Source organism: Suncus etruscus, chromosome 13 (genome assembly GCF_024139225.1).
Source record: "Suncus etruscus isolate mSunEtr1 chromosome 13, mSunEtr1.pri.cur, whole genome shotgun sequence".
In the NCBI taxonomy this organism is placed as follows: Eukaryota; Metazoa; Chordata; class Mammalia; order Eulipotyphla; family Soricidae; genus Suncus; species Suncus etruscus.
Window position 1 is genome coordinate 90219084 of NC_064860.1, and position 144179 is coordinate 90363262.

Consider the following 144179-nt stretch of genomic DNA (forward strand, 5'->3'; position numbering starts at 1 on the left):
CTAACTCTGAAGTTCTAGAGTACAACTCAGGAGTGATTTCTATAAAATTACAGAAATAAATGTGTAAATGTTTCATAAATGAATATTTATAACAAAAGAAAAATTAAACATCACAATTGTTTACTCTGGTTTGGCATTTTATGAAATACGGTTTGGTTAAGGCTGGCTTATCTCTTTGTTCTTAGTTTTATGAACAGTACAGAGTTTGGCATTTAAAATATAAGTGACTAATTTATTTAGTGGTGGAAGTTATAAAGCCTAGAATAGAAGTCAATGAATAACAGATATGGGGTTATTTGACACACATTTGGATGTAATATTTACATACTTGGTTATGTTCACATTTTGTTTTTCATTTTAGTTGTGGTATTTGCACCCATTTTTACTGGGGGAGGTGTCACACTCATTTACATTTGGTGCTTCCATACCCTCTGGAGGTAGTGCTGTCTGAAAGTTTCTGTGTTGCTTATACACAAATTCACAAGGGCCCATCCTCCTGTTCCTTCTATTTATCCCTCCTCTTCCTCCTTCTCCTCGAACTCCACCTTCTTCTTCTTTCTCCTCCTCCACACCTGGTGGTGTTCAGGGCTGATTTCACGCTCTGTGCTCAGAGATCACTCTTAGATGTACTAATGGGACAATATGTGGTGCCAGGATCATGCCAGGATTGGGTGGTGGGCAAGGAAGGTCCCATTATTTCTGTACTATTTGCCTGCCTGTAGAATATCATCTCATTTGTCTATTGATCTGTTGCTTTGCATGGCTTCTTTGGAATTGTGTATATTTAAATCTTTGATCTGTTTAGTTGTATTTACAGTACCAGTGGTCAAACCCCGGCCCTGACGTATGCAAAACAAGTGCTCTGTCACTGAACTACAATCCCATATTTATTTTAAAAAATTGAGATCTTGGGCCCGGAGAGATAGCACAGCGGTGTTTGCCTTGCAAGCAGCTGATCCAGGACCAAAGGTGGTTGGTTCGAATCCCGGTGTCCCATATGGTCCCCCGTGCCTGCCAGGAGCTGTTTCTGAGCAGACAGCCAGGAGTAACCCCTGAGCACCGCCGGGTGTGGCCCAAAAACCAAAAAAAAAAAAAAAAATTGAGATCTTATGAATGTTTTATATATTTTTATATTAATCCCTGTCAGATCTATGGTGTTCAAATATATTTTTCCTATTCAGTAAGATGATCATTTTAAATTTATTTCTTTTTTTTTTAATTTTTATTTTTAATTATGAGAACAAGGGTGCAAAGAAAGAGGACAAGGTAAAGTTACAGTGGAAGGACAATCACCCATAACATAATTCTCAGAAGTCCCCTTGCTGATATCTTAACTTTGAAATTTCAGCCAAAGAACATTAAGATAAATAAGACAGAATCCATGTACAATTACTTTGTCCCTCAAGTCCCCAGATTGTAACACATTATAATATTTCTTAACAGTACACAAGGCAATCTAAAGCCATAAAACTTACGTAACTCCTTAAACATTACAGGCATAGTATTTTCTTACATTTCCATATACATGCATATTAGCTTAAGTTAACCTCAAATTTTAAGTGAGTTCTTTTTAAAGATTAGAGTCAAAGGAGCACAGTAAGAATGGTGTTAGAGTGGCAATAGTTGTTTGCATAGGCCCACCAAAATATGAGGGACATGGAAAGAAATAACCTTGGCCTAAGTACAAAGAGACCAGACCCCTGAAGTTTCCTGGCACAAGACCAAGTCTAGGCTCCAGGCAAGCTAGATCGTCCAATCCATACATTGTCTGTAGTGCCAACACACTTTTATTTTATTTCTTTTACTATGTATAAATGTTTCTTGTTTAATGTGATAAGGTCGGGAATCCCACACACACACACACACACATACACACACACACACACACACACACACACACACACACACACACACACACACACACACCTCTAATGACTCTAAGGGGCAGAGACCATGCAAAAGCAAGGGCTTTTATTATGCATGCATATGGAGGGGCTCTCAACATGGCCTAACATAAGCCAGAGGATGAGGGCCCCAAAACAGACTTAATAAGCCTTTATATAACTTTTCAGACAGTGGAAAATTACAGTAGGGTGGTCCATTTCAGGAAGCATGTGACACTTGACATTTGCTCAGTTAAATTTTGCAAGATTTAGATAACCACAAGTCACAAGGTTTGCAACAGTTCAAATGTATCTTTTGGTCAAGTTCAAGTTCTTGGGATTTAGGAAGGGGTGGGGTCCAGGGCATTAAAGGCAAGTCCTCGGGAAGCTGCAGAGAAAAATTATTTTATTTCTTTTACCTTTCAGATGTAGCCTGATTTTTTTCAAATATCTTTTGCTTTTGTTTCCCTTGCAGTTGAAGTCATGTTACAAAACATAGTTTAAGATTGATTTATTTTTTTTTATCGAGGGTCAGGGCCTTTAATCCTGGAATTGTGTCACAGGCTAGGGCATTGGGTTTTTGCCCTCTTCTGTGATCTGAGAAAGGCTTTAAATTTAAAGGGGCTGGAGAGATAGCATGGAGGAAAGGCATTTGCCCTGCATGCAGAAGGATGGTGGTTAGAATCCCTGCATCCCATATGGTCCCCCAAGCCTGCCAGGAGTGATTTTTGAGCGTGGCTGGGTGTGACCCAAAATCCAGCTGCAAGAGCTGGAGTATGGGGGTTGCTTTTGTGGGGCCTGAGCTGAGCCAGGCAAAAGGGGGACCCTGGGCATCCTGCCTATTCCTCCCTAAAAAGGGAGCAGGGATCTTGGGAGCTGCTGTCTGTGGTGGAAGCAAAGTGTCTTTGAAAGCCTTGGGGTGACAGAGATAGGCACTTGGTCTAGAATTATGCCCTTTGTTTTAGGGGTTGGGGAAAATGCTTTTCACTTACTTTGTTTATTTTGTTTTTGGGGTCACACCCAGCTGCACTCAGGTGGTACTCCTGGCTCTATGCTCAAAAATCGCTCCTGGTAGGCTCAGGAGACCATATGGGATGCCAGGATTCGAACTACTGTCCTTCTGCATGCAAGGCAAATGCCATACAAATGGCCAAAAGACACATGAAAAAATGCTCCACATCACTAATCATCAGGGAGATGCAAATCAAAACAACGATGAGATACCACCTCACACCACAGAGAATGGCACACATCATAAAGAATGAGAATAAACAGTGTTGGCGGGGATGTGGAGAGAAAGGAACTCTTATCCACTGCTGGTGGGAATGCCATCTAGTTCAACCTTTATAGAAAGCGATATGGAGATTCCTCCAAAAACTGGAAATCAAGCTTCCATATGATCCAGCTATACCACTCCTAGGAATATACCCTAGGAACACAAAAATATAATACAAAAACCCCTTTCTTACATCTTTATTCATCGCAGCACTATTTACCATAGCAAGACTCTGGAAACAACCCAGATGCCCTTCAACAGATGAATGGCTAAAGAAACTGTGGTACATATACACAATGGAATATTATGCAGCTGTCAGGAGAGATGAAGTCATGAAATTTTCCTATACATGGATGTACATGGAATCTATTATGCTGAGTGAAATAAATCAGAGAGAAAGATGCAGAATGGTCTCACTCATCTATGGGTTTTAAGAAAAATGAAAGACATTCTTGCAATAATAATTTTCAGACACAAAAGAGAAAAGAGCTGGAAGTTACAGCTCACCTCATGAAGCTCACCACAAACAGGGATGAGTTTAGTTAGAAAAATAACAAAGTTTCGAACTATCCTAATAATGAGAATAAACGAGGAAAATAGAAAGCCTTTCTAGAGTACAGGTGGGGGTTGGGTAGGGAGGAGGGAGATTTGGGACATTGGTGATGGGAATGTTGCACTGGTGATGGGTGGTGTTCTTTACATGACTGAAACCCAAACACAATCGTGTATGTAATAAATTTGTTTACATAAAAAAAGAAAAATAAAAAAAGAGAAGAAAGTGGGATTATAGTACAATGTATATGGGACAGTCCTTTGAATCACTGGCTGTTTTGACTATGAATAGCCATTCAGAAAGAATTTCTAGCAAAATGTGTTGTCACCTGGAGAAATATCTCCTCTGTGTTGATTTCTTGGATGATACCTTTTCCTGAAGATCTTAGAAATGAGATATTTGTGTCTTTTTTTTTTTTTCTTTTTTGTTTTTGTTTTTGGGCCACACCCGGCAGTGCTCAGGGTTACTCCTGGCTGTCTGCTCAGAAATAGCTCCTGGCAGGCACGAGGGACCATATGGGACACTGGGATTCGAACCAACCACCTTTGGTTCTGGATCAGCTGCTTGCAAGGCAAACACCGCTGTGCTATCTCTCCGGGCCCATATTTGTGTCTTTTTATCCAAAACCACATTTGCATGAGTAGGTTCCCAACATATAACTCTGAACTTCTATAATCAGGAATGACTGACTTCCGGAAAAAATGTCCCGATTCTTGCAATGACAGTCATATCATGGTAGGTATATGTCTATGCAACGGGTGGAGTGTTTTTGTATTGTCATCAATTTGACTATTGAGAGGATCCTAATATATCCTATAAAGGAAGCTATATCTGGTCACATTCTTGCAGAACTATGCACACAAACCAGTAGCAGCAGAATATTTTGGGGGACAATCTGATCAGCATGTAGGGGCTGTGCCTGTAAGCACCTCTGAGGGGGGATGCATGATGGTTCAAGAGGAAAAATACATACACTTTGATATCCTGAACAATTTCTTCCCAAAGACTATCCCACTTTTTCTCACTTTCTAGTCTCCCAGGAGGCTTTACTTCTCTCCTCTCAGATTTTGGAACCCCTGAGGTGTAGAGGCCATCCATTCAGTGATCCTTCATCTAACACTTCTGTTCAGTACCCATAACCAGCTAGAGACAGTCCTAGAATGGGCATCCCTTCTGAGAGGGTCTTTCCAGTGGGGACTCAGAATATCCTCCCCCATGTGTAAGTATCTGCTTCCCTCCCCACGCAGATATTCACTTATTCCCTCATGTCCACCTCTGCTCTCCAAATTCTTGTTGATCACAAATCAACTTCTTCTGGGGGCAAATAGCCATTGATAATCTTTCTGCAAGGGGGTGGTTGCTGCTCTACATTTTGTGAAGGCTGAGATCACCCCAACCTTCCTCTGGAGGAGAGGACACACTGTTTCTGCTCTCCATGAAGCTTAAGGAGTCAGTGGAAGCTCTATAAGCTGTGTCATCCTCCCATCATCCCTGTCTCCAAATAACAGATTCAGAACAACCAATATGTTCAAAATGAATGATATTTTATTCATTTTCTGTCCTTGTACAGAGGCAACAACAAAGAATTCTAACAGCCTTGATAATTGCATTTATCTGAGACCTTGCTGGGAAGGACAAATTATGGGTAGCTCCTTGGTTTGACCCCACTTGGAACCTCTCAGAAAATTAAAACTCCAGGTCCTTCTATGACGTGACTCTCCCTGGACATCCACTAGCCCTGGGGTGGTTAGGTGACTTGATCTAGGCTCAGAATTTAGGGCCCAACATTCCTGTTCCCCTTGCTCCACAAAGCTAATAGAGGAGAGAAGCTCTTCCCCCTGAAGGTCGGGGCTCCTGGCACACTGGATTTTAATAGGGACAGTGGACTGGACAGAAGTTTGCCATGGGATTGATGTCAAGGTTTCAGAAGAGATGGTTTCTGAGTATTGGGACAAGCATGGTGCTACCCGTGTAGGTGATAATAATGGGAAAAGACTAGACAGTGTGTTGGATGGAAGCACATCCTCTTGAAGGCCCCGGCTGCTGGCACACTGAATCTTATTAGGGCCAGTGGGCTGGACAGAAGTTTGCCATAGGATTGATAGCAAGGTCTCAGAAGAGATGGTTTCTGAGTATCGTGACCAGTATGATCCTACCCATGTGGGTGATAACAATGGGAAAAGAGTGGTCAGTGTGTGGGAAGGTAACCCTTTCTCCTGAAGGTCCCGGCTCCTGGCACACTGGATCTTAATAGTGACAGTGGGTTGGACAAAAGTTTGACATAGGATTGATTTAGCAGAAGATTGGTTTATATAACCTTCAGTCATTAATATTTTTTATTAATATTTTCTTTATTTTTGTTTAATTTTATATTATTGAAGCCATTGTGATTTACAAAATCCTTCATAGTTGGATTTCAGACTTACAGTGAATCATGGCCAATGCCACCACTAGTGTTGACTTCCTTCCACCAATGTTTCTAGTGTGTATCCTAAACCACTACCCTATCCCCTCCTGGCTTGCCAGTATAATAGGCTCATTTTAAGTTTAGATTGTTCAGAGTATGGGTCTCTTGCTTCTATTGCTGCTGACTTTAGATTGGATATTTAGTTCCTTTTTATCTCCACCAATGCACCTGAGATCACTTGACCCTTGGCCTCATGCTTTCTTTTTATTTTCCTTTCTTAATTTTATAGAAAAATGCAGAAATATGAGGTAAAACAAATTAATTCATGTTCCAAGGTTTCATGAAAAAGACAGGAGCCCCAATGTAAAGGATAAAAAAAAAAGGTGGTAGTTCTTGTAGCAATTCAGCCCCTGAAGAGGTTGACTGATGGAGGGATGGAGGATGAGGCCTTTTTCTTCCAGCTCGGAGCACGCGTCTGCCACCCTGTCTAGCCCACGGTTCTGAGGTGAAACGGTGGGTAAACAGCTTGCAGACAGTCAGGCTCGTGGAAATATTCGCTTTATTCAGAGGACAAAACTGAAGTCCAAAGACTCAGCTTCAATTCCAGCCCAAAAAGCCTTGGCCTTCCACAGACCCTTGTTTTTATACCCCAGAGTCAGGTACCACCCAATGGTGGGATCAGATACCAACCAATGGTGAAACAGAATCAGGTCCTACCCTAGAGTAGGGGCAGAGTGCCAGGTCACACCCTAGGGTAGGGCACAATCACTAATCAGTTTAGGGTGAGTAACATGGTAATCCCCCAAAATATTTACATACACAACAGTTCTTTTTTTATATATATATATAGGTGCCACAAAATTTGGAAAAATAGAAAGGAAAAACCTTTGGCCTAAAAACAGGGTGCACCTTCTCATGAAGCATCTTGTCTTAAGACCAACAATAGGCTGCGGGCATACTAATTGTCAAACTCTAAGGTCTTTCTTCATGGTTCCAGGAAAAGTTCTCAGTCATGGTTATGGCAGTAAGGCTTCTGTCATTAGAGATCTTGGTTTTTGCACAGATACTATGTTGAAGCCATAATGTCACCGCGAGTTCTCTGGTTTCATCTCACCTTTCCATGGTGAGACAGGGAAACTCTCCCTGAAAGCAAGTTGTTGCTATTTCCAAGTCATCAGGGTATCATATAAACCCACCCTGAGCAAGCTGGTATCTGGGCAGTATTAGAACCTTCCCTGGTAAAAGTTCCAGTCCTGGTGCAGGGGCATAAAACCATGCTGGTTCCAAATATGGTATCCAAGGTTCTGGAGTGAATGGCTGATGCTTGATTAACTGAAGCCCAAGTCAAGTCATTGTGACAAATGCTTAGGGTGAAAGGCCCCCCCTGCAATATAAAATGTAGGAGTCTCTATTTTTATTAGATAAGAACTTCTTTCTATACATAAGATTTCCCTATTTCAGTGTGCCTATGCACAAAGGAACAATACCACATGACACTACTGGTGCATATGGGAGTAAAAAATAACAAAGCTAAATAATCTCTATGACCTGGTTTTAACATGAACTCAGAACTCAAGAGAAATTCACCTATCAAAATTTCCTACTAAACAAATCCAGAAAAGGGGTGGGGAAAATTACAGCTACATAAAGAAATACACAATAAGAATTATACCTAGTAAGGAAATACATCTAAAGAAATATACATATCCCCTTTAAGTCTTTTGAGATAGTCTGGAGGGTGATGGAATAAAATCCAGAGCACAGCTTTAGCCTGCTATGTGGTCTTGTGGAGTCTGAAAAACAGCTAGCAGCAGTCACGAATCAGGAAATGTCCTTGAGTTGAGGGTTTCTCAAAAGCCAAATCTGGTACCAAGCAAAAATCCATAATGAAGTGAAGTGAGGTGGGAGAAAAGCCCCCCCTCCCCCCAAGAGCAAATCAGCAGCAGCGTCAGCAGCAGTTTCTTCCTGGGTCAAAACAAGGTGAGGTGGGAGACTGTCTTTTTGCATTGGGAGCTAACTGTTGGCTAGTTGGGGTGGAGAGAAAAGTCCAGGTCTTAAGGGGTTAAGAAAGGCTTCATTTTGCTTTCAGGAAAGAAGCTGGTTGCTCAAGACCTGTTAGACAATACTTCATGGTGTAGACTCCTTTTACAGTACTCATTACCATATTGCTTAGTGTTATAGACATGAAATTATGATTTAAAAAATAGTTTATACACAGTTTATCCCAGGAAGCCTTTCTTTAGCGAAGTTTACACTTACCAATGATGATTTGCCTAGGATTTGGATGATCTTTCTTTTTTTTTTTTTTTTGATTTTTTTTTTTGGGTCACACCCGGCGGTGCTCAGGGGTTACTCCTGGCTGTCTGCTCAGAAATAGCTCCTGGCAGGAACGGGGGACCATATGGGACACCAGGATTCGAACCAACCACTTTTGGTCCTGGATCGACTGCTTGCAAGGCAAAGGCCGCTGTGCTATCTCTCCGGGCCCTGGATGACCTTTTTATCTGACTTGCCAGCTTTATATTTTTTAAGCACTTTGACTCATTCCACTTGAGTCAGTTTTCCAACTGCAACCTATGGGTCAATTTTCATTGTCCATTTATGTGTGTGTGTGTGTGTGTGTGTGTGTGTGTGTTGGACATCTCTTAGTCTAATGTCTGTCTGTATTGTACATAATGTTTCTCTATGTTGTATATAGTCCTCCCTCCTGTTATATATAACCCTTCCTTTCCCCCCTCCCCTGCTTACCACTTTACAAACCCTTTTCTATTCTTTCACTCTCTTTCACTCTGAACTGTTATTTCTCCCTATTTTAAGCCCTGATCCTACCACATAGAGATCAACATCATTCCAACCCACACCGACCCCTTCAAAAAAGTAATAAAAAGGAGGGTAGAGAAAAGTTTTTCCCCAAAATATAACTTCCTGACCAGAGAGATAGCATGCAGGTAGGGCATTTACCTTGCATGCAGAAAGACAGTGGTTCGAATCCCGGCATCCCATATGGTCCCCGAGCCTGCCAGGAGTGATGCTGGGTGTGACCCAAAAAAAACACAAAATCTAACTTCTTGATATCTATATATTATCCAAGAATTTACTAATACCATCTCCAGCAATTAGCAATTAACTGAAAATAGCCAAAATGTGTTTAGTAACTAACATCAACCTTAGCTATCTGAACAACAGCAACAACAGAGCAGCAGCAGCAGCAGCAGCAACAACAACAACAACAACAACAACAACAACAATCCCTAAGTGATTGCATAAAGCTTTGAATTTGTTCTCCTGAATTTTCTTATGCCAAAATCTCCATTCAGGGCATCTTTGAATATCTCTCTTTATCTTTTTTTTTTTTTTTTTTTTGGTTTTTGGGTCACACCTGGCCGCGCTCAGTGGTTACTCCTGGCTCTATGCTCAGAAATTCCTCCTGGCAGGCTCAGGGGACAATATGGGATGCCGGATTCAAATCACCAACCTTCTGTACGCAAGGTAAATGCCTTACCTCCATGCTATCTCTCCGGCCCCTTTCTTTTTCTAATCTTGCCCACTTTTGAGTCTCTCTGAAAGCCCAATTGATGATAATATAATCACTTGTGACAGCAAGTCCTTGAATGGACAACATTCTGCTTTTCTCATTTGATGGCTCTGGATATATTTCCATAGATATGTGTTTTATTCATTCTCTTTTAAAGTAACTTGCCAAGTAAACAAAGAAAATATTTGTTTTGGGGATATATACATTTATTTTTATCTCTAAGTTTTCTATGGAGGTTTTGAAATTCTCATTGATCTATATATAGAGTACAAAATGCTATTTGAAGTAAATCGATTAATCCTGAAGATGACAAAAAATCAATATGAGATAACTGCAAATCAATCTAGTATTCTCCAAGCTCTTGAAAAGCCTTGGCCAGCTCAATCTTCTGCATTTTAATAAAAATTTACACACACTGATATTAATAGTAATGGAGTTAAACATTTTCAACTGCAAATGTTTAGGATAAGGAGAGGAAATATTTTTCCGAAAGATTTTCAGAAATTTCATGAAGTTTTTTATTTGAATAATTCTTTGTCAATAGTCCCTTTCCAGTCTCTCTCCCTCCCTCCTTCCCCCCCCCTCTCTCTCACACACACACACACACACACACACACAAACACACACAAACACCCCCCCCCACATTTCATTACCATTACTAAAAAGGGAGTAGAGGATAACTGTTACAGACTAGCTAAGATTGGAGCAATTAAAATGTCATTAAAATCAAGGCAGATTAATGTTTACAGTTAGAATCCACACAATGAGATTTGAGAATTGAGCCCTGCTGTTAATTATTCAAAAGTGAACTGGTGTAAATGGACTTAGATGGTGAAGCAGGACTGCCAGATTGGAATCAAATATATTAGATGTAATAACTTAATATTCAGTCAATGATTGATTCTATAATTTATAGTAATGAATTTATAATTTCCTGGATCATTGGAGAAATCTTGAATATCAAAATATAAAGATAACTGGTGACTTTTTTTTTTTCCTGGCGATGTGATAAAGGAAATAAGAAATTTGGCAAATAATTTTCTGCAAAAGACAACAAAATAATCTTTATTTTCTTTTAATCACAATTCTTTTTTTTTTTTTTTTTTTTTTGTGGTTTTTGGGTCACACCCGGCAGTGCTCAGGGGTTATTCTTGGCTCCAGGCTCAGAAATTGCTCCTGGCAGGCACGGGAGGACCATATATGGGACGCCGGGATTCGAACCGATGACCTCCTGCATGAGAGGCAAACGCCTTACCTCCATGCTATCTCTCCGGCCCTAATCACAATTCTTAAGTGTTTTTCAGTGTTTTCATTTGAGTAACATTTTGCTTAATTTCTGTAATTTTTAGAATTGTAATATGGTAAAATAAGGTTAAGATATTTTTATTTTTAGAAAGTTCTTATGAAAAATGAGATCCAAACTGCAGGGTAGAAAGAACATGGAATTTGATGTGAACCAAATGAGAAATTGACTGCCCAGCCCATCTAAAAGCATACCTTGCTTCTGTGCATTAAAAACAAACAAACAAACAAACAAACAAACACAATTCTACCACTCTTACATTTTCATCACTTTTTAAAAAGTGTAAGCATATTTCTCCAAAGAATTTGGTGAAAATGAGTTGTAAAACACATATAATTGCTTAAAGTAAAGCATGGAAGAGAAGCTTCTTTTTCTTTTATCTTTTTTGTTTGTTTGTTTGTTTGTTTTGGGGGCCACACCCAGTGACTCTCAGAGGTTACTCCTGGCTAGGTAGGTGCTCAGAAATCACTCCTGGCTTGGAGGGCCATATGAGGCCTTGGGGGATCGAACCGAGGTCTGTTCTGGTTTAGCGCTGGCAAGGCAGACACCTTACCACTTCCACCACTGCAACTCCTGTCTACCTCTGTCTTTTGATCTTACAAAGGCCAACCAGGTCTGGTGAATTAAAGTTTCAGATTATCAGCTCTCTCAGATATAGTAAGGTTCTTACAACCATTTTTTTGTTTTGTTTTGTTTTTTGGGCCACACCCGGTGACGCTCAGGGGTTACTCCTGGCTATGTGCTCAGAAGTTTCTCCTGGCTTGGGGGACCATATGGGACGCTGGGGATCTAACCGCCTGTCCAAGGATAGCGCAGGCAAGGCAGGCACCTTACCTCTAGCGCCACCGCCCGGCCCCGCAACCATTTAGACTTTGAAAAACCCACAGTTTTCAAATGCATGGTCATTTTGTTGTTGTTGTTGTTGTTGTTATTTGGTTCTTTAGTTTTCTTTCTTTTATTTTTAATCTTAATTCAAACACCTTGATTACGAACATGATTGTAGTTGGGTTTCAGTCATAAAAAGAACACCCCCCCTTTACCAGTGCAACATTCCCATTCCCATCACCCATGTCCTCATTCTCCCTCCTTCCCCCATCCCCATTTTCTAGACCAACATTCTACTTCTCTTACTCATTAGCATTGTCACCATAGTTGTCAGTGTAGTTATTTCTCTAACTGCACTCACCACTGGTTCTTTAGTTTTCACTGTGACCATCTTGTCATGTTTATAAGGTCAGGAGAAGATGGCAGCCTTTGGCCATATGTTAAATTGTCAAATAAAGCACTGATCAAAATATGGGCTTGTTTATAATGGGCCACACCAAGGATGCAGCAGAATAGCTGGATATTCAGTGATCCTCATCTTTGCAGAATCAACATACTTTCAGACCATTTTTTAGTATTCTGAAATTTTGTAGGCTCTGAATTTCTGGTTCACTTTCATGATAATGAAGCTGGAGCAATAAATAAAGTATTCTTTAACTCTTTCTTTTTATTTTATTTACTTGTTTACTTATATTCTTTTATTTATTATTATATTTTATTCTTTTTATTTATTTTATATTTTATTTATTTTACCTTATTTCTAATTAAAGTCATTACTTTTGGTGTAGATAAATGAGTTGAACCGTTGGATGGATGAACGTGCATGATTTTTTTTTTTAAGGCATGAGAATTACCACCTTAAGCTCTCTCTCCATTTCTTTGGTGTTAAATCAGAGCTACTTATCTGCTTTGTCACAACAGGAAGTTGAGGACACTTCAGTCAGCGCAAGCACTTGCAGTGAAGGGTTTCTGCTTGAAACATGACTCCCCCAGGCGCAATTCTTTAGGTATTAAGAGCTTTAAAGTCCAAAGTACAGAGAATTCCTTTGTTTGGAGCTTGCAAAAGAGTAAATCATTCGGCATCTTTAAGAGATCCAGAATATTTAAATAAATGAAACTGCACTGCAACTTGCTAATGTTAAATATTAGATGCATTCTAAGTAACAACAGCAGCTTGGAGAGACTCTAATGGTCCCTCTTTAATTTTGATACTGACACCTGGCGCAATTTGGAACTATAAATAGAATATCAGGAAGAGAGGAAGAAAGCCCAAGAGATTTCCTGTTGCCGCCTTACTACATAAATCAAGAAAGCCTTTAAAGAAATGAGGGGGAAAATAAATCCAATCTGGAAAAGAATTAGTATCAGGCTCTATTGAGGCCTGGACTCCTGCTGTGTTTAGTGGAGACTAGTGTAGTGAAGACATCTTGAAATCTGTGTGGGTTTGCAGGACTCCTCATAATTATGGGTCAAACTGTGGGAAGTTGCTTAATCTTGCCAGAATTAAAGCCCAATTAATTGTAAACCCTCAGGACTGCAGATTACAAAAACTAATTGTAAAATTTTAGGACTCTGGGGAGAAGGAGCCCTCCCTCCTTTATGAGATTTTTTCCATTTCCAGTTATCTGATAGCTAGGGAAGACATACTGTACAGGCAATGCTTAGGTGGTAGAGAAAGGAACATTACTGAGTGGTCTTGACTGGGTCTTGGGAAAGCATCTAATTAGTAGTGGCAGCATAGTAAACTATAGTCAGATCATTCTAAAAACTGTTGAGTAGCATTAAGCCACCGGATCGACAGAAATGAAATATATACCCCTCTCTCTCAATGTGCACCAACTTCTTAGCTATGCCACTTAGAAAAATCTGGGATTAGATGAAATTATATGAGACAGAAAGCCTCCATTTTGGTAGGCTAATGATCTATTTGCAAGTGTGCTGGTGCCACTATCATGAATGGAAGATTTGGCAGACAGGGTTCCAATCTCATACCTCTTCAACTCGCCTCATGATCTCAGGCATGCTACTTGGTTTCTGAAATATTCCAGCTCATAAATATACTATGAGCATTAAATGAGATGATCCTTGTCAAGAGCATAGCAAAATGCAGACACTTCTCATTTCCAGCTCCTTCCCTCTGCCTCTGAAATACAAAGAGGCACTTATTTATTTATCACAGAAATTGATTCAACTATGACTTCCTGTTTATTATTTTAGCATTATAATTATGCTAGAAGGAAATAATTAGGATGCTCTTTTCCTCATGGGAAGACATTTGAAGTTCAAATGGGAAAGTAAGTTTAACCATGCATAGGTCTCAAGCCTCCTCTGTAGCCAGGTTTCTAATCCTCATTTTGTACAAAAGGAGTCTAAGAGATTTGAACATAAGATCCAGCTATTTTAATGGCTTTTCTAAGAATATGAATTGATTTATAATACAAGCTACCTCTTCTTTTCAAGCTAGTTGAAAAAGTCAACATCTTTTCCTGAGGATTATAGGATTATCTCTGATACCTGCTCATTCATAACCTGTTATAAGACCCAGGGAATTCAATAAGTGTTAAATAATGATATCTAATGTGATTTTTTTTATTTTCCACACATTTTAAACAGTAAAATCACAAGTTATTTTACCTATGTCATTTACTCTTAAAACAGTAGAAAAAATCTGATTGACAAACCTTGTATTTTCAAGAGCTAAAGCCAAACTACATTGACCTTTGAATCTTTTTTTGATGAATCTATGTTTTCTTTATATGTGGAACAGACTGAATATGGCTCCTAGTTCTTTTCACCTCAGCATTCTTCAATTAACTTCTGATAGCAGTCTCGAACTAGTGTAAAGTCTATTGTAGAAAATAAAATCTTTTGGTGCTATTAAACAAGTAAAAGATCGATTCTGCAGATCATAACACTGTTCAGAGAGGCACCTAGATGAATGAAATGAAACAGGTTAATCTTCCTACCACTGACTAGCAAAAACAAAGTGACATTGGTAATCATACGCTCTGTTCTAAATCTCACATTTTGAACTTTTTAACATGTCTGAAATTGGAGTGTTTTATAATCTAGGACATCTTACAATAGCTGTCAACCAGGGGGTAGATATGACCTAGTTTACTGCTGAAACAGGAGAGCACTAGGTTGTTATCACTGGTGGCATAATTGCTAAACTATAGGAACACAAGGGAAATCTTCCTGCATTGCTCTGATTCTTCTCCACTGGCAAATAATCAAATAAATGTTAGCAAGAATGACAGGAGAAAAAAAAAAACCCAAAGTGGTTTAATAATAGCATGTATATCTTCTATAGATCTGGGTGAGAACTAGTAAGAGGGAGTAATTCGCTACCAGGCTTCATTCACATTCATATATAACCTCAGCTAAGACTAATGAGGGAAATTTAGAGGGGGGAGGTCAGCTGTGGGCAATCCCCAGTAAAGACATTCTCAACAAGGGCATGACCCAATTGTATAAAACACAATTGTAAAAGCTGCCTGTTCCATTGATAGAGTTAAAAAAATTAGGTTTTTACTACTGCTACTACAGGGATATAAATTTCCTTATACAAAGTATATCTTTTTTTTCCTCTCTTTTTTTAAGAAACAGGGTCTCGCTATGTTGCCCAGGCTGAAGTGCAGTGGCTATTCACAGGCACGATCCCACTACTGATCAGCAAGGGAGCTTTGACCCGCTCCGTTTCCGACCTGGGCTGGGTCGCCCTCCTTAAGCAACCTGGTGGTCCCCCGCTCCCAGAACTCCTGGACTCAAGCAATCCTCCAGCTTCAGCCTCCAGAGTAGCTCGGACAACAGGTGCGCGCCATCACGCCCGGCCAAAGTATATCTTTTAATATGTTTTGTGAAATTTAAATTATTTGGGGGTAGAGCGATAGCACAGTGGTAAGGTGTTTGTCTTGCACATGGCCAATATATTGATAGACATCTCTTTACCATGAGTTGAGTTGGTGTTATTGATTCGGTCTCTCTTGCATCTCATCTTCCACAGAATATTTGTTGGGCATTCAGTGCCACGTTGCATATACAAAGAGGATGAGGCTGAAGGGCCCAAACCCTGTCCTGGGAAGTTCTGAGATGGCCAAGATGGACCCTGGTTCGATTCCTGGCCTCCCATATGGTTCCCTGAGGGTACCAGGAGTGATTCTGAGCACAGAGTCAGGAGTAACCCCTGAGTGCCTCCTGGTGTGACCCACAACCAAAAACCAAAAACCAAACAAACAAAAAACATTATCTGAAGAGAAAAGAAAATATTGATTTCTATAAATCATCCTAGCAAATTACTTAAATCTGGGGAGTGGGTCATAGAAAATGCTGATTTGCAGCTTATGGTTCAGTCAGAACCGTAGTAACATTCTAAGCTCACTGGTGAGGGCTGAGTCCTTAACCTGTACAATCTAACATCTTCGGGAAAATAGTGTCAAAACTGAGCTGAATTATAATATTTTGCTGGTATCTGAGAATCTCCTGTTGATAAGGGAAGCTCCCTCACCTTCACTGAAGCAGGCCCAGCAATTCTAATCCTATTAACATCCTTTATAGCAAGATTAATTCATTCCTTAGAGGTGTCATGTAGTGTTCTTTTGCTCTGATGATGGTTGAAAGTCATGGAAAACCATGGTCATCAACAAAGAAATAAACTAAGTGATTCAGATATTAGCCTCTAAACTTAATGATAACAATACATATTTATATTATATCATCCTTTTTTAAGGGTTAAGTTAATTTTATTTAATTATTATTTTGATTTTTGAATCACACCCGGCGGTGCTCAGGGGTTACTCTTGGCTCTGCACTCAGGAATCACTCCTCAGGGGACCATGAGGGATGCAAAGGATAAAACCCAGTTGGCCACATGCAAGGCAAGTGTAACCACATACTATCACTCTGGCCCCCTCAGCAATTTTCTTGAGTTGCTTAAAATTCTCAAGCATGAGTTATGAGAAATTAAGCAACCAATGGGAGAGAAATTCAGTCAACTCAAAGAAGAATAGATTCGGTATGAAAAAAGCCATACAGATAGAATAGAATGTGCTAAAGATGATTTATAATAGCAAGGCTTGGAAACAAATTCTGTATATGGAGAACATTATTATTGATCTTGAAGAGAAAAGCACCACTCATTAATGAAAGTAAGTGGCAAAAAAAGTAAAACAGTGGAAGAAATGTAAGAGGTTTAATGGATAATAGCAAGAAAAATAATCTCCAAATTACAGGAAATCTAAGGAGTAAAAAAAGAGAAAGGTAGAAGATATAATGGCTCATAACTTCCCCAGTCTCTGGAGGGAATCTTCTGCACAGATTTAAGTGGTCCAAAGAATAAAAAACAAAATAGATTCAAACAGAACAAGACACAATGTAATCAAAATGGCATGGAGTAAAGAGAGAGAGACTACTTAAAGCATCAAGAGAGAATTTCAAAAACATCAGAAAAACATAAGAATCACAGCACTCCTATTTGGAAATGTGCAAATAAGAAAAGAGTAAAATGACATTCAAAACACTGTATGGAAATAAATAACTTTCAACACAGAATCTACTATCTTGAAAAGATAGCAACTATATATGAAGGTGGAATAAAAACATTTTTCAGACAAACAAGAGCTGGCCACATTGGCTATAATTCAACCTACCATGCAAGGATTATTGAGGATCATCTTTTAAAAAAAACGACCAATTTAAAAAATAGCTAAATTCTGAATATAGAAAATTGGCATCATAACCTTTCACATTGTTAGTCTCTATTAATGTCATTGGACTAAATTCTCCCATCAAAAGGCATAGAAACATCAGGAAACAGAATTCATTTATGGGATGAAAGAATGAAAAACAATTTCTTTTTTTTTTTTTTTTTTGGTTTTTGGTCCACACCCGGCAGTGCTCAGGGGTGACTCCTGGCTGTCTGCTCAGAAATAGCTCCTGGCAGGCACGGGGGACCATATGGGACACCGGGATTCGAACCAACCACCTTTGGTCCTGGATCGGCTGCTTGCAAGGCAAACGCCGCTGTGCTATCTCTCTGGGCCCGAAAAACAATTTCACAAGCTAATTGTAGACAAAAGAAAAAAAAAAAACTGTGACAGCCATACTTACATCTGGCCAAATTACATTCAATTACAGAAAGTATTTAGGGGGCCGGAGAGATAGCATGGAGGTAAGGTGTTTGCCTTTCATGCAGGAGGTCATCAGTTCGAATCCCGGCGTCCCATATGGTCCCCTGTGCCTGCCAGGAGCAATTTCTGAGTGTGAAGCCAGGAATAACCCCTGAGCACTGCTGGGTGTGACCCAAAAACCACAAAAAAAAAAAAAAAAGAAAAAAAAAGAAAGTATTTAGAGATAGGGATTGAAACTACTTATTGGTTAAGGAAATAGCAGATCAAGAAGTATGAATTTTTTTAAAACGTTATTTATTTATTTATTTATTTATTTATTTATTTATTTATTTATTTATTTACGGATTGATTGGTTTCTGGACCACACACATCAGCGCTTAGGGGTTACTCCAGGCTCTACATTCAGAAATAGCCCCTGGCAGGCTGGGGGAACATATGGATGTTGGGAATCAAACTAGGTCCCTCCCAGGTCAGCTACATGCAAGGCAAACACCCTACCACTGTGCTATCTCTAAGGCCCCAAGAAGTTTTAATTTTTATAAACATATACACAACATATATTAACAAATGATGTGTCAGATAAGCTTATAAGTTTCTGCTCACAAACACTGACAGAAAAACAATAATAATGGGAGATTTTTAACACTCCACTTTTGCCATTAGATTGCTTAACCAGAAAGAATATCAGTAAAGATACAAAAATCCTAATGAAGGACTTAGAATTAATTGACATGTGTATGGCCAATGTAAGGCCTTCCATCCTCAAGAAGCCAAATATTCTTTTCTAATACATATGGACCATCTCCAAGATATATCACACATTAGGCCATATCCCAAGTATATATAAATTAAAAATATAGAAATAATACCTGTAGACAATAATGTGTAAAAGCAGATTCTAACCATAAAACTAATGAAAAACTCTGACAAATATAAGCTAAACACAATGAAACTGCTAAATACCAAACTGATCAAGGTAAAACCAAGGAGGAAATTTAAAGATTCTTAAAAACTAAAGAGAATGTAAAGTAAACTATCTGAATCTTATACAGCAAAAGCTGTACTAAGAGGGAATGTCTTAACAATACAAAACTACATTAGGAAAGAAGAAGAAAGTTGCTATTAACCACCTAAACACACATCTTAAACAACTGAATAAGGACAACAAATTCCAAACGTATTACAAGGAAGAAAAGAACAATAAAAACAGAGAAGAAATAAATTGTTAATAAAATCAGAAGCTGATTCTTCAAAGGAATAAGTAAGACAAACTTCAGACTCACAAGGAAATATATAGAAAAAATTCCTAAATAAATATGAACAGAGAAAAAAGCAGAGATATTTCAAGAGAATTCAGAAATTTAAGGCACCACAAGAGGTGACTATGGAAACCATATACTATTAAACTGGAGAACCTAGACAAAGTGAAGAGACTTTTAGAGTCATTTAAGCTCCCAAAAATGAATGAGGAGAAAATAGAAAATCTGAATAGGACAATCACAAGCAAGAGATGAAAACAGTAGATAATATTTTTTTCATGGGGCTGGAGCGGTGGTGCAGCAGTAGGACATTTGCCTTGCGCAGCTGAAATAGAACAGACTACGGTTTGACCCCCCGGCATCCCATATGGCCCTCCAAGCCAGGAGCAATTTCTGAGAGCATAGAGCATAGCCAGGAGTAACCCCTGAGAGTCACCAGGAGTGGCCCCAAAACCAAAACCAACCCCCCCCAAAAAAAAAAGAATTTTTTCAGGGACAAAAGCTTTGGTTTACTGGTGACTCTATTGAATGGTTAAGGAAAACTTACCACTTTTGCTCCTTAAGCTCTTCCAAAATATTGATAAAAGAGAAATTCTTTCTTTTTTTTTTTTTTTTTTTTTTTTTTTGGGGGTGGTCACACCCGGCGGTGCTCAGGGGTTACTCCTGGCTGTCTGCTCAGAAATAGCTCCTGGCAGGCACGGGGGACCATATGGGACACCGGGATTCGAACCAAACACCTTTGGTCCTGGATTGGCTGCTTGCAAGGCAAACGCCGCTGTGCTATCTCTCCGGGCCCGAGAAATTCTTTCTAACAGTTCCTCTGAAGTAAACATTATAATAATCACCAAAGCAGATAGAGACGCTACAAGAAAAGAAACAGATCAATTTTCCTCATTAACATGAATGCAAAAAAGAAAAAAATCAATAAAAAGCCCAGAGTGGGTAGGGTGTTTGCCTTGCACATAGTTGACCTGGGTTTGATCCCCAGCACCCCATATGGTCCCCCAACCACCAAGAGAAAGGATTATTGAGTGTAGAATCAGTAGGACAATCTGAGTTTCTGGGTGTACCCTAAAATAAAAAAGAATTCACAATAAAGTTTTAGTGAACTGAATCCAACAACATATCAAAAGATTGTATACCACGATAGAAGTGGAATTTATCACAGACATTAAAAGATGGTTAAACATATGTGAATCAACTAACAAAATACAATAAATAATAAAAGGAAAGATAAAAACCATACATTAATATCAATAGATGTAGAGAAAACTTTTGATATATCCAACATAATAAAAGTCCTCAACAAAACAGATATTACAACTAAATTGCTCCCATTCATCCTATTTCCTTTAAATCACTTTTATCTCTCATTGATGGATTCTCTCCGTTTCAATTTTTGTGGTGTTTTCTTTCTCAACTCACGATTTCACAGAAATCTTCTTTCCTGAATTTATTGCCCTTATATTATATTCCATCAAGTTACGAATCACATTTTTTTGTATGCAGTTTTTCTTTTCCATTCAATTGTTAGTCCTTTATTATAGTCATCTTCCTCTGTTTTTAGTAGTGTCCAATAAAAGTTAGTTTTCTCCCCTTAGGGTTCCCCAAGGTGAAGAACCTAATCTTATTCTCCATATATTATATTCTTTTATAATAATATAAATTATTATAATATTATAATACATTCTATTATATTATAATACTATTAAATAATATAACATTATTATATTATCTATAATTGTATTACAATACCATGACTTACAGAATTATTATTTTTAATATTTTTATTGAGACCATTGTAAGATACACAGAATTAGTTTTAATACAGTTGTTACAAGCAACCTCAGTTCTATCAGGAGTGTGACTTTCACTTCATCAATGTTCTCAGTTTTCTTCGGACCCGCCCAAGCCTACTCTTTAAGCAGGCACATAATCAATTTACTTCATATTACTTTTAATTACCACGTGGCAGTTTTCATCAGAAAATAGATGAGTGACAGTCAAGTTTTGATGATTGTTTATTATTTCCCACAATGGTATTACTAAGTTATTGTCTGAGGATTGTCTAGGACTGTTGTATGGATTGACCTTTCTGTGTTAGTGTTTTCACTCATTGAGCTTGTTGAGACCGCACATTTCTGGAGCTGTTGAGTTGAAGCCATATATATATATTCAAAAAAGATCAGTTTGGAAGGCTGCTGGGCCTAGCTAGAAGGGAGAGGAATTTGACCATCCTCTTTCTGAAAAGACCTTATTGTTGACATCTTTAGACCATCTTTTTAAGAGACCTTTGCAACTATGAAGAAAAACATTAACTGATAAATATTTATCCTATGCCACACCTTACTTTTTAATGGGTCTCTTTTATATATTCCATAAGTATACATGTTAGTAAACTTTTTTTCTGTTATTCTGTTTTTGTTTTTATTTTTTTAACTGCAGGAATGTTTCAATCAAGGACACAGAAGAAAAGGATACTCTTTCAATATCTAAGACTATTTCAACTGATTGAGCTCTAAAAATAAGTAGAAAATCTTTAAAATTCAGATGTTTCTTGACTGTCTTTTCAGAAGATTTTTCTTCAAGTGAAATGACTATTTATTTTTCAATTTCTTTCCAAATGTCCAAAAGTCTTCTATATCAGTGTTTCTCAACCATTGTAGATCAAGGCCTCTTTATAATCTAGCCTTGTCTCCCAGTTTCACAATTCTCACCATTGTCTCCTTAGAATGTCTTATGACTACTAGTTGAGGAACATTTTATATCATCCAATTCATTAACTTGCCACTCATATTTAATATTTATAAGCAGTTATCTGTTTCCTCTCTTTTTTTACCCTCCTATTTCCTTTTACTACATAGATACAATATGACCTTGATACTGTTAGGAATAGGAGAAAGAAAGACATAATTTAATTTTATGCACATGAATGTGAAATTATGCATATGGCATCTCTTGCAAAAGCAGGAGAGTTATATAGTTTTTAGACAAAAAGTAATATGCCTATAAAGAACAAATAGAACAAAAGTTCTTGAAATTTTGAGTTGACAGCTAATTTAGTGAGTTAAACAGTTTGCCAGCATTCATCTCCAACAATGAATGTTCTCTTCCTCCTCCTCTCCCCCTTCCTCCTCCTTTTATTTTTTTTTTTGTACAGGGAGAATATTCTTCCCATAAAAATTTATTTTCTACTTTTTAGTTATACAGAGAGAAGGAAGAACACAAAACAAAACAAAACAAAAGTCTGCTTTTAGAAGAAAGAGAGGTTTTGGGTGTCATTCATTAATTGACTTTCCTTTAATTAAAAATAATCAGTATTCTACTTCAGTAGATTATGAGGCAGCTTCCTGGGTCTGAGAATTATTTACATACTCTATGGATTTAGAACTCAATTGGATATTATATTGGTCAATAAAGCATGAGGTTTGGTTTTGTTTGTAATCACCACTTTTAGGGATTTGGTGCTATCATTTCTCCTGCAAATGACTAATCCTTTTTCATTATGCTGACTGAGAACAGAGAAGGCAGAAAATTTAAATTAATGGTTTAGTAAAGTATTCCTTTAAAGTTGTTATTTGAACAACATTTTTGTGATCTTCAATGGTTATTTTATAATATATTTTAACCATTTGTCATTATAATATTATAATTCTATAAATAAGTTAACTATGTATTTATATTTTAGATAGCATTTTTATATAAATTTAAATTATATTATATATTATGTAACATATAATATGGTACATCATTTTACCAAACCAATATTTATAATGATTATGCTATCGTATAACATTTAAAATACATTTAATAATATTTTCCACATTTTTCTTTAGCACAATCCTGGAAGAAATCTAAGAAGACTGTAAAAAGAAATAGAAATTTGTACTTCTTTTGGAAATTAGAAAAGTCTTGAAGAATATGGGAATGCATATAGAGAATATGTAGATCATATACCATATGGAGACCACCCTATTGATTCTTGAGAATATGTGATTTTTAGTAAATAGAGTACAGACCAAAAATGCAAGCATAAGCATCTTCTCATCTGCCTTCCTCCCCTTTTTTTTGGTTTTTGAGTTATTCTTCTCTGTGCTCAGTAACTGTTTCTGTTCAGGTATCACTTCTGGTGGATTTTATTTGATTCTAGGGATCGTACATGGATCAGCTACTTTTTTTTGGGGGGGGGATCACACCCAGTAGCACTCAGGAATTACTACTGGCTTTATGCTCAGAAATTGCTCATGGCAGGCTTGGGCTTGGGGGACCATATAGGATGCTGGGATTTGAACCACCGTCCTTCTGCATGCAAGGCAAATGCCCTACCACTATGCTATCTCTCCGGCCCCTGGATCAGCTAATTTTAGGGCAAATAACCAAGTGTTTATCCTGTCTCACTGGCTTCTCTCCCTTAAAAGATAACTAAAATTTATTGAAAGCCTTAATATAACTGGATGTTCCAGTAACTGCCTGCTTTAATTTAAGTGCTCCTTCATGAAATTAGGTCTTGATCTGTGGTATACATGCTTTAGCTACTTTAATACAGAATTGTGGTATAGTTTTGTTTTTTAGACTTACCACTCAAGTCATGCTTGACAGGTTACCTATAGTTCCACAGGTCATCTTCTGAAGACAGTAGGAGTTGAAGACATAGTGGAAATAAAATTGTGTCTTACTGTGATGTGTTTCAGAGATGGTCTTTCCCTGTCTCATATTGGTTTTGCAGGCTATGACCAAAAAGCATAGTTTCCTTATTTCCTTTTTTTGTTTGTTTGTTTTTTTTAGGGGGGCCACACCCGGTGTTGCTCAGGGGTTACTCCTGGCTGTCTGCTCAGAAATAGCTCCTGGCAGGCACGGGGGACCCTATGGGACACCGGGATTCGAACCAACCACCTTTGGTCCTGGATTGGCTGCTTGCAAGGCAAACGCCATTGTGCTATCTCTTCGGGCCCAGTTTCCTTATTTCTTACCTGTACTTCCGCTTTTGGTTGAATATGTTCTGAGATGTGTTATCAGGTTTAGAGAAGAAAAAGTGGCAGAGATTACGCTTAGCATAACATAAATATGACAATTTTATGACCTTTACAATATTTTTTTTGGGGGGACACGGTTGGTTGTGCTCAGAAGTGACTCCTGGCTCTAGCTAGGGATCAAGTGGTTCTTGGGGAAATCACATGCTATGCTAGGGATCTAACTGGGATAGGCCATTTGTAAGACTAGTGCTGTAATTCTCCACTATTTCTTTAATACTATATTTTTCTAAATGTAAAATAAAATCTACGAGTTGTGAAAACACCCAGGCCCATGAAAAATATACTACACATCACTAATCATTAGGAAGATGCAAATCAAAACAACAATAACATACCATCTCATGTCACAGGGACATACCATCTCATGCCACATTGTGGGGCATCTCTTTCACCCAAGGCCCTTGCCTGGGCTTCCTGTTGATGTCAATTCCACCTGGGGAATCAGACTTGCCCACACCAGGGTTAGGGCAGGCTATTTTGAAGAAAGAAAAGAAAAAGTCTGGCTGAGGAGAAGGGAAGGTAGAAAAAGAGGCAGAGAGCTAGTGGAAGAGGAGCAGAGAAGAAGCTGCTTGGAATAGAGTTTAGCATAGAAGCCATGTGAGTATAAGCATATGGCGGGTAGGGCGTTAGAATAAAGCAAGCTGACTCCAAAGAAATTCTGACTGCTTGTGAATTAATCTCTTCGCTACCACCCTGCAATCTTCAGACCTGTCCCTTTAAAAGGCCAGAGGTACCAGATTATGCAGTACTGTGGGAGGCCTCAACAGACACATGAACTTTAGATATTATACTTTAAATAAAACAATACCATATGATTGAGCAATACCCACTCCTAGGGATATATCCTAGGAACACAAGCACACACAAAAAAACCCCTCTGTACACCTACATTTATTGCAGCTCTGGTTGTTATATATTGTGTGACAGTAACTCAATCTTGAATAATTTTATCTGTGAAAAAATGTATTATAACAACCTTGTAACCATTGTGTTTAAAAAAACATAAAAATAAAAAAATAATTTATTGCTGTTTGAAAGACCCTTAAGAGGATTAGAAATTATAGTGGTGTTAAATTCCCTGGATTCTATTTGTGAGCCTTATTTTCTATTTGGCTAGCTATTATTAGACCAAGTGAATCCACTCTAGCCTCTTCACTCCCTAATGGAAATATAAATTATCAACAAGTCTGCCTTTCATTATATAAATTTATATATTCAAACAATAACATCATTGTTTAACTAGAAAAAAAAGCAGTGTTCCAAGAATCTTGATATGTGCAAACATCTTACACAAGATTTAACTTCAGAATATTCTCAGCAGTCCAGAAGGTAACATGAAGTGTATTTACATCATCTTCCAAAGGTAACTAACGTTTTTTCTTGCGCTTTAATCTATTTTGTTTTTCTTCCCTTCATCCTAATGAGACGGTGATTGTATTGTTTCCTGGTGTGGACTATTATGAGGAAAATAACTTCCAATGGTCTAGAGCATATGTTTGAAGAAGTTTTTTCTTTTCTGTTAAGTCTTCAACAGTAAAAACTCATTCTAAATTGGATATTTTTATTAAAATGGTTTAAATTTTGATAAGAAAAGATGTGGCATAGTATGAACACTCTATCTCTCTTGTGACTGTTACTGCAAAAATGTCATCATTACTTTTTAAACTTAAAAAATATTTATACCAGCTTTTTAAAGAACAACTGTAACAAAAATTAACCTATATATGGATATATATTATAGCCATAGTCATTTTTTTCCTTAGTCTTTCCCCAAACCACTTCCAAGTTGTTGCCAATGATAGTAATAATAAGGTCTTGTTTTAGGGTGATTTTCTATGTACATAAAAATTAATAGTATATAGAGAATGTAATTTCAATGCTATATAGTCTATTTATAAATATTTTGATTTTAAAATTAAGATTTATAATATAATTTTTTTTAACACTTGGCTTAACACCAAGATAATAAGTTGTTGATAGTTGCATTTCAGTCATACAATGCTCAACACCCATCCTTTCACTGGTGTCATGTCCTGCCACTAATTTTCCCAGTTACACTCCCATCCCCTACCCCTATCCCCAGCCTGCCTCTAAGGCAGACTCTTGCTTTCTTTTCATATTAGGCTTTGTGGTTGCCAACAAATTTTTTATTCCTAGGTTTTGCAGACAGATCTTTTGAACATAAACCCTCAAGAGTAAAATTTTATTTTCTTTCATTTTTCCTCTATTGTTTACTTTATATTTTAAAAGGGTCTTTTAAAAGCTCCCAGAGTGGGTTTAGGCTGCACCCACTATTAACACCAGGTTAAGAGAGAATAGGTTCATGTTTATCTGGAATGAAGGATTCCTCTATAGTCTTTGCTGTTGTTTTCAGGTTACACCCTACAGTGTATTGGGGACTGAACCATGGGATCATCTGTGCACAGCATGTACTTCAGTTCTTTGAGCTAGTTCCTCATTCATGTAGTCATGCTTCTGTGAAGTAAACATTAATTTCTAGGTTCTCCTTCATATTGATTACTTGAACCAAATTTTATGTTTCACCTTTCCTAAGAGAGAAAGAGGAAAATCATTTTTTTTATATTTTATTTAAACACCTTGATTACATACATGATTGTGTTTGGGTTTCAGTCAGGTAAAGAACACCACCCATCACCAGTGCAACATTCCCATCACCAATGTCCCAAATCTCCCTCCCGACCCCTGCCTGTACTCTAGACAGGCTCTCCATTTCCCTCATACATTCTCATTATTAGGACAGTTCAAAATGTAGTTATTTCTCTAACTAAACTCATCACTCTTTGTGGTGAGCTTCCTGAGGTGAGCTGGAACTTCCAGCTCTTTTCTCTTTTGTGCCTGAAAATTATTATTGCAAGAATGTCTTTCATTTTTCTTAAAAACCATAGATGAGTGAGACCATTCTGCATTTCTCTCTCTCTCTCTCTCTCTCTCTCTCTCTCTCTCTCTCTCTCTCTGACTTATTTCACTCAGCATAATAGATTCCGTGTACATCCATATATAGGAAAATTTCATGACTTCATCTCTCCTGACAGCTGCATAATATTCCATTGCGAATATGTACCACTGTTTCTTTAGCCATTCATCTGTTGAAGGACATCTTGGTTGTTTCCAGAGTCTTGCTATGGTAAATAGTGCTGCAATGAATATAGGTGTAAGGAAGGGGTTTTTGTATTGTATTTTTGTGTTCCTAGGGTATATTCCTAGAAGTGGTATAGCTGGATCCTATGAGAGCTCGATTTCCAGTTTTTGGAGGAATCTCCATATTGCTTTTCATAACAGTTGAACTAGATGGCATTCCCACCAGCAGTGAATAAGAGTTCCTTTCTTTCCACATCCCCACCAACACTGTTTATTCTCATTCTTTGTGATGTGTGCCAATTTCTGTGGTGTGAGGTGGTACCTCAGATTTGTTTTGATTTGCATCTCCCTGATGATTAGTGATGTGGAGCATTTTTCATGTGTCTTTTGGTCATTTGTATTTCTTCTTTGTCAAAGTGTCTGTCCATTTCTTCTCCCCATTTTTTGATGGGATTAGATGTTTCTTTCTTGTAAATTTTTATCAGTGCCTTGTATATTTTGGAGATTAGCCCCTTATCTGATGGGTATTGGGTGAATAGTTTCTCCCACTCAGTGGGTGGCTCTTGTATCCTGGGTGCTATTTTCTTTGAGGTGCAGAAGCTCCTCATCTTAATATATTCCCATCTGTTAATCTCTGCTTTCACTTGCTTGGAGAGTGCAGTTTCCTCCTTGAATATGTCTGCAATGTCAATGTCCTGGAGTGTTTTGCCTATGTGTTGTTCTATATATCTTATGGTTTTGGGTCTGATATCGAGGTCTTTAATCCCTTTGGATTTTACCTTCGTACATGATGTTAGCCAGGGTCTAAGTTCAATTTTTTGCAAGTGGCTAGCCAATTGTGACAACACCACTTGTTGAAGAGGCTTTCTTTGCTCCATTTAGGATTTCTTTCTCTTATCTTGGAATCAACTTGACTAAAAATGTGAAGGACCTATACAAAGAAAACTATAAAACTCTGCTCCAAGAAATAAGAGAGGACATGGGAAAATGGAAATACATACCCTGCTCATGGATTGGCAGGATTAACATCATCAAAATGGCAGTACTCCCCAAGGCATTATACAGATTTAATGTGATCCCTCTAACGATACCCATGACATTCTTCAGAGAAGTGGATCAGGCACTTTTGAAATTCGTTTGGAACAATAAACACCCTAGAATAGCTAAAGCAATCATTGGGAAAAAGAATATGGGAGGAATTACTTTCCTCAACTTTATACTTTACTACAAAGCAATAGTTATCAAAACAGCATGGTATTGGAATAAGGACAGGCCCTCAGATCAGTGGAATAGGCTTGAATACTCAGAAAATGTTCCCCAGACATAAAATCACCTAATTTTTGATAAAGGAGCAAGAGGAAAATCTTGATCAATGATAATTTTATTTGTAGATTTTAAATACAAAATAAGTCAGGAATCAAATGAATTCCTCTAGAAAATGGGTTTAAATGTTATTCTCTTCATTTCTGCTCACCAGATCATTAAATTACTAAACAATTGGAGGGTCAATTATTTATTAAGCTAAGGTAGTATTACATTTTTTCCTGTGAATACTAGTATTTGTTGAGATAAAGGACTGTTTTTCAAAACAAATTATCAATAAGATTAAAAAAATTTTAATTAAAAAATGAATTGCGGGGCCGGCGAGGTGGTGCTAGAGGTAAGGTGTCTGCCTTGCAAGCGCTAGCTATGGAAAGGACCACAGTTTGATCCTCCGGCATTCCATATGATCCCCCCAAGCCAGGGGCAATTTCTGAGCACGTAGCCAAGAGTAACCCCTGAGCATCAAATGGGTGTGGCCTGAAAAACCAAAAAAAGAAAAATGAATTGCATAGTTGACAATAATATATTTGTTTATAGATAAGTGAGAGCAAGGTTATTAAAAAAGAATAAAAAGAAAAAAGAAAAGGAAAGAGAATAAAATTTTAAAAAAGAAAGATCAATTATAGTAAAAAACATTTGTGAAAATTATTATATCTCTAGTGAAGTCATTAATATAATGGCAGAAGTTTTAGTAAGCTCTTGTTAGCAGTATATTTTGTTAAATGTGTTTGTTCCTACAGGGATGATAGCGTCAAACAATGAAGTTATCCAAAATTCAAAGCATTATTACTGATACTGTAGCTATTAGTGGCATATTCTCAGCTGTCAGGCTTTTGGAAGAAGGATGATATGGGGGGAGGATACCTTCACTTACTCCAAAGAGCCCTGGTGTTATCGGTTCTGGGCAGAAGTTCCCTCAATGTAAAGGGTATATCAGTAACCACAGGTGTCATTGACTCAGATTCAAAGGGAGAAATTGTTGTAGTAATTACGGTACCGGATACTTGGACATTCAAAAAGGGGGAGGCAATTGCCCAGATAGTAATAGTGCAGTATGTCAAATTTGGGACTTCAGATAAGACACGAATTGGAGGTTTTGGAAGCACAGATCCAGGGGCCGCCCATAACCCAATTATCGCTCTGGTTACTAAATTTAAAGAGGAAAATCCGATGATTAAACTTCACTTTCAGGGGCGACCCTTTAATGGAATGATAGACACCGGGGCTCAAATCACAGTAATTTCTGATAAGGAATGGCCAGAAAATTGGCCTTTACAAGAAATTCCATACTCGCTAGAAGGAGTGGGAGGTTTAAGTTCCTGTCTGTTAAGTAAAAGGACTATGGTAGTTCATGGCCCAGAAAATCAAAAGGCCATAATTAGACCTCATGTGGGCCCATTCTCACCTTCTCTGTGGGGTCGCGACCTACATAAGCAGTGGAAAGCTGAATTCCACATCCCATTAGCTCCAGAAGAGTCTGGAACTTCTCCTGAAATGAAAATTCAGAATTTTTGGTAGGGGCCACTGACAGAAAGAACCCAGCACCGATAAAAATAAAATGGAAATCTGATGAACCAATTTGGATAGGTCAGTGGCCCCTTAAAATTGATAGATTAAAGGTGCTAACAGAATTAGTGGAAGAACAGCTAAAATTAGGGCATATTGAGCCTTCATTTTCTCAATGGAATTCGCCTATATTTACCAAACAAAAGAAGTCCGGAAAATGGAGACTGTTGATGGATCTGAGAGCAGTAAACATATCTATGGTACCCATGGGAAAATTGCAAACAGGTTTACCATCACCTGTAGTTATCCCAAAGGAATGGCCACTAGTCATAATTGACTTGAAAGACTGTTTTTACCATATTCCTATTCACCCGGATGATAAACACCGGTTTGCATTCTCAGTTCCTTCTATAAACAATACCCATCCCTGCTGGAGGTTCCAATGGACTGTCCTCCCCCAGGGCATGCTGAATTCCCCCTGGGTGTGCCTATTTGAGACCCTAAGACCCACCCATTTCTGGGAGGGGTCTTGGGAACCGGATAGTAGGTGTAACCTTACCTGCTAGACCCTCCCATTCCTGGGAGGGGTCTGGGAAATGTTATATAAAGCTTGGACCAAGGGAATTCGGCCCTTTTGGCTTTTGCCCTTTGGGCTTTTGCCTTTTGGCCCTGCTGGGCTCTCTGAGGAAGATGGCTGAAAGAGGATAAGACACAGGGCAAGCCTAAAATGGCTGTATGCTTGAAAGGTTATGACATAGGCCACACACCTGTGGTGGCTAGGGCATGAATAAAGATGATGCTTCCTGAAGCCTGCGTGTGAGTGAGTGATTTCGCGTTTCACCTGGGCCTGGAACTCGCCGACTGCATGGAGGTGGCAAAGCCACGTGGATTGGAATGGCACGGAGAGAAATCCACCGCCATCCAGTCCCATCGTTAATTAATTAATTCAACACTCTGTGTCTTTATGTGTCCATTTGATGAGAATACTAGCCAGTGGTTTAGCACTCACTCTCCACAATGAGATCATCTTAACTAGTTAAAATCCTACTTGCAAAAAAGATCGCATTTTTAGCTTCCAACTGGACATACATTTTGGAAGAACTCTATTTGATTTAAAGTACACACTTGAAGAAACCTCAGAGATAAGGAACAGTCACATGAGTTCCTGTTTACCATTATGCATTTGTTCTTCCAGACTCACAAGGTCAGGTTATACCATAGCCTACTTGAACTGCTCAACACAGGAACTAGCCTCTACCATTATGAATCTCATGGAAGCAATGGAAGCTTGGCTTGAGTCATATTTTTCTCTTTTTTTTTTTTTATTTTTTTATTTTTTTTATTTTTCTCTTTTGAAACCAGAAATATATATGAAAGTGGCCTTCATGAAGAATTTGAAAAAATATCAGTTAGTTTACTAAGTTATAGTACAAATAGATTGTTGCATGCCTAGATCTGGGAGAGTTTGAGCATAATAATGTCCAGTTCCAAATAAAGCACTCAGAAGACCAATGGTTAGAGTCGTGAATTTAAAATTGTTTATTTAAGGAAGCAACAAGCTAGTTCAGAGAGAAGAATCAGCTGAGCAAACTGCAGCATCATAAAACAAATAAAGCAGGTTGGTTCTGGCACTATGACTTCTCTTTTTGGTACCTTAACTGCATTAGGTCTTTGTTAGTATGGTGTGTGTGTGTGTGTGTGTATACAAATACACACATATATACATATGCATTTATATGGATATATATAGACATATACACACTTATATACTATACAGAACAAGAGAAGGACAAAGAACAATTGAGCACAACCTTGGGAAACATCTGGGAAAAGGGAAATGCTATACTCAACACAAATTAAGGAATAACACTTAATGCTTCCACTTTCTCCTAGAATTGTCCATTCATGGGAGCTCCCAGGACTCTCTACATCAACCCAGAGGCAGAAAAGTCTGGACTTGGGGTGTTGGTGCCCTTCATTTTACTACACTGACATTCCACCAAAAGATGTTATTGGCATGGGCTGGGGCAATTGTACAGTAGGTACAGTGCATACCTTGTATGCAGCTGACCCCAGTTTGATCCTGCAATTCCATATTGACCCCCTTTCCCAGTCTACCAGGTAGACTGAAGAAAATGTTTCCACCTCTTTGTTCAATCCATTTTGGCCGCCAGAACCTGGAAAATAACTGGTTAAAATCATAAAATCAGCCCTAACATCAGCCCCAACATGTTCTGGGTCTATCACTTTTCCTTCACAGAAAAGAATTTTAGGAGGTGACAAAATGGTGAAGCAAGATAGTTTTTTTTTTATTGATAATAACTTAGGAAAAAAATGTAAGGGGAGAGAAAGAGAGGAAGCATGTGTTCAAGAAAGTTCACAGGCTTCTCCAGAGTGAAAAAAAACTAGCAAGATGTGCTTTCAAGGGATGACCTTGAAGAGCAAGCTCTGAATAGCTTTTGGAAGGAGCTCTTATGCAATTCTTCCAAATGATCTCCCCACCCCACCCGTGGAGTTTTCCCTACATAAAGATTAGGTGTTAATCTACATAAAGATAAAGGTGTTAATCACAGGAAAGGGTAAAGGTTAGAAGGTACAGGAAGCCTTGTACTGATGTTCAACGCATCATCTTATCCCTTATATAGTTGATGGTCTTTTAACAATCTTGTAAATTCTTGTTTGTTTTTGTTTTTGATTTGATCTTGGTGCATGGTAGATAGAGGTCTGAGTTCACTTTTTCGTATGTGGCTGACTGGTTGTCTCAACACTGCTTTTGGAAGAGGCTTTTATTTCTCCATTTTGCATTTCTTGTCCCTTTATCAAAGATTAATTGATTGTATGGCTGGGGATCATTCTCTGGGTCTGCCTTTGTGACTGTTTTAATGACTATTGCTTTATAGTAAAGTTTAAAGTTGGGGAAAGTGATGTTTTCCATCTTTTTTTTTTCCCTTAAGAATTGCTTTTAGCTATTTATGAACATTTATTGTTCCTAATTGAGGAGTGTTTGATCCACTTCTTTGAAGAATGTGATATGTATCCTTAGAAGAATTGTATTATCTGTACAATGCTTTGGGAACTATTGCCATTTTAATGATGTTAATCCTCCCAAATCCATGAACAGGGTATGTAGCTCCATTTCTTTGTGTTCTCTTTTATTTCTTGAAGCAGGGTTTTGTAGTTTTCTTTGTATAGGTCCTTCACATCTTTAGTTAAGTTGACTCCAAGGTATTTGAGTTTGTGTGGCACTAATGTGAATGAGATTGACTTTTTTTTGTTTTTTGTTTTTTTTTTTTTTGAGCCACACCCGGCGTTGCTCAGGGGTTACTCCTGGCTGTCTGCTCAGAAATAGCTCCTGGCAGGCACGGGGGACCATATGGGACACCGGGATTCGAACCAACCACCTTTGGTCCTGGATCGGCTGCTTGCAAGGCAAATGCCGCTGTGCTATCTCTCCGGCCCCCCCCCTTTTTTTTTTATATCTACCCCTCTGCCATCTCGGATGACAGCTGGCCATCACTCAGGCCAGCCATAGGATCCTAGCACACATGTACAGTTGCCTGGTTGAGGAGTGACTGAGATTGCTTTTTTTTTTTTTTTTTTGGTTTTTGGGCCACACCCAGTGACGCTCAGGGGTTACTCCTGGCTATGTGCTCAGAAGTTGCTCCTGGCTTGGGGGACCATATGGGACACCGGGGGATCGAACCGCAGTCCGTCCAAGGTTAGCGCAGGCAAGGCAGGCACCTTACCTTTAGCGCCACCGCCCGGCCCCTGAGATTGCTTTTTTAATGTCCATTTCTTCTCCTTTATTATTTGTATATAAGAAGGCCATTGATTTTTGTGTGTTAATTTTGTAGCCTGCCACTTTGCTATTTGAATCTATTGTTTCTAAAAGCTTTATGGTAGTTTTTAGGGTTTCTAAATATAGGATCTCTTTCTTACTTGTGGCTTGCTCAGTTCTTTTCATGCTTTGATTTCTATGAACATCCTTCATATTTCTTCTCTAAAGTCCTTATCTGAGACACCAAATTGGTTTTTTGTACGTTCTTAGTCATCAGAGCTACCATCTTTCTCTAAGCATGATTTGAAATTTGCCTTGAATCTCCACTTCACGGTTGAAGTGTGAATTTTTTTTTACATGCTGTGCTGGGGATCATTGACTACAAGGAGTGCATTTGCTGCAGAATGGAGTGACCTGCATTCTTCTAGTTCTATTTGGCAGTCCTCTCACCCAGAGACAAGCCTCCCAGGAGCCCCAGGAGCCATGTGCAGGCAGGACTGGCTCTGCCTTTCTGGTTCTGTCCTTTGGCTGTCCTTTCACGTGAAGGCCTGGTACCCGAGAGTCCCATGAGCCATATGCATGGACCTTCTCCACCTTTCTGGTTCTCAAACATTTGATCTTATTTTCAAGATTTTTTAGACATTTAGAATGGGAAATATTTAATCAAATTAGATGAATTAATTTATAGCATCTACTCAAAGATGAGCAGATGTAAAGACTTCTAAAAAAATCTGAACATAATTATGCAACAACTATTTAGACTCAACCACAGGAAAAGTGTTGCCAACATGATAATATTATACTTTCAACTTTCTAGTACTCTTTGTGCAGCATTGTTTTCTTGTTTTAAACACCATGGCTTACAAAGTGTTAATAATACAGTTATTTTGGACATTTCATGTTTCAACACTAACCTACCATTAGTGTAACATTTCCTTCACCAGTGCTCCTAATTTTCCACTAACCAGCCGCCTTCCTAAGCTGTCCCCTTTGTGAGCACAAAATAATTTATTTTATATCTCTTTTTGCAATGAAATTATTAAAAACTAGTTTTGGAAAAAATTTGTGAAAATTGTTATACCTCACAATAGGGTTATTAAAGTTGAGCTTAGGATTTGCTGAACTGCTGTTTGTTACTAGTTGTACCTTCTGTGTTACTGTTATTTTATTTTATTTTATTTTATTTTTTTTTATTTATTTATTTTTTTTGGTTTTTGGGCCACACCCGGTGACGCTCAGGGGTTACTCCTGGCTATGCGCTCAGAAGTCGCTCCTGGCTTGGGGGACCATATGGGACGCCGGGGGATCGAACCGCGGTCCGTCTCCTAGGCTAGCGCAGGTAAGCCTTACCTTACCTCCAGCGCCACCGCCCGGCCCCGTTACTGTTATTTTAGTTTAGTTGCCTTCTATGCTACTTTCCCATTTTATTTGTTGTGCTTCTACTGGGCTGTCAGTATTGTGGAATTTGGAAGAGTAGTGTGGCCATGTGCTCCAGGAGCTCCAGAATTTGTAAAACTGAGATGATTCTTGCCCGCCCCGTCTGAGAGGGCTCAGGAGATTTCAAGTTGAAGTCTAGTGTACTTGTGCATTTTATTGGCTTAGCTTGAGATCTGAAATTAATCTCAAGTTTGTGAAGTTGGGCTGGCAGTCTGGGGTGTGCACCCAATCTGAGAAGACCTCATAGTTTTCAGCCTGAACACTGGTGTACCTGCGAGTTTCTTAGCTTGTTGTCTTTGAAAAGACATTACTTAAATAAATTAAATTAAATCTTACAGTAATACATGAAATGGATTTTACTATTACTCCAATTAACTTCATTTGCTAATGGCTTAGAAAAATAATATCGTTTTTTCAAAATCTTGGTGTTGGGGCCATTTGTATGGAGGTGTATATGGTATATAGGTAGCATAGAATTTTGTGTCTTGAAATCTTCCTATTTTTTTAGAGAAACATTTGTTTATAATATATATATATATATACGTATAATATATATTATATTTCCTTTTGGAGGAAAGATTTATTATTCAAGACTTGCTGATTATGAATGAGGTCAAGACCAGAGATATAGTATTGGGTTTAAGATGCTTCTCTTTTACTGCTAATCCCTAAGCAACTCCAAGATTGTAGCCCTTACTTTCCCATCTCCCAAAATAATAAGGTCAAAAATAAATGTTTTTAATGTTTATCTTTCACTTTCCTCTTTAGTGCTATATAATTTAAGAAATATCCAATTATCACTCTATAGTTGCGTGCTTAACAATTATGTACTTCCAGAATCTTATTATTTGAAGCACATTTTATTGGAACATTGTATCAGCATTACCTGGATCTCATTAGAAATTCAAAAACTTAGTCTTCCTCTAGACATGGGAAATCAGTATCTGCATTTTAATAAGATCCCTCAGTGACTTTTATGTACATTTACTAGGCACTGTTTTAGAAAACTCTGCTGAGTTCAACCATTTAAATACTACCAAGATTTTGAGGTAATGACATAATTTTTCTAAGCCATTAGCAAATGAAGGAAATGGGAATAATAGTATAATCTACTTCATGTATTTCTGGGAAGATTTTAATTAGAAAATTCTTCTAAAGTCCTTACCATGTTGGTTAATACTTTGTAGGTGATTTAAAAGATAGTTATCCATTGAACAGAAATGAAAAGTGGTCAGACCTAAATACAAAACCCAAAATCAATGACAACAGAATCAAGATACCCATTCTACAACAAGCTATACACAAGAGGACCTGTTATACTAGCAGTCCAGGGGGTAATGAGGGGAGGTATGGGATGCACACTAGGATCAGAGGTGGAGGGAGGACAACACCGGTGGTGGGAATGGCCTTAATTCACTGTCACTATGTACCTTAAATACAACTGTGAAAGACTTGTAATTCACATTGGTCAAAATAAAAATTATTAAAAAAAGGGGGCGGGGAAAAAGCTAGTTATCATTTACTACTACTACTACTATCAATAATACTACCACCATTCTCATATTATTTAGTAGGTAAAAAAATGTGAAAATTCCTGCATTCAATTTTCTTTTTATTAACTTATGTATTTAGAATGTTGTTAAATTTATTTCTGGAAAGTATACAAATATGTAAAATGATCTAGTTTGAATTCTGAACCAGAAATGAAGGGAGAAAAATTATATATCTTAGTCAAATTAATCTATTATAACAAACGATCATATACTAGGTGACTTTACATAACAAAAATTAATTTTCTGGGATCAGAGAGATAGAACAGAGGAAAGATGCTTTACTTGCTTGCAGTTGATCTGTTTCAGTCCCCAGCACCACATATGGTCCACTGTGCATCGTCAGGAATGAACCCTGACAGTAAAACCAGGAGTAAGTTCTGAGGACCAAAACAAAAGAACAAAACAAAACATTAATTATTTTAAAGGCTAAGATGCTGGGACTCAGAGATAAAAAAAAGTTAACACAATGGACATTGATAAAATCTCATGTTGAATTGCAGATGGTTGTCATCTATCTGTGTGCACAAATAAGTCTTTCCTATAACTTTTTCCCATAATATAAAACCAAAAAATACATTTCATGAATAAAAATATGACTAATTCAATTGAAATTTTCATATTGATTTTACTTGAAATTTTGATGTCAGATAACTTCTTGTGATTTATGAAAATGAACTCTAGGGGACAAAGAGATAGCATGGAGGTAAGGCTTTTACCTTTCATGCAGAAGGTCGGTGATTTGAATCCCGGCATACTTTATGGTCCCCTATGCCTTCCAGGATTGATTTCTGAGCATAGGGCCAGGAGTAACCCCTAAGACCTGCCAGGGGTGACCCAAAAACCAAAAAAGAAAAAAAAAAAGAAAAGAAAATGAACACTAACTTTGTTTGTTCATTTTATATTGCCAACTCTTAAAATTGACTTGTATTGAAAATGTATTTTGAAAAAATAATATTATTGAATATTTATTATGTATACAAGTATTTTTAATAATAAGTGACATTTTTGATACTTTTAGTAGACCAAAGCCATAGAGATAGCTCAAAAAGCTGGGTATTTTTGTTTCTTTGTTTTTGGACCACCCCTGGAAGTGCTCAGGGGTTACTCCTCTTTCTGTGCTCTGAAATTACTCTTAGTAAGCTCAGAGGCCCACATAGGATACTTGCATCAAACCTGGGCTGTCCACATGCAAGGAAAATGCCATCCCTGCAGTGCTATTGCTCCAGCCCTCCTGTATTTCTTTTACAGAAGTAAGTAGGTCCATTTTCAAAGAAGAATCATGTTATTTTAAAAACAATTTTTTTTGGAGATAGTTCCTACTTCCACTTTTTTTTTGTTTGTTTGTTTTTGGGCTACACCCTGTGGTGCTCAGGGGTTACTCCTAGCTGTCTGCTCAGAAATAGCTCCTGGCAGGCACGGGGGACCATATGGGACACTGGGATTTGAAACAACCACCTTTGGTCCTGGATTGGCTGCTTGCAAGGCAAATGCCGCTGTGCTATCTCTCCAGGCCCACTTCCACTTCTTTTTTTTTTTTAAAAATTTATTTAATGATTACTTTTTTTATCAAAAATTTTTTAAAATTTTTTATTTAAACAAATTTATTACATACATGACTGTGTTTGGGTTTTAGTCATGTAAAGAACACCACCCATCACCAGTGCAACATTCCCATCACCAATGTCCCAAATCTCTCTCCTCCCCACCCAGCCCCCCGCCTGTACTCTAGACAGGCTTTCTATTTCCCTCGTACATTCTCATTATTAGGATAGTTCACGGAGAGATAGCACAGCGGCGTTTGCCTTGCAAGCAGCCAATCCAGGACCAAAGGTGGTTGGTTAGAATCCCGGTGTCCCATATGATCCCGCGTGCCTGCCAGGAGCTATTTCTGAGCAGATAGCGAGGAGTAACCCCTGAGCACAGCCGGGTGTGGCCCAAAAACCAAAAAAAAAAAAAAAAAAAAAAGGATAGTTCAAAACTTAGTTATTTCTCTAAATAAATTCATTCCTGTTTGTGGTGAGCTTCATGAGGTGAGCTGTAACTTCCAGCTCTTTTCTCTTTTGTGTCTGAAAGTTATTATTGCAAGAATGTCTTTCATTTTTCTTAAAACCAATAGATGAGTGAGATTATTCTGCATCTATATCTCTCTCTCTCTGACTTATTTCACTCGCATAATAGATTCCATGTACATCCATGTATAGGAAAATTTCATGACTTCATCTCTCCTGACATCTGCATAATATTACATTGTGTATATGTTTCTTTAGCCATTCATCTGTTGAAGGGTATCTTGGCTGTTTCCAGAGTCTTGCTATGGTAAATAGTGCTGCAATGAATATAGGTGTAAGGAAGGGATTTTTGTATTGTATTTTTGTGTTCCTAGTGTATATTCCTAGGAGTGGTATAGCTGGGTCATATGGGAGCTCGATTTCCAGTTTTTGGAGAAATCTCCATATTGTTTTCCATAAAGGTTGAACTAGACGGCATTCCCACCAGCAGTGGATAAGAGTTCCTTTCTCTCCACATCCCCACCAATACTGCTTGTTCTCATTCTTTGTGATGTGTGCCAGTCTCTGGGGTGTGAGGTGGTACCTCAAAGTTGTTTTGATTTGCATCTCCCTGATGATTAGTGATGTGGAGCATTTTTTCATGTGTCTTTTGGCCATTTGTATTTCTTCTTTGTCAAAGTGTCTGTCCATTTCTTCTCCCCATTTTTTTGATGGGATTAGATTTTTTTTCTTGTAAATTTCTGTCAGTGCCCTGTATATTTTGGAGATTAGCCCCTTATCTGATGGGTATTGGGTGAATAGTTTCTCCCACTCAGTGGGGGACTCTTGTATCCTGGGCGCTTTTTCTTTTGAGGTGCAGAAGCTTCTCAGTTTAATATATTCCCATCTGTTAATCTCTGCTTTCACTTGCTTGGAGAGTGCAGTTTCCTCCTTGAAGATGCCTTTAGTCTCAATGTCCTGGAGTGTTTTACCTACGTGTTGGTCTATATATCTTATGGATTCGGGTCTGATATCAAAGTCTTTCATCCATTTGGATATAACCTTCATACATGATGATAGCTGGGGGTCTGAGTTCAATTTTTTTGCAAGTGGCTAGCCAGTTGTGCCAACACCACTTGTTGAAGAGGCTTTCTTTGCTTCATTTAGGATTTCTTGCTCCTTTATCAAAATTAGGTGATTGTATGTCTGGGGAACATTCTCCGAGTATTCAAGCCTATTCCACTGATCTGAAGGCCTGTCTTTATTCCAGTATCATGCTGTTTTGATAACTGTTGCTTTGTAGTACAGTTTAAAGTTGGGGAAAGTAATTCCTCCCATATTCTTTTTCCCAACTATTGCTTTAGCTATTCTAGGGTGTTTATTGTTTCAAATGAATTTCAAAAGTGCCTGATCCACTTCTTTGAAGAATGTCATGTGTATCTTTAGAGGGATCGCATTAAATCTGTACAATGCTTTGAGGAATATTGCCATTTTAATGATATTAATCCTGCCAATCCCTGAGCAGGGTATGTGCTTCCATTTCGACGTGTCCTCTCTTATTTCTTGGAGCAGAGTTTTATAGTTTTCTTTGTATAAGTCCTTCACATTTTTAGTCAAGTTGATTCCAAGATATTTGAGTTTGTGTGGCACTATTGTGAATGGGTTGTTTTCTTAATGTCCATTTCTTTCTTATTACTATTGGTGTATAGAAAGGCCATTGATTTTTGTGTGTTAATTTTGTAGCCTGCCACCTTGCTATATGGGTCTATTGTTGCTAGAAGCTTTTTCGAAGAGACTTTAGGGTTTTTTAGGTAGAGTATCAAGTCATCTGCAAACATCGAGAGCTTGACTTCTTCCTTTTTTATCTGGATTTCCTTGATATATTTTTCTTGCTTAATTGCTATAGCAAGTACTTCCAGTAATATGTTGAATAGGAGTGATGAGAGAGAACAGCCTTGTCTTGTTCCAGAATTTAGAGGAAAGGCTTTCAGTTTTTCTCCACTGAGAACAATATTTGCCTCTGGCTTGTGGTAGATAGCCTTAACTATATTGAGAAAAGTTCCTTCCATTCCCATCTTGCTGAGAGTTTTGATCAAGAATGGGTATTGGACCATATCAAATGCTTTCTCTGCATCTATTGATATGATCATTTGATTTCTATTTTTCTTGTTGTTGATGTTGTGTATTATTTTGATAGATTTATGGATGTTAAACCAGCCTTACATTCCTGGGATGAAACCTACTTGATCGTAGTGGATGATCTTCTCAATGAGGCATTGAATCCTATTTGCCAGGATTTTGTTGAGGATCTTTGCATCTGTATTCATCAGCAATATTGGTCTGTAATTTTCTTTTATGGTAGCATCTCTGTCTGGTTTAGGTATCAAGGTGATGTTGGCTTCATAAAAGCTATTTGGAAGTGTTTCCATCTGTTCAATTTCATGAAAGAGTCTTGCCAGGATTGGTAGAAGTTCCTCTTGAAAGGTTTGAAAGAATTCATTAGTAAATCCATCTGGGCCTGGACTTTTGTTTTTGGGCAGACATTTGATTACTGTCTTAATTTCCTCAATAGTGATGGGTGTGTTTATATATGCTACATCCTCTTCATTCAACCGTGGAAGATTTTGAGTCCAAAAATTTATCCATTTCTTCCAGGTTTTCATTTTTAGTGGCACAGAGTTTCTCAAAGTAGTTTCTGATTATCCTTTGGATCTCTACCATATCAGTAGTGATCTCTCCTTTTTTATTCCTAATATGAGTTATCAAGTTTCTCTCTTTCTTTGTTAATTTTGCCAGTGGTCTATCAATCTTATTTATTTTTTCAAAGAACCAACTTCTGCTTTCTTTGATCTTTCGGATTGTTTTTCAGGTTTCCACTTTATTAATTACTGCTCTCAGCTTTGTTATTTCCTTCTGTCTCCCTATTTTGGGTCCTTTTGTTGAGTACTTTGTAATTCTATGAGCTGCATCATTAAGCTATTCAGGTATGCCCCTTCTTTCCTGATGTGTGCTTGCAAAGCTATAAATTTTTCTTTCAGTATTGCTTTTGCTGTGTCCCATAGGTTCTGATAGTTTGTGTCTCCATTGTCATTTGTTTCCAGGACAGTTTTGATTTCCTCTTTGGTTTTATCATGGACCCACTGGTTATTTAGTATTAGGCTGTTTAACTTCTAGGTATTAAATTTTTTCTTCTGTGTCCCTTTGTGGTTCACATATAATTTCAGGGCCTTGTGGTCAGCAAAAGTAGCCTGCAAAATTTCTATCCTCTTTATATTATGGAGGTATGTTTTATGTGCTAGAATGTAGTCTATCCTGAAGAGTGTCCCATGTACATTAGAGAAGAATGTGTATCTGGACTTCAGGGGGGTGGAGTGTCCTGTATATATCTAGTAGGCCTCTTTCTTCCATTTCTCTTTTCAGGTCTAGTATATTCTTGTTGGTTTTTAGTCTGGTTGACCTGTCAAGTGTTGACAATGCCATGTTGAGGTCTCTCACAATTATTGTGTTGTAATTAATATTATTTTTCAGATTTGTCAACAATTGTATTAAATATTTTGCTGGCCCCTCATTCGGTGCATGTATGTCTAGGAGTGTTTTCTTCCTGCTGTACATATCTCTTGATTAATACAATATGTTCATCTTTGTCCCTTACAACTTTCCTAAGTATAAAGTTTGCATCATCTGATATTAGTATGGCCACTCCAGCTTTTTTATGGGTGTTGTTTGCTTGGATGATTTTCCTCCAGCCTTTTATTTTGAGTCTATGTTTGTTCTGACTATTCAGGTGTATTTCTTGTAGGCAGCAGAAGGTTGGATTGAGTTTTTTTTTTTTTTATCCATTTAGCCACTCTGTGTCTCTTAACTGGTGTATTTAGTCCATTGACATTGAGAGAATGAATTGTCCTGAGAGTTATTGCCATCTTTATATTGAGGTTTGGAGTGTCTGTTGGTCAGTCTTGTCTTAAAGTAGGCCGTTCAGTTTTTCTTTTAAGAATGGTTTTGAGTCTGTAATGTTTCTGAGCTGTTGTTTGTCTGTGAAACCATGTATTGTTCTTTCAAACCTGAAAGTGAGTTTTGCTGGGTGCAGTATTCTAGGCAAAGCATTTATTTCATTGAGTTTTGTCACTATGTCCCACCACTGCCTTCTGGCCTTGAGTGTTTCTGGTGACAGGTCTGCAGTAAATCTCAAGGATGTCCCTTGAATGTAATTTCTTTTTTCAATCTTGCTGCTTTCAGAATTCTGTCTCTAACTGTGGGATTCGTCATTGTGACTAGGATGTGTCTTGGGGTATTTTTTCTGGGGTCTCTTTTAGTTGGTACTCTTCGGGCATGCAGGATTTGATCGCATGTATTCATCATCTCTGGTAGTTTCTTTTTAAGGATGTTCTTGACCGTTGATTCTTCCTGGAGATTTTCTTCCTGCATCTCTGGGACTCCAAGGATTCTTAAGTTGTTTCTGTTGATCTTATCATAGACGTCTATTTTCATCTGTTCTCATTATTTGAGTAATTTTTCCATTGATTGATCATTTGCTTTAAGGCTTTTTTTTTCAATTTCTTCTGCTGTATGGAATTTTTATTCATCTCATCTTCCAGTTTACTAATTTTATCTGCAGCTGCTATTAACCCATGGGAAAGCTCAACCATGTTTTTCTTCAATTCATCTACTGAGTTTTTCAGACCTGTTATTTTACCTGAAATTTCAGTTTGAAGTTTTCTGATTTCTATCTTCATATTCTCTTGATTCTTATTAGTGTTCTCTTCTATACTTTCTTTGAGTTCTTTGAACATCTTCCATATTGCGACTCTAAACTCCTTATCTGAGAGACTGACTAGTTGGTTGGTCATGTTCAAGTCATCAGAGTTGTCATCGTCATTCTCTATGTCTGGTGCTGGCCTGTGTTGTTTCCCCATTTTCACACTTGCATTGTGGTTTTTTCTACGTGTTGTGGTTGTATTCATTGATTAAATGATGTGCACAGCCGGGAAGTGAAGCGGAGCAGCTATGCTCCTCTGGCTCCTCCTTTTCTGGGTTTGTAAACTCACCTCCAGGGAAGGCTCCAGGGAAGGCAAGCCATTCGCAGATGAGCCATACACAAGATGAAATCAGGCCCAAAATGGATCACAGCACATAAAACAGGCAGATAGGGGTGCTCGCATCTGAGTTCCAGCAGAGTTCCCCCTTCTGGTTTCCCCTTTCTGGGCGTGTAAGCTCACCTCCAGGGAAGGCTCCAGGTAAGGCGAGCCATCCACAGATGGGCTACACACGGGATGAAATCAGGCTAAAGATGGAGCACAGCACAGAAGACAGGCAGATAGGGGTGCTGGCATCTGAGTTCCAGCAGAGTTCAGCGGCTTCCCCTTTCTGGGCTTGTAAAGTCAGCCATTTCTTACTCACTCACTCGCTCACTGGGTAGCTTCAGAATGCAGTTTTTTGGTGGTTGCTTCCCAGGGCTCTGAGGAGAGCTTCAAGGATTCAGAAAAGACAGAGAAGCACAGGACAGGGCTCCCTTGAGGTCCTTAGTTTCCTCAGAAGAACCACAGCAAGGCGGAGACTCCGCAGGTGAAGCAATCAGCACTTCACCTGGCAGTCCCCACAGTCAACCATTTCTTACTCGCTCGCTCGCTGGGTAGCTTCAGAATCTAATGATTTCTTTATTAAGTACTGTAGTTACAGAAATATTCATAGTTGGGTTTCAGTCAGACAATGTCCACCATTCTTCACCTTTTAACTAAGCTAATCAAATGTGACTTATATCAGCAAAATTATAAAGGCACGAAGAACCTGTATCAAATCATTCTTTACATGCTCATTTGAAAAAAATGTTCTCTAGTACCTAAAAGTGGCTGGAGCCACTAAATGTGGTGGAAGCTTCCTCTGAAAAGATAGGGTTTTGTATTTTTTAGGTAATGTTTAATAATTCTTTAATGTCCAAGGTCCATTACTGCTCAGGTTTACAAAGGAGCCACTGATCACTTATATAAGTAGTGTTCTGTTTCTATTGTTTGTTTGTTTTGGGACAATACCTTGTATTATTCAGCGTTTTCTCTTGGTGATCCTACATAATTCTTATCTAGAAGAGTGAAATCACTTATAATCCTGAACATGATAAACATTAAGGTATGAAGGATACACAGGCATATCCAAATTTACTCAATCTGACATTACTTGTTCATTTTCAGTAGCCATAGATATCAAATACTAGATATTATAGTGCATCTAGAATCTGTACTGTATTCTTTTTACTTTATGACATGTTACATTTTTTATCCCAAGATGAGTTTTTAAATGATCCTCTATTTTTGTCAAAATGTCATTAATTTATTAATCATAGCATAATATTTTTTATTTATGACTCACTTTTTATAACCTAATGAGAGCTTTTCAATTAAATAAACTCTGGTCAGATTCATTTTTTTAGGAAAATAAAGATTTTATTTAATTGATGAATCAACCTATACATCTCGATCTAGGAAATTCTTTTATACAGGAGAATGTTAGTTTAAACATTTAAAATAAATTCCAGTCTGATCTGACATTGAAAAAATACATAACAGGCAAAATTGATTTGGTAATGTGGCTTAATGAATATGGCTCTACATTCCACCATGAACCCAATTTTAAAGGTAAGTTGTTAACCAGCTATAAGATTTACAAGTACTGTCTATACGATAAAATTACAGATTTGAGTAAGATTCATCCGATTGCCAGGGCCACTGCTGATCCCTTTCTTCAAGCTCTAGGCTCAGCTTGGCACCCATCCTGACATCTCTTTTCTGCCTGTCCTCCCTACCTAGGTGCATTATCAGAGGGAGGGACCTCTAGTCCTTATCTGAAACTAAACTCTCGGGCTGGAGAGATAGCACAGTGGCTTTTGCCTTGCAAGCAGCCAATCCAGGGCCAAAGGTGGTTGGTTCAAATCCCGGTGTCCCATATGGTCCCCTGTGCCTGCCAGGAGCTATTTCTGAGCAGACAGCCAGGAGTAACCCCTGAGCACCGCCGGGTGCGGCCCAAAAACAAAAAAACAAAAACAAAAAAAAAACAAAAAACAAAAACAAAAACCTGGACTCTCTAGGCTCCCAAGGACTCCACTGACTCCCTCCCCCAAGTTCAAGGTTCAGCCCAGCACTAGTCCTAACATTCGGTTCATCTGTCCCCAATCCTAAAATAGTTCTTATTAATATGTAATACTTTCAGGTATGTAAACCCTAGCACGTGTTTTTCTTAGACAATATATAACCTCAAGACTCAGTTCATCAAACCAAGAAATTTTTGGCAATTTTTATTCCGTACTCAATTAACCTTCCATTTTTTAGAAAGTAACATGTAAGGCAGATGTATTTGTATCCACCTTTTGTATAAGCAATTCAATAGCTAACTTTCTTAAGTAATGGGGACCTTGAAACTCCAGCTTTCCAACCCACAAAATGTAAAGGACAATAGGAAACTATGGAGAAAAACCACAATTGGGTATATGGAAAGAAACTTAGGCAAATCTTCAAAGCCATCAAAATGCCTGAGCCCAGTAAGTGAAGATCTAAAATCAACACTTTATGCTTTAGCAACAGAAATTAAAGAGGCACAAGTTAGAGAAGTTAAGCAATCAGTAGATGAACAATTCAAGCAACTCAAAGAATTCTGCAGAAGATGACATAATCCTTTAAGTGGAGTTGAAAAAATTAACATGTTATTAAGCCATAGTAGCAGAATCACATAGGTGGAGAATCATATAGATAAATTTGAAGACAAATTACAAGCTAGCATTGATAAATAAGTCAAAAAAGAAAAGAGAGACAAAATGGAAGAAATATAAGTTACTTAATGAACAAAGACAAATTAATCAGTAAGTGAAGATCTAAAATCAACACTTTATGCTTTAGCAACAGAAATTAAAGAGGCACTAGTTAGAGAAGTTAAGCAATCAGTAGATGAACAATTCAAGCAACTCAAAGAATTCTGCAGAAGATGACATAATCCTTTAAGTGGAGTTGAAAAAATTAACATGTTATTAAGCCATAGTAGCAGAATCACATAGGTGGAGAATCATATAGATAAATTTGAAGACAAATTACAAGCTAGCATTGATAAATAAGTCAAAAAAGAAAAGAGAGACAAAATGGAAGAAATATAAGTTACTTAATGAACAAAGACAAATTAATCTCCAAATTTTAAGAATAGCAGGAGGGAAGGAAAAATAGAAAGGGGACAAATAAGTACTGAAAGTTAATAGTAGTGAACTTTCCCACGTTTGTAAAGTAGTTTGTGTACAAATAAATAAAATAGGTAAAAAGTGCTAAACAAAACAGACCCTAACAGAACAACACCAATAAATATAGTAATCCAAATGGCAAAATCAAAGAGATGACCATTTTAAAGAAAAAAAGGAGAAGAAAAACCTTCAATATAAAGGAAATAATATAAGAACCAAACCAGATCTTTCATTTGGAACAATCCAGGCAAAGACAGATTGGAATAACATATTCAAATTATTGGATAAAATAAATTTTTAACCTAGAGTCCACTACCCAGAAAGGTCTTATTTTGTCGTTGTTGTTGTCGTTGTTGTTGTTTGGGTCACACCCACCAGCGCTCAGGGGTTATTCCTGGCTCTACACTCAGAAATCACTCCTGGCAGGCTCAGGAGACCAAATGGGATGCCGGAATTCAAACCACTGTCCTTCTGCATGCATGGCAAACTTCTTACCTCCATGCCATTTCTCTGGCCCCAGAAAGGTCTCATTTATATGAGAGGGAGGAGTAAAAATGTTTTCAAACAAAAAAGAATTTGCAATATTCATGTTAATTAAACTGGCTCTAAATAAAATACTCAAAGATAAATTAAATAAATCAAATACTTAATTGTAATATCAATACTTTCCTTAAATGTCAATGGACTCAACTCTCCCATCAAAAGGCACAGAATAGTTGGTTGCATCATGAAACAAAATCTATCCATTTGTTACTTGCAGGAAACATACTTAAAAGTTCAGAATAGACACAGGCTTAGAGTAAAAGGATGGAAAACAATTATACAAGCTACTGTAAGCAAAAAAAAAATCGAGACAGCTATATTTATATTAGACCAAATTGCATTCAACCTCAAGAAAGTACTTAGAGACAAGGATCGACACTACTTACTGATCATAAGAACAATAGAAAAGAAGTACTAACTCTAATTAACATATATACATTGAATGTAGTGTCAGCAATGTACGTAAGGCAGGCACATTTTTGCTGAGCACATTTTTGCTCACAAAAATAGAGAAATATATGAACATAAATGAGAAAGTAGTGGGAGATTTCAACAATCTACTCTCATCACTGGATAGACCCTCTAGGCAGAACATTAGGGGGGATGTAAGAGTCCTTAATGAGAAACTAGATGAACTGGAACCAATAAACATATACAAGGCCTTTCATCTTCAATGAGCTGAATGTACATTCTTCTAAAGTGTATACAGAACATTTTCTAGGATAGATCATATTTTAGGAGATAAGTCTAACTTACAAAAATTCAAAGCATGAGACTTATACAGAACATCCTATTAGACCACAATGCCATAGAGATTGGTTGTAAAAAGATGTGGTGAAAATATAATACCTGGAGACTAAACAATATGCTGCTCAACTTCAGCTGGATCAATGAGGAAATCAAGGAAGAAATAAAGATATTCCTTGAGACTAATGATAATGAAGAAACAAATGACCAAAATCTATTGGACTCAGTAAAAGCAGTAATAAGGAGGAAGCTCATAGCAATACAGGAAAACACAAGAAAACAAGAAAAAGAAAAAGTTAACAACCTTAAACATCTGGAAAACAACAAGAAACCCAAATACAGCAAAAGAAAAAAAATAAAAGCAAGGGCAGAAATCAATGATATAGAAACAGAGAAAACAATACAAACAAACAAACAGAAAGAAAACAATAAAAAGAACTGATGAACCAGGAGCTGTTTGGTTTTTTTTTTTTTGAAAGAATAAACAAGATAGGGCTGGAGAGATAACATGGAGGTAAAGCATTTGTCTTGCATGCAGAAGGATGGTGGTTTGAATCTCTGCATCCCATATGGTCCCCAGAGCCTGCCAGGAGTGTTTTCTGATCATAGAGCCAGAAGTAATCCCTGAGCCCTGCCGGGTGTGACCCAAAAAACAAAACAAACAAACAAAAAAAAAAGAAAAAGAATAAACAAGATAGCCATATCATTGGCAAGACCCACAAAGAAAATAAAGAGAAAATGCTCAAATAAAGTGGATTAGAAATGAAAGGGGAGAAATTAGAACAGAACTCCCAGAAACCCAAGACATCATGAGAACTTATGAGCAACTGTACTCTGTTAAACTAGATAACCTAGAAGAATGAAATAGATTTTTGGAAACATATATTCTTCCAAAACTAAATTATGAGGAAGTAGAAAACTTAAACAGGCCAATCATAAGCAAGAAAATTGAAACAGTAATTAAGAAATTCCCCAAGAATAAAAGTTTAGGATCAAATGGGCATACTAGTGATTTTTATTAAACATTCAGAGAATTACTGCTATAGATTCCTAGATTCTTCCCAAGTATCAAGAAATAAAACTACAAAATAATCTCACTTTTGAACATTGATGCAAAAATTCTTAACAAAATCTAGCAGACCAAATCCAACAACACATCAAAAAGGTTGTATCATAACCAGGTGAATTTTATCCTGGGATGAAAGAATGGTTCAATATACTCAAATCAATCAACATCATATGCCACATAGGTAAAGGAAGAATAAAAACCACATGATCATATCAATTGGTACAGAGAAAGCATTTGTCAGGATCCAACACTGATTCATGATTAAAACCATCAGCAAAATATGTATGGAAGGAACTGTCCTCAAGATAGTGACAGCTATCTATAAAGAGCCTATAGCTAACATTATTCTTTTTGTTGTTGTTGTTGTTTTTTGGGTCACACTCAGCTGTGCTCAGGAGTTACTCCTAGCTCTATGCTCAGAAATTGCCCCCAGCAGGCTCAGAGGACCATATGGGATGCCGGGATTCGAACCACCGACCTTCTGCATGCAAGGCAAATGCCTTACTGCTTTGCTATCTTTTCAGCCTCAATTCTTGTTTTTTTTTTTTTTGGTTTTGGGACATACCCAACGGTGCTCAGGGGTTACTCCTGTCTGTCTGCTTAGAAATAGCTCCTGGCAGGCACGGGGGACCATATGGGACACCGGGATTCGAACCAACCACCTTTGGTCCTGGATTGGCTGCTTGCAAGGCAAACGCCACTGTGCTATCTCTCCGGGCCCAAGGCCTCAATTCTTTTTTTTTTTTTTTTTTTTTTACTTTTGGCAATGCATTTAATGCTTCCTCCATATAAGTGACACAGATCATAAACTTTCTAAGATGAAAGGTACAGAAGCTTCTATTTTATATTTATGGTGAATATCTAATTTTATAAAAAGCATTGAATTCTAAAAATACTTCCTCTCAGAGATAGTGGTCAAGGGCGGCCTCAATTCTTAAGGGCAAAAATCTGAAGCATTTCCACTGAGGTCAGGCACTAGAGAATGTCCATTGTCTCTCTTATTCCACATAGTATTAGAAGTTCTAGTGATAGCAATCTGCAAGAGAAAGAAATCAAGAAAACCAAATTGGAAAAGAGGAAGTCCAATTATCTCTATTTACAGATGGTTTAATATATACACTGAAGACCCTAAGGAGTCCAGAGAAAAACTCCTAAAAATAAACCTATATAGTAAATTGTTTGGCTGCAAAGTATATACACAAAAGTCAGTTGGGGTCCTTTATACAAATAATGACTCAGAGGAGAAATATCAAAGAAACTATTTCATTTAAAATAGTGTCCAGAATCATTAAGTACATAGAAATCAACCTACTGAAAGAGGTGGGAGACTTATATACCAGGCAAACTTTGAAAACACAAGAAAACAAAGAAGACCTAAGAAAATGGAAAAACATTTCATACTAATGGATTATAAGAATCAATATTATCAAAATGACCATCTTTCCTAAACATATAGATTTAATCTATATCTGTAATTCAAACTGTATCCAAATCTGTTTCCAAACTCAGACTACATTTTTCAAGTACTTGGAACAATTAATTATAAAGTTTTTGTGGAACCATAAAAGACATAGGAAAACCAAAGTCATATTGAAAAACAAGAAACTGGGAAGCATCTCAATATTTAACTTGCACTTTTACTGCAAAAACATAGTGACCAAAACAGCATGCTATTAAAATAAAGATAGACTTTCAGACCAATTGGTCTACTGACAATGCCTCAAGTATATGGACAATTAAACTTTGACAAAGGAGCCAAGAACTTGAATATAAAAAATACAGTTTTCTCAACAACTGGTGTTGGAACAATTGGATAACAATATATAAGAAATTAAAGATTGATTCATGTCTCACACCTTGTATAAATGTCAATTCAAGTGAGTCTGGGCCATTTCTATCACCATTGTCAATCTCCCCCCACCAATGATCCCAGTGTTTATCCTATAGCACCACCCTTTGCCCCCTAATCTGTCAGTATAATAGGACCCTTTAAGTTTAGATTATTAAAGTTTAGATCTCTTGATTCTATTGTCATTGACATTGATTTGGATATTTAGATCTGTCCTTGTTTTCTCCACCAATGCATCTGAGAGCACTATGCCCCTGGCCCCCATCCTATCTTCTTTCCTTTCCTTCTAGTTCTATAAAAAATGCAGAAATATGAGGCAAAACAAAGTAATCCATGTCCCAAAGTTCTATACAAAAGGTGGGATCCCCTATTTAAAATATTTAAAAAGAAAAAAAAAGAAGAGAAAACAAAAGAAAAAATATGTGTGTGTATATGTGTGTGTGGCATGTTTTTACTGTGTTGCTTGTTTTGCTATGCATGGGAGTAGCAAACCTTGGGAGAAAACAAAAAGGAAAAACGTTTGGTCAGAAAACAGGGAGAACCTACCCATGAAGCACTTGCCATAAGACCAACTACAGGCTCCAGGCATACTAAGTAGTCTAACCCCAAAATCTTTTTTTGTGGTCCCAGTAAACTACAAATTTATTGTAATCATTTTTCTGTAATTAGAGATCCTGGTTTTTGCACAGATCCTATGTCAAAGTCAAGGTTTACGGAGTGTCTTCTGGTCTGACTTAGCTTTCATGAAGGCTTATTAAAAACTCAAGATAGAACTATATGCCCTCTTGATCCTACTTCTTGGCATCTTTCTCAGGAACATGGAACAGTAATTTGAAGGGGTGCATTATATAACCACTTATTTTCATTGCAGTGCTAAGTAAATAAGTGTCCAATTAAAGATGAATAGATATATTTTCTTACTAAGTATAAATATTGTTACCATACACATAAGATAAAATTTTATCAATGCCTTTCTTTTAATAGTCCTGGGGATGTTTGTCTCTAACAGTTTCAACACAACATACACCTTGCACAGTCAATCCACAATCAATCTTTCTGACTCTCATGATTAGTTCTGGGCAGTCTGAACTTCAGAGGGATCAAGTTCATCCTTACTAAAATCTCAAGTATTTAATTGTGAAAAATGGGTGGTTTTCCAAATAAAAGTTGAGCTGCTATTGCCAGAAGTCAGAAAGATGGTTACTGGGCTGAAACTCTAACATTCATTTATCACTTATCTCTTAGTACACAGGAGCCTGTATTTCTTAAAAAGGTTTACCAATCATAGTACACTTTCAAAGCTCAGGAAAACTGCTATTTAATGTGAAGTTTATAAAGTTGATCTACACCCTCTGGAAAGACTTGGTCACTAAAGCAGCTTGATCACTATAGTATAACATAAAATTCTTTTGGATGAAAAATTTATATGTATTATCAATACACATAAACTACGTTAGGCATAGAAAGAAATTAATGAAAGTGTGAAAAAAAGTATACTAGCTGGTCCCTCAAGGACTTGCCTAGAGGTAAAAGTGCAGGAACAGAGAAGTGGGAAGTCTTCACCCCAAGGTACAGCATGCATATAAGAAAAAAAAGTACAAAGCTCCATAATGCTTACTTAATGAAGATGGTAGCCCAGAAGAAACAACCAGCACTAAACACCCATGTAGCCTCTCAGGGAATTTAGATTTGCCTTTCAAGATCATGTTCTCCCTTCAACATGTATCTAACTTGATTGTCTATATGTTTCTTTGTTTAATCCCACTCCATATTCTCTCTTGAACACATTTCCTGCATCCATGGAACCTAGGCTTCTATTATTTCCTTTTTCTCTTATCATATATATATATATATATATATATATATATATATATATATATATATATTGGGTTTTGGGCCACACCCAGCGGTGCTCAGGCATTACTCCTGGCTGTCTGCTCAGAAATAGCTCCTGGCAGGCACGGGGGACCATATGGGACGCCGGGATTCGAACCAACCACCTTTGGTCCTGGATCGGCTGCTTGCAAGACAAACGCCACTGTGCTATCTCTCCAGGCCCTTATTCCATATTTCTAAGCAAATTTTGTTCAATACAAACTACTCTTGCAAGAGAGAAATTTAGAGAGGAAATGGTGAAGTTGTTCGTTTAGTTCAAAGAAACCCCAGTACTTTGAAGAAAACAAAGAAAAGTGTGAGAAAAATAGAAACCGAAATGATAGAGCTACAGAATCTGGTGTGTGAAATGAAAAGCTAATTGAAAGGCCCAGCAGCTGAGTAACAGCAGATGACAGTGGGCTCCAAGGTGTGTTGCAAAAAAAAAAAAATCCAGACAATAACGTTAGTTGCTTTTTAGCTGATGCAAGCAAAAGTCGCCTTTTGAACCTGACATACATCGAAAGAAAGAACAATTAGTGTTGGTGTGGATGCAGGTGAAAAAGTATCCTCATTTACTGCTGATGGAAACTTTGATTAGACCAGAATTTTTAAAGAAAAAAATACGCACACTCCTTAAAAAACATGGAAATGAGCTTCCATATGACACAGCAGTTACACTATTTGGAATATAACTGAAAGGCCCAAAATGCAGAAATCACATCTGAACTCTTTTTGTTTTTGGTTTTTGGGCCACACCCGGTGACGCTCAGGGGGTACTTCTGGTTATTCTCTCAGAAGTCTTCCTGGCTTGGGGGACCATATGGGACGCCGGGGGATCGAACCGCGGTTCGTCCTAGGCTAGCGCTGGCAAGGCAGACACCTTACCTCTAGCACCACCACGCCGGCCCCTACATCTGAACTCTTGTGTTAATGGTGACACTATTGACAATAGCCAAGTACCCCAGGACAGATGACTGAATAAAGAAGCTATGGCACATTTACACAATGGTATACTACTCTGCTGTAAGAAAAGAATACAGATTGTGGATAGATTTGGAAAGTATCATGCAGAGTGAAATTAGTCAAAGGGAGAGGGACAGACACAGAACGATCTCTCTCATATGTGGAAAATAAAGAAATGATAGGGGAGTTAAAAAAATGCCCAAATTCATTAGAAGATATGAGAATGAGAACTGATTCCCAGAGTGAAGATTGCCATTGTGTGTTTGGGGTGGGAATTGGTCATAGAAACAAACATACGGTAAGACATTAGCTTAGCAAAGTGACCACTTTGGAGGTCACTAAAATAGTTCAAAAATGCCTGACATCGAGGTTGGCCCATGGATAGTTATGAAACTAGGGATATGGGTGGAAGGAAGTGATCACTGGTGAAGGGAACATTGTATTCCAGAAACTCAATAGTGAGTAACTTTGTAATCTTGTAATTCATGGTGACTCAATTAAAAAACCATATATAATATTGACAATAGGAAATCCTGCAATCTTTATCTATGTTTTCAGTATCCTTGAAACATTTATTTCACCTTGGATTTACCATCCCAAAGCCATCTACCATCATTTTCACTGGAATCAATGAGTCAATTATCATATTTCTATTACTCCCACCTATATATTTGTCAAAGAAAAAGTCAGAAGAATTTTTTTTTTGTTTGTTTTTGGGCCACACCCATTGACGCTCAGGGGTTACTCCTGGCTATGCGCTCAGAAGTTGCTCCTGGCTTGGGGGACCATATGGGACGCCGGGGGATCGAACCGTGGTTCGTCCAAGGCTAGTGCAAGCAAGGCAGGCATCTTACCTCTAGCGCCACCGCCCGGCCCCAAAAGTCAGAAGAATCTTTACAAAGTTTAATCATGTCACACTTTCCACAAAAGACTTCTCACGTGTTACTGTGCAAAATAGAAAGGAATCATAATAACTTATAAGAACCTGCCTTTATCTGATTACTTTTATCCTTCTGATCTCATTTGCTATTCATATTACTTGATCCTTTCACTTTAGGAACTATTCAATTCTTGTTGATCCTAGGTTATCTTCTACTTTTTCCTTAGACTCTGCTCTGATTCATTCCTCATTTAGTTTATTTCCTTAAATTATGTGTCTGCATGTTTTGTTTTTGTTTTTGCTTCCTTTATATTTGACCCATTTTCAGTGAATCTATAAATGACTATTCTATTTAAAAACACTTGACTTGAGTCAGGGATATAACTCAGTGGTACAGCATACCTTGTATGCTTGCCAACCTGAGTTTGATACCCCGCACAGTACGCACATAGACACATAGATATGGTCACATCCACAAAGAAAATACTGTAAAAATAACTAAAAAAATTACTGTACTTATACCTATATCCTTTCTCTAATTTCCCACTTATTTGTTTTGTTTTTCTTATTCTACTTACCAACTTCCATATAAATCAAAACACTTAAAATTGATAGTATTCAATATTTTTAGACTACTAATGTGACATTTAATATGGTCCAATGAATTATTTATTTACTTGATGCTTTTTCCATTAAAATGTAAACTGTGCTACTTACTGGTGAATGGCACTCAATAAATAATGGCTAAATGGATGGATGGATAAATAAATGAAAGATCAGTCTGGGAAATTATATTAGGTAGAAAAGAAAGAAAATAACTCCAACTAGGGAAACTTGAGATAATTTATATTTGCAATTTTTGACCAAAGATTTACGTGCTGTGCAAAAAGAAACGGTTGCTTTTAACTTTCTATATTTTTTGTGCCCAGAGCCTAATCCTAGGTCTGTGCTTAGGAATGACCAGTGTTGATACTCAGGGGACCACATGGAGTGCTGAAATCAAATGTAGGTGAACTGCATGCAAGGCAAGCACCTTACTGCTGCATTATCTCTTGGTCCCAAGAGGAGATGCTTATTCTTAAATAGCCTCATTATTTCCTTCAAGAAATATAACTGTAGTAAAATTCTGGTTTTCAAAAGTTAATTTTTGACATTTACTGAGAACAGTGAACCTACAACTTATAGTAGGTAAGACTATTAATAAACTAAATACATCATCTACATTTTACCCTATTAATAGAAGTCCTATTATGTTTAAGTGAGTTAAGGTGCCCTGTAATTTTTCCATTCTTTATCAGAACCATTTATAATGGAAGCATATGTGGAAATATTAGAGGAGATTTTTATATTAAGCTACTTTCTTTAAGACCATTGACATTGTTTTTCTTCTCTTTTTAAAAACCCATTTCTTATCTGAAATAGTCTAGAGAAAGATTCCAAGACTCATTATACGGTCACTCTAATGCATAATGAGATAACATGGGGATGGAAGATTTTCTTAGAATGGAAAAACGTAAAGTAGCTATGTAAAGTAAGTCAAATAATGTCCTAATGATGGCATCTGAGAATTGCAACCCACATCTGGGGTTGTCTATTTCCAGACTATTTTTGTTTTAATTCAAGAAAAATAAACCAAAGCTTCCTGAAGCTTCTATTCTTTTTGTGGGGGGAGGAAATTCCAGCGTTTTTAATATTTCCCCCTTTACAATAAAACAAAGTAGAAGAAATAACACAGCAACCAAAATACAAAAGTAGTTAATCGGTCAAACAAGTATACACAAAAAAGAGTCCAGTAGAAAGACAGGCTTATTTACAATGGTGAAGAACAGGCACATTATAAGGCAGTTGGTAGTTTTTACAGGAAACAAAGAAAAACAATAAAAGCTTCGGTTCCATTGTGCCTGTTTACAGCAATCTCCAAACATCATTTGTTCACGGAGAGGTTCTGGTTTTACATCATCAGTGCAATAAATTCACAAGCTATCCTACAGCTATTTCAACTGAGTTTTAAGAATTGCTCCCAAATAAATCACATTGACATCTCTGAGGCTCATTCCTACATCTTTCACTTTCGCGACCCATAGAGAGAGATTTTGGAGCTTTCCAAGAAATCCCACATCTCTGGACCTGAGACTGCTCTGGACCCTTTACTCCTCTTGCCGACAGTCTTTAGTTGGGTTCTGCAGTTGAGAGAAAGGTTACAACCGCCCTCTGGAGGGCTCTCTATAGCCAGCAATTCTAGTCAGGGAGTCTCTAGAAGATTCCCTGGAACAACTCCACATCAGTAAGGTGGCTCCCACTGACATCAATCTCAACAAATACTTGAAGGCTTTTGTTCTTTAATGGCTGGTATTAAAGTAAAGTTCCTGGACACGAGTCTTAAGTGACTTTAGCTTCTGTTTCAGTCAGCTAAAAATCCAAAAGGGGATGAAGTGTTAGCACAGCATTAGGAAATTTCCCTTACATGCAGCTGACCCAAGATGGATGCAGGTTCTATCCCTGGCAGGAGGGATTTCTGAGTGCAGAGCCAGGAGTAACCCTTGAGGCCCGTGGGGTGTGACCCTCCAAACAAAACAAACAAACAAAAAATTCAAAAGCCACTGGTCAAAAGCACGCAAAAACTAATTTGAAGTCTAAGTACAAGAGGTCAAGTATTGCTGTGCCTACAAGGAAGCACTGCATTTCCTACCATTCAATACAACTTTCCAAGGAAGGAGTCCAGAAGGATATGAACGTTTTTCTCTGTGTGCAGCCACGTGGGAGGAATGAGTCTCACATAATCTCTTCATTGGAAACTGTCACCTCGGTCTCTGGGTTCTGCAGCCAACAACTTACACATAGGCTGGGCAGCAGATGGCAGAACCCGCTCCTGGAGACATGCATGGGCCACATGGAGCCACTAACTAAAGCCAAGTTTAAAAAGACTCTGCAAAGTCACTCACTGCAGGATGAAATTCGCTGCACTACTATGCTCAAAGACGCTGTTCCAAAGTATGAATGTGTCAACTGAACTCTAGGCGAGAAAACTTAAAACAAGGCCAACATCGGGTGAATCATGGGCATGAGGCCGACAGAGGCAGATGCACTGTTAGGCTAGACAGGATGGAGCAGCACAAAGCCAGACTCTCGGTCCAAACTTTTTAAAACAATTTTTATTGATGTATTGATTGATTTTTGGGGCCACACCTGGCAGCACTCAGGTGTTACTCTTGGCTCTACACTCAGAAATTGCTCCTGGCAGGCTTGGGGACCATATGGGATGCCAGGGATCAAACTCGTGTGCATTCCAGTCGACTGAGTGCCAGGCAAATGCCCTACTGCTGTGCTACCACTCCTGCCCCTTTTGGATTTTTTGCCATGAAACCCTACCATTGTGCTATTGATCCAACTACATGCATTCTTTTAGTCTATGCCAGCCCCTCCCTTCTTGGGGTCAGAGTCTAGGAGTTGATTCTCATTATGCATTTCCTATCCATGTTGTCTAAATTTTCCAACAAAATTTGTTTGTAATAGTTTTTAATGTCCCTATTATTTCTTTCTTTCTTTCTTTTCTTTCTTTCTTTCTTTCTTTCTTTCTTTCTTTCTTTCTTTCTTTCTTTCTTTCTTTCTTTCTTTCTTTCTTTCTTTCTTTCTTTCTTTCTTTCTTTCTCTTTCTTTCTTTCTTTCTTTCTTTCTTTCTTTCTTTTTCTTTCTCTTTCTTTCTTTCTTTCTTTCTTTCTCTCTCTCTCTCTCTTCTCTCTCTCTTTCTTTCTTTCTTCTTTCTTTCTCTTTTTTCTTTCTTTCTTTCTTTCTTCTTTCTTTCTTTCTTTCTCTCTCTCTCTCTCTTCTCTTTCTTTCTTCTTTCTTTCTTTCTTTCTTTCTTCTTTTCTTTCTTTCTTTCTCTTTCTTTCTTTCTTTCTTTCTTTCTTTCTCTTTCTTTTTCTTTCTTTCTTTCTTTCTTTCTTTCTTCTTCTTTCTTTCTTTCTTTTCTTTCTTTCTTTCTTTCTTTCTTCTTTCTTCTCTCTCTCTCTCTCTTCTCTTTCTTTCTTTCTCTCTCTCTCTCTCTCTTTCTTTCTTTCTTTCTTTCTTTCTTTCTTTCTTTCTTTCTTTCTTTCTTTCTTTCTTTCTTTCTTTCTTTCATTTATTTATTTTGGTTTTTCGGGCACACCCGTTTGATGCTCAGGGGTTACTCCTGGCTAAGCGCTCAGAAATTGCCCCTGGCTTGGGGGGACCATATGGGACGCCGGGGGAATCGAACCGCAGTCCTTCCTTGGCTAGTGCTTGCAAGACAGACACCTTACCTCTAGCACCACCTCGCCAGCCCCCGTATTATTTCTGTGACATGTGGTATAAAATTTCCCTTTTAATTTCTGATCTCATTTATTTGAGTTTTTTTTTATCTTTGTCACTTCTTTTTATTTGCTTGAACTTAGTTAAATATTTGCCTGAGCAGTGGTACAATTGCTAAGGCATCTGCCTTGCTTGCACTAGTCTAGGACAGACCGCGATTACATCCCCCCCTGCATCCCATATGGTCCCCCAAGCCAGGAGTGATTTCTGAATGCATGTCCAGGAGTAACCCCTGAGCATCACCGGGTGAGCCCCTCCTCAAAAAAAGAAAAGAAAAAATTCTTGTGGCACAGAATTCTCAAGTATTAGAGCTGCTAAGTACAAACAGGATTACTGGTTTGTATTGTCAGCACCATAAATTGAATATATGCATGCAACAGATACTTTTGTCACTGATTTACTTCTTGCCTTGCCTAGAAATGGTGTGGCCCAAAAAAATATTTGTAGATTTGTTTTTATTTATTCAAAGAAGTTATATGTTTCATTGATCTATTATATTGATTTAAATTCCTATTTTTATTTATTTTACTTATTTTATTTATATATTGATTTATTTTAAATTCCAATTTTAGTTCTAATTTTGGAAATGAATTATTTTTTTTTATCTTGACATTGTGTTCCAGTACTTGTTTGTTCATTTTCTAGTTCTTAATATGTGAGGTTAGATGTTTTTATGTTTTGTTTTTCTTGTAAGTATAAGTTTGTTTTGAGAGTCCACTTAGAACTGTTTTTACTTTTTCCATATGTACCAAGAGCTTGCCTACATTCTCATTTGTCTTGAAGAATTTTTTTTGTTTTGTTTTGCTTTTGGGCCACACCCGGTGATGCTCAGGGCTTACTCCTGGCTATGCGCTCAGAAGTCGCTCTTGGCTTGGGAGACCATATGGGACACTGGGGTATGGAACTGCGGTCCATCCTAGACTAGCGCAGGCAAGGCAGGCACCTCACCTCTAGCGCCATCACACTGGCCCCTGAAGAATTTTTTTATTCAATTCTCAAAATCCTTTTTATCTCAATAATTACTATTAAATGGTTGATTTCTAAAATTGTTTCCTTATGATATGAAAAGATACTAGATGTGACTTCAATTTTCCTAAGTAATGATATTTTTGTTTTCTAATATATGGCCTATCTTAAAAATGTTCAATGTACAACTAAAGACAGAATGTTTGTTTGTTTGGGGGCCACACCTGACTGCACTTGGTTACTCCTGGCTTTGTGCTCAGAAAACATTCCTGGAAGGGCTCTAGGTATCATATGGGATGTCAGGGATAGTATCTGGGTCAGCCTCATGCAAGACACATTGTGCTTTTACTCAGGTCCTGAAGACAGAATATTTTTTTAAGTGGAGAATTCTGTAAATGTTTATAAAGTCCAGTGCATCATGCTTTATATAAGGCTGTTGGTTCCTTTTTATTTTCTTCTGGTTCTGTTATCTAATGGTGAGAGTATATGTGTTAATAAGTTATTCTATCTCATAATTGGATCTGAGCTATAGCACAAGTGTAGGGCTTTTTTGGCTTGCCTGTGGCTGACCCAAGATGAACTTGGGTTCAATCCCCAGTGTCCTATATAGTCCCCTGAGCCTGCCAGGAACGGTTTCTGAATGCATAGCCAGGGGTAAACCCTGAGAGTCATCGGATGTGGCCCAAAATCCAAAATAAATAAATAAATAAATAAAGTTCTACTATTACAACGTTGATGTTGGTGAACCTGTTCAGGCTTGCCAGTAGATGCTAAACATATTTTAATGCCACCTTATTGAGTATATACCTGCTAGTAAATGTTAAACCTTTCTGATGTATTAATATTACATGAATGCATTCTTTTATTCTAAACCTTTATTTAGTTTGAAACTTATTGTATTTTTATAGTATAGCTTTAATATTCAACTTGAAAAAATTTAAAATCTAATGCAATCTTAGACTTTAGAAGCATGCTTCAAGGTAATCTCAAACCAAAAATGCCTAAACAAAATAAAGAGATGAAAAACAAACAAATCCACAAACTCCTGATTACTACAGAGAAGGTAGAAAGCAAACAATAAGCCACAAAGGTTGAAGATACCCAAACTACATGTAGAAAAATGGCAGCAAGTTCCCTATATCAGCAGTGTTCCTGTCAACTGACTGAATTCATTATTCAAAAGGCTGCTATTCATAGGAATCACATTTGAACTTCAATGATAAACTTACTTTCAAAGTATAAGTTTACTCTTGCATATAAAGAATGTACTTGGACTATGACATTACCTCTCGGCTTTCAGTATTTATTGTATTTTTTTGCTCGATAAGATGCACATAGTTTTTAGACGAGGAAAACAAGAAAAATATTCTAAAGCAAATGGTGAACTAAAATATTGAATAAACTATAGCAGAATAATATTTCAACCATGTTAAGTGAACGGCAGTCAACGTGACATTAAGAATCATTCTGACTCTCTCTCCTCCCCTGCACTCAGGCTTCAGCTCCAGGCGGCATTCACTCCATAAGATGCTTCTTTTGGGAGAGAAAGTGCATCTTATGTTACAAAAATATGGTTATTTGAGTGAGGACCAATTACTACTTTTTCTTTTCTTTTTGTGCCTTTAGTTCTATACCTAAGTAGTCAATCATTGCCTAAACTGATGTCCTGAGGATTTTCTTGAGGTATTTTAAATTTCAGCTCTTACATTTATCTGATATCAATTTTTAGTTGTTTAGTTTAGTTGTTGTGGAGTCTTGTTTTACCTACCCTTTTGTATATGGAAATCTAATTATCACAGCATCCTTTGCTGAAATTACTATTTTTTTTATTAACGTGTTTTGGCATCTATGTTAAAAATCTATTGACTATTAAAATGGTGTATATATCTGGAGTTATTGGAATATTCTATTCCATTATTTATATGCCTGACTTTTTTTGTATTACAAAAACTTAATTGTTTTGGGTAGTTAACTCCTAAATGATACTCAGAGAATTTAGTATCAGTCCACCAATTCTTTGTCTTCAGGACTGAGAACAAAATGCAAGGGCTATAGATTCTGTGCGCTGCTTGTAACCATGGCTTCTGGGAACCACCATAGCCACCTCACCATTAGCAAGGGTCTCAAACTCGCAGCCCACGGGCCGTTTGTGGCCCTTCGTACATTTTGTGGCCCTGCCCTAGAAGAATCATTTTTGTTTTGTTTTGTTTTAGTTGTTTGGGTCACACACACACACACACACACACACACACACACACACACACACACCAATGTTCAAGGCTTACTACTGACTTTGCACTCAAGGATCACCCCGACTTTGCCTCCTGCGGCCCCCAGGTAAATTGAGTTTGGGACCCCTGGTTTAGAGGATACCAAATGCTGCTTAATCCTCAAGGACTATATCTAGTGAACCTGTTGGGGGTGCTGAATGCTGAACTGGGTTGGGCACACCTTTGAACCATCTCCCCTATCCTGTCTTGGCTCCAATTACTGTCATTTTTTTTTAATGAATGGTTTTGAAATCAGGAAGTGTGAATCTAACTTTTTCTTTCTTAAGATTATTTTGGTTATTTGATCTCTTCTTTTTCCATATACATTCTTACATCAGCTTGTAAATTTTTGTGAGATTTTGCTAAGCTTGTGCATTAGCTTGGGAAGTATTACAATATTAACAAAGTTAATTTTCCTGATTCATAAGCATGAAATGTCTTCCAATTTATTTTGATATTTAATTTACTTCAGAATTATGTTGAAGTTTTTGTTGTGAATCCTGGTACTTATGTTAAAATTTTCCTAGATGTTTTATTTGGTACTAATTTAAATGGGATAGTTGTTAATTTTATTGCAGATTGTTCATTGATTGTAGATAGAAATATTGATGGATTTTGTATTCTGTGCAGTTATACTGAGTCAGTTCTAATGCTTTCATAGCAGATTATTTACTATTTTATCTCTATAACATCATGTAATCTACAAAGGGATATTTTACATATTTTCAATCATTTTTCTAATTGTCTTGACTAGAATAATCAGTACACAGTGATACAAAGGGTGAGTGAAGGCATTATTTCAGTTTTATGAAAGAACATTTGGGTTTTATTGTTATTCATAATTATAGCTTTGTTATTTCTCTGATCCTAAGAAAAGTGTATTTTAAACGTATTTATTATTTACAGAGACATAAAAGTAGTTAATATATGTATATTAAACAAAACATCTTAAAACTTAAATTCATAAATGAAACATATTGATAAGTGAGAATTGGATAAGAAATAGACTGATGATGGGGCCGGGCGGTGGCGCTGGTGGTAAGGTGCCTGCCTTGCCTGTGCTAGCCTAGGACGGACCGTGGTTTGATCCCCTGGCATCCCATATGGTCCCCCAAGAAGCCAGGAGCAACTTCTGAGCGTATAGCCAGGAGTAACCCCTGAGTGTCACAGGGTGTGGCCCAAAAAACAAAAACAAAAAAAAATAGACTGATGATCTCAAATTATCTACCCTTAAACTATTTATTCATTACAAAATAAATGATAACAAAGTGATGCTTATTATAGCATTTAATTGATTTTTGGGGTTGGGGCCACACCTGGTAGTGCTCAGAGCTTACTCCTGCCTCAGCACTCATGGACCACCCTTGGTGGGCTTAGAGCATCATATATGATACTAGGGATTAAAACGAGGTTGGCCATACACAAGACCAGTATCCCACCTGCTGGATATTACTCATCATAGTTGTAGCTCTTAATGTTATTTTATTTGGTTGACTATAATTTACTTATGTTGGCATTTTATTTTTGCTTGATATTTTTGTTCTTCCCATAAGTTTGTTATATGTTATCCTTAAAACCTTTATTAAAAATATTTTTTGAGGGGCCGGGCGGTGGCGCTAAAGGTAAGGTGCCTGCCTTGCCTGTGCTAGCCTTGGATGGACCATGGTTCGATCCCCCGGTGTCCCATATGGTCCCCCAAGCCAGGAGCAACTTCTGAGCACATAGCCAGGAGTAACCCCTGAGCGTTACCGGGTGTGGCCTAAAAACCAAAAAAAAAAAAAATATTTTTTGAGGCCCAGAGGGATAATGCAGGAGATAAATCACTTGCCTTGCATGCAACGATTGCCAGAGAGATCATGCTTAGAATCCCTTGGACAGCCAGTCACTCCTGAGCACCACAGAGATGTAGTTCAACACCTGCTGTAATTATAGATTATTATTTTATTTATTTTAATGTTTATATCTCAGAGTTAACAAGAAAGAATCCCATTATATGAACTTACTTGTTTTATGGCTATGCTCACTTCATTTTAAAATTATTTGATTATTATAATTACACAATTTAAATTGTAGTATAAAACTCTAGTTACATCATAGTATTGATGATCCTCCCCCATTTTTTAATGTTGATGATTTTTATGTAAAAAAAGTTAGTTCTTCACCACCAATATAATGTCACTTTTTGTCTACCTCTTTTTTCCCCCCTCATTCCACCACTAGTGAGTTGTAGATAGAGACCTTTGAATTAATCCTCATAGGTATCTCAATTGATTTCCTTTGGTTTTGTTTCCTTATTGCCTTTGTATCTGGCTTTTTCCCCTCCCCTTGGAGGGTGAGGCTTTATTTTTGATCTCATAAAGTCTAGTCAGGAGGTCTGAGCTGAGAGCTGCCATCTAGGTTTGTGGCAGCAAACCTTTGTGGCAGTTGGGGAGCAACTGGCTTGTGGGTGAATAGCTTGCAGTGTGTTTCTTGCCTGCTAAACCTTCATAGCTGTGTGGATTATTTATTGTGGGGAATTGCTACCAGAACAGCTTCTCCTATCCTACCTGGACTGGGGGTATGGAATTCCCCTTTCCCCTCTAGGGACTGTGGAGCGCACAACCTGCCATTCAACAGTGAGTAAATTTGTAGTCAAAGAGCAGGGATTGTCATCATTTGATATTTTATATTCCACTGTTTTGCTTTTCTATATACTACAGATGAGTAAGATCATCTAGAATTTGTCCTTTTCCCTCTCACTTGCTTTACTAATCATGGTGACCTTGAGATGATGAATCCAAAATTTCAGCAAAGAGTACAATTTCATCATTTTTTTTTTCTAGCTGTAGAAAATTTGAATTTCACTGTTTTATATATGCCACAGAATATCTATTCATTTGTTTTGGACATTCAATTTGTTTCTACATTGTGGCTATTTTACTTGGTGTTGCAATGAACATAGGTGTGGATATATCTATTTGAATTATTGTTTTTGTGATTACGGGTAATTCTTCTGAGCTTTGGACAAAAATATAAATAGAGCGTCAATACAAGAATATGGAAGCTCTATTCTGATATTCTAAAAACTGCCACAATGGTTGTTCACAGACACAGAACCAAATTACATTTTCACCAATAATATTAAAGGTTTCTTTTCCCCCTCATTTCTGACAACTCTGGTTGTTTTATTAAAAATTAGTTTAATTTTTATGTATGCTATTCACACTGGCATCCTATTTTACTTTCATTTTGAATTGAATTTTTCTGAGAACAAGAAATAATGAACACATCTTCATGTACTGACTGACCATGTCTTTTTTAAAATTTTTTAATTTTAATCATAGTGGCTTACATATTGTTCTCAGTAATATTTTAGGTACATATTAACATTGAGTCAGGGGAATTCCCACCACCGAATTGTCCTCCCTCCACCCTCGTTCCCGTCCTGCCTCCCATAGCCTCCACCCTCACCCCCGGGCTGCTAGAATGAGTGGTCCTCTCTGTGCCTAGCTAACTACTTTGTGATCTTACAACTGTTTGGTCATGGAACCTCCATTATAACCCCCTCTAATTGGGAGGCGGGACTAGATAGTTCAAGTTATGTGGTTTTGTTTGAAGAAGAGAAAAGTAATAAGATGGGGTAAAAATCAAACATGCCGAAAATGGACAGAGTCCTTCTAGACTCTAGAGCAGGAGTCTCAAACTCAATTGACCTGGGGGCCGCAGGAGGCAAAGTCGGGGTGAGGTGGGTTGCTTACCGAATATTTGCAATAAAAAATTGCATTAGTAAGAAAAAAATAGCAAACAGAACTGCTCGGGGTATGCGAAAATTTAATGCGATTTTTTTCTTACAAATGCGATTTTTATTGCGATTATTCGGTAAGCGAATAATTGCAAATACTGCGATATTTGAAGGCTGGCCGCGGGCCACAAAATGTTGTATGGAGGGCCGCAAAGGGCCTGCGGGCCGCAAGTTTGAGACCCCTGCTCTAGAGGCTCTCAACCTCGGTTCGAGAGATGAAAGGGAAAAATAAGGTGAAACACCACAACAGTATAAAAAGAAGTATCGAATAAAATATCCAATGGGCACTACAGCAGTAAATGTAGGCATCACATATTTGCCATTGACGATGTCTTTTTGGGGAGTGTATGTTTAGTAGGATTTCCTCTTTCCATTATTTTTTGGGTGGTCACACTCAGTGGTACTCAGGTTCTGCACTCCTGGTTCTGCACTCAGGAGTCATTCCTGGCTATGTTCGGGGACCCTATGGGATGACAGGGATAGAACATGGGTCAGTAATGTGCAAGACAAATTCCCTATCTACTGGGCTATTGCTCTGGTCCTATCCCTCCCTCCCTCCCTCCCTCCCTCCCTCCCTCCCTCCCTCCCTCCCTCCCTCCCTTCCTCCCTCTCTCTCTCCCTCCCCCCCTCTCTCTCGACCCCATCTCTCCACATAATTTCAAATAATATTACTAAATTCTAGACAGCCATGCTGAAGGAAGTGAAACCCTGTTGTAGTTACATGTGCAAATTCAAATTGAAAGGCTTTTTCTTCTAATTTTCAGCTTGTATTAATTTAGAAGTTGGAAGTAAGTTGATTCTGGTAAAGTTTCTTTCACTAAAGGACAACACTTTTCATTCCACAGCTTCAACTTCTCCTTCCTTCTTTATCTTAAAATTTCAGTTTGAGTCTATTTCTTCAGGGGTTGTAGTGATAGCACAGTGGGTAGGATATTTGTTACAAGTGGCCAACTTGTATTTGATCCCCAGTATTTCATATGGTCCTCCAAGTCTCACAGGAGTGATTTCTGAGCACAGATCCAGGAATAACACCTGATTTCTGAATGCAGAGCCAGACTTTTTCAACATAGTATTAGAAATCCTAGTAATAGCAATCTGACAAGAGAAGGAATGCAAAGGAATCAAAATTGGATCCAAGAAGAAGTCAAACTATTTCTTTTTGAAGATGACATGATGATATAAATTGAAACCCTAAAGAGTCCTAAAGAAGCTCCTTGAACAATAAAACAATATAGTAAAGTGACTGGCTATAAACTCAAAACACAAAAGACAGTTGTGTTTCTTTATACATATAACAACTTAGAGGAGAAAGAGATGAAAGTGTCTATCCCATTTAAAATAGTGTCCAAAACTACCAAGTATCTAGGAATTACCTTAAGAAGAGAGGTGAGAGACCTATACCATGACAACTACAAAATTAATTTAGAAAAAATTGAAGAAGACCTTAGAAAATGGAAGAACATTCCATGTTCATGGATCAGAAGATTATATATAATCAAAGTGACCATCTTACATAAACTACTGTATACATACAATGTAATTCTTATTCAAATTTAGGCAGAATTCTTCAAGGATTTAGAACAATCAATAATAAAGTTCATGTAAAACCATAAAGACTTTGAATAGACAAATCCATATTGAAAAACAAGAAACTGGGCAGCATCTCATTACCTAATTTGAAGCTCTACAAAGCCATAGTGATCAAAACAGCATGGTATTGGAATAAAAATAGACTTTAAGACCAATGGGCCACAATTGAATATCAAGTCATTAAACCCCCAAATATATGGTCAATTTTGTCTTTGAAATGGAACAAAGACAGTCTCTTTAACAAATGGTGTTGGACAATAGGATAATCACATGTAAGATATCAAAATTATTCCATATCTTACACCTTGCAGAAATGTCAATTCAAATTGGATTGAAGACCTTGATATTATATACAAATTCATATAGTTCATTGAGCAAAATATAGGTAGAAAACTCCAAGACTAAGATATCAAAAAAAACTGGAAGATATTATGCTAAATGAAGTAAGCCTGAAGGATAAATATAGAATATCATTTATAAGTGGTATTTAGAATAAGTACATGAAGAAATGAAATGGTAATAAATGAAAGTTGTCTCAAACACCCTTGGCCCCAGAGTTTAATAAGGAGAAGGAATGAAACTGAGTGACAGAGGAGAAACATAAATACAAAAGGATGGGGTCAGGGACCAAGCGGTTTTAGGGGCATTGGTAGTGTTAAAAAAGGGCAGAACTAAATATCCAAGCAAAAGTAAACAAGGAATCAAAAGACTCGAATTTTAAAAATTGAAATTTAAAATGGATCTGATATACTGGCAGGCTAAGAGGGGGTAAGAGGGGTGGTATGGGATGCACTTGGGGAACATTGGTAGAGGGAGGTGGACACTGGGGTGAGTATTGTAGGCCCTGATTCATTGTATGTCTGAAACCCAACTATGAAGGACGTTGTAAATATAAATTGTTTTACTAAAAAAAAGTAAAAAGGGAAAAATATTGTAGTACAAAGTCAAGTGCAGCTCGTTGACATCCTAAGGTTTAAAGTTCCAAGTATTTGTCCAAGCTTGTAAACCACTTTTATAGTCCTGAACTGCAACTGTACATTGAAAACAAAATTTAAGTAGACCTGACTATCAACTAGTGGTTGCTAACAAGTGTCTGGTGGTAACTGTCCCTCAATTTAACAAAATGAAAATACAGTAAATATTTGGCTAACTGGTAAAATGTTTTTCAAGTCACACGTCAGGTTTTTAAGTTGAGGAAACATTGCTTTACAACATTCAAAATATCTCTTTAAGATTTTATTTTTATATGAGTTAAGAACCACAAAGTCTGGCGCCGAAGCAGCGACGCAAGCTGTAGGGTGTTTACCTTACACGTGCTAACCTGGTTCGATCCTAGGCGTCCCATAATGTCCCCCAAGCTAGGAGCGATTTCTGAGTGCATAGCCAGGAAGTAACCCTTGAGCGTCACCGGGTTCTGGCCGAAAAAAGAACCACAAAGTTTAAATAGGATGTCTTGCTACTGAAAAAAAATGATGAAAAAGAGTTTAACAGCATAAAAGTTGATCCAAAGTGATTGGCATTATATATCATTGAATTAGTGTAGTGATTAAGTTAATATAAAATTAAGTATTAAATATCATAACTTGTTTCACTTTAGCGAAAAATAAAACAGAGTGAGGCTTTGTTAGAAAATTAGGGTTTTAGGGGCTGGCGAGGTGGCGCTAGAGGTAAGGTGTCAGCCTTGGAAGCGCTGGCCAAGGAAGGACACGGTTCGATCCCCCGGCATCCCATATGGTCCCCCCAAGCCAGGGGAAATTTCTGAACGCTTAGCCAGGAGTAACCCCTGAGCATCAAATGGGTGTGGCCTGAAAAAACAAAACAAAAAAATTAGGGTTTTAATTAAAATTGAGGTTGGAGGGGCCTAATTGGTGGTGCAAGCTGTAAAGCATCTGCCTTGCTGGTGCTAGCCTAGAATGAACCGCAGTTTGATTTCCATGGCCTCCCATAAGGCCCACCAAGCCAAAGCCAGGAGTAATTTCTGAGCATCACCGGATGTGGCCCAAAAACCAAAAAACAAAAATAGAAAAAAAAAAGTAATAAACAGCATGAAGAAATACAAAAAGAACAAAAGCCAAAATCTAAAGTCTCGGTTAACAAATAATGATAGAATGGGGCTGTTTCTTTTCCTTGATTGTTATAAGAAAATAATGTTTGTTAAAAATTTTTCAGAGTTTATGTTAAGGATTAGATGGTACTGTCAAAGAATGACAACAGAAGTTTATTGTATTTGATTTCCTAGTAGTGATTTTTAGGATTTTATAAATTGCCTTAGGAAGACAGTCAGAGATCTGGGGGCCACTGTCATGTAAAAGAGAGACTGTTGCATATAGTGGGGAGAAAATTTATTTACTATGACTTAAGTTAAGAATGTGTTGCAATACAGATAAAATATCTCAGCATACAAAGCCATAATAATGAATACAGTACAATGATAACTGAACTTCTTTTTTTTTTAGGGGGGGCACACCTGGCAGTGCTCAGGGGTTACTCCTGGCTGTCTGCTCAGAAATAGCTCCTGGCAGGCACAGGGGACCATATGGAACACCGGGATTCGAACCAACCACCTTTGGTCCTGGATCGGCTGCTTGCAAGGCAAACGCCACTGTGCTCTCTCCGGGCCTGATAACTGAATTTCTAACACAAGGAAAGCTATTTCAGAAAAGAAATAGGCAACATTTAATTTATTTTTTTCAGTATGTACTTATTTTATTTTAATTTCTTTTATTAAGTCATCATAGATGATTCAGTCATAAATGATTTGATTTTCAGGAATACAATTTTTCAACACTAATCTCTTCATCATTGTCAAAAATTAAAAATTTGTTAAAAGTTATTTTTATTAAATATGATACAGATAAAGCATAAACTGTTAGATTAGTTTAAGTACCTTATACCTCATAATTAAAAGTTTTTATTTTATATTTTTTGTTTATATAGTGATACAGAATTGCAAAATATACTGGAACTTTCAGGAACTTATCTATTTCTTACTAATTAATAATACATCAGTTCACTGTATTATATGAGCTTACACAATTTTAATTAAACTACATTTAATATGTTAGAATTAACAATAGTACAATAAATGTCAAGGAAATGAATAACTCATTCATGAACCAGAGAAAGGCAAGAAGTTCAATACTCCAATGTCTTCTGTGTCGTGAATTTTTTTTTCCCTGTTGGTATTTTCTAAAGACCAAGTGCTGAGGGTTTTTGTATATTAATTGTTGGCAAATATAGTTCAGCAAGGGCTGCTGCTTTGTCAGGGAGAACAGGCCTGAGCCTAAGCATGCCTATGGTTATTTTATAGACATGGGATATGTGAATGGGTTGTGGGTAGGAGAGAAGACATCTTCAAGAGGGGATAATAGATGTTCAGAGTGATTCTCAGACCAGAGTAGAAGGAGCAGCATATATGATCAGGTCAGAAGGCTGAAATATTTCTGTATAAGGTCCTATTTATTTGAATGAAGAAGCAGAAATACATACAATTAGAATTGTTCTATGTCTTTAGATTTCTTTGTGTGCTGCTAAGAAATATTATGTGCTACAATCTGGGGACTTGAGGGACAAAGAAATTGTACATAGGTTCTGTTTTATTTTTCTTAATGTTCTTTGGCTGAAAGTTCCAAGTTAAGATATCAGCAATAGAACTACTGAGAATTCTGTTTATGGGTGATTGTCCTTTCACTGTAACTTTACCTTGTCCTCTTTCTTTGCATCGTTGTTCTCATAATTAAAAATAAAAAATGAGTTTACTTTCAAATAAGTATAAGCTAATTTATTTGAATTGATCCTTTTTAGAGTGTTGAATAGATCTTTTGTGGGTGAGAATTGTGTCCAACCAAAAACCAAATAATTTTTAAAACTCAAGTTAGGATATGAAGTGCAATATTTACCTTGTCAGATCTGCAATTCATAAATAGATATGCTATTTTTAATAAAAGGTATTATTTAATAATTAAATGTAACTTATCTTCTACTTGCCCAAGAACTTTCTAATATCAAAATAGCCTTTCTATATTATTTTCACTGCTTTCTTATTGATATTAGAAACAAATATACCTAATAGGAAGTAATGACTACTGATCTGTAAGTTATATAGGTTGTAAAAATAGAATCATTAAAATATGTTATTGATGGGTTGATCAAGACTTTGTTATGTCTCAAACTTCAATTTCAAAAAAGATAAAGAAAAACCAGTTATGAAGAAATAAAAACTTCTAAGTAATATAGTGAGCTACTGAACATTTGTTTTATATAAGCCTAAAATATTTGAGAAAATTATAGTAGCCCAGTTTTTCACAGTTGAACAAAGTAGGAGCTTCCTACTCTCAAGCTATATTATGATTATTTTCATTTTTTCTGCTGCCTTGACAGATATGATTAGTGGCTAATAGTTATTAATTTAATTGGCTTTATCAAGACAAAATTAATTCATGCATATCTATATGCCTTAATTAAAATTGGGAAAAATTTTCTGATATGGTGAAACAATTTTAATGTATTAATTGAGAGAAAATAATATATTCACATGAAACACACTATAATTTTCTAATATTTATAATCTTACTCTGGATATACTTTCATTAGAATCTTTACCAAATATAAAAGCAGCAGCTTGAAAATTGGTTAATATTTATGTTGGCACTTAATGAATTTTACTTGGAAGCTATATATTTAAACAAATTACCCAGAATCTGTTTCCACTTGAACTGAATTTCTGTTTTCTTCTTTGTAGATTAAAATTATGTAAGTTGAGCTAAACTGTTAGATGGAGATAATAACTGAAATGAACATAATTTTTTATCCTTATTATCATTTTATATATAGTGATAATTTTTTATTATTCTTTAATAATGTATATATGTGTCAATAAATGAGTCTGCATTTTACATCTTCAAACATAACATTCACAGTGTTAAACATAGGTTTTATTGTGTGCCATAATAAAAATAAAAGTCTATTTTGGAAAATTTAAATTTCAAAGTAAAGTATTTTATGTTATTTAGTTTTTTGGAGCCACACTTGTTGGCACATAGAAATTACTCCTGGCTCTGTGCTCAGAAGTCACTCCTGGCAGTCTTGGAGGACCATATGGGAAGCCAGGAATTGAACCTGGGTCAGCAGCATATAGGCAAATGGCCTACTCTGCTATCCCTCCGGTTCCCAAATTATTTTTTTGATGTCCTATTTATGTCATATTTTACATCTAAACCTAGTAATTTCTGTCAGCTTTGCTTGTCATTGAACTATTTTTACATAACTATTGATGTACTTTGAAGGAAGTTATGAAAATGTATAAAATTTGCATGGAATGTCCAATTATATTGGGTCTCTCTCCTTTTGGCAGGGGTCATAACCAAAAATATCAGGAATTATTCCTTGCTCTGTACTCAGGAATTACCTTGGCAGTGCTTAATTGACAATATGAGATTCTGGAGATTGAACCCAGGTTGAGTGCAAGCAAGGCAAGTGCCTTATCTACTGTAAAATTACGTTAGCACACTATTTTGGATTTTTGACCATTTCGGTGTTCAGAGCTTACTCCTGGCTCTGTACTCAGGGATCACTCCTGGCAGGGCTTTGGGGAGCTGTGTGAAATGTGAGCCATATGGAAGATAAGCACCATAACGTTTGAACTGTCCCTCAGGCCCCAACATCACTTTAAAGATTTTATTATTTTTATTGCAACAACCAAGATTTACCAAGTTGTTCCTAATACTAGTCATTGTAGTCATTAAATGATCAAACACCAGTTCCACCATCAGATTGACCTTCTCTTCATGAGTGTTCTCAGTTTCCTGCCCAAATGCAATGTCTGCACCCTTGCAGGCAAAACATAAATTATTTTATGTTGCTTATTACAAGACAAAGGCACATGGACTTACCAAGACTTAGATCTACAAGGATCCATTTGAAATAATTGTTTTATCTTTCCATGGTGCCATTACACTGAATGGCCTTATCAAAACTTAGATCAAGAAAGATCAATTTGAAATAATTATGGTATCTTTCCATGGTGTTAATACACTCAGTGTTTAATATTTACTGGGTTGCGGGTTGGTGTGAGTTGAGCCTTCTGTGTCACTTTTTAGGATAATTGATTTGGGTAAATTTCTATTCTACTTTCCCATCAGATTTCCCGTGTTCCTACTCAGCTGACACTATTATAAAATGTTGAGGTGTGGTGTGGCTACTTGTAGCTCTTCAGTCTAAAATCTATAGATTGGAAACAAACTTGGTTGCTTTATAGTTTGTTTGATATGTGAAATTGTGGAACTGATCTTTTCCTGTGGAGGATTTTGGGTGTGGGACAGGGCTGCTGTGGTTTTAGACAGAATTATAATGGGAATGCCCCCATCCTTTCTGAGCATGTCCAGTGGTATCATTCTGGACCAGATCACCTGGGAAGCATTGATGCTATTCTTTTCTTTTGAAGCTTGGTAGATAAGCTGGGCCATTTTCTGCTGGAAAGATGGTGGATAGTTATTATCTGACACTTGGTTCTCTTTCTGGGTCCATCTTTCTTCACCTGCGTCCTTTTTCTTTTCTTTTGGGGAAGGGACAATGGCACTCTCAGTAATGTTCAGGAAGTTCAAATTGTGGCAGTTTTAAGTCTTGGGGCTCCCACATGCAAATCATTAACTCCAAATCCTTTAACCCCTTCACTATCATGTTTTGCTGTTCTCCTTTGTTTAGTTTGGGATGTAAAGTAACATCTAAGGCTAGAAACCCTGTGGAGTTGTTTATAAGAACTGAATTCTAACAGAGCTACAAACTGAGTGTTTTCTGAGTGTAATAAGTAAAACTTCATATAATGAATATATTTTTTTAAAATTATGTTTTACTGAGACCAATGTGAGTCACAAGTTTTTCACAGTTAGACTTAAGGTATAGAGTGACAATAAATTAGGGCAATTCCCACTACCCATGTTGACCTCCCTCTCCAACTGTTTCCAGCATGCATCCCATACATCCATAGGCCCCTGGATTGTTAGTGTAACAAGTCTCTTGTGTATAGCTTGAGTTTGGACCTCTTGATTCTATTGTCATTAGCTTTGAGTTGGGTATTTAGGGATGCTCAATTTTGTTGTTGTTGTTGTTGTTTTTGGGCCACACCCGGCAGTGCTCAGTGGTTACTTCCTGGCTGTCTGCTCAGAAATAGCTCCTGGCAGACACGGGGGACCATATGGGACACCGGGATTCGAACCAACCACCTTTGGTCCTGGATCGGCTGCTTGCAAGGCAAACACCACTGTGCTATCTCTCCAGGCCCAGGATGCTCAATTTTTATTTCTACTCAATGTTCTTGAGACTGATTCCCCCTGCTGCCACCCACTTTATTTATTTATTTATTGTATAATGAATATATTTTAAAATCTTTGGTAGCTATATTTACCCTGTGATTTTTCTATGAGTTGACTATCTTTAATGGTTGATAAGAAATGGCTTAAAATTGATGTTTCATTACTGTAATTCTGGACTGTGTTATATATTTTCATCGCTACTATTATTGGTAAATGTTTGTATTCTATTCTATTTGATTTTTTTATAAAATACATTCTACTTAGTTTATATACAATCTATTTAATCGCCTAATTCATTTAAAACTAAATGTTGTATTTTGACAATTGTAGGCATATGTGAAACTCAACATGGACCTACATTAAACAATCCAGCACTTAAACCTGAGAAAAAATGTCCGCTGCCACTTTGCAGACATCAAGACTCATGTCTGGGCCCTGGTACCACATGAAGTCCTTCTCATTACCAGCAGCAACGATCCTGTAGCTTTCGCCAGCACCATTGGGTAACCTCAGTGACCCTTGGCATTAAAAATTCTAGTGTAACATTTAAGGAATTTAGTACCACAGGACTCAAAATAATCTGCAACCTTGGACTCTCACATTGAATTGTTTGGCCAAACTGGTAGAATATTTCCAAGAATGGCTTCAACTCCAATGAGCACTGCTTAGAAGTGCCACACTGCCACTCCTCAATTAGCACATTATTTATTACTTAGAAAAATTCAGAAATATTTACTAACCAAATAGCAAAATTAAAAAAAAATTGACTTGTATAATAAAACATCACATAATTATCTAAGCAAACATGTAACTTCTTGGTTAATGTGCTATCAGCTTATAAATATTTTGAGATTTAGCACTGTTATGCATTTGTACTGAGAAAATCAAATGTTTATCATGCATTCAGTAAATTTTAAAATATTAATCACTTAATTTAAACACTGTGGTTACAAGGTTGTTCATAATAGTTTTTTTTCCAACACAATTTTGAAGTTGTCCATGATTTTCAATCATACAATGTACAAAAGTCTTCAAAAGAGCACATTTCTCTCCACAAATGTCCTCAGTTTCCCTCCCATTTCCCCCTCTGCCTGCCTCTAGGACAGACATTTTTTTCTCATTCTCTCTTTCTCTCCTCTTGCTTTTCCTTATAGACACTGTGGTTTGCAATATTGTTTTTGAAGGGGTCATGCCCTTCATTGTGTCCTTTTATGTGTCCTTTCAGCATTGTCATAGTAGTCCCTTTTCTGTCCTAATTGCATTCTCTTTTATTTTATTTTATTTTTTTTAATTTTTGATTTTTGGTTTTTGGGTCACACCTGGCAGCACTCAAGGGTTATTCCTGGCTTTATGCTCAAAAATTTCTCCTGGCAGACTCGGGAACCACATGGGATGCTATGATTCAAACCACCATCCTGCGTCTAAGGCAAATGCCCTATTGCTGTGCCATCTCTCCGGCTCTCACCAGCTCTTTTTAGCAAGCTTCCTAATGTGGACTGATTCTCTTGGCCCTTATCACTATTGTCTCTGGATACTATCATCATATTTTGCTTTATATTCCACAAATGACTGTAGTCATTCTATGTCTATTTATCATCCTCTGAATCAGCCTAATACTCTCCATATCTATGTATAAGCACATTTTATTATTTCCTAATATCTACATACCATTTTATTGTGTAGATATGTTATAAAATATAATGTGTAGAGTCAGCATATTGGGTGATGCCGATCCAGGTACGGCAAGCTGCCTCTAGCCCCTTCAGCCAGGGAACCTGAAGATGTAGGATAATGACAGAGGAATAATTCACAGTCAGTTAAAGTTTCACTGGAGTCAGCTTTTATTCCAAGACCTTGTCTGCCATATGCTTTTCCTCACATGGCTGCTATGCTAAGCTTTTTTCAAGCAGCTTCTTCTTGCTGTTTCTTTTCGGGCTCTCTGCCTTCTTCTGCCTGTCTCTTGTCCCCAGCCAGACTCTATTATTCTTTATTCAACCCCCACCCCCATCCATCCCAGGTGTGGTCTGGTCTGACCATCTAGGAGGGATTAACATCTCAACAGAAAGCTTAGGACATTGGGTGAAGAGATGCCTTACATAGATGTACCATAGTTTTTTATACATTAATCTGTTCTCAGGTACTTGGATTGTTTCCACATGCTGACTATTGTGGCTATATGTTATATATATGTATATATATACATATATATATATATACACAATTAATAAATTTTTTGGTGGTGCTCAGGGTTACTTCTGGATATCTGCTCAGAAATAGCTCCTGGCAGGCACGGGGGACCATGTGGGATGCCGGAATTCAAACCAATCACCTTACGTCCTGGGTTGGCTGCTTGCAAGGCAAAAACCACTGTGCTATCTCTCCGGCCCCCACAATTAATAAATTTTAAGGAAATTCAATAGTGTTTGATATTATTTTTGTCATAGTAAATATGTACATTTGTAACCAACTTAATTTTTTCATTTGCTGACTAGATTTTTCTAATTTTAAAACTTTTTATTTTTATTTTTTTGTTGAGATCATTGCGAATTACAAGTCTCTCAAAGTTGTATTATAGGCATTTAGTAACAGTGAATTAAGGCCATTTTCACCACCAGTGCTGACCTCCCTCCACCAAAGTTTTCAGCATGCATCTCATATCTCTGCCCTTATCCCCTTGGTCTACCAGTTTAACAGGTTTATTTTGTGTTCAGCTTGTTATAGTTTGGATCTCTTGATCCTTTTGTCATTGACTTTGACTTGGGCATTTAGTTCTGACCATTTTTTTCTCACTCAATGCACCTGAAATCACTTGGCCCCTGGTTCCCATCCACTTTTTTTTTCTTTTCTCAGTTTGTAGGTAGACATAAAAATATGAGGCAAAACAAAATTTTTCATGTTCTAAGATTCTATAAAAAATGTGTGAGGCCCATATAGAAGATATAAATAAAATTTTAAAAAAGGTGGGGGCAAATGTGGCAAGGTATTTAATTTTAATTTTTTTTTGGTAGAAGCTCAGTAAATGTTGGGGAAATTAGAAGGAAAATTTCGTTGGCCTAAGAGATACTGGGTGTCTCTATCCATGAAGCATGCTGTCATAAGACCCACTATAGGCTCTAGGCATGTTAGTTGTCCAACCCCAAGGTCTTTCTTTATGGTCCCAGGAAAAGTTCTACTCAGTCGTGTCTGTTGTGGTTAGTTTTCTGTAATTAGAGAACTTGCTTTTTGCAGATTCAGTTTTTGTTTGTTTGTTTGTTTGTTTTGGGGTGACATTTGGCAGCACTCAGGGGTTTCTCCTGGCTCTACACTCAGAAATCACTCTGGCAGACTCAGGGGACCATATGGGATGCCTGGATTCAAACCACCATCCTTCTGCATGTAAGGCAAATGCCCTACCTCCATGCTATCTCTCCGGCCCCAAGTTTTTGCACAGATTTTAAGATGAAGCTTGGATGTCATCGAATGCCTTTTAATTTCATCTCACTGTTAGGTGGTGAGATAGGACAACCTGTCTTTAGATCAAGTTGTTGCTGTTTTCTCATTGCCAGGGTGTCATATGAACTACTCTGGAGCAAGTTTGTACCAGAGGGGCGTTAGGGCCTCCTTCTGGAGGAGTTTGATTCCTTATGCTGGTGCAGAAAGCTGTGCCAGTTCTAAGGTTGGGATCCGGGGTTCAGGCTTCAGAGTGTTAATGTTCCATCTATTGAGGCCCAAGCCAAATCCCCATAACAAATTAAAACTTTTAAGGATTATAGTAAATTTTCTTGAAAGGGTTTTGGTTAATGTTTTTCTCCTATATTTTTGGCTTTCAAGATCAAAGTCAGAACTTCATACCAGGTAAACAGGAACTTTAACATTGACCTATATCCCTAGCTTAATGATCTGCTTCACATTCAACTTTCTTATTAAATTTTATTAAAGTAACATTGAATAATAGTTGTATAACATTGCATAATCTGACATCTCTGAGAGTCAATATAGTGTATATACTGTTTACCATTATATATACATAGAAGATTTAAGCTTGTTTAAACAACAACAACAACAACAGCAAAAACATATTTTTAAAAATCAACAACTATAGAGAGGAATAAAATAGGAAGAGGATCAGGACATTGGCTACAGTGGTAGAAGACAACCATTGTATATAAAATGTTAAAAATTTATTCTTTGATAATATGTACTCCCTTCACAACACTTCTGAAAGTAGCTCCCAAAGCAATTTAAAAAAATGAAAGAGGAAGCAATCTAATAACACGTATGCTGGCATGTTAAAAATCAAATGACTAAAAGCAAGAGTGTTTATTCAGGGTTTTAATACAAAAAATGTGAGTCACACTTTAAATTTTGCGTGGTTTTGTTTCCCTTTAAAGATAATTAAACAATAACTCCATGGTGTCAAAAGTCCCATGAGGCTGTATGTAACAAATACAAATTAGCATCTAATTTTAAAAAATATTCCATTATCATGGAGGCAGCATTTAAATTTAAAAGACAAGGTATTTTAGAGAAGAAATATCTCAGAGGTAGCATGTTTACCAAGCAAGTCTGAGGACCTGCATTTCATCCCTGGTACTGTCCAGAGGCTCAGGGCAATCCCGAATGCACTATATTTTGGATCCCTTAGTGCAATCTCCAGCAAACACCACTCTACAATCCAGCATGCATTACTCCTCTCCTCTCCTCCAAGCCTTATCAGACCTAAAAGGAGTGAGGAAATAAAAATTAAGGGCCTGAGAGATAGCACAGCGATGGGATGCTTGTTTTGCATGTGACCAACTCAAGATGGACCTGGGTTTGATTCCTGGCATCCCATATGTTCCTCTGAGCCTGCCAGCTGTGATTTTTGAGCATAGAGTCAGGAGTAACCCCTGAGTGCCACTGGGTGTGGCTCAAACCCCCCAAAACAAAACAACAAACAAACAAACAAAAACCAAAAAGGAAAAACAAATTAAAAAATAGCATTTTATTATAAACAAGATTTCTTTTTATAATCCAGAAAGCACTGATCTTAATTTTGTACTAGTAAAAATTTTGTAATAATGGAAATCAAAGGCAGAGGCAGATATAAATGGCTTTTATTTTCTTTAAAATTCATTTTTTGAATTTAAATCCTTGTGATTTACAAAGTTATTCCTAGTTTGGTTTCAGACATACAATGTTTGAGGACTAATCCCACCACCAGTGTCAACCTCCCTCAACTGATGTTCTCAGAGTCCAACCCATGCCATCATCCCTTACACTCCAGCTTACCAGCATAACAGGCCCATTTTTTAATTTTGTTTTTTAAAGATTGGGTTTTATGTGTTTTTCACTGTTGTTGACTCTGGCTTGGATATTTAGTTCTGTACTTTCCTAACACTACCACAGATCTTTTCTTTTCTTTTTATTTTAATTAATTTTTATTGTGGCCTAAGTGAATTACAACTATTTCACAATAATATTCAAGGTTCATAGTGACAATGAATCAAGGATATTCCCACCACCAGTGATGTCCACTTTCCACTCCTGTTCCCACTTCCTCCTTTACCCCCCCAGAATACTAGTGTAACTGGTCCCCACTTGTAGAGCTTGCTGTGGATTAGGTATAGATTCTGTTGTCATTGACTTTGGGTTTGATGTTCAGGTTTGATCATTTTTATTTCCACTAAATGTTGATGCGGGTGTCTGGACCTGGTACCATTCTTTTTCTGCCCTAAGTTATGAGCCTGAACAAGATGATTCAATAATTTGATTCTGTTGAAGATATAGAAAAAGGAAATGGAAAAGAAGGAGAAAAGAGCATATACTTTGTGTCCTAATAGAAGACATAAGCAAAAGGAAGTGGTTAAATTAAGAATTTTATCAAGACATTTTCATAATGAGCACTGTATACAGTGTCCAGTATGATTGAATAGCGAGGTTTAAGAGTAGGGTGTCCATTCTTTGTTTTCAGGGGCCACTGTGGGCAAGGAAGCTGAAGGGTTATTTTATACCTGGTCAAATTAAGGCACTAAAACATATAGTTAGTGTTCACTACAGTGGATGTCCCAGAGTTCCAATCATATTCTGCCCCTGGTTCTGTGAATAAATACATTGGAACATTACTATAGACCTTTGTAATTAGAGGTTGATTATATACCTGTTCACTCTAGACCATTATTTCCATCGTTGGTGGTCTCTTTGTTGTAATGGATGTTTGCGATTTTGTGTTGACCCCATTCCATTTCCTTTGAACACTTCTCCTCATTATATGCTGGCATCTACGGTGTTTTGAGTTTCTACACTTGCGACCCTTGTACCTGTTCATGGAGTACTATATTACCACAGATCTCTTCTATAAAACTTGAGTAAATGGCTGCTGGCAAAAGTTATCATTTTCCTGAAACCCCAGTATAACAGACTCTTGCTGTCTTCCCAGATAAGATTTGATATGTCTAAAAAGTAAAATTAATAGTAATAGTAAATGCCATTTATTGAGACCCTATTAATGATAAAATATTTTCCCAAGTGTTTTACTTTGGTAGGCAGGATGGGTCATAGCTGTTAGTACTCAGGAAGTCCAAGTTTGTGCATAGCAGCCAAGTTCTGACAGTACTTGGGGGAATCATACATGACGTCACAGATTAAACTGGGCTGATTTTTATTAAAGTTGAAAGCATACTGTCTTTTCGGCATCAAGTGATTCCATATATTTTAAGAGCTCACTTATCTCAAACACTCTCTTTCTTTGGTCCCTCTACCTGTCCTAATTTTACCTATAGTAAACTAAAATATATTAATTCAGTGGCTAGAGACACTGTTTAGGGAATAAGTAAAAAACTTGCATGTGGTTGACTCCCTACTTTAACACACTACACCCCCATGGTTCCCTAAGCAGGTCTAGGTGCATTCTTGGAGGCTCTTGAGAAACATCAGGGTGCCTTGTAATATCTGGTAGTTGCTCAGAGAGCTGGATGTGTGTGTCTGTATACCATTGTGAAGGATCCCCCTGCCCAGTAAAATCTAGTGAGAGGAGACTTTCTTTTGAAGCATCCTGATAGTTTCAAAGTTTAATAATGCTAGAAGTTTGGGGGGGGGCAGATAAAACAACCAAGTTGAGTGATCAGTATGAAGCTGCCTGTCAGATTTACAATCAAAATGCAAATGCCAATATTGAAATACTTTTTGCTGCAGCACAGCAAAAGAGAGAAGAGCAGTTCAATAATATCCCCTGCAGAAAACTGGGGTGACAAATAAGTTTTCAATTTTCTGGAAGTTGCATCAGAATAAAACATACTCCAGTAAATTAGGCTTTTACTCTAACGGTTTGGTTTTTCATTTAGGATGAGGACAAGATCAAAATCTAAATTTCTTCCCATTTCTTCCACTTTGACAGCTTAAAATGAAGCAAAGTACTTTTCTGATTATTACTTTCCATCCTAATAATATTTCTCTCCTATTTCTCTGGAATATATGACATATCCTTTACTGTTATCAGTGTGTCAAGGCAATTCCCCCTTCGTATTTTAACTTGCTTTGTTCTAAACCAAGCGTATCAAGAAGATATAATTTTGTCATGTTGATTTTTCTAGCACTTGAATTTGCTACTTGAATGGAAACACATGGTAAACGGAACTTAATTTACCGATGTTCTTGTTCCTAGACTTTGTAGAAATTCAGATTTGCATTTTCTTTTATTTTACACTGAGTTCTGTGTTCACAAGATAAGTGATACTTTCTGAGAACTGAATTTTATCTAGACCACAGGAGTGCCTGGTTTATGAAAACTGATATAAGACATCCGCATGCAGAAGAGAAATTGAAGATTTAATTTTTCAAAAGTGTTCTTTAGTTTACTGAGTGGATTTGCCAAGGGGCTGCTTGCAAAAGCCAGTTCTACAAACGTACATCTGCTTATTTTACAGATCATTGACTATTTGTCAAAGAAAACAGGGCAAAGAAAATTGAAGAATTAGGAACCCACAGCCAATTATAGAGCAATTAGAATGAGGACAAGTTTATTGAAATGATTGTGGAAATCAACAGGACAAGTTTATTGAAATTATTGTGGAAATCAACAAGAAAACATGATTATAAACAACTAATAGCTGACAAATGAACTTGAGAACATGTCATTCTTGATATTATTAATTTACTATTTGGAGGACTGGGTTCTATTTAAAAGTCACAGAAGTTGTTATAATGAATGGTTCTTTATAGTTCTTTCTTAGATTGAGGATCATATATATGGTGCACGATATCTAATTGGGGTTTACCACATGCAAAGCAAGCACCTAAATCTTGTATCATCTCAACAGTCCCACAATAGTTTAAATAATCCCTTTACTCTCAAGAGATTTACTCTTCCTGAAAGTGATCTATTCATCAGTATACTGACTCTTTCATAGTGGAGAGTGAACTGATCGAGAAATGAGCATCAGTAATATAGTTAATGGTGCTTAATTAATGAGAAAAAATATTCCAGAGAATAGTTTTTGATTTATATCCTAACTACTGAACACAAAATCTCAATCCTGTGGAGATAGCTGATAAGCTAATTAGGAAGGAAAGCAACTATTTAACATCTGGAATTTGATTTCTCTTTCTCTCTTCTTGAGAGGGGCTATTCCCGCTTGGTCCTGAGGAGTTTGGAGCTGTTCCAGGCTTGATGCTTAGGGGTTATTCCTCACAGTGTTTGGGAAACTATGCAGTTCTGAGAACCAAACTTAGGGTCTCACCTCAGGTAATTCCAATGTCCTACCACTGAGTCACATCCATATCTCTCTATGAACTAGTTATATTTCCTGGGGATGGGTATTTTACTTTTTCTGATATTCAATTTTTACTTATTTTAATGAATACTAATGAAACACAGATGGAAAGTATTTAGCTTAATGTATTTCCTGACTTTGAGAATTTGGCTAAATTTCTAATTTATAACACTTAAAGGAGACTGTCAAGACTCCAAGACCCTCTTTTCCTTACCAATAGAATTCTTGATCCAAGTTAGTGGCAAAATAATTTGCAAGTGGGAAGGTCGATATTAGGAAAGACATCTTAAGATCCTGATTGATACTAATAAGAAGTTTGCGAGTTGCATTTGTTTAATTCAGAGGAGTACATCTTCAAACCTGAAAATGTAAAAACTCAAGTAGCAAATGTAGGAAAAAGAATAAAAACAAATGGTAGTGTGAAGAGGGATCTAAACAGACATTTTTTGATGATTAGTAATTTTCCTGAAAATAGAGATCAATGCTGTGAAGATTATAGATAATATACAAAAATTTAATGAAGGTAGAGTGTGAAAAGACTAAATCATCATAGGGTAGATTGTTAATACAATGTTAGAGAAGGCTTGAGAAGTGTCCCCTCTTTGGTTTTTTTGGTGGTGGCTGGAAAATTTTCATAATTTAACATGGAAGTAGGAACTACTTGGTTAAAATACCTCTTCCTCAACACTGGTTAATACAATTTTTAAAGAAAGAAAATTTATAGAATAACTTCTTCCCTTCCCTCCCCTCCCCTCCCCTCCCCTCCCCTTCCCTTCCCTTCCCTTCCCCCTCCCCTTCCCTCCCTTCCCTCCCCTTCCCTCCCCTTCCCTCCCCTTCCTCCCTCCCCTCCCTCCTCCTTCCCTCCCCTCCACTTCCCTCCCCTCTTCCACTTTCCTTTCCTCCCCTCCCCTCCCCTCCCCTCCCCTTCCCTCCCCTCCCCTCCCCTTCCCTTCCCTCCCCTCCCCTTCCCTTCCCTTCCCTCCCCTCCCCTCCCCTTCCCTTCCCTTCCCTCCCCTTCCCTTCCCTTCCCTTCCCTCCCCTTCCCTTCCCTTCCCTTCCCTTCCCTTCCCTCCACTTCCCTTCCCTCCCCTTTCCTTCCCTTCCCTTCCCTTCCCTTCCCTTCCCTCCCCTCCCTCCCCTCCCCTTCCCTCCCCTCCCCTCCCCTCCCCTTCCCTTCCCTCCCTCCCCTCCCCTCCCCTTCCCTTCCCTTCCTCCCCTTCCCTTCCCTTCCCTTCCCTTCCCCTCCCCTCCCTCCCCTCCTCCCCTTCCCTCCCCTCCCTCCTCCCTTCCCTTCCTTCCCTTCCCTTCCCTTCCCTTCCCTCCTCCCTCCCTCCCCTCCCCTCCCTCCCTTCTCCCTTCCCCCTTCCCTTCCCTCCCTCCCTCCCCTTCCCTCTCCTCCCCTCCCTTCCCTTCCCTTCCCTCCTCTCCCTCCTCTTCCTCCCTTCCTCCCTCTCTCTCCCTTCCCCTTCCTTCCCTCCCCTCCCCTTCCCTTCCCTCCCCTCCCCTTCCCTCCCCTTCCCTCCCCTCCCCTTCCCTCCTTCCCTTCCCTTCCCTTCCCTCCCCTTCCCTCCCCTCCCTCCTCCCTTCCCTCCCTCTCCTCCCTTCCCTCCCCTCCCCTCCTCCCCTCTCCTCCCCCTTCCCTCCCCTCTCCTCCCTTCCCTCCCTTCCTTCCTTCCTTCCTTCCTTCCTTCCTTCTTCCTTCCTTCCTTCTCTCTCTCTCTTCTTTCTTTCTTTCTTTCTTTCTTTCTTTCTTTCTTTCTTTCTTTCTTTCTTTCTTCTTTCTTTCTTTCTTTTCTTTCTTTCTTTCTTTCTTTCTTTCTTTCTTTCTTTCTTTCTTTCTTTCTTTCTTTCTTTCTTTCTTTCTTTCTTTCTTTCCTCTCTCCCCTTCCTTCCTTCCTTCCTTCCTTCCTTCCTTCCTTCCTTCCTTCTTCCTTCCTTCCTTCCTTCTTCCTTCTCTTTTTTCTTCCTTCCTTCCTTCCTTCCTTCCTTCTTCCTTCCTTTCTTTCTTTCTTTCTTTCTTTCTTTCTTTCTTTCTTTCTTTCTTTCTTTCTTTCTTTTTCTTTCTTTCTTTCTTTCTTTCTTTCTTTCTTTCTTTCTTTCTTTTCTTTCTTTCTTTCTTTCTTTCTTTCTTTTTTCTTTCTTTCTTTCTTTCTTCTTTCTTTCTTTCTTTCTTCTTCTTTCTTTCTTTCTTTCTTTCTTTCTTTCTTTTCTTTCTTTCTTTCTTTCTTCTTTCTTTCTTTCTTTCTGTCTTTCTTTCTTTCTTTCTTTCTTTCTTTCTTTCTTTCTTTCTTTCTTTCTTTCTTTCTTTCTTTCTTTCTTTCTTTCTTTCTTTCTTTCTTTCTTTCTTTCTTTCTTTCTTTCTTTCTTTCTTTCTTTCTTTCTCAGGCTCTGTCTTATTTTCTTAATCTTGGTGGTGCCCAGATTCGGGCCCTCTTACCTGGGGCTGGACTGCAGCATCTAGTTAGAGTAAACTAAGCCATCCAGTTAACAAAGAGAGACTTCAGATAACCATGATTTTCCCTTTAATTCTTTTTAGATTAAAAATCTTTAGATTTTTAAGACTACATAAAAGCTCCGAGAGATTAATATTCCTCTACTTATACCACAAATAATGTAGTAGTCTACTAGAAGTTAGACTGAGATGGAGGTAAGAGTATTTACTTATTTCTTATATTAATGTTATTTCTTTGAGTTTTTTTTTTCTGGTGTGTATTATCTTCAGAAATGAACTTGTGGGGCTGGCGAGGTGGTGCTAGAGGATCACAGAATGGAGGAATGGATCACGGTTCAATCCCCTGGCATCCCATATGGTCCCCCCAAGCCAGGGGCGATTTCTGAGGGCTTAGCCAGGGGTAACCCCTGAGCATCAACTGGGTGTGGCCCAAAAAAAAAAAGAAATGAACTTGTCAGAGAGATGGATTTGTGTGTGTGTGTGTGTGTGTGTGTCTTGGGTCACACCTGGCAGTGCTCAGGGGTTATTCCTGGCTCTATGCTCAAAAATCACCCCTGCCAGGCATAGGGGACCATATGGGATACCGGGATTCGAACCACCATCCTTCTGCATGAAAGGCAAACGCCTTACCTCGATACTATCTCTCTGGCCCCAGATTTTTTTTTTTGGTTTTTCAGGCCACATCTGTTTGATGCTCAGGGGTTACTCCTGACTAAGCACTCAGAAATCGCCCCTGGCTTGGGGGGACTATATGGGACGCCGGGGGATCGAACCACGGTCGTTTCTTGGCTAGCGCTTGCAAGGCAGACACCTTACCTCTAGCACCACCTTGCCGGCCCCTGGCTCCAGATTTTGACTAAAATTATAGGCAACATTTTAGTGGCATAGATTTCTTTCTTTATATTTAAGAAATTATTTTGAGTAATATGCTTTACAAAGTTATTAAAATAGTTTTAGGCATACCATATTTACAACTCTAATCCTACCAACAAAGGCCATATAATTCCACTCAAGACCCCAATCTGTCTCCTTGATATCTGTCTGCTGTCTTTTTTTTTCTTCCTCATGTTTTTGCACCTCGTCTGTGCTCAGGACTACTGGGTTTCTGTGCTTAGAAAACATATGTGGTGCTGGAAATCGAACCAAGTCAATTGAGTGTAAGACAAATTTCCACACCATACCCTCTGTACCACCTCTCTGGTCCCTCAGATGCATTTTTAAGTTGAATTATTGTTAGTTGGGTCCATGCTTACAATTGTCATGTATATGTAATATAGAAACACAATAGATAATTGTATATATGGTAGATAAATGATTGATAAATAGATCATAGGCCACATCTACACCACAGCTGAACCCAAAATTTATGTGCTATTTCTGTGTGTTAATAAAATGCATATTCTAGATTCTTCCTTCTGGTTTCTCCTTTCTCAATATATTTGTCTGTAATAATCTAGAATCAGTGGTTTGCTCGCCTTTTGTACCTTTCATCCCTTGATATATTATTATCACTACAGCTTAGTGAGAACATCCTATATTTGGAGAGGGAGGCTGCAGCTGGACCCAGACGATCCCACATGCCAGGATTCCTGCTCCTCTCCTATGGGTATGGCTGGGAATCTGGGTAGACAGCTGGCCAACGGCCTCCTGGGCTGACCACCTAGTCCAGGAGACCGAGATCCCCCCATGTCAAACTGGTCTTCAGGGCAAGGTTTGGCAACTGAGCTCTTGGGGGAGGAGGGAGGAGGGAAACTCCTCCCGTATTCATACTGGACCCCCTGCAGTGGTGCGTTTTCTTACTAATACTCATTTTTATAACCATGTGGGTGCAAATATATTTTTAAGCATTATGTAAAAATGTTCTTCATTTTAGATGGTTCCTAGGAAAGGAAATGGAATACCAAAGATTTGGATGATAACACTCAAATAGATCTTTAAAATCAGTCTTTATGGACGTGACTTTCCATACTGACTCCAAGCCATAATCACAAACAATTCATATATATGTATTGTATATAGCCCCTGTCATGCATTGCCTCTCCCCTACCGCTGTGTCTCCTCTATCCCCTCATTTTCCAAACCTGATCCGTTATCTTTCCCTATTTTAACCCTCTTTACCCTCAGTTCCTAACTTGGTAGGCACCAAGATTGACCTCCTGCCCCAACAGACCACCTTCCAGCTTCTCAGTGAAAGACACCTTCTGGGTCCCCGTTCTCATGCATCGGCAAAGAACTACAGCCAGCATGCCTGCTGACTCATACTTGATGGCCTTTCTCACCCCCACCAAATTGTGGACTGTTGCATGATACAGGAATCGGCCTCAGCAAAACTCCCAGCTCAAAGACACTATATGGTCTCGTAATGCAGCAAAGCATCTCTCAAACTCAATTCCAAGGCCTGTGAATCAAAAAGTAACTTGGCTTTTACTCCCCACAAGAATATATCAAAAAATTTAATTGGGAGTCTTATATTGCCTATGGAAGCTCAATACCTGTATAACAATACATCTTAAGATGTGTATTCCTAAATATATAAGTAGCCTCCTCCACCACTTGATTTATTCAAATACCTTTTCTTTTTAACTCATTTTTATTTGTTTGTTCTATTTTAATATATTCATTTTTCTCTATCCTTACCATTTTTGGTGCTGCTTGGTACGAAAAACCTTGACTGGGATAAAAGCTCAGAACAAAACCAGACGACAGAGACTGTGTGTGCAGCCTATCATCCTTACCCAGAATAGCACCAGCAACACAGTATTATACCATACGTTTTTGTATGGGCACAGTAAAAAAAAGGGGAAACCATAGACACAGAAACAAGATCTTATTTTCTAGGGATAAGAACTCACTTTTTATAGCAGAAGGGTGCCTCCCATCCTGAACATGTGTCATGTGGATGCAACCAGTCCCCAGGAGATTGGACAATGTTAGTCCAATCCGAAACCCCAGATCCCCGACGTAGAAATGATACAGCTCCGGGCAATAGCACCAGGAACTAAGCTCCATTGGGAGATTTATAGCACTACTCTAGCACCAACTTGTGCCAGTTTTGATATGACAATGAGGAAGGGAAAACTTGACCTAAGACCAGGCTGTCCTATCACATCACCTAACACTAAATGGAAATCAGAAAAGCTATCGTCCTTTGAACTGTGAAAAATTAGAGCATCAACAACAGAAAACTGACTTTGACAACTGTGACTGAACAGAGTCTACCTTGGGACTAAAAAGGAAAACCCTACCCTAGGCTGAAGTCCAGGACACATAAAAAACAACAACAACAAGATGTCATTGCAGAGGTCCAACTTGGACAACAGAGACTGAGCAGATCCTCTGGACCCATAATATCCTAGACTTTGGCTTAGGGACTGAACGGAAACAGGGAGCAAGTGTTACAGAAGACTGAACAGAACAACAACGATGGATAGAAACCTCTAGAACCTACAGACTCTATCCTAGACCCTGACCTATAACCTGTGCAAATACCAAGATCACTAGCTACGGTGGCTTGATTTTCTCACACTCAACGGAGAGGAAACTTTCCTGGCATCACAAAAAAGCCTTTGGGATGGGACAATGAATATATATGGAGCCAGGGGTTGATCCCATGATGGTATGCTACAAGAATGGAGAAACCCTGAATCTCTTAGGCCACGGGGATTCCCTTTCTTCCCCAATGCTTACTGTGCCTATGCAAAAAAGGAAAAAAAAAAGTGGGGGGAACGCCAAACCCTACCACTTCAGCACCCATACTTTTTCTTGTTTTGTTTTGATTTGTTAGTTTTTGACTTTATTTTCCTTCTCTTTGTTCTTCAACTTTTCTCTCTTTTTCATGCTTGTGGTTATTATTTAGAGATTTATTTTTATTTTTATTTGCTGGATCCATTTTTTTTCTTTTTTCTTCCATTTTTCTTTCTTTTTTTCTCTCTTCTTTCTTTTTTTGGTAGTTGTCACCAACTTTTTTTCTCCCCTTTTTCTTATCCTTTTTATCTCCAATGACGGTGGAATGGATGCTCAATCTACAACAAGCTGTAAAGTGGAGACCAGTTGCACTAGCATACTGGGGGGTAGAGGAGGGAGATATGGGATACATACTTGGAACAGGGGCAGAGGGAGGACAGCACTGGTGGTGGGAATGCCCCTCATTCATTGTCACTATGTACCATAAATGATGCAGTGAAAGACTCGTAATGTACTTTGGTCACAATAAAAATTAAAAAAATCATAAAAAAATACAAGAATCCAGCTATTTTTTTTCTAAATCTAAAATTGATGAAATGAAGGGCAGAGTGAAAGAGCTCTTCTTTTAACCCTCTTCCTGTCTATTGAATAATCCAAATGCAACACTTGTGGCAATTATGTTCTGTAGAGTTTGGGTGTCTGCCATTTCCTGCCTCTGACCCTCAGCTGCAAATTCTATAGTGCAAAATTTGTTTCACTGATAACTGCTGCCTGATGTCATCTAATAAAATGCAGTCTGATTTTTGATTAAAATGGCAGATGCTACTATTATCTAATTTCTTTATAAAGATATATTTAGGTTTTGTCTAGTCCTCTGCTTTGAATTTGTTTTTTTTTTTTTAAGATTCTGGTCTATTTGCTGCTATTTGAGGATGGTTTAATTTTGTTAATATGTACACACGATTCTAACGGGTATCAGAGAAAGCAGGGATTTAGACTATAGACTGAAAAATCTATTTTTGTATCTTTCAGTTTGATATTTTTTAAATAATACTTTTTAACATTGGAGAATAGCGAAGGTTCAGGGTTTCCTTTTCTAAGGGTAAGTTCACTCAGAAAAATGTTTCCTGAGTTAGGTTGAAAAAGTTGATGACTCAGGCACCTACAGCATCTATTCAACCTTCACAGAGATTCAAAAAGGCCATTGAACTCTACTGCCTCAGACAAAATATCACACAATTCATCCAGTTTCAATGTAGTGCAATCCAGCCACAAATAAACGGCAGATGGTGGGCTTGCTTATGGTCAACTTGAATGTCAGAAGATTCCGCTTCCTCTACAAAACCACAATAAATTTTAGATAAATTTTAAATAAATCTCCATGTACTAAAGACTCATTTTGATTTTGATATATTATGTCTATTTTTGATATATTATATATATATATGAGGTATGCTGTTTGTTCAGTATCTGGATATTTAATACTTCTTTGCTAAGTTTTAAGACAGTATTCTTTAAAAAAATTGAGGAATTATTCTTTAAAATTTTAAATTTATGGATCTAATCTTTCATAACCATATTATAATCAATTGCCACTAAAGTTTCAATGTAAATGCTATCACTTGGATATTGTACTCAATATCCCCCAAAATGATGAATTGTGGATGCTTTTATGTGTCTCTTTGGAGAAAGCTTTGTATGAGAAAGTACTTGTGAAATTCTTATAAATACCTGTAAAATACTTAGAAGCTGAATGAATGGGTTAAAGTGTTTGAATATTACTTTGTTCTTTGAGAAACTGAAATTGTTCTTTTAGGTGATCATTATAATTTATTTCTTTGTTGTTGTTGTTCTGCTTTTTGGGTCAGAACTGGTGATGCTCAGGGGTTATTCTAGGCTCTACTATTCAGAAATTACTCTTGTCAGTGCTCAGGGGACCATTTGGGATTCCAGGGATTGAACCTGGATTGGCCACATGCAAGGCAAGTATCCTACTCACTGTACTATTTGGCTGGTCCCCCATTTGTCTTATTTATTTATAAAATCTCCCTTTCACCACCACATTTGCTTATAGTTGGTATAGCAAACACTTAATTTGATAGGTTAAAGTGTTAATATTTATTTATTTATTTATTTACTTATTATTTTATCATTATTTTACGACAACACCTGGCAGTGTTCTGGGCTTATTCCTGAATATGTGTACAGGAATCAGTCCAGTTGTGTTCAAGGGAGCAGTGCTAGGAACTGAACCATGTTCATGGCAATCAACTTAAGACAGTCATTCTTATTTTAATTTGCATAGTAATACAACATTGTTCTCTATTATATACCATTATCTCTAGTACATACCATAAATATAGTTGCCTCGCCTTACATAAATAACATACCATATTGTTTATAATATAATTATATCATATGATTATGTAATATAATTACATAATTTATAATAAAGTTTATGCTATTTTTTATTTGCTTTTGTTTTTCAATTTTGGACCATAACTGACTGTGCTTAGTTCTGGCTCCGTGCTAACCAAATTATTCTTATCCGGGTCAGTTATACTCTTTAATGATTCAATACTGTTTACTACTGCTTCAATACTCATTTGTTTTACTTTCAATTAGCTCCTTTCAGTATTAAGTCTTTGTAGCTTCAGAGATCACTGAATAAGTACCATTAATATGTTATATCCAAGTTAATTTCTGTAGAATCTCTTTTACGACTTACTGCAGCATGCTACATATAGCAGGCAAAATGATTGAGTAAATAAAACAGCACATTTCTATTTCATTCTATCAGTGGATAAATAAAATAATCCCATTAAGATGTAGTCTTCCCTGGTATTTTAGTTTATATAAAATTATTGCATCAGCAGCTGGCACCTGCAGTATTTTTTTTTGTCCTAGCTTTATTTGTCAGTATATGGAAAGAATACTGATCTTTGGGTTTCTGGAACATCATTCAAAACACTATCATCAACAAGCCAGGACAGAAAGGAACCATCTCTAGATTTTTGTTCTCAGCACCTTTCCTGAATATATATATATATATATATATATATATATATATATATATATATAAAACATGATAAATTATAATAATGATAAGATCTTACTAATTATAAAAGAATAGCTACAAATGAAAACGTAATGGTAATGTTATTTTATGATTACCTTGTTATTTTTTATTATGCAATTTAGCTAATTAGTAATGGTCTTGTTGCTTGTTTGTTTTGTTTGTTTTTGTTTTTTGTGTTTAACTTAGTGATGCTCAGGTTTCATACGAGATGATGCTTTGACTGCCAGGTATTGAACTAAGGTTGACAGTGTCCATGGCAACTGTCTTAACCCCTGTACTGTATTTCTAGCCTGATAAGCATTTTTTAAACTGCTGGAATGATTTGCCCATGAATGGATAAGTAGACTAATAAATCAATTTTAATAGAATTATAAAAAATTGCTTCTTAGTTCTGACTCCCAATGTTTTTTTTTTCAATGCAAATCCCACTTGGAATGGTGTATCAAGCTATAAATAGTCAACTTAAATAATGTTGAATAGCCTTAAACTTGACACATTGGATTTTTGCAGTATCTTATTAATCAGAACAGCCATCTGGCACTATCGTGACTTTCAGAATAGCGCAAAGAGTCAATGGATTAAAGCAAGGTCATTCTAGGAGCTTAACGCATAATACTGTACATTTTCCTCTTGTTCCCAAGTCTATATTGTGCAAAATGACAATACTAGCTGAATTTACTTCTTTAATATCTGTGCCTGGTGAACTGGCACTGAATTATTCTGACCTGATCAAAGAGTTCTAGTTTGAAGGATATTTTGTTTGTAAGGACTTTTATGAAGAATAGAGAAAGGCAGAAATTGCAATAAAATGTTGATATCTGTCTTAAGTAGTTGTCCCTTGGGAAGTGGAGGATTTCGTATCATTTAAGCAAAAGTTCTCAAGACTTAGCACTTTCTGGACTAGATGAATAGCCTAGTAGTGGAGAAATGGCATCAGAACAGTGAAAAAAACTAAGGCAGAATATGAGTAGAGTTCAGAGAAATACCATTCTGAATTTCTGACTTGCAGTATATAGAAGACTGCATTCTCCAGAAATATTCTTTTATTAAAATTTTTATTGTGATCAATATGAATTACAAGCCTTTCACAGTTATATTTAAGGTACATAGTGACAGTGAATTAGGGCCATTTTCACCACCAGTGTTGATCTCCCTCCACCCCTGTTCCAGGCATGGATCCCACACTTCCCTTTTTTGCCCCCTGGACTGCTAGCATAACAAGTCCTTTTGTATATAATATATAACTTGTTGTAGATTGAGAATCTTATTCTGTTGTGGTTGACTTTGGGTTTGGTATTTAGGTTAGATCATTTTTTATTTCCACTCAATATTCATGAGACTGTTTGCTCCTGGTACCATCCACTTTTTTTCTCCCTCAATTTATGAGGCAGAACAGGATGATTCAAGTTCTGTGGTTCTGTTTGGGGGAAAAAAAGAAGACAATGCTGGGAGGAGACCATCTCGGAGCTATCAATATCAATTTAAAAGCAGAAAGGGGAAAGAAAAACAAAACAAGAAATGACAAAACCATAATAGCAACAATAAACAACTAAACAACAAGAAAAAAGAGAAAAATAAAGGAAGGAGGGCTGTGTGGCAAGGTTTTGTGTTTTGTTTTGTTTTGCATAGTCCCAGTAAATATTGAGGAAATTAGAAAGGGAATTCCCTTGGCCTAAGAGATATAGGGTTGCTCCACCCTTGAAGCATAATGTCATGATAACATCTACAGGCTCCAGGTATGCTCAATGTCAAACCCCAAGGTCATTTTATGGTGTCAGGAAACATTCTGTTCAGTTGTGGTCGTCAAAATCAGTCCTCTGTCATTAGAGATCTTGATATTTACAGAGATTCTAGGATGAAGTCTAGGATAGAGTCTTTCTTTTTGGTTCCAGAAGTTATGCTTCATCACGGTTGTTGTGGTTGGTCTTCTATAATTAGTGATCTCGTTTTTTGCATGGTTCATAGGACGAAGCTTAGGATAGTCTTTACATATGGTTCCAGAACTTCTGTTCAGTCCCATTTGTCAAAGTCAGTCTTCTGTAATTAGTGCATCTTACCTTTAGGTGATGAGATAGGGCAACCTATCTCAAATTGTTGCTGTTTCATTGTCATCAGGGTATCGTATCAGCTGGGTGCAAGTTGGTGCCAGAGTGGTTTTAGGAACAACCTGGGAAGTTTGATTCCTGGTGCTGCTGCAGGGAACTGTGTCAGTTCTACGGTTGGGATCTGGGGTTCGGGGAGGTTGGACTGTCATTGCCCAATCACATGGAGTCTAAGCCGAGTCCCCATGACAAATGTTTAGGGTGGGAGGTACCCCTGTATTATAAAATTTATAGGTTCTTATCCCCAGTAGAAGTTTGTTTCTGTACATAAAATTTCCCCTTTTTTTAGTGTGCCTCTACAAAACAGATACGTTTGCCTATACAAAACAAAAAATATATTTATAGGAGGAAATTATAGAGAAGTTTCCTTCTTTTCTCTGAAGAGTACAATGCTGTATATAATTGAAACAGGAATAATCTTAAATAGATGTTATATTTATCTTGCAGAATACAAGGATGTCAATAAGTTATCTGCAGGAATATTGCCCCCTAGATAAACTCTTTTCTCATGACATTTTCGCATTCAAAGAGCTGTGAGTAACTTGAGTGACAGCTTTGCCTGAAATCATCACAAATTCACTGGCTCCAGCCAGGTATGTCTGAATACTAATAATTTTCTATTCTCATTAAGTTCTGGCCAAAAGAAGAAAAAAATAGAAAGAATAAAAACGAAAAAAGATAATGCCCTCCCAAGATTCATTCTCACACAAATAACCCTAATTGCACTATTAACTCAAGACTCTTAAGCCAATAACAATTTACTTAATAATTGCTTTAATTTACTAAACAATTTAAATGAGTCCCTACACATAACTTTTATAGAATATATAAATACTACAATTTATGAGGTCACATTTTATTTAAGAGGCTAATTAGTGTAATTTCTTTCTAGTATCAACATTCTAATAAAACATACTTAACAAGGCAATCCAAAGATGATTTGTACCCAATCCTTCATACTTTAAAAAATCTTTCAATTCTGAACATTTTTTTGTCTCAAATATATTCTTTTGGAGAAAAATTGACAATCAGACTTAATAATGTGTTATTCCTTCTTATTGTTGGGGGCACACACAATAGTGCTTAAGGTTTACTCCTTGTTCTGCATTCAAGGATCAGTCCTGGAGGTGCCCAAGTGACCAACCATACATAGTACATGGATCAAACCAGGTTAGCCTTATGCAAAGCAAGCACACTATGTGTTATATTAACACTCTGGCATCATTGTGCTACGTTTTCATTAAACAGAACCTTAAAATTGTAAAAACATACTTGTCATCTTAATGGGCTTGTAAAAATTGATTCTATTATTTAGGGTCTATTCGATATGTACTTATTTTTTTGTACTGCACCTTGTGCTGTTCAGTTCTTATTTTTGGCTCTATTTCCTGAGATTGGTCCTGGCCATTCTTAAGGGATAATAGAGAATGTTGGAATCAAACCTATCTCATCCTGTGAAAGGCAAGAAGAATCCTACATAGTGAACCATCTCTCCAATCCTGTATTTAATCTTATAAACAGAAGAACATTTCCTAAGGTTCAGGACATGTAGGAAAAATACTTCTGGCTCTTAGTTCTCTAAAAGGTAGGTATACTATTTGACAACTATTCCAGAACTCCTATATGTTAATTCAGCAGAAAAATATTTTTGCATGATTTTTTCATTTCTTTTAATTCTATTGAGTATTAAAGATTCAGGAGGTTCAGAAGGTATAATTTTTAAAGGAGGCATTAATAGATTTTAAGAAATGGAAATTGCTCTCTGTGACAGAGAAAGTTATTTATAATATAAATAGCTAATATTTTTCCTCAGCAAGTGAGATGAAGACTCAGATTATTTCCAGGTAGTATGCCTAGAACTCAGCTGCAGGGTATGTTGCAGGTTGTCAAGAAAAACACATTTAAAAATCCTAAAATTATTGTATTTGCCACTGTTGGAAGCAAAATTTACTCAAACAAGACTGTTTCTAACACTAAAATTGCCATAATTGATGTACTCTATGTCTACTTTTTATATTGTATTTTTTGCCATAATTCTAAGTCTAAAGGATTTCATATACAAAGTGACCTTGCTTTTTGTTTGTTTGTTTGTTTGTTTGTTTGTTTGTATCAGCTCATCACAACCCTAAAAGATCACAGTTGTTTCAGAGGTTCTGTGAAAATTGTCAGAAAAACCTGTAAAATTAGATTCTCTGTTCATAGCATTATCGACAACAAGGAGTTGTCAGATACTCTAGTCTTATTTCTTTGAGCCAATAAAGTCATTAAAAGGACTCAATTCCTTGTGACTAGAGTTGTGTTGTGCTCCTATACATCAGTAATAGATGCTAACCATGTAGTCCCACATTAAATTAATTTATGCCATCAAGATTAAATTGATGGTTATCTATCAGAAGAGCATTCATTTTTGTTGCTTTTAGTTCTTTTAAAGGACTCATAGGACTACTTAATATCATTCAGAATAATTTACTCTTTGATTAACTTCAAGTTATCTAATCAGAGATACTATAAATCATATCTACCACTGTTTTTTGTCACACAATATTTTATCACCATAACAATACAGGAGTCATGAGTTATGCTCTCTCTTTTAGTCCACAATTCACAATTTTTTATTTTTAATACTATTTTTATTTAAGTACCATGATTACAAACATGATTGTAGCTGAGTTTTAGTCATAAAAAGAACACTCCCCTTCACCAGTGCAACATTCCCATTACCAATGCCCCTATCTCCTTCTAGCTCTCCCGCCTGTATTAGAGACAGGCTTTCTACTTCCCTCATTCATTGACATTGGTATGATAGTTCTCAGTGTAGTTATTTCTCTAACTGCACTCAACACTCTTTGTGGTGAGTTTCATAAGTTCACGATTTTTAAAATATTTTAAAGAATTAAGATATTGAATAATAAAGACTTGAAGTTGGAAATAGGCAGAGAAGCTTATTAAAAAGTAGAAGAGAAGAAAAGTCTCTAGCTGCAAAGATTTTGGTATACAACTAAGTTAAGGATAGTCAATTTGTTGTGTTTTGTTGAAAAATGGGTTCTTTGTGTTTCTTTCTTTTTTTTTTTGTTTGTTTGTTTTTGTTTTTGGGCCACACCCGGTGACGCTCAGGAGTTACTCCTGGCTATGCGCTCAGAAGTTGCTCCTGGCTTGGGGGACCATATGGGACACCGGGGGATCAAACTGCCGTCCATCCAAGGCTAGCGCAGGCAAGGCAGGCACCTTACCTCTAGTGCCACTGCCCGGCCCCTCTTTGTGTTTCTTATCAAACAAGTATCAGAGATTTTCCATTTGTTCGACAGAGATTTTTTTTTTTATTAATTTAGGGTCCATTTTTTGTTGCTAAATTTCACATATGGAATTGTCAATTTTTGGGTGAGGACTTTATGTATGATTCTTAATTAGTAAATTTTAAAATTGAAGTACTGTAAAATACACAGTTATAAAGTTGTTTATGAATAAATTCAGTCACACAATGTTCCAAAACTCATCTTTTCATCGATGCATATTCCCACCACCAATGTCTTCAGTTTCCTTTTTGTCTTCACCAGTTTCTCCTCCTCCCCCTCCTTCTCTTCCTTCTCCTCTTCCTCCTCCTATTCTTGTTCTTCTTGTTCTTGTTCTTCTTGTTCTTCTCCTTCTCCTCCTCCTCTTGTTCTTGTTCTTGTTCTTGTTGTTGTTCTTCTTTTTGTTCTTCTTCTCCTTCTGTTTCCTTCTGTTTCTTCCTCTTCCTCCTCCATCTCTTCCTCCCCTCCTCCTTCTCCTTCTTTTCTTCTTCTTCTCCTTCTTCTTTTCTTCTTCTTCTTCTTCTTCTTCTTCTTCTTCTTCTTCTCCTTCTTCTTCTTCTCCTTTCTTCTTCTTCTTCTTCTTCTTCTTCTTCTTCTTCTTCTTCTTCTTCTTCTTCTTCTTCTTCTTCTTCTTCTTCTTCTTCTTCTTCTTCTTCTTCTTCTTCTTCTTCTTCTTCTTCTTCTTTGTGGTTTTTGGGTCACACCCGGCAGTGCTCAGGGGTTATTTCTGGCTCCAGGCTCAGAAATTGCTCCTGGCAGGCACAGGGGACCATATGGGACGCCGGGATTCGAACCGATGACCTCCTGCATGAAAGGCAAACGCCTTACCTCCATGCTATCTCTCCGGCCCCCTTCTTCTTCTTCTTCTTCTTCTTCTTCTTCTTCTTCTTCTTCTTCTTCTTCTTCTTCTTCTTCTTCTTCTTCTTCTTCCTTCTTCTTCTTCTTCTTCCTTCTTCTTCTTCTTCTTCTTCTTCCATCTTCTTCTTCTTCTTCCTCTTCTTCCTCTTCTTCTTCTTCTTCTTCTTCTTCTTCTTCTTCTTCTTCTTCTTCTTCTTCTTCTTCTTCTTCTTCTTCTTCTTCTTCTTCTTCTTCCTCCTCCTCCTCCTCCTCTTTTTTTTTATTTGGGCCACACCTGGCAATGCCCAGGGGCTACTCCTGACTATGCGCTCAGAAGTCACTCCTGGCAGGCTCTGGAGGAACATATGGGGTGCCAGGAATCAAATCTAGGTCCATCCTGGGTTGGCTGCATGCAAGGCAAATGCCTTACCCCTCTGTTATCTCTCTGGCTCCAAAAATGCTTTTTCTATCATTAAAATAAAAAGAACTTTCAAGATCCTCTCCTGATAGAAATTTGCAGAAATAAAATAATGAAAAAAGATCCTTGGAATGAAATCTATGCCATTGAGTCTGATTGTGTATTTTGTTTCTTCTTTATCATCTAGGCTAGGGGATGCTTTGCTTTCACCTTGGCCATGTCTGTTAAGCCCATTTCTATTACATACCTAATTTTCTCCCAAAATTGACTACTTGTACAAGTGATTGAAGTCTGTGGCTGGACGCAGGAATTCTTCAAAGTTACTTAGATGTCATTTATTCAGCTGAGAAGATCTTTGTGTCCCTCTGACTTACTCTGTATCTGCATGTCAACTTATTGCTGGGAGCATGTCTTATTCTACCATTAGCATAAAGGTATTCGGAGTTAATGATGAGTAAACAATATGCATTTTATGTGTTTTACAGGTAATTGCCTTTCTTTTACATCTTAGGTGAAACAATATGACTGTGCTCACAAGGGTTATTTGAACACATTTAAAAAATTGCTTTGGCCATTATTTCAGGCACTTGTAAATGTCCCTAAGAGTCCTGCTAAAAGGCAAAGTCTCTGCATTTAAATTCATGGCTTTGCTGCCAGGCATTCTACTGTTTGAGAAAAACATAAATATCTGCGAAAGCTTAATGGGCAGTTTTGAAAACTTAAAAATCACTTTATTCCTATCAATCTCAGGAGAGTCTTGCTGTTTGATTCTCTAGTCCAAAGCAGTGACATACAAGACAGAGATAAGACCTTAGTCATGAAAGGCCACCTTCTAACTAAATATAGCATTCAGTACATTCTAGTCACAAGACTGATGTCCTTGGCTTCCTCTGTATTATTTGAGATACACTGTTTGAAGGGCAGTATTGAAATGTCGTTAAGAGCAGTGATTTTGACCCTACATAAAAATGAGTCAAATTCTGACTTTGTAGTGTTTAAGATATGAGATATTGACTATTCAGCCCTATATTTAACATCATGTTGCAAATTAAATGCTTAGAAATAGTAAGCTTTTATGTGAATTTAAATTAAAATATAGTAAAACATATAATTTACTATATGCTAAATAAATATGGTGAATAGATAGATATTCATCAGGTTCTATGCCCTTCAGAGAGAAAATTTGATGAAAAGATAACAGGATAGATCCATTGTGCTTCTTGTTTTGCAATTGTTCCTGAATACTCAATTATGTAAAAACGACAGGATTCTCTTATCAGATTACTGCTGCAATTAACGGTATTTATTTGGAAAGCGCTGGTTTTATATAGCAGGGCTGATAGTAATTATGGGATTGGATTTCTTTTCCTTGAAGATAATTTGCCCACAAAACCAATTGGCTGAACAAAATGTCCTGTTGCCATAAGTTTCACTTTTTGGTTAATGATTGAACCTTGCTTTCAGAGAGCTGTCACCTTTGTTGCAAATTTAACTGAGTCAAAAAGAGAAGAGCTGGAAATGTAATTAGAGTTCATGAGTTCAGGGAGGCCACAACAATTTTTTTTGACACAACTCTCTTTTTGTTGTTTATGATGAACTGCTAAATTTTAGAGAGTTAGAGCACTAGGTGGGTTCTCAGGCAGCTGAAAAAAAGATAATCAAGATTAATATTTTCCCATTTTTAATATTTTATTTTTAATTTTTATATATGAAATAATCATATGGAAGAATTTAAATTAGATTTTTTTCACAGTGCTGGCAATCCAAACTTTGGCTTCATACATGTGAGTATGTACTCTATCACAGATTCCACTGAATTTCTTTATTTTGTTTTAGGACCACATCTAGTGGTATTATTCCAGGCTCTATGCTCAGAAATTACTTCTGGCAGGGTAGGGGGACCCTAGAGGATGCTGGGGATGGAAACCAGGTCGGCCACTTGCAAGGTAAATACCCTACCCACTGTGATATAACTCCAACCTTCTATTGATATTTTCCTCTCTCTTGTCTTTTAAATACAAAAAAAAAAAATTAGAGTCCAATAAAAAAATCACAATGATACTTTCTTGTATTTGGTTGATGGCATGCAAAATAAGCAAATGAACCAAATAAAAATAAAACAGACACCCTCAGTAGACATTAGTATTTATTAATTTAATACTTTCAAAGATTCAGAAGCAACAGTGTTTGGGAATAGGGATACGAATCAGCTAATATCACAGGCCTTGCATGTCTGAGGTCCTGAATTAGACCCTTACACTACTGGATGTAATGCAACCCATTAATTGAGAACAGTTTTCCTAATTCATTTTCAAGATGTATAAACTCTCAGGTATGTACATGTATGTATATAATATTTGATTTTATTTTGGTGGGGGCAACTTTTGACTGTGTGATCAGGGATCACTATTGGTTGTGCTTGGGGAGCATATGAACTCAGGATCAGTCATTTGCAAGGCAGGCACCCCATCCAATCTCTGTAACAACTTTATAGCAGGAACCTTATCTACCCTTTATACAATATCTTTCTCAAATATATTAATAGATCTAATTCATGAGTTTTGCCTATGATGTAATAAAATGGATAGAAGACCTGAACATATAGTTCCTCAAAGAAGACATGATACAACTCAAAAGGCACATGAAAAACAGTTGAAAGTTACTTGATTATGAGGGAAGAGTAAATTAAAACAGCAATTAAATACTACCTCACACCAGTGAAAATGGCTTATATCCCCCAAAATTAAGAAAAATATTCCAATAAAACAAAACAGTGCGAGTCAGGGGATGGGGTTGGAGGCTTGGAGAGAATATGGAACACTCATTTACTGCTGGAAGGAATGAAAACACACTCAGTCTCTAAGAAACCATTCCATTTCTAGGTATCTATCCTAAGAACACAGAAATACCAATGAGAAAATATATATGCATAGCTTTTATCATTGTGGTACTATTTGTCACAGACAAGATCTGGAAACAACCCAACTGACTAATAAAATGAGTAAATAAAGACATATGGTATATATGTGGTATATAATATATAATGAACACTACTGAGCTATAAGAAAAATACCAAGTATCACTTTTTGCTACAAAATAAACAGAACTGGAGGGTAACTTGCTAAGTAAAATAAGAAGAAAATGTGCAACTGTTTAATAATATTATTTGAGCTTTATGAAGAAGCAAGGGAAGGCAATAGATAATATTCAATGAGAACAAGCCCAAAGATTATTACAACAGAGTCAAGTTTACCTAAATGTGGGAAGAAGGTTTAGGGGAGAGAGGGGATAATGGAATGACAGTGTTCACTGGACTGTGCTGGAGGTATAGCACTTTGGTAGCAGATGTTGTGTGCTTACCTTATACTACTAAACATATCAGTATTTACATCAAATGCTAAACCAAAGTTAACTCAAATAATTAAAAACCTATTTAATATAGGAAAGTTACATTAAAACTAGACATAGTTTGGTGATTTGAATTGAAGCATAGGTCTTTAGGTGGCTTACTTTAAACTGTGTCTTGCTAGTAGAAAGGTCATGCTTGCAATAAGTTTCTGATAGGTTGTTATATGCTGACTGTGTAATTTCCTTGATCATTCAGTTATGGCAGTAGCAAGGTGATTTGGCAAGGTGGGGACTCAGGGCAGTCGAAGGCTTATGTCTATCTGAGTTTAAAGAAAAGTTTGAAAATGGGGAGAGTACACAGTGTTTAGAGATCATCAGGTTGGAGAAAAAGTAGGTATTACTGTTCCAATCCAAAGACATCAAAAAGCTATTTTTTCCCTAGTTTGAATGTAGTCACGCAGGAGGATTTCTCCTTAAAGAAGGGAAAGGTTCATCATTCTTTTTGTTTTTGTCTTTGGTTTTTGGGTCACACCCAGTGACACTCAGGGTTACTCCTGGCTATGCACTCAGAAATCATTCCTTGCTTGGGGGGACCACATTGGAAGCTGGGTCTGTCCTAGGTTAGGACTTACTAGACAAACGTTCTACTGCTTGCACTACCGCTCAGGCCCCAAGATTTATCTTTTTGTTCTATTTAATTCTGTTTTTTTTTTATTTAAACAACTTTATTACATACATGATTGTGTTTGTGTTTCAGTCATGTAAAGAACACCACCCATCACCAGTGCAACATTCCCATCACCAATGTCCCAAATCTCCCTCCTCCCCACCCAACCCCTGCCTGTACTCTAGACAGGCTTTCTATTTCCTTTGTACATTCTCATTATTAGGACAGTTCAAAATGTAGTTATTTCTCTAACTAAACTCATCCCTGTTTGTGGTGAGCTTCATGAGGTGAGCTGTAACTTCCAGCTCTTTTCTCTTTTGTGTCTGAAAATTATTACTGCAAGAATGTCTTTCATTTTTCTTAAAACCCATAGATGAGTGAGACAATTCTGCATCTTTCTTTCTCTCTCTGACTTATTTCACTCAGCATAATAGATTCCATGTACATCCATGTATAGGAAAATTTCATGACTTCATCTCTTCCTGACAGCTGCATAATATTCCATTGTGTATATGTACCACAGTTTCTTTAGCCATTCATCTGTTGAAGTGTATCTTGGCTGTTTCCAGAGTCTTGCTATGATATACAGTGCTGCAATAAATATAGGTGTAAGGAAGAGATTTTTGTATTGTATTTTTGTGTTCCTAGGGTATTGGAAATCTATTTAATTCTTTAATTGTTTAGATAAGATATCCATATTGGAGAATGAATCTCATTTTCTCATTCTAGACATTTAAAATAAACACAAACTCAGAGAATGACTGAGATTTATATTTAATCAAATATCTAGTCATCATATAGCTTAGTCAATTAGATATAAAAATTAACCATCACGAAGCATTTTATTTCCAAAGTACAAGAAAATTGGTCTAAACAACAACAGTTGTTTGACATGTTGAATTTGTCTGCTGTTGAATAGAAAATATTAAATAAAAATTTTATAAATCTAAAAAAAATAGCTATTTTCATTAAAGTCAGTGATTTCTTACTTGATTTCTATATGTGGTTTCTGAAGTTTCAAACATTTTCTGTATGTAAAGAATATATTACTTCTTTCTAAATATTGGGCATTCTTTTTTTATAAATTACCTTTATTTAAACACCGTGATTACAAACATGATCGCAGTTGTATGATTACAGTCATGTAAAGAACAGCCCCCTTCACCAGTGCAATATTCCCACCACCAATTTCCCAGATCTCCCTCCTCCCCACCCCACCCACACCTGTACTCGAGTCAGGTTTTCTACTTAGCTCATTCATTCACATTGTTATGATAGTTCTCAGTGTAGTTATTTCTCTAACTGCACTCATCACTCTATGTGGTGAGCTTCATGTCATGAGCTGCACCTACCAGCCCTCATCTCTCTTGTCTCTGAAATTCTGCTAAAAGTGTCTTTCATTTTTCTTAAAACCCATAGATGAGTGAAACTATTCTGCATCTTTCTCTCTCCCTCTGACTTACTTCACTCAGCACAATAGATTCCATGTACATCCATGTGTAGGAAAATTTCATGACATCATCTCTCCTGAAGGCAGCATAGTATTCCACTGTGTGTATGTACCACAGTTTCGTTAGCCACTCATCTGTTGAAGGGCATCTTGGTTGTTTCCAGAGTCTGGCTATTGTAAATAGTGCTGCAATGAATATAGGTGTGAGGAAGGAATTATTGTATTGTATTTTGTGTTCCTCGGGTATATTCCTAGGAGTGGTATAGTGAAATTGTATGGGAGCTCAATTTCCAGTTTGTGGAGGAATCTCCATATCGCTTTCCATAAAGGTTGTACTAGATGGCATTCCCACTAGCAGTGAAAAAGAGTTCCTTTCTGTCCACATCCCCGCCAGTACTGCTTGTTTTCTTTCCCTATGATATGTGCCAATCTCAGTGGCATGAGGTGGTACCTTATAGTAGTTTTGATTTGCATCTCCCTTATGATTAGTGATGTTGAGCATATTTCCTGTGCCTTTTGGCCATTTGCATTTCTTCTTTTACAAAGTGTCTTCATTTCTTCTCCCCATTTTTTGATGGGGTTAGATGTTTTTTTCTTGTATAGTTCTGTGAATACATTGTATATTTTGGATATTAGTCCTTTATCATATTGGTATTGGGTGAATAATTTCTCCCACTTAGTGGGTGGCCTTTGTATTATAGGCAATATCTCCTTTGAGGTGCAGAAGCTTCTCAGCTTAATATAGTCCCATCTGTTTATCTCTGCTTCCACTTGTTTTGAGAGTGCTGTTTCCTCCGTAAAGATGTCTTTAATCTCAATGTCATGGGGTGTTTTACCTACATGTTGTTTTATATACCTTATAGTTTCAGATCTGATATCAAGGTCTTTAATCCATTTGGATTTTACCTTCATACATGGTATTAGCTGGGGGGTCTGAGTTTGCTTTTTTGCAAGTGGCTAACCAGTTGTGGCAACACCACTTGTTGAAAAGGCTTTCCTTGCTCCATTTTGGATTTCTTGCTCCTTTATCAAAAACTAGGTGGTTATACATCTGGGGAACAATCTCTGAGTACTCAAGCCTATTCCACTGATCTGAGGGTCTGTCTTTATTCCAATACCATGCTGTTTTTATAACAATTGCTTTGTAATACAGCTTATAATTGGGGAAAGTAATGCCTCCCATATTCCTTTTTCCAAGGAGTGCTTTATCTATTCAAGGGTGTTTTTTGTTCCAAATGAATTTTAGAAGTTTTTGATCTACTTCTTTGAAGAATGTCATGAATATCTTTAGAGGAATCGCATTAAATCTGTACAATGCTTTTGGAAGTATTGCCATTTTAATGATGTTGATCCTGCCAATCCACGAGCAGGGTATGTGTTTCCATTTTCGTGTGTTCTCTCTTTTTATAGTTTTCTTTGTATAGATCCTTCACATTTTAGTCAGGTTGACTCTAAGATATTTGAGTTTGTGTGGCTATAATGTGAATAAGATTTTCTCTTGGTGTCCATTTCTTTCCTATTGTTATTGGTGTATAAAACGGCCATTGATTTTTGTGTGTTATTTTTGTAGCCTGCCACCTTGCTATATAAATCTATCATTTGAAAAAGCTTTTTGGTAGAATATTTAGGGTTTCCTAAGTAGAATATCATGTCATCTGCAGTGAGAGCTTGACTTCTTCCTTACTTATCTGGATTCCCTTGATATCTTTTTCTTGCCTAATCGCTATAGCAAGTACTTCCAGTACTATGTTGAATAGGAGTGGGGAGAGAAAACAGCCTTGTATTGTACCAGAATTTACAGGGAAGGCTTTTAGTTTTTCTTCATTGAGGATAATATTTGCCATTGGCTTGTGGTAGATGGCCTTAACTATATTGAGAAAGGTTCCTTTCATTCCCATCTTGCTGAGAGTTTTCATCAAAAATGGGTGTTGGACCTTATCAAATGCTTTTTCTGCATCTGTTGATATGATCATGTGATTTTTATTTTTTTGTTGTTGATGTTGTGTATTATGTTGATTGATTTACGGATGTTAAACCATCCTTGCATTCCTGGAATGAAACCTACTTGATCATAGTGTATGATCTTCTTGATGAGGCATTGGATTCTGTTTGCCAGGATTTTGTTGAGGATCTTTGCATCTGTGTTCATGAGGGATATTGGTCTGTAATTTTCTTTTATGGTAAAAACATAATGAATTTGTGTTAATATTAGAACATGATTTGTGGATGCTGGAGTGTACAATGAATTCTTGATAGTCCCTGTCCTCAGGAACTTCAAATCTCTTTAGAAGACATGATGATTCTAGAAAAACATATTGGCAAATCAGACAAAATAATATCTAATGAGAATAAAATTTTGGTAAAGTAGTATGTAACTTGATGATGATCTTTAGCACTTATAATGTAAAAAGTATTGCATTGAAAAATATTTCTAAAGTTGGAAAGACAGCCCAATCAGCTGAACAAACCTGTGGACAGAATTATGAATCTTTTCTGAGCATCCCTGCCACCCTTAAGTTTTTAAAGACATTTTAATTTTTATTTATTTATTTTTTAGTTTTTGGTTTTTGGGCAACACCAGTGATCCTTAGGCGTTACACCTGGCTATGCATTCAGAATTCATTCCTGGTTGGGGGGAACCGCATGGGACGCTGGGATAGACTCCAGGTTTGTCCTGGGTCAGCCAGGTGCAAGGCAAATATCTTACCACTGTTCTATTGCTCTGGCCCCTGAAGCCTATTTCTTAAATTAATTTGAACTAGATACATTCCCATACTTTTATGAATATATGATTTTTATTTATTTATTTTAAGTAAAATAATCATGGTTACCACTTGAGGTAGGAAAAGAGATAAGAGTTTGAAAAGAGAAAATTTGATAGGGCTCAGAGTTACTTTATTATACATTTCATATGTTTCTTTTTCATTTTGGTTTTGTCTTGGGGGCCACACAAGTGGTGTTCAGGATTTACTCCTGGCTCTGCACTCTGGGGGATCATTCTTGGTGGGAGACTGTACTATTTCTCCAACCTCTATACTTCATATTCTATATATATATATTTTTTACATTTTATGTACCATATATTTTCCTCTATAAGATGCACCTGACCATAAGACACATATAGTTTTTAGACGAAGAAAACAAACAAACAAAAAAATAAAAGTCTCAGCAGCGATAAAATAGTCTGAAATGAAAGCTCTATGCATGATGGTGAAAGTGCGTTAACCTGATTGCTCATATGATGTGGTATGTCTACACAATAAAGGTGATGTACCACTGCAGATATCAAGTGGATAGTTTCTGCTCTCCTCCCCTGCACTCAGGCTTCAACTCCAGGCAGCATTCACTTCATAAGACCTACAGACATTTTCCCCAATCTTTTTTTGAGAAAAAGTGCATCTTATGGTACAAAAAATATGGTATATGTTATTTTTTTTTAATTTTGGGCCATAATTAAGGTATGCTCAAAGCTTACTCCTAAGCCTATGCTCAAGGATAAATCCTGGCAGGCTTAGGAGACTATATGGGTTTCCAGGCATGGTCACAGATTTGGTATATACAACACAAGCATCTTACTACTGTATTCTCTTTCCTACCCCCCAATTTTATGTTCTTTTAACAAATTTTATTTCATTTCAGTTGACATAATAAACCACACAATCAGAATTTTCATAAATCGATGACCTAGGCACCATGGCAGACAATGTTTTTCTTTACCCCTATTTTTCTTTTAAGCACTGTGATTTGTAATATTATTACTGAAAGTACCTTGTCAGTACTTTTAGTACCTTGTCAGAATGGTCATTTACAGTTATCATGGTGATAAAATTCTCTTCTCTGCTCTAATTGAACTCATCCCCTCCCCCAAAAACTTTTTGTGTAAGCTTTCTACCATAGATCAGTCCTTCCATCCCTCATTTCTATTGTATTTCAGTATTATTCTTATATAATTTTTTGTACCTCATCAATGTGTGATTGTTCTGTCTGTTCCTCTTTCTCCAATTCATTTAATTCATGATGATACTCTCCATGTTTATTCATATATAAGCAAATTTTATGACTTCATTTTTCCTAACAGATATGGGATAGTCTATTGTGTAGATGTACCATTGTTCCTTTATTTACTCAGGCATGTAGATTTTGGCCATTGTGAACAGTGATGCAAGGAGCATTGAAGTGCAATGTTCTTTTCTGCATTGTGTTTTTGGTCCACTCAAATATATTCCAAGGAGTAATATTTCTAGATCAAATGGAAGTTGAATATTTAGTTTTTTGAGAAATGTCCATATTATTTTTCAAGACAATTAGAGCAGTTGACATTATTACCCAGCTGTGAATGAGTTATTTTCTACTTGCATCTAACCCAGAACTGGCTTTTCTTATTTTTCTTGGTGTGTTATAATCTCTGTTGTCTCAATATTTCTTTATTGTTTTATTCTGCATCTTTCTGATGATTAATGATGTGGAACATGTTTCTTTGACCATTTGTTTTATTTTTTGAGGAAGTTTTGTTCATCATTTCTCTTCATGTATTTATGGAGTTGGATGTATTTTATTTTGTAAGTTCTTGGATATTAATCCCTTGTCAAATGAGTGTTGGGCAAGTAATCACCTCCTTTTCATACCAAGTGTTTGTATCCAGGTCATCATTTTCTTTGAGGTGAAGGAAATGTCCTTCAGTTTTTGGAAGAGACTGCTGTACTCTTTTCTTTTTTGACTGTACCAAATTACATTTTCACCGGTGACATAATTTTTATTTTTAACCTTTCTTTCTTTCTTTCTTTCTTTCTTTCTTTCTTTCTTTCTTTCTTTCTTTCTTTCTTTCTTTCTTTCTTTCTTTCTTTCTTTCTTTCTTTCTTTCTTTCTTTCTTTCTTTCTTTCTTTCTTTCTTTCTTTCTTTCTTTCTTTCTTTCTTTCTTTCTTTCTTTCTTTCTTTCTTTCTTTCTTTCTTTCTTTCTTTCTTTCTTTCTTTCTTTCTTTCTTTCTTTCTTTCTTTCTTTCCTTTCTTTCTTTCTTTCTTTCTTTCTTTTTTCTCTCTCTTTTCTCTTTTCTTTTCTTTTCTTTTATTGTGGGGTAGATTTGGACTATATCTGGTGGCACTCAGGTGTTCTTTCTCAGCTCTTAGAAATTACTACTGAAAGGCTCTTTTACTACATTACATTTTTTTAAATCCAGTATACTACAGATAAGTGCAATAATTTTGTGGAGTACTTCATTCAATATGATATCCTCTAGTTCCAACTAGGCTGCAGCAAGTTTCATGATTTCATTGTTTCTTGCAGCTGCATAGTATTTCATTATGTATATGAACCACTTCTTCAAAATCCATACATCTGTCTTTGGCACCTAGGTCAAATCCATATCTTAGATGTTATAGTAAGTGAAACCATGAATAATGCCATGATATATCCTTTTGAATTAATGTTTTTTAAGTGCTAGGATTATATATCTAAAAGCTGAATTGATGGGTCATATGGAAGCTCAATTATAAAACTACTGCGGATTCTCTATTTCTTTTTTCACAGGGTTGAACCAAATAATATTTTCTTTTTTTAATATAATTTTTATTTTGATCATAGTGGCTTACATATTGTTGACAATAATATTTTAAGTACGTGCCTAAAATACATAAAATCAGGGGGATTCCCATCACTGATTTGTCCTCCTTACACCTCCGTTCTCATCCTACCTCCCATATCCTCCTCCCTCGCCCCCACGGCTGCTAGAATACATGATTCCCTCTGTACCTAGCTTACCACTTAGTAGTCTTACACCTGTTTGGTCTTGGTACCTCCCTTATTTCTCCCTCTAACAGGGAGGCAGGACTAAATAGTTAAAGTTATGTGTTTTTTTTTTTTTTGAAGAAGAGAAGAGTAATAACCTGGGGTAAATATCAAATATGCCGAAAATGGGTGGAATCCAGAGGCTCTCATCATCTGTTTGAGAGAAGAAGGAAAAAAATAAGGTGAAACACCCCAACAGTACAAAAAGAAGTGTCAAATAAAATATCCAGTGAACACTCCAACAATAAAGATAAGCACCACAAAAAAGCCATGGTCTTGAGATAAAAAACATGGCAGAGCACATAAAGAAAGAAAAGAAAAGAAAAAAAATATAAATGGAGACAGCAACTTGAATAACCACACCAAAACAAAGAAATTGACAAAAAGTAGATAGGTAAATAAAAAAGTAAAAAAATACAAATAAAAAATGTTCTATGCATTTTGCCCTTTTTCCCCCTCTCCTGCACAGGCACAGTAAATATTGGGGTCATTCAAAAAGGAATTCTCTTGGCCCAAGAGATATGGGATTTCTTCACCCTTGGAGTATATTGTCATGGGATTAACTATCGACTCCTTTCAGGTTCATTTACTCTCCCCTTGGTGCTTTCGTGGTGTATGGAAGACTTCTGCTCCGTCCTGGGTGATAAAATCAGACCTCTGTATCTAGAGATCTCAGTATCTGCACAGGTCCAGGAGTGGAACTTATGATGACGTCTTTCTTTGTGGTCTCAGTGTCATTTTAATCTGTCTTCTGTGGTTTGTGGTCTTGGTCTTTGCGCTGATCCTAGGATGGAACCTAGGATAGCTTCTTTCGTTGTGTTTCCAGAAGACCCATTCCGTTGCAATTGTCTCAGCCGGACCTTTGGAACTGGGGATCATGGTTGTTGTGCAGATCGTAGCTCAAACCCTAGACTAAGGCTTTTTTATTGGCCCCAGGATACATACAGTCCAGTCATGGTTCTAGCAGCCAGTCATCTGTAAATCGCAATCTTGGCTTTTAAACCAACCAAAGGGTGACAAGTCTTCTGATTTTGTCTTATCATTAGCTGGTGAGGTAGGAAAACTCACTCTTAGGTCAAGTTGTTCCCATTTTCCTCGTCAAGATATCATATTAGAGCTGGCACTTGTTGGTGGCCCAGCAATATTAAGGATGTCCCAGATGGGATTTGTTTCCTGTCGCTGTTGTGAAGAACTGTGTCGTTTCTATGTCTGGGATCCAGGGTTCAAGGCTGGACGGATGGTGTCTAATCACCTGGGGTCTAAGTTGGGTCCAAGTGACATATTTTCAAGGTGGGAGATATCCCTGTATTGTAAACAAGTATGAGTTCTTATCACTAGTAAATAAGAGCTCGTTTTTATACGTAAGATTTCCTCCCGTTTTTTAGTGTGTTTTCAGGGAGAAATGGTGCTACATTATATTGCCAGTACATTTGGGGGTGGAAAGAGAAGAAAACAGAAACAGGTTATACACCCAAAAAAGATAAAAATAGGAATAAAAATATATGTCTATAACTTTTTCCACAGGGTTGAACCAAATAATATTTTCTTTGTTTTAAATTTTTTTCTTTATTTAAAATTCTTGATTACAAATATGATTGTGATTAGGTTTCTGACATGTAAAGAACACCTCCCCTTCGCCAGTGTAACATTCCCACCACCAATGTCCCAAATCTCCCTCCATCCCACCCCACCCCCACCTGTATTCTAGACATGCTTTCCAGTTCCTTCATTCATTCACATGATTATGGTAGTTCTCATTGTAGTTATTTCTATAACTGCACTCACCACTCTTTGTGGTGAGCTTCATGAAGTGAGCTGGAAGTTCCAGCCCTCCTCTCATTTTCTCTGAGGATTGTTGCAAAAAATGACTTTTATTTTTCTTAAAATTCATAGATGAGGTCTAGGTTTGCCTCTCTGCATTTTTTGGGTTTTTGAAACTTTTTGTTTAATTTTTGTAAGTACTATATATATTGAATTTTAAGATATTATCTGAAGTTCTGAGTGTGAATATTTTTTTTTTACAGATTCAGTTAGCTTTTCGTTTTAGTTCATGCATCTTGTAAAATGCATGCTTTATTTGGATAAAAATGCAATACTATGAAACAACTGGTGAAGAGGAAATCATGCAGTTTGCAGTGAGTTGGATAAATTTGGTGGATATCATGTTGTGGGATATATTAGAGGAAGGACAACTAATAAGGTACTCATATAGCTATGATACATGGATTAACAAGACAGAAGAATGTAAAATATCAAAAGTGGACAAACTATTTAAAAATTTTATTGAGACCATTATGCATTGCAAGTCTTTCATAGTTGTATTTCAGGCATAATGACTAAATTAAAGCCATTCCCACCACAAGTGTTGATCTCCCTCCACCAGAATTCCCAACATGCATTCCATACCCCCACTCTTAGTTCTCTGATCTACCACTATAACAGGTTCATTTTGTGGTTAGCTTGTTATGGTTTGGGTCTATTTACTTAATTTTCTGTTGGCTATTGTATTGGCTCTAGCGGATGATATAGTTAGAGATATCTTGCCTTTATACCACTAATATGTTTAGGTCTCTTATCTTTGCCCATGTTTCTTTAAACCTACCCCCCCTCACCAATTCCATTCTTGCTTGGCATTTTCATCTCTGTGGTCCAGGGTTAAAAGTTAGTCCACTTTTTGGAGAGGGCTCAGGGGCCAAGTGGTCTCAGGTTCATTGGGTGGGAAAAAAAAGAACAGAACTAAACACTCAAGCCAAAGTCAACAGCAATTGAATCAAGAGACCCAAATATCCAATGACAGATGAGAGAATAATAAAAGTGTGGTTTATGTGTACTTGGCAGCCACAAGCATAATAAAATTATGTGATCCTATTTGCCTGAAAAATGCAACATCGATGATTATTGCTAGAAACACTTTAGATTTAGTATGTTTTTCAGTAATTTATTTATTATCCTTTTGAAATCTTTTATTATTCCCAATATTTTTGAGGTCCTCACAATTTTGTGACCCATTATGTGACCCACAGTGTAAGAAGCTAGGATATTGCTTATGATAAAAGAAACAAGACGATATAATAAAATATTTCAACAAATGGTGTTGTGAAAATTGGACTGTTACATGCAATAATAAAAAATTTATTTTTATTGACATCATGCAAAAAATTAAACCAAAGTGAATTTGTGACTTGGGTATTAGATTTGAAACTATAAGATATATAAAACAAGGGAACATTCCAGGACTACAATATTCAGAGGTACAGCTACATTGCAAGGAAAATTAAAGAAAAACAAAAAATGGGACTATATATGGAACTATATTTTTAGCTATAAGTTAAAAATTCTCAGTAAAAATATAATAAACTATCACAAAAAACAAAAGGCTAAGTATCAAATGGAAGCTCCAATATCTACCACAATATAACAAATAAAGTAAGCAATGCAAAATAATAAGGGGGTAAAAGACTTGAATAAGTACTTCCCAAATAATAGGTATGCATGGTTTACAGACCTATAAAAATTCTCTATATGACTTATTACTATATTTAGTAATAACATTTACTTTTAGATAAATGTAAATAAAAATGATAATGATATTTGTTTAATTTCATATTTGTTTTTAACAACTCAATAATACCAGGGAATCTATAGTTAAGATAAGAAATAATATAATTTAGTTAAGAATGATGTGGATAAAAAATCCTGTTATACTGGTATTGGAAATGTAATTGCAGTAGTTTTCTTGGAAACAAATTGGAAATTGAGAAATTTATGTAGCCCAGTGTTATCATTGTTGGCTGTATTAAAACACTAATTTGAAACAATATTTACTTCCTGGGTCAGAAAAATAGCACAGAGGTAGGACCTTTCCACGCAACTGATCTAGGACAGATGGTGGTTCAATTCCCTGCATCCCATATGGTTCCCTGTGCCTGTCAGGAGTGATTTCTGAGTGCAGAGCCAGGATTAACCCCTGAGTGCCTCTGGGTGTGTATCCAAAGCCACAAAAGAAAAAAAACCATAATATTTACACTCATATGTTCATAGAAATATTTATTCACAGTAGACAAAATATTAACTTGAAACTTAAATACACATAAATACCTGAATGGACAAAGAAGTAATTGCTGTAATAGAAAAATTATTGTCCATTTTGGAAGAAAATAGAAAGATCTTGGAGCCAAAGATTATACAGTAGATAGGATGTTTACATTATATGTACCTGAGGAGGTTCGATCCCAAAACCACACACGGTCCTTGAGCCCAGCCAGGAGTGATCCTTGAGCACAGTCAGGTATGGCTCCCAAATCTAAATAAAGTAGAAATCCAAAATAGATAGATCTTGAGGTGACTGTGAGAAATACATATGAACATTAAAGACAATTATCTGATGGTTAATTTAAATATGAAATATAAATAATTAAAGCAAGTATAGATTAAAATAAACAGAACTAATAGAAGAGTAAGCGGGGGCTGGAGAGATAGCACAGCCGTGTTTGCCTTGCAAGCAGCCGATCCGGTTCCTAAGGTGGTTGGTTCGAATCCCGGTGTTCCATATGGTTCCCTGTGCCTGCCAGGAGCTATTTTTGAGCAGATAGCCAGGAGTAACCCCTGAATACAGCCAGGGGTGGCCCAAACACCAAAATAAATAAGTAAATAAATAAATAAAAGAGTAAACAAGGGAGTAGAATGAATTGATATGTCTTTTCATGTTGACATGATGGCACTAGAATTCTGATGAGAGGTGCTTGAATCAATATATATATATATAGTATAATATAGTATAGTAAATATACTATACTATGATATATGGGATGCGATATAATATGATGTGATGTGATATAATAAAGTATAATATAACATATTATATATACAGAGGCTAATGGTGTACCATGAATTTTTATAGTGTTGTTAAATGATAAGTCAATAAAAAAGAACAAACTTTAAGGATTTATCCAAAAATCTCTAGCAAGTCTGTGAAGAATAAGAATCTCCCCTCTATTCATTTATTCACAAGCTGCAGAGGTGAGAGCTGGGCTTGGAGACCCCACATGCCAGGAGTTGATCCCTTGCACTGGTATGTGGTGGGCACTGGGCTGGACAGCTAGCCAAAGAACCCCCAGACTGCCAGTTAGTCCGAGGGGCCAGCTAGCCAAAGCAGATTTATCTCAACCATAGCAGACCCTCTGCAAGGGTGTCTTTTTTTTTTTTTTGTTACTGATAACCATTTTCAAAAGTGTGTGGGCACATTTGAGCCCACGCTACATATACCCTTTTTAACATCATCCAAAAAAATTCTAATTCTTGACTATTTATAGGAAAGGAAATGGAATATCCTATATATGGAGGATAGCACTCAAATAGATCTCTGAAACCAGTGTCTAAGTGAATGTTACTTTCTATACAGTTGTCCTCTCTGACTGCCAAGCCATATCCTTAAACATTTCATCTATACAATGTATATATAGCCCCTCTTCTATATTGCCTTTCCACACCCAGTGACCTTTTACTCCCCCATATCCCAACCCGGATTTGTTATCTTCCCCTTATTTAACCCTCTTTGCCCTCAGTTTTTAACTCGTTAGACACCAAGACCAATCCCCTTCCCAACAGACCACCATCCAGCTCCTCATGAAAGACACCCTCTTGATCCCTCATCTTGTGTCTCAACAAGAAACCACAATCAATAAGCTTCCTGACTCAAGCTTGTAACCCCTCTCAACCCCATCAAATCATGGACGGTTGCATGATACCAGATTCAGCTGCAGCAAAACCTCCAGCTCAAGGACACTACAGGACTCTGAAATGCCGCAAATCATATCTTAAACTCTTCTAGACCAATGTCTGTAATGTGAAAAAGTACCTTAGCTTTCACTCCCCACAAGAATATCTCAAAAGACCTAATTGGGAGGTCTATATTGCCTATGTAAGCTTAATACCTTTATAATAATGTATCTTAAGATATGTATTCCTGGGGCCAGCTAGGTGGCGCTAGAGGTAAGGTGTCTGCCTTATAAGCACTAGCCAAGGGTCAGGACTGCGGTTCGATCCCTTGGTGTCCCATATGATCCCCCCAAGCCAGGGGCAATTTCTGAGCGCTTAGCCAGGTGTAACCCCTGAGCATCAAATGGGTGTGACCAGAAAAACCAAAAAAAAAAAAAAAATGTATTTCTAAACATACAGATAGCCTCCCCCATCACTTTCTTTTTCAAATACCTTTTTTTCCTTTTTTCTCAATTTTCTTTTTTTATATCTCAATTTTATCTATATACTCTATTTTTTATATATACATATTTTCTCTACTCTCACCAGTTTTGGTGCTGCTTGGTACAAAAACTAAGAAAACATCTTGCCTGGAATAAAAGTTCAGACCACACCACAGATACTAAATGTGTAGCCTGTCATCCTTACCCAGAATAGCACCAGCAATACAAAAGGACACCATATGTTTTTTTTAGAGGCACAGTAAATAAGGGGAAATCATGGACTCAGACATAAGATCTTATCTTCTAAGGATAAGAACTCACACTTTTTATACAAGGGTGCTCCCATCCTGGACATATGTCATGTGGATACAACTCAGTCTCCACGAGATTGGACAGTGTAGTTCATTCTCAAATCCCAGATCCCAGATGTAGAACTGAAACAACCCCCTGTAACAACACCTGGAACTAAGCTCTGTTGGGAGATATACTTGTGCCAGTGTTAATATGACAACTAGGACAGCGAGGAAATGACAACTTGACCTAAGACCAGGAGGTCCTATCACATCACCTAACACTAAGTGAAAATCAGGAGATGTATTGTCCTTTCAACTATGAAAAATAAGAGCGCTAACTACAGAAAACCGACTTTGACAACTGTGACTGGGCAGAACATACCTTGAGACCATTAAAGAAAACTCTGCCCTAGGCTATAGCCCAGGTCTCTTACAAAAATCAAGATTTCTTACTACAGAGGCCCATTTTTGACAACAGAGACTGAGCAGAACCTTTGGAACCATAATTTCCTAGACTTCGGCTTAGGGAACGAGCAAAAACACAGAGCACATGATACAGAAAACTGAACACACAAACAATGTTGGAACAGTACCTCTAGAACCTTAAAAACTCTATCCTAGGCCTTGTCCTAGGACCTGCACAAATTCCAAGATTCCTTGCTGCAGTGGCCTTATTTTCTCATCTACAACCTAGAGGAAAGGTTCCTGACACCACACACACACACACAAAATCCCTGGTATATGGCAATAAGAAGGTATGGAGCCAGTGGTTGTTTCCATGACAATGCTTCAAGAGTGGAGAAATCCTGAATCTCTTAGGCCATGGGAATTTCCTTCCTTCCCCAATACTTACTGTGCTTATACAAAAACAAACAAACAAACAAACAAAAAGGTGGGGTAACACCCAACCCTGCCATTGCAGCACTTTTTCTGGCTTTGTTTTGTTTTATTTTTTGTTTGTTTTTTTGATATTATTTTTCTTTTCTTTTTTCTTCCACTTTCTTGTTTTTTTTTTTTTCACCTTTTTTTGTGGATATTATTCGGTGATTTTTTTTCTTCTTTAGTAGTTGATACCAATTTTTTTCTTCTCTTTTCTTTAACCTTTTTATCTCCAACAGAATAGCATAACTTGAATCATTCAGCCTCATAAATTGAGGGGGGAAAAGAATGATACTAGGACCAGACATATGAACATGTAGTGTAAATAAAAAATGACCAGACTGGAACACCAATCAGAATAGATACCCAAATAACAAGCTATAAGGTGGAGACCAGTTGCACTAGTATTCTGGGGGGTAAAGGAGGGAGATGTGAGAGACATGCTGGGAACAGGAGTGGAGGGAGGACAACATTGGTGGTGGGAATGCCCTTCATTCATTGTCACTATGTACTGTAAATAAGTCTGTGTAATGAACTTCAGTCACAATAAAAAAAGGAAAAAAATAAATTATTTTAATTAAAAAAAAAGAATTTCTCCCAATTGGGGCCCAAGTGGTGGCACAAGTGGTAAGGCGTCTGCCTTGCTCACGCTAGCCTAGGACGGACCACGGTTTAATCCCCCAGCTTTCCATATGGTTCTCAAGCCAGGAGCATTTTCTGAGCACATAGCCAGGTATAACCCTAAGCTGTGTCCTCTCATCCCCCCCCCCCAAAAAAAAACCCCAAAAATAATCTCTCCCAAGTTTCTAGTTAATGTGATAAGATTTAGAATTTACAAGATAAAAATTAGCTTAAAATTATATATGTATATGATAGGCAACCTGTGTCATATTATTGTCTATTATCATTGATCCCAGTTTGGAAGTACTGAGATTATTTATTGTGAATTCAGTACATTGTTATAATAAGAGAAAATATTGCCCTATTAAAATTCATACTGAATGAACATATTATGCACCTTATTATGAAATTGTACCTGCAAATAACTTTAAAATGCAGTAGTAAATTAAAAACTTAGAAAGAAAATGTTTAGGCCATATGCACTGAGGAATTTTATCATATCATTAAAGTTAAGGTTTTACTTTGACTTTTATTTTACTAATTGCTAATGGAATAAACTAAAAAAAAGTTATTTTCTTTTTTTACCATGCTAGGTTTATACAAATGACAAAATGCAATACAAACCTCAAGGTGAACTTTGTGATTTTAAAATGTTATCATGAACTTATGTGCCTAAGTTGTTAGTGTTTTCAGCCCAATACAAAAGATGTTTGTTATCTCTTGTATGGAATTTTAGAATTATTTAATTTACTTTTTTTTTCTGGGTTTCTGGGCCACACCCAACAGCACTCTGGGATTATTCCTGACTCTGAGGTCAGAAATTACTTCTGGTAGGCTCAGAGAACATAGAGGATGCCAGAAATCAAACCTGGTGGAGATGCAAAGCCTATCTAACTTGTCCTCTTGGGCCCCTACGGTTTTCTATTTGAATGGAGCATAAGAAATAATGGAATCAGGCCCAGGTGAGAAACAGAAGCCCAAGGTGGAAAATCCAGAGTAGCGTCAGAGACAACATGGGAGGCAAAGTTGGAGGCTTTAGAACCTAAAAGTCATGTCATCAGTGTCCAGGTGAGAAACAGAATCCAAGTCGGAGACAAAGTCAGTGGAGGGCCCAGAGCACAGCTATAGGGCATTTGCCTTGCACGCATCTAACACCAGAAGAACCCCAGTTCAATTCCTGGCATTCTATATGGTCCCTCAAGCCTGATAGGACTGATTTCTGAACGTAGAGCCAGAAGTAACTGCTGAGCACCACTGGGTGTAGTTCCTAAATAAATAAATAAATAAATAAATAAATAAATAAATAAATATTTGAGTCAATGAAGCACGCATGCCTCCTTTTCAAGGAATACCTGCAGGGACATAGAAAATATCACACTACAACCACTACTATGGAGAAACAATATAGGGACACAGCATGCTTAGAGAACTAAGATGGTAGCTCTGATGACCCAAAAAAATACCAACCACCTATTTATCCTCTCAGATAAAGACTTTAGAGAAGAAATATGGAAGATGTTCATAGAATTCAAAGAATGTTTTGCTGCCTACATAAGAAATAATGGAATCAACAATTTATAAAATATTTTCCTTTATTCTGTTCATAGTATCAGATAAGTCAAACAGTTTAATATGAAAAAGAAATAAAATTATTTCTTTTGAGGGTTAGAAATAGGAGAAATGTAATAAACTAAAATGTATTCAGGGCATTAGAAATAAGAAATCAGAAATCAGGAAGCATCCAGCATTCTTATCTGGCTTGTGCTACCAATTTATGTGCAAGAAACTTAAACCAAGATCTCTTGGGATAACTCTTTTGACTGGAACACATGCATGCATGGGTCAAGCATAGTTGGGTGGTGCAGCCGCTGAACAAGCAAACAACACAAAAAATAACACTAGAAAAAATTTTTGTTTACTTAATCAGTTTTCTTTATATTACTCATATGTATGAAATAATTTGGTGCTGTCCTGGATGGTCAATCATAGCATAATATAAGAATATAGACCCCGCGAATGGTGCGAGCAACACTCCACCTGGTTTCCCCAACCTGCACAAGGTAGGGAAGATAACCTAACACAACATATAGGTCTAGCCAGCTCAGACCTAACACCCAAATTTCTTAAATAATTCAGAGCCCATAAAATTGGAAGCAAAATACCAAACAAGCCAGAAATACCTATGTCAAACTAGACAGGTGGCAAAGCAAGCTATAATCAAAAGACCCTGCAAACCAAGCAACACCAAGAAGTGCAAAGAAATATGGGTAAACCAAGAAAGACCCTAACATCTGGAGATACGGAAAGAAACCCAAACAAGTTTCCAAGTCCACCAAAACGAACAGATCCAAGAGATGAAGATCAAAAAACAGCCATGAGAAAAGAAATGCAAATCATGGTAAACATAATGAAAGAAGCACTAGCCAGTGAGTACAAGAAAACAAAGGATGAAAAATCAACCCACTTAGAGAAGAACTCTACAGAATATAAGAGATTCCATACAAATGGAATTTGAGGAAATAATAAAAAATGTAAAAAGCCATACGAGCAGAATTTCACAGTTGGAGAAGGGCATAGAACAACTCGATGAAAAACTGCAATCAAAAACGACCAGGAAGCCAATAAGGAAATAAAAAAAGACAAAGCAATGGAAGAGAAAGCCCAGTACTTAATAAACAAAGACAAAAGAAATAATCTAAGCATTGTAGGTATACCAGAAGGAGAGGAAATAGGGAAAGGGGAAGAATAAATGGTCAGGGAAATAGCAGAAAATTTTCCAACCCTCTGGAAAGAGGCTTTGAGGCAATTCCAGAAAGTGAAAAGAGTCCCTAATAAAATAGATCCAAATAAGCCAAAACCAAGACTTATAGTAATCCAAATGACAAACAACAAAGAGAAAGATGAACTCTTTAAAGCAATAAGGGAGAAAAACAACCTCAAGTACAAAGGAAGGGACATAAGAATCAAACCAGATCTTCCATTTGAAACAACTCAAGCAAGAAGACAGTGGAATGACATATTTAAATGACTAAATAAAATAAATTTCCAACCTAAGGTCCAATACCCAGCAAAACTCTCACTCATATGGGAGGGAAGACTAAAAACATTCTCAAAATAAAAACGATCTTGCAGTATTTGTGCAAACTGATATTTTTTTGTTTTGTTTTTGTTTTTCAGGCCACACACTTTTGATGCTCAGGGGTTACTCCTGACTAAGTGCTCAGAAATTGCCCCTGGCTTGGGGGGACCATATGAGATGCCGGGGGATCAAACCGCGTTCCTAATCCTTGGCTAGCACTTGCAAGGCAGACACTTTACCTCTAGTGTCATCTCGCTGGCCCCAACAAGTTGATCTTAAACGACTTACTCAGAGACGAATTACACAATCTAAATCCCCGATTGTAACAAGAACAACCCTATACAACACAACTACACAACAGCCCTCTCTGTCAATAATCTCCTTAAATGTTAATGGTCTAAACTCTCCCATTAGAGAATCGATTAGAAAACATAAACCAGACTTTTACTGTTTGCAAAAAACATACCTACTAATGCAGGACAGGCACAGACTTAGAATAGAAAGATGGAAATCAATTACTTAGCCAACGGAAAATAAAAAAGAGAAGGGACGGCCATCCTAATATCAGAACAAATTACATTCAACCTCAAGAAAGTGATCAGAGACAAGGAGGGTCACTACATACTGATCAGCGTAAAAATAGATCAAGAAGTACTAACCCTGGTCAATATTTATGCACCTAATGTAGACTCAGCAAAATATGTGAGGCAATTACGAACAAACCTGGAGAAACACATGAAGGGAAATGTGATAGTAGTAGGAGATCTCAATACTCCACTATCACCCCTGGATAGATTCAGCAGGCAGAAAAATAGCAAAGAATAAGAGCCCTAAATACAAAATTAGAAGATCTAGGGCTAGTAGACTTATATAGGGCCCTTCACCCCCAGAAAGCAGAATGCAAATTCTTCTCAAGCCCACATAGAACCTTCTCCAGAATATACCATGCCTTAGGATATAAATCGAACTTATATAAAACCACAAGTGTAAGGATCATCAGAAGCACCCTATCAGATCACTATGCAACAGAGGTCAAAATTAACTGTAAGAAGAAGCAATGGTTGGGCCGGGCGGTGGCGCTAAAGGTAAGGTGCTTGCCTTACCTGCGCTAGCCTAGGACGGACTGTGGTTCAATCCCCCGGTGTCCCATATGGTCCCCCAAGCCAGGAGCGACTTCTGAGTGCATAGCCAGGAGTAACCCCTGAGCGTCAACGGGTGTGGCCCAAAAACTAAAAAAAAAAAAAAAAAGAAGAAGCAATAGAGAAAATCAAACACATGTAGATTAAACAACATGCTGCTCAACAACAGCTGGATCAAAGAGCAACTCAAGGAAGAAATAAAAAGATTCCTTAAGACAAATGATAATGAAGAGACAACTTGTCAAAATTTGTGAGACACAGCAAATGCAGTAATTAGGGGGAAACTCATAGCAATACAGGCTTATGTCAGAAAAGAGGAAAATGACAAAATCAACTATTTAAAGGATCACCTTAAGGAACTGGAACAACAGCAGCAAAGAAATCCAACCACAACCAGAAGCCAAGAAATAATAAAAACCAGAGCAGAAATAAACAAATTAGAAATCAAGAAAACAATACAAAAAATCAATGAGTCGAGGAGTTGGTTTTTCAAAAAAAAATAAACAAGATAGAAAAAACATTGGCAAAACTCACCAAAAAAAAGAGGGAAATTACCCAAATAATTAGGATCACAAATGAAAGGGGAGAGATTACAACAGAACCCCAAGAAATACAACATATCATGAGGTCATATTATGAACAACTATACTCAGTTAGGCTGGAGAAACCAGTAAAAATCGACAGATTCTTGGGAAAATACCAGCTTCAGAGACTGGAAAATGAAGATCTAGAAAACCTAAACAGGTCAATCATTTCAGAGGAAATTGAAGATGTAATTAAGAAACTCCCTAAGAACAAAAGTCCAGGTCCAGATGGTTTTACAGGTGAATTTTATCAAACATTCCGAGAAGACTTACTACCATTGATCCACAGGTTCTTCCAAACCATTGAAAAGACAGGAACCTTCCCAAAATCCTTTTATGAGGCTAATATCACATTCATTCCCAAAGATGGGAAAGACAGCACCAAGGAAGAAAACTACAGACCAATCTCACTAATGAATATAGATGCAAAAATTCTCAACAAAATTTTAGCAAACTAAATTCAGCACTACATCAGAAAGATTATACACCATAACCAAGTGGGTTTCATCCCAGGGATGCAAGGTTGGTGCAACATATGTAAATCAATCAACATCGTACACCACATCAACAACAAGAAAGACAAAAACCACATGATCATATCAATCAATGCAGAGAAGGCATTTGAGAAATTTCAATACCCATTCATGTTGAAAACCCTCAGCAAAATAGGGTTAGAAGGAACCTTCCTCAAGACAGTTATAGCTATCTATGAAAAGCCCACAGCTAACATTATCCTCAATGGTGAAAAATTGAAAGCATTTCCACTAAGGTCAGGAACTAGGCAAGGCTGTCCACTCTCTCCACTCTTATTCAATATAACCTTAGAAGTTCTAGCAATAACAATCCAATAAGAGAAGGAAATCAAAGGAATCCAAATTAGAAAAGAGGAACTCAAAATATCCCTTTTTGCAGATGATATGATGATTTACATAGAAAAACCTAAAGAGTCCACAGTAAAACTCCTAGAAACAATTAATCAATACAGCAATGTGGCTGGCTGCAAGGTCAATACACAAAAGACAGTAGCATTTCTCTATACAAATGAAGTAAAGGAGAGAGATTAAGAATTGAACTACATTTAAAATAGTAACAAAAACATTAAGTACATGGGAATTAACCTTACAAGGGAAGTGAAGGACTTATACCAGGGAAACTTCAAAACACTTCAGAAAGAAATTGAAGAGGATCTAAAGAAATGGAAGAACATCCATGCTCATGGGTAGGTGAATCAACATAGTCAAAATGACTATCCTACCCAAACTCTTATAGAGATTTAATGCAATCCTCATCCAAATTCAGACATCATTCTTCCAAGACAGAAAAATCAATCATAAAATTCATCTGGAACCACAAAAGATCCAGGATAGCCAAACACATACTAAAAAAACAAGAAGCTGGGTGGCATCTCGCTACCTAACCTGAAGCTATACTATAAAGCCATAGTGATCAAAACAGCATGGTACTGGTAAAAGGACAGAGCCTCAGACCAGTGGGCTAGAACAGAATTTCCAGACATAAGCCCCCAGACATATAGTCAACTAATATTTGACAAAAGAGCCAAGAACTTGAAATGGGACAAAGAAAGTCTTTTCAACAAATGGTGTTGGTACAACTGGAAAACCACCTGTAATAAATAAAAAATTGACCCATACCTCACCCCATATACAAAAGTCAACTCAAAATGGATCAAAGACCTCGAAATAAAACCCGAAACTATAAAGTTTATTGAGAAAAATATAGGCAAAACACTCAAAGACCTATATATCAAAAAAGTCTTTGATGATAGATTGCCAATGGCAAGAACTTTAGCATCAAACATAAACAAATGGGACTACACCAAACTAAAAAGCTTCTGCATGGCAAAAGAAACCATACTTAAAACAAGAAGACAGTTAACAGAATGGAAAAATATCTTTGCACTCAACATGTCAGATAAAGGGCTGAAATCCAGAATATACAAAGCACTCAGAAAGATGAACTCCACAAAACCAAATAAAGCCATAAAAAAATGGGGAGATGAAATGAATAGACACTTCTCTGAAGATGATCGAAAGATGGCCAACAAACACATGAAAACATGTTCACTTTCACTCATCATTAGGGAAATCCAAATCAAGACAACAGTGAGGTACCACCTTACACCAGTGAGGATGGCTCACATCAAAAATAATGGGAACAATCTATGTTGGCAGGGATGTGGTATGAAAGGCACTCTCATCGACTGCTGGTGGGAATACCCCCTAGTCCAACCCCTATGGAAAACAGTCTGCAGAATGCTCAAGGAACTCAGAATTGAGCTGCTATTTGACCCAGAAATTGCTCTCCTAGGTATCTACCCCCAAGTCAGAAGGACATTCATCCCAAAATATGTGTGCAACCCACTATTTATCGCAGCACTCAGTATAATATCCAAGTCTTGGAACCAATCTCGATGCCCAACAACAGATGAGTGGATCATTAAGATGTGTTATCTATACACAATGGAATACTACATGGCAGTCAGAAATGATTCAATCACAGACTTTGCAGCAACATGGATGGACCTTGAACATATTATGTTAAACGAAGTAACTCAGAAGATGAAAGATAAACACATAATGATAGCAGTATTCTGAATTACCTAGAAACTACACCATATATACAACTAATATTCAAAGATAAAATAACAAAATTTAACAGGGTAGAAGCTACAAACACTGTAACATCACACATATACTGGGGAGTAGTGCCCAAAACACATAAGAGAGAAAAAACATAAACTCTCAACCACACATTATATTATAAAGAAACCAGCAACAGCAGAAGCAGCAGCATAGATTGAACAGGTATGTAATCAGCCTGTTACTACAAAGGCCCATAATAATCTCTTAGGTATCTTATACAAGATTACAGGTAAAGAATACCACAGGAAATCACTGACTCCAACGGAAGCATTTAAAAATAATAGTTGTTAATGCCTTAAGCTTACTATATTTAAAGTAACCTCTCAGCTTTTCTGTCCACAGGCATTCTTGGATACAAAGGATGGACAACCTAAGATGGCATCTCGGAGCTAAGCCACATGATATACCATACCCAGGTTGTGTTACAAAATTGTCTCGATAAAACTCTTTAACGTACACTTTATCTCTTGGTTATACCTTCTTTTAGAACCTGAAGCATGTCACCAGCCAGACCACTGAAGCAGCAACTGTGACCTACAGACATATACTATGGGGCCTACTCATCGAACATATTCAAGCAAGTATAACATTGCCATGCTCTTCTCTCCTCTCTTCTCACTACTACTTCTTTTCTTCTTCTTTTTATTTTTTCTTTTTCTATTTAATCTTATTTTCTCCTTTCTTCTTTTCTGCCACTTCCATGTACTTTCCCTTTTCCCCCTTCTAGGAATCCGACTATCCCTTCACCCCTCAATCCCATCCAGATTTTCCACCTTATTAAAACTCTTCACCCTCAGTTCTTAATCTATTAGGCATCAAGACTGACCTCTTACCCCCAACGAACCAGTACCCAGCACCCAAGTGAAGGGACATCCATTCAAACTCACACCTCGTCCCCGGCAGGAAAAGACAAGCAACACCCCTGCTGACTCATGCTGTGTGGCCCTTCCTACCAACTCTTCTTAACGTGTATTGTTGCTGGATACCAGACTTAGCCCAAAAAGGACTTCCAATGCAAGAAATCTACCCAAGACCCCACTGCCTCAAATCTTTTACCAATCTCAAGAAGGGCAGGGTGTGTGATGAAAAGGCACCTGGAAACCCACACCCCACAAGAAAATCTCAAAATACAATGGGGAAACCTATACTTCCATCATAAGTATAAGACCGTATAACACTGCCTCTTTATTTATTTTTTATTTCATTTTACTTAAAATAATTTTTCTCTATACACATGTTAGCAAATATATTCATTTATTTCTATTTTTATCTTTTTTGGGTGTGTGACTTGTTTCTCTGTTCTTCTCTTTCCACCCCCAAATGCACTGGAAATATAATGAAGCACCATTTCTTCCTGCAAAGGCACACTAAAAAAGGGGAAATCTCATGTATATAAACAAGCTCTTATCTAATAGGGATAAGAACACATACTTATTTATAATATAGGGGAATCTCCAACCTTGAAAATATGTCATGTGTACCCATCTTAGACTACAGGAGGTTAGACAGGACTTGAATCCTGAACCCCAGACATAGAAACAACACAGTTCTTCACAACAGCTACAGGAACCAAATCCCATCCGGGACACCCTGAATACTGCTCGAACACCAACATGTGCCAGTTCTAATATGATATCCTGACAACAAGGAAATTGGAAATAAATGGGCATAAGAACAGGTTATCCTACCTCACCAACTAACGATAAAACAAAATCAGAAGACTTGTCACACTGTGGGCTGTGCAAAAGCCAAGAACGTGATTTACAGATGACTGGCTGATAGAACCATGACCAGGCAGTATGTATTCTGGGACCAACAAGAAAGCCCTAGTCTAGGGTTTGTTCTACGACTTGCACAACAACCATGACCTCTAATTTCAGAGTCCTGACTGAGGCAATTGCAACTGAATGAGTCTTCTGGAAACATAATGGAAGAGGATATCCCAGGCTCCATCCGAGGTTTAGCGCAAGGACCAAGACCCCCAACCACAGAAAACAGATTAAAATGACACTGAGGAAACAGAACTTCTAAAATCACAAAGAAAGACTTTATCATAAGTTCCACTCCTTGACCTGGACAGAGACTGAGATCTCTAGATATAGAGGTCTGATTTTATCATCCAGAGCGGAGCAGAAGTTTTCCATACACCACAAAAGCACCAAGGGGAGAGTAAATGAACTTGAAATGAGTCTATAGATAATCCCATGACAATATATTCCAAGGGTGGAGAAACCCTGTATCTCTTTTTTTTTTTTTTTTTTTTTTTTCTGGCTGCAAGCTTTATTTTTTTTTTATCTTTATTTAAACATCTTGATTACAAATATGATTGTGATTAGGTTTCAGTCATGTAAAGAACACTCCCCTTGGGGCCGGAGAGATAGCATGGAGGTAAGGCGTTTGCCTTTCTTTTTTTTTTTTTTTTTTTAATTTTTTTTTTTATTTAAACACCTTGATTACATACATGATTGTGTTTGGGTTTCAGTCATAAAAGGAACACCACCCATCACCAGTGCAACATTCCCATCACCCAAGTCCCAAATCACCCTCCTCCCCACCCAACCCCCGCCTGTACCCTAAACAGGCTCTACATTTCCCTCATACATTCTCAATATTAGGACAGTTCAAAATGTAGTTATTTCTCTAACTAAACTCATCACTCTTTGTGGTGAGCTTCCTGAGGTGAGCTGGAACTTCCAGCTCTTTTCTCTTTTGTGTCTGAAAATTATTATTACAAGGGTGTCTTTCATTTTTCTTAAAACCCATAGATGAGTGAGACCATTCTGCGTTTTTCTCTCTCTCTCTGACTTATTTCACTCAGCATAATAGATTCCATGTACATCCATGTATAGGAAAATTTCATGACTTCATCTCTCCTGACAGCTGCATAATATTCCATTGTGTATATGTACCACAGTTTCTTTAGCCATTCATCTGTTGAAGGGCATCTTGGTTGTTTCCAGAGTCTTGCTATGGTAAATAGAGCTGCAATGAATATAGGTGTAAGGAAGGGGTTTTTGTATTGTATTTTTGTGTTCCTAGGGTATATTCCTAGGAGTGGTATAGCTGGATCGTATGGGAGCTCGATTTCCAGTTTTTGGAGGAATCTCCATATCGCTTTCCATAAAGGTTGAACTAGACAGCATTCCCACCAGCAGTGGATAAGAGTTCCTTTCTCTCCACATCCCCGCCAACACTGTTTATTCTCATTCTTTGTGATGTGTGCCATTCTCTGGGGTGTGAGGTGGTATCTCATCGTTGTTTTGATTTGCATCTCCCTGATGATTAGTGATGTGGAACATTTTTTCATGTGTCTTTTGGCCATGCGTATTTCTTCTTTGTCAAAGTGTCTGTTCATTTCTTCTCCCCATTTTTTGATGGGGTTAGATGTTTTTTTCTTGTAAAGTTCTGTCAGTGCCTTGTATATTTTGGAGATTAGCCCCTTATCTGATGGGTATTGGGTGAATAGTTTCTCCCACTCAGTGGGTGGCTCTTGTATCCTGGGCACTATTTCCTTTGAGGTGCAGAAGCTTCCAGCTTAATATATTCCCATCTGTTAATCTCTGCTTTCACTTGCTTGGAGAGTGCAGTTTCCTCCTTGAAGATGCCTGTAATGTCCTGTAGTGTTTTGCCTATGTGCTGTTCTATATATCTTATGGTTTTGGGGCTGATATCGAGGTCTTTAATCCATTTGGATTTTACCTTTGTACATGATGTTAGCTGGGGGTCTAAGTTTAATTTTTTGCAAGTGGCTATCCAATTGTGCCAACACCACTTGTTGAAGAGGCTTTCCCTGCTCCATTTAGGATTTCCTGCTCCTTTATCAAAAATTAGATGGTTGTATCTCTGGGGAACATTTTCTGAGTATTCAAGCCTATTCCACTGATCTGAGGACCTATCCTTATTCCAATACCATGCTGTTTTGATAACTGTTGCTTTGTAGTACAGTTTAAAGTTGGGAAAAGTAATTCCTCCCATATTCTTTTTCCCAATGATTGCTTTAGCTATTCGAGGGTGTTTATTGTTCCAAATGAATTTCAAAAGTGTCTGATCCACTTCTTTGAAGAATGTCATGGGTATCTTTAGAGGGATGGCATTAAATCTGTATAATGCCTTGGGGAGTATTGACATTTTGATGATGTTAATCCTGCCAATCCATGAGCAGGGTATGTGTTTCCATTTCCGTGTGTCCTCTCTTATTTCTTGGAGCAGAGTTTTATAGTTTTCTTTGTATAGGTCCTTCACATATTTAGTCAAGTTGATTCCAAGATATTTGAGTTTGTGTGGTACTATTGTGAATGGGGTTGTTTTCTTAATGTCCATTTCTTCTTTATTACTGTTGGTGTATAGAAAGGCCATTGATTTTTGTGTGTTAATTTTGTAGCCTGCCACCTTGCTATATGAGTCTATTGTTTCTAGAAGCTTTTTGATAGAGTCTTTAGGGTTTTCTAAGTAGAGTATCATGTCATCTGCAAACAGTGAGAGCTTGACTTCTTCCTTTCCTATCTGGATTCCCTTGATATCCTTTTCTTGCCTAATCGCTATAGCAAGTACTTCCAGTGCTATGTTGAATAGGAGTGGTGAGAGAGGACAGCCTTGTCTTGTGCCAGAATTTAGAGGGAAGGCTTTCAGTTTTTCTCCATTGAGGATAATATTTGCCACTGGCTTGTGGTAGATGGCCTTCACTATATTGAGAAAGGTTCCCTCCATTCCCATCTTGCTGAGAGTTTTGATCAAGAATGGGTGTTGGACCTTATCAAATGCTTTCTCTGCATCTATTGATATGATCATGTGGTTTTTATTTTTCTTGTTATTGATGTTGTGTATTATGTTGATAGATTTACGGATGTTAAACCAGCCTTGCATTCCTGGGATGAAACCTACTTGATCGTAGTGGATGATCTTCTTAATGAGGCATTGAATCCTATTTGCCAGGATTTTGTTGAGGATCTTTGCATCTGCATTCATCAGTGATATTGGTCTGTAATTTTCTTTTTTGGTAGCGTCTCTGTCTGGTTTAGGTATCAAGGTGATGTTGGCTTCATAAAAGCTATTTGGAAGTGTTTCTGTTTGTTCAATTTCATGAAAGAGTCTTGCCAAGATTGGCAGTAGTTCCTCTTGGAAAGTTTGATAGAATTCATTAGTGAATCCATCTGGACCTGGGCTTCTGTTTTTCGGCAGACATTTGATTACTGTTTTAATTTCATCAATGGTGATGGGGGTGTTTAGATATGCTACATCCTCTTCCTTCAACCGTGGAAGATTATAAGAGTCCAAGAATTTATCCATTTCTTCCAGGTTCTCATTTTTAGTGGCGTAGAGTTTTTCAAAGTAGTTTCTGATTACCCTTTGAATCTCTGTCATATCAGTAGTGATCTCTCCTTTTTCATTCCTGATACGAGTTATCAAGTTTCTCTCTCTCTCTTTCTTTGTTAGGTTTGCCAGTGGTCTATCAATCTTGTTTATTTTTTCAAAGAACCAACTTCTGCTTTCGTTGATCTTTCGGATTGTTTTTTGAGTTTCCACTTCGTTGATTTCTGCTCTCAGCTTTGTTATTTCCTTCTGTCTTCCTGTTCTTGGGTCCTTTTGTTGAGCATTTTCTAGTTCTATTAGCTGTGTCATTAAGCTACTCAGGTAAGCTCCTTCTTCCTTCCTGATGTGTGCTTGCAAAGCTATAAATTTTCCTCTCAGTACTGCTTTTGCTGTGTCCCATAAGTTCTGATAGTTTGTGTCTTTATTGTCATTTGTTTCCAGGAACCTTTTTATTTCCTCCTTGATTTCATCTCGGACCCACTGGTTATTGAGCATGAGGCTGTTTAACTTCCAGGTGTTAAAGTGTTTCTTCTGAGTCCCTTTGGAGTTCACAAATAATTTCAGAGCCTTGTGGTCAGCGAAGGTAGTCTGCAAAATTTCTATCCTCTTGATCTTATGGAGGTATGTTTTATGTGCCAGCATGTAGTCTATCCTGGAGAATGTCCCATGTACATTGGAGAAGAATGTGTATCCAGGTTTCTGGGGATGGAGTGTCCTATATATATCCACTAGGCCTCTTTCTTCCATTTCTCTCCTCAGGTCTAGTATATTCTTGTTGGGTTTCAGTCTGGTTGACCTGTCCAGTGTTGACAAAGCCGTGTTTAGGTCCCCCACAATTATTGTGTTGTTGTTGATATTATTTTTCAGATTTGTCAGCAGTTGTATTAAATATTTTGCTGGCCCCTCATTCGGTGCATATATGTTTAGGAGAGTGAATTCTTCCTGCTCTACGTACCCCTTGATTAATATAAAATGTCCGTCTTTGTCCCTTACAACCTTCCTGAGTATAAAGTTTGCATTATCTGATATTAGTATGGCCACTCCAGCTTTTTTATGGGTGTTGTTTGCTTGGATAACTTTTCTCCAGCCTTTTATTTTGAGTCTATGTTTGTTCTGACTATTCAGGTGCGTTTCTTGTAGGCAGCAGAAGGTTGGATTGAGTTTTTTGATCCATTTAGCCACTCTGTGTCTCTTAACTGGTGCATTTAGTCCATTGACGTTGAGAGAAAGAATTGTCCTGGGATTTAACGCCATCTTTATTTCAAAATTTGGTGTGTCTTTTGGGTAGTCTTGTCTTAGATTAGGTCTTTCAGTTTTTCTCTTAAGACTGGTTTTGTGTCTGTGAAGTTTCTGAGCTGTTTTTTGTCTGTGAAACCATGTATTCTTCCATCAAACCGGAAAGTGAGTTTTGCTGGGTATAGTATTCTGGGTGAAGCATTCATTTCATTCAGTCTTGTCACAATATCCCACCACTGCTTTCTGGCATTGAGCGTTTCTGGTGACAGGTCTGCTGTAAATCTCAGGGAAGCTTGCTTGAACATGATTTCCCCTTTTGATCTTGCTGTTTTCAGAATTCTGTCTCTATCTGTGGGATTTGTCATTGTGACTAGGATGTGTCTTGGGGTGGTTTTTCTGGGGTCTCTTTTGGTTGGTACTCTTCGGGCATGCAGGATTTGATCACATATATTCTTTAGCTCTGGAAGTTTCTCTTTAATGATGTTCTTGACCATTGATTCTTCCTGGAAATTTTCTTCCTGGGTCTCTGGGACTCCAATGATTCTTAAGTTGTTTCTGTTGATCTTATCATAGACTTCTATTTTCGTCTGTTCCCATTCTTTGACTAATTTTTCCATTGTCTGCTCATTTGCTTTAAGTTTTTTGTCCAATCTCTCCTGCTGTATGGAATTGTTATGTATCTCATCTTCCACAGCACCAAGTCTATTCTCAGCTTCTGATACCCTGTCCCAGAGCTTATCCATTTTGTCATTCACTTCGTTTACTGAGTTTTTCAGGCCTGTTAGTTGACATGTTATTTCAGTTTGGAGTTTTGTCATTTCTGCCTTCATATTTTCTTGGTTCTTATTAGTGTTCTGTTCAACTCGATCCATGGTTTCTTGGAGTCTGTTGAGCACCTTCCATATTGCTAGTCTAAAGTCCTTATCTGAGAGGTTGATTAGTTGTTCAGTCATTATCTGGTCCTCAGAATTGTCATCTTCATTCTCTATGTCTGATGCTGGCCTGCGCTGTTTCCCCATTGTCACATTTGTATTGTGGGTTTTTCTACGTGTTGTAGTGGTATTCATTGTCTATATGATGTAGGCAGCACACTCCTCTGGCTCCTCCCTTTCTGGATGGGCTGACTTGCCTCTAAGGGAGGGGAGTCCTCCGTGGATGAAGCCTCACACTGGGTCAAATCTTAGGCCCGAGCATGTAACAGAGAAGACAGTCCAGAGAGAAATGTTTGCTTCTGTGATATAGCGCCGTTCTTAGTGTGATTTTTCCTTCTTGTTGCAATGGAGTTCTTTCCTTAGAAAGAGTGCACGGCCGCGTAGCGAAGCGGAGCGGCCGTGCTCCTCTGAGCCTCTTTTTGCCCCACTCGCAAGAGTTTCACGCAAGAGGACAGTAGACAGACATAGACAGGTCACACTCACAGTCTTTCACAGCTGAGCCCCACTGGGCCGGTGTACTTTCGCGGATTTTCCCCGCCTGGTGTCACACACAGGGAGCCAGCTTTTGCAAAGGATAGCCGGCTTTTATGCTCTGAAGTCCCTCCCTGAAAATGGCGTCTGGCAAGCGAGGTTTCTGGAGGCTCTTTTTGCCCCACTCGCAAGAGTTTCACGCAAGAGGACAGTAGACAGACATAGACAGGTCACACTCACAGTCTTTCACAGCTGAGCCCCACTGGGCCGGTGTACTTTCGCGGATTTTCCCCGCCTGGTTTCACACACAGGGAGCCAGCTTTTGCAAAGGATAGCCGGCTTTTATGCTCTGAAGTCCCTCGAAACCCTGTATCTCTTAGGCCAAGTGGATTTCCTTTTCGATTGACCCCAATATTTACTGTGCCTATGCAGGAGGGGGAAAAAAAGAAAGAGACAAAAAGCACAAAATAATCTTTTTTTTTCTTTTTTTTAATCTTTTTTTTTTGTTGTTGATTTCTTTGTTTTGGGCTGGATATTGAAGTAGATATCTATTTTTTTATTTATATATTTACTTTTTCTTTCTTCTTTTCTCTTCTTCCTTTTTGCACTCTGCCATGTTTTCTATCTCATGACCATGGCAATTATGTGGTACATATCTTTATTGCTGCAGTGCTCACTGCAGCAATAAATTATCTTATTTGATAATTCTTTTTGAACTGTTGTCGTGTTTCACCTTCTTTTTTCCCCTTCGTCTTTTTTCCCCTTCATCTCTCAAACCAAGGAGGAGAGCCTCTAGAAGGATTCTGCACATAGTCGGCTTAGTACTATTACTATGGGATCTAGTCAGGTTTGTTGTTTATTATATATTTGTTGTTGTTTATTTTATATGCTTTGAAATATTTCTTTTCTTCACAACATTCTTTTACACATACTTTAAAAAAATTAACCCTCTTATTTTTTACAGTTTTGTTTTTGAATTGATTTAAAAGTATGTTTGAGTTCATTGTAAAACCTTTGCACTTTTTTCTTCTCCAATTTAAAAACACATGATAATGTTATTTGTTGTCAGAAGTTCTTTCAAGTACTTTGATATAGCAGTGAACAAACAGTGAAGAAAAACAAAATAGTCAAATCAATAACAGAAAAGGTCAAGCAATAAAAAGGCTGTAAAGAAATGAGGACAGGATGGATTTTACAGAAAATGCCTTGGGTGGGGTTCATATTGGAATGTCTGAGCAAGTTACGTATGGGTTGAGACTTGAATGTCAAGATGGAGACATGAATCTGAAGGTCTAAGAAATAGGAGATCAGTTCTCAAGGATATCATGATAATTGGGTGAGTTTTAGACATCTTGACCTTTTATTTTCTCACTTTTACTCTTTTCTCTAATAACTGATGCTGCTCCCTTATGCTGATATTTCTTTTTTTTCCCATAAATTTAGGCTCTAAATCCCAGACATTTAATTTATAATTAATCCCCCTTTTTATTGAGATATTAGTTTACATGACTGTATGTGTTTTACATTTAATTACTTCTTCAAAGTAGTTTACATCCATCAATCCAAAATATTTAGACATTATTGTTGTAACCTTTTCAGTTTCAGCACTAAAGTGTCTTTGAAAGTTAATACTATTAATAATAATATAATAATATGTTATATATCATAAACATATCATATGCTAATATAATATAAAATTTTACATAATATAATAATACAACACAATATTACAATACATTATAATCATATTTATGCCACATAGTAATATATTAATATTATATATCACATACTATATAACATTATGATTATTTTAATAATATTTATGGTAGAAATAAAGAATGATAAATTATAAGTTCAAAAGTAAGGGCTGGGAGATAGCACCATTATTAGGGTACAGGCCTAGTGTAAATCCAATCTGGGTTTGATTTTGGCACCACCTGGCCTTGGAATACTTCTGGTTACAGCTTCCATACTACTGTATACAGGATGTATGCAGGATGTTTCTATGAAGGCACCCAGAAACACTAGAGTGGTCCCAATATACCAGCCAGCAATGCAGAGTGAGTGAGCCGCAGAATATTCTCATGCTCTTGCACTGAAATGAGAGCCTGTGGTGAGAATTTTGTGATGTTGAAAGACCACTGACAGGTGCTTCTTTCTTCCCTGCCATTAAAAAATATACCGTTATCTTTGCACCAAAATGCTTAAACATGAATTTATTTTGTTTGGGGGCCACACCCAGCAGTGTGCAGGGCTTACTCTTGGATCTGTGCTAAGGGATTATGCCTGGCATCTTTGGAATATGGGATATAGAGAATCAAATTTAGGTTCATTGAGTGCAGGTCAGTATCCCTACCCATTGAACTACCACTCTGGCCCCACTTAAGGATAAATCTTGAAAAGTATTTTTAAGATTTGTTGTTGAAGGCTAATAAAAAATGATGAAGACAAAGATAAGCCATATGAATCAATGAGAATATTTAATTTTGCTCAAACTTTCCTTTCACTAAGTTGATTTATAAAATCAATGTAATGATGTTGAAAATTCCAACACTTTAAAAGATTTTAAAGTAATTTTTATTATATTTTTGGTAACATGACTGCAATAGCATAAGTGCTTTTGATTTTCGCTTTAGTTTAGTCACCATAATTTATAATACTATTAATAATAAAATCTTACGTATAAGTTCCAAACCCTGATCACCACCAAAATGTCAGTGTTCTCCTTTCTCAAGGTCTCCTCTTAATTCAACCACACTCTTGGCAAGCTCAGTTTTGTAGGCTCACTATCTGGGTCTGTTACCACTAGCCTCTAACTAAATTCCTCAAATTCTGCATATGGGAATGAGTAGCTGTTTTTATGGGGATTAATGAAAATCTATCTGGAAAGATAGTTCTGTAGTTGTAATTTAAATAGCATGTTTTTTTGTGTTGTTGAGCCTGGGGTTTGGAGGTATTACCACTTTACCACATCACCAATATAAACCAGAGACCTGACACCAGATCCCAATTACTTCCCTTTCTCATCTTCCTTCTTGCCTTAATTTATTTCTTTCTCTGTCCTTCTCCTTCCTAATCTCTGGGGTCAACGAGGATTTAGGCATCTTCCCTTCACTACACTACATTTCCGTATTCCAATTATTCTATATGAAGTACTTGAGATCGAACCGGGTGAGCTGTATGCAAATACGTACATTGGCGATATAGACATACATACCATTCTGCCACATAATCAATGTGATGAAATTCTTCTCCCAAAACTCTAGTTCAAAGGTTCTAGGCCAGTGTTTTTCAACCTTTTTGTGCAAAGGCACACTTTTTTTCATAAAAAGATATCACGAGGCACACCGCCATTAGAAAATGTTAAAATAATTTAACTCTGTGCCAATATTGACTATATATAAAGTAATTCTCAAATAGGAATCAAATAAACACAATGAAATTATTTTATAATTACTTTATTATGAAATAATCTAATGATTGGACTATTTGTGAGCCAAAGCCACATGTTACAGTTGAACTTGGAATTTTTCCCCACAGCACACAGACAATATCTCACAGCACACTAGTGTGTCATGACACAGTGGTTGAAAAATGATAATATAGGCATTTTCTCTTTACACTAGAGTTTAGGGAGGAGAAAGATGTGAGAAGGTAAAAACCAATACAGGAAGAAGATGAAAAAGGAAAGAAATAGAAGAATTTCATTATACTGATGTAGCAGAGTTTATAGAGTCAAGATACTCAAAATGCCTAGTTGGACATTTTCATTTTCCCCAAAGTTTTCTTATATTTGTTCTTGCTTGTTCTATGAAGATCAAATACTACTTGAGCAGAGAGGTTCTGTTATTGCTTTCTTTGTTGTATCTGACTCTAAGGTCTCCTGAGTCCTCTCAGGAGTGATCTCTGAGTGCAGATTCAGGAGTAAGCCCTAAGAACTGCTGGATGTGAATTAAAAAAACATGTTTCAAAGGCAAGCACCCTTTTGCTTTGGCTTAAGATTCTGGTACTTTGGAGGTACAATACTCTTCCCCTTTGGGGAAATAGTATTTGCACATTTATTTTATTTTTTTCCTCTAAATTTAATGTTCTTTTATAATTTCCTATTGATCTTAAGTTAAATGCACAACTATTTAACATACACATCTTATACCATATTATATAACAGCCATATGCTGTCTTTTTTATTATTAACATAATTTTTATTTTGACCATAGTGGCTTACATATTGTTGACAATAATATTTTAGGTACATATTTACATAAAATCAGGGGGGATTCCCATCACCTGTTTGTCCTCCCTACTCCTCCGTTTTTGTCCTACCTCCCATATCCTCTTCCCTCACCCCCAGGGCTGCTAGAATATGTGGTCCCCTCTGTACCTAGCCTATTACTTAGTAGTCTTTGCACATTTATTTTTATTCACTAATTACTAATTAGTTACTAATTAATTACTAATTACTAGGGATTTATCAAAGAATGAACATAAAAGAAAAATTGACTAATAAGGCAGAATATTTATTAGCAGACATTAGTATCAAGACTGTTTTCCTGATTCACAACCTCTTTTCAGAATCATGTTATACATTTTATATGTTTGTTTTGCGTGTATGTGTTTTGAAAGGAGGAGATGATTAAAAATAAAAAGTAATAGAAAGTATAGTTGTTATTTATGGTAGGTAAAATTAGCTTTACTAAATACATTCTTCATTTGTAAGACATATGTGGTAACTATTTTGTTAATTTATTAAATTAGAGATATAGATTTTCAGGGTCAATGATTTTTTTCTTCTTTTGTGCTTCTCTCTTGGGCTGGAGAGATAGCACAGTGGTAGGGCTTTTGCCTTGCATGCTGTCAACCCAGGATGAACCTGATTTCAATTCCCAGCATCCCATATGGTTCCTTGAACCTGCCAAGAGCAATTTCTGAGCCCAGAGTCAGGAGTAACTCCTGAGTGCCATTGGGTGTAGCCCCCAAGTCAAAAATAATAAATAAATAAATAAATAAATAAAATAAAAAAGAAAATGTTTGCTTTTCTGTTTGTAGTGTGGCAACCAACATGGATTATTAATCTTTTCTCAGTTGAGAATGAAGATGCAGTTCTGCTGCACAAAAGCTCAGAAGGAAACTAATAACTTTCCTCTTCAATTCTTTTAGGATCTAGAATATGATTTAGAATATGATTTGTGTGAGGGCATATCTTTCTAAGCAATCCACTGCCAGTGACTATATATTGAAGGTCTATCAAAGCCTGACCACTTCAACTCAACATTTGACATTCTAATAGGTAGTCTTTGTCTTAGAGCTTCTCTTATATAGACTGATCCTTAGGTTAACATTTGGCAATCTGTAATGCACTCTTCCCAATCTTTCTTCTTATTTTTATCCTTTACTGGTGTACAAACTACTCAAAACTTAAAAAAAATGATACCTTAACTTCTCATCCCTTCACCAGTTGCCAGAGGTACCAACAGGTACAGCACTGATTGCTATAAATATTAAAATAATAATATATATATATAAAGTAAAATTAGTTATTACAAATACCTTGTCTATATTTTACTATACTCCCCCAAACAAAATACGTTTGCCATTACATGCACAGCCACTTTATTTTATTACTATATCTTTTGGGGGGTGTTTTCGGCCGCACCCAGTGACACTCAGGGGAATCTCCTGAGTGTATGTGCTCATAAAATCACTATGTGCAAAAGGGCTATGTGCTCAGAAATCGCTGTTGGCTTGTGGGGCCATATGGGATTCTGGGATTGAACCCAGGTCCGTCCTGGGTCAGCTGCATTGAAGGCAAATGCCCTACCACTGCACCACCACTCTTGGACTCTATCTTTTTAATTCCTCTCTCTTCCCTCAATTGCTGTGATGAGCAGTTGTGTCTGACTATGGTGTTCACTGATTTGTTTCATATAACTAGGAATTTATAGGATAGAGGTTAAGAACATAGACTAGGATCAGATTGTCAGTAGCATCTTTCATTTATAAGTTATTATTATGAAACTGGGAAAGACATTTAGAATAATAGCTGCTATAAATAGTGTTATTATGAAAGTGCTAGAAGAAGTAGCAGTAGTAATTTGACTCTGAATCTTGATTTTTATATTTAATAATATGTCATTGGCATGCTTTTACATTTGCTATCTACTTTCTTTTGTAAGAAAACACATTTTATTTATTTTGTTTTTGTTTATTTATTTTTCTGCCATACCTGCTCAGGGATTACTCTGTTTATGAACTCAGGCATGATTTTTGGTATGACTCTAGGGATCATATGGGATACTAGAGATTAAATTTAGGTTGGCTATGTAAAGTAAATGTCTTGCCCTCTGTCCTGAAATCAGAATGTACTTACTCTAATTTTTCCTTCCTTTCTTTTTTTTTGGGGGGGGGGAGGCATGCCCGTTTGAAGCTCAGGGGTTACTCCTGGCTATGCGCTCACAGCAGCGTTTGCCTTGCAAGCAGCCAATCCAGGACCAAAGGTGGTTGGTTAGAATCCCGGTGTCCCATATGGTTCCCCATGCATGCCAGGAGCTATTTCTGAGCAGACAGCCAGGAGTAACCCCTGAGCACCGTCGGGTGTGACCCAAAAACCAAAAAAAAAAAAAAAAAAAAAAAAAAAAAGAAATTGCCCCTGACTTGAGGGGACCATATGGGATGCGAGAGGGATTGAACCTCAGTCCTTCCTTGGCTAGCACTTGCAAGGCAGATACCTTACATCTAGTGCCACCTCACCGGCCCCTTCCTTTTTTACAGTTATTATGATTTAGAGAGAACTTTGAGGATAAGTTGGAAAGGAAGAATTTAGCTAGCTGCATCATTCTCGGAGAAAATTATTTTGTCTATTTATCATGCCTCTTTTTAAAAAAGAAAATGTGAAATATCAAACGAAAACATTAAAATATAACTATATCATAGGTTATAAAAGTAAAAGAATAAAATGTCATTGTATATTTGTCAGAATGACCCAAAGTATTTCCAAAAGAGAAACAGAATGCCAAATGAATTTGTATGTAGAGTGGGAAGAATATAAAGTCTTCCAGAGTTAATGTAGTAGAATGGAAGTGATGTAAATTAGTATGAAAAGAGGCTGTTGATAAGACAATAAAAACCTATATTAATTGTACAAAGACCACGTAAAGGTAGCTGGGTCTGATAAGAGGGAATAGACTAGCCACAGGCATATTAGGAGCATGCTATATATTAATTTCCCTAAGCTATTTAGGAAAAGGGAATCAAAATTAATTCATTGGCATATACTGAAATGGTAAAAACAGAACAACTCAAAACATCTGGATCAGAAAGAAAATCTAAAAGAAAGTAATGATTGTTTAGTTGAGTATGGAAAAAGGGAAGTGAAGAACAAGATGAATCACATGTGGAAGAGCTTCATGCATCAACATGGATAAACATACATAGCCACTGGAATAGATCCAGGCTAGTCAGTAAGAACATGGCTTGATAAATATGCATTTAAATGCTCTTATTGCCTAAATATTTAAATATATTATCATGTTAAAATTAATCTACAAACATCTAATCTTGACTGAAATTAGATGTGGCAATGGGAAAATTAAAGTTTGACCTCTCTTTTGAAGGATAAAAAACTAAGATTCCTTTTGGTTCTTCTCATACTTATGAGTTCTGTGGTCCAGTAAATGAAACTTGGATTCACAAGGGACCCATTACTGGAGTTGACCTTTTTGGAGACATGGACAGGAAGCTCATTATGGAAAATCAGCCAAGTGCTTTTAGAAAGTTTTTGGCTTTCTTTATTCTCCCTCGTTCTGTAATAGTGTATCTAGAATTCGACAGAGCCTAAAAGTAATAAAAGGAATGTGACCCTCATATAAAACTTTTGCTTGTTTTGTGTTTGACTATGGGTAATTGTTTTTATTTGTTGCTCTTTTTACTCTGATTTTCCAGTTTTAATGAGCTGCCAGCTTTTTTTTTTTAAAGATAGGAACAAGAGCATGCAGCAGATAAGCATGCAAACAAACAAATAAAACCACAAGCAAATAAAAAAGTAAAGTGCTCAACACTTTACCTTTTAAAGTAAATAAAGATGCTAATTTAGAGGTGCTAGCTCTATCAGTCTATAAGGGTCAGAATTAGATGATCATAATAATTCTCAAATTTTGAAATAGCTTTATTCATCATGGGAATTAAATCTTTTAAATGATTTTTAAAAAATGTGTTGGATCGATTAGCCAAGGACTTGTGCTTCCTACTGCAAGCTGGTAATTACGTAACAGGTAAGTATGAAAGCAGGTAAGTCAGAAGGTCATTGGTATGGTTTAATAGCTCATGCCTTTCTTCTTAACAATACTACTTTAAAACTTCAATATCCAGTGGATTCTAATCGCACTAAATGAAATTCTGTTGAAAAACAGCAATTTTCTTTCATAACATAAATAACAATGAAAATAATTTTTGTGGAAAATATCTCTAATACTGATTTTATTTTTCAATGAATTTCTCATCTTGTGTTTATTAGGGAAGTGACATGAGTCAAATAGAGAAACCAGCAATGAGTTGACAAAGTCTGTCAGGTCAGAGATGTTTATAATCATGGTGCTTAAAAAAATATATTATGTTTAAGAAAAACAAAACTAAGTGCGTCCTAAAAAAAAAACCACCTGTTCTGCAGAATCCAATTCTGATGCCTTAGTTATGTAATGAATGAAATCAGCATGTCTGTCAAGATGGCATACTTTTCAAGGCAATTTCAGTCATAATTTACTAATAGCAAATAATAGCTTAGAGAAGTGCAATAACTTGGTCAGCTTTCCATGCTCACTTGGTGTAAAGACAAAAAGACAACACTGATTTTAGGACTGACTTTGTTGAACTATCATCTCCCTGTTACTTATCTGCCAAATCTCAAAATTCTACATGAATCTGGTTTCATGTAAAGGTAATTGTTGTTTTTGGTAAAAGATTTACTGTATGTTTCTTGGAACATTTTAAAATATCCATCATTCAAATAGGCATGAACATGACAGTTACTGAATCTTTCTAGCAAGCATGATCAAAGATGAATAAGAAAATGCCTCCATTGTTTCTAAGGACTAATATATTCATAAGATTTAACTTTTTAAAAAATCACAACTTATTTAATTATTTATTTATTTATTTATTTATTTATTTATTTATGTTTTTAAAAATTACCTGGCAGTTCTCAGGTGTTCCTCCTGGCTCTGCACTCAAAAATTTCTTCTGGAGGACACCAGGACCATATGGGATGCCAGGAATTAAACTTTGGTCTGTCCCGGGTAGGCTACCTGCAAATCAAATGTCCTACTGCTGTGTATTGCTCCAGCTCCCAGATTTAACTTATTAAGTATTCATCTTAAAATTATATAGAAAGAATATAAGTTAATATAAATAATCTATCCTTTCTATTTTATTGGTGGAATAAATTTGGTATTTCATTTTCATTGATAAATTAAATTCCAATAGAGAAGTTTAATATGATTAATACTTAATTTTTCTATTTAAATGTATTATAAATATTTTAAAAACAAACTTTTGTGGAAATAAAATTTTCATATGATTGTTTTATATTAAAATACTATTCCTATGTATCAATACATAATTTCATAATTACATAAATACATTACAAATAAGAATAAATAATGCTCAGTATCAATT